This window comes from Spodoptera frugiperda, chromosome 9 (assembly GCF_023101765.2).
Source record: "Spodoptera frugiperda isolate SF20-4 chromosome 9, AGI-APGP_CSIRO_Sfru_2.0, whole genome shotgun sequence".
NCBI lineage: Eukaryota > Metazoa > Arthropoda > Insecta > Lepidoptera > Noctuidae > Spodoptera > Spodoptera frugiperda.
Window position 1 is genome coordinate 4909585 of NC_064220.1, and position 144179 is coordinate 5053763.

Sequence of the window (144179 nt, forward strand, 5' to 3'; positions counted from 1 at the left end):
CTATCCATATTATTATTTAATAGGTGGTGTTTAATATGAGTTGTTCGAGTTTAGCTTTGTAGGTGCCACACTCGGGCGAACCACAACGGTGGTCGTGAGGTTTTTTGAAACGTTTGCACGCCACGCATGTTGGAATAAAATTTTTATTATTTATATGAGGGCAGGCATGAGGCAGTCGTGTGATTCATGCGCCTCAGCACAATTACCGCAGGTGGGTGTTTTAACCGTACAATGTTTCCTAACGTGGCCGAACTGCTGACACAAGTGGCATTTAACTATTTCGACATCGTCTATGAATCGGCAAGTAGCCCAATCTATAAAAAGTTTGTCTTTTGTTGTAACAAGATGTTTACGTATATTAGCGTCTAGTTCAATGCCAACCCACTTACGACCGTTTTGCAAAGTACGCCGGCGGGTAATTTTACAAGATTTAATAAAATCTTGCTCCTTTACTTCGATTTCCCCACTAATATTTTGACGATACAGTGAGGTCAAAAACGCGGCGTCCTCCATAGAACCAGGGATGTCCTTGACAAGGATACGCGGCCTACGACCTTTTGGCTTTTCCAAACGCAAACCCGCGGTACGAATCGCTGCTACGGACTCAAGCTTCTTTATCTGCCGCTCGTTAGCAACACGCAATACGACACCCGACTTCGCGGTTTTTTTAACTCCTACAATTTGAAAACCGTCGTCGCAAGGTTTAATCGCCTTCATAAGCGCCTGTTTAGTCGCCGATGACGATGCAAAATCAGCTGAGCGCTCGGTTGTGGGGTAGGCGACAACACACGGAAGCGGCGCGCGGGATTCCATCGCGGGCGCGACTTTGGGTAACCGAAGCTTCAAAGATTCGGCATACGAAGGCTTATTTTGCACCGGCTTACTGTCCGCTATCACAGATGATGACGTCTTATATTTATCCAACTCGCGTTCCGTGTTCGACAGCTTCGTCTCGACGCAGGACGATTTCACCGCCAAAATCGCGACAATACCCGTGACTCGCTGGGTTAACTCAACGATCGTTGTTTTGCTGCCTGTGGCTAAACGCGAATCGAGCACGATTTCATTAATTTTCGACAATAGTTGGGTTGCCTCAGTCATAAGGTCTGTGTAGCCCTTATTACTCTCACTCATCGGGGATGACAAATTCGGCGAAACGCACGTTTGTACACGCTTGGACGACCTATCCTCGGGAGTCGCGTACGTTGGAGATTCGATCTCGCTGAATAACCGCTTTGAGCTACACGGCGGCGATCGCGGAGTTAATCGGCTTTTTCGAAAGCCGTCACGATCGGGCGGGTCATTATGCGACGACATCGTTTATTATTAAGTATATAATTCTCGGCAACAATTGGAAATAAAACTTCGTACGAATATAAAGAAATAAACTATAAAATTACACACAAGTTTATATCTTGCCACCCGCAATAAAAGAAATAAATGGACTTACCGAAAATGTGCTGCATAAAACGTAATTACGTGGATTAATTCGCCTAACTACTTACTTATACCACACTCAGACACAGGGCACACAACAAAAAAGCAATACAAACCGGAATAGGCCACGAAGATAGCAAAATAAAGAATAAATAATTAACAGCGATAAGAGCACTACTACACCTTGCGCGCGCGGAGGGAAGTGCTGAAAGCTGAAAGGTATTTTAAAACTGCACTTCTCAATATAGGATATGGACTGCTGTTCCAATAACTGTATATGTCAGCAATGCGTTGTAATTAATAATGGCTCCGACAGGTAAGACTGAATCTTTTCTTTCAGAAAGTGTTTTATGTCTTCTTCAGATTCTGTAGTCTCTGTATGACTAGACGTATTATCATCGTGCACATCCCAAAGACTTTCTTTTTTTTGCTGTATGTGGTGAGTCTGCGAGACGCATGTAGTTGAAGCCGAAGAATCATTGGCGTTATCAGTGCTGCGGGATGATTGCATGCTGTCTTCAGACTTAGTCAAGAAAGATATTAGCTCTGTAACAGCAATGTCCACTTCATTGGAATTGAGGTATTTAGACTTGAACCTTGGGTCCAGTATTGTAGTTACCATCAACGAAGGGAGTTTTTTCAATGAAGAAAATCTGATGTTCATGGACTCGTATAGTGAATTTTTCATGTTGGTCATCATTTCGTTGTCACTTTCACAGCGAACTTGCAATTTCCGGTTTAATAATGATATCAAAGGTATGACAATCGAAATGCAAGCATTATCAAATGATAACTCAAGGGTGGCTTCATAAAAAAATGTCAACATGGATGTGAGGTTCTTTACAATGACCCATTCATTAGATTGAAGAGAATCAACCCTACCATGTTCAACACAGTATAAGTTTACTGCATTTTTTTGTTCCAAAAGTCTTCCGACTTGCCAGATTGATTTGGTTTGACAGCTAGAAGACGTGGGCTCAACTGCTTCGAAATTGATGTGGTTTGTTGTCACTGCATCACGCGAATGTTGAGCTGCAACTAAGGAAACCATTCTACGTTTGGTTTCTTCTGCCACATGTGGATCGTCAAAGTAAAATTTGGATTTCGGGCAGAGAAACATACAGTTTCCAAATGTCTTACTATTATTTAAATTAGAAAACCTCCTTTTTATATCCTCAATAAGGTCCTGGCGTATCTTGTCAATATCTGGCATGAAAACATGTTGTTCCCCTAACTACTCCAATGCTTTTATAAGGCCTACCGTAATGGGTATTACTAGGCAGCCAGTAATATATTTTTGCCACTTAACTCGCTTGTGACTTCTTCACACGGATGGAGTAGCAAAATTTTTGACATAATTCCCACTCGTAACTAGTGACAGGGCTCATTCCAAGGTTTACCATGGCACTGTTGAGGGGTTCTCGGATTTCCACACATCTTTGCACTATATAGTAGGTGGAATTCCACCTCGTTGGAATCTCCTGTAGTGGTCGTTTGGCAGTGGTACCGGCTTGTTCCTGGTACCGTTTCATTTTTTCTCACGCTACATTGCTTTGTTTGAAGTGTCAGACCCCATGATTGTCGATTCCCTTGATTTTATTTAAAATCTCAGTAATTTCTTGGCTTTTTAAAATGTCACTATGTGGGAAATGAATGTCACAGGGGAAATGTTTCCACACCAGTTGCCTTTCAAAAGCGCTTTTAATATTGGTGCCATTGTCTGATACGGCCAGAAGAATTTTGTCACTAACATTCCACTCCAGGCAAATGGATTTTACTGTGTCAGCTAAATTTTTCGCCGTATGGGCATCTACAAGAGGAACACAATCTAATAAGAATGATTTGATGACAAACTCTTCTTCCTTAATATAATGGCCGGTCACGGCTAGCATCGAATTATTTGCGCGAGATGTCCAAATGTCGATTGTGATGCACAATGAATTCACTTGGCTGCGAACGGTGTCCTTTAATTCTGCCTTGACTTCTTCGAACGCTGCCCTGCTGGTTGAAAAATAAAAATTAATTGGGGGATAAAATCCTAAGGAACTACTGCTGCCGCTGTTTGTCGTAGAAGCTGGACTAGGAGGAGTAGGACAGTCAGGGTTGCCAACCGTAAATTTCTTTTCCTCGTGCGTTTGCAGGTAAAAACCTCGTATTCGAACCTCGTATGTCAATAAAAATCTTAAATGTGTTAAAACCAAAAATAAGGCATAAACTACTGAAATTAGAACATTTTACATAATGAAGTTATCTTTTGCAAGGTTGCTACTTGTCTACGACACATTCATTTATCGACTACAATTAATCTGTATACTTACTGCGGCATACATTCACGCGTTCATTCATTCATTCTATCTAGCCAACATAGCCTCACGCTGTACGTCCCAAAAATATTCTATTACATTTGTATAAAAACCAGAGTAAATGTGTTTTATGGAAAACTTCAAGCTTGTTTGATTCATCACCAACAAAAACTGGCGACCGTGACAGGACCTGCATCGAAGCGGAGCCAACAGCTACTCAGTTGTTCTGCATCGAGGACGCGTGGATGGCGTCGTCGTCGACAAAAGACGATCTAATCTAATTTACCAGCAACGGGCCGTGTTGAAAATCCAAGATCACCGCGCCTGAAGTCCTGCTACCTGGTCTTCCTAGTCTAATCTACTGCCTGGGTCGAAAAAACGCCGCCTTCGCCAAGCCATTCTTAGAACTGCTGGGACCGCGGAAGCCCGATCGAGCAAGGTCCACCATAGAACGAGTCCACTTAGCTACATACGTGCTGCTGCCTACCTGTGGATTGCAAAGGATCAGTTTGGCTGCCTATTTAAAGTGAGCTCGTTCCATATTACTAATACGCCCATTGTGTTGTCCCTTAATCAGTGCATTTAGCGGACTTAGTTTCTCAGGTCAGGTGAAATTCCTACGTTTCGATTTGTGTCTATTTGGCCCCACCTAATTAACCTCTAGAGGTCTAAATTTTCAGAGGATTCACACAAATTCGCCTAATTAATTTCACTTATTCAGATACTCGCCGCCATCTTAAAATTTTTCTTTTGTTTATTCAAACTAAGCAATTTTTATCAAATCATCCCACTATTATCGCTTCTTTCTCCCATTTATCACTCAATTAAATCTTTAAATCTCTTACATACTAAATACCTCCCGAGTTTTCAAAGTAATAAACTTATAAGCCGTCATCGCTTCGTCATACGAGTGATTAGTTGTTGTTTCCAGTGCACTAAGACACGCGGATTAACCTGTTTCAGAGATCGTGCGTTGTTATTTGTAACACGGCATCGCTTGAGCATCGCTGTTATCGGACTGCCGGCGCTCCCCTCCGACCCATCTTACCATTGCATTGCAAACGACGCGAGCCTTGAGCACCAGCTGATCAACAAAGCGAGGAGCGTATCGTATGCTATACCTATATCTATTTCTTTATCTATTAACATCTGTTTGTGTTAGCTCATTGCGAGTTTGTTACAATGTCTGAATCTTTAAAGTTAAAGGAATTGATAACCAAACGCGGTTCTATTAGAGGGCGCGTTACGAAATTTAAGTTAAGTCTAGACAGTTTAGCTTTGGTAGAATCCATTTCAAAACTAGAAGTAGACAAGCTCGCATTGAAGTTATCCAAAATTGAGACGTTATTCGTTGAATTTGACGAGGTGCAGAATCTTATAGAAATTAGTAACGAGGAAAACCAAAGTAGCGAGTTAGTTACTAGGGATTTAATAGAAGACGATTTCTACCATTGTATAGCGACGGCCCAAAGCTTAATTAAGAAACATTCTGAAGTTGAGGATAATGAAATTGATTCTCAAAGTAAACCGTCTGTGGCTACGTGTCATCATAACGATCACAGTTGTAATGCATTGGGTTTTAAGTTACCGGTTATTAAAATTCCAAACTTTGACGGTACGTATTTCAAATGGTTGGAATTTAAGGAAACATTTGTTTCGTTAGTTCACAATAATAATAAGATCGAAAGCATTCATAAATATCATTACTTACAATCTTATTTAGAGGGAGAAGCGGCTCGGGTGATTGCTAACTTGGAGGTTTCTCATAATAATTATTCCGAAGCATGGAAACTTTTATGCGAACGGTACGACAACAAGCGTTAGTTGATAAATAACCACCTTAAATCTTTGTTTGATTTTAATTCTATTCAAGAAAATGACAAGTCCTTAAGATATGTGATTGACCACGTCACTAAAAACCTTCGTGCACTTAATTCACTAGGGCTACCTACAGATAAATGGGATGTTTTAATTATATACTTTATCGCTGGTAAATTAAGTTCTAGTACATATTTTAAATGGGAAGAACATATAAATAGTTTGAGTGACATACCTTCGCTTAATGATTTCTTCAGTTTCCTTAAACGTCGCGCTGATGTATTGGAAACCGTTTATCGCCATAAACATGACCCTCAAGATAATAAACAAAAACAATTATCTAGTAATCAAAACAAACTTAATAGTTCCAAGTCTTTGGTAGCGGCTGTGCCAAACGGAAACAACACTTCTTTTTCTAAAACATCGGAATGTTTATTTTGTAAAAATAACCATCGCTTAATGAGTTGATCTTTCAAGTCTATGTCATTAGAGGAGAAGGTAGCCTTTGTTTCTTCTAACAAATTATGTGAGAACTGTTTAAGACCTGGGCATGTCGTTAAACGCTGTCGCCTCTCAGCTACATGTCGTCATTGTAAGCTACGGCATAATACTCTTCTTCATAAATCAGAAGAAAAAGAAATTTCTAATTCAGTTAATTCTGTTAGTATGTCCTCAACATGTTCTTCTGAAGTACTTTTGTGTACTGCTCGAGTAAAGGTTACCAACCCTGCCACAAACGAGACTATGATAGTGCGAGCTTTGCTCGACAGCGGGAGTCAGTTGACAATTATTACAGAGGCCGTGAAGCGTCATCTAAACCTGATTCCTCAGCCATCAGACACTACCATAGTAGGTATTGGTAACACTCAATTAAATATTAACACAGAACGCTGTATTCTACGCATTCACTCTGAGACAAATTCAGTTTAGTTTAGTTTTGCCGCAAATTACCGGCAACGTACCTAAATCAAAATTTGATTTAAAACAATTGAATATTCACGGTTTTCAGTTAGCAGACCCCACTTTAAATGAACCATCCCCAGTCAATATGTTGATCGGTGCTGACTTATTCTGGGATATTATTAGTGCCCAGCAGCATTCGTTAGGACATGGTTTCCCTAAGCTTCAGGCTTCAAAGTTTGGATGGCTCGTTACGGGTCCATTGCCTTGTTTTAATCAAAACAAAACTGAGTCATTCATGTGCAACTTTGTCTCAAAAGACACTTCTAGTAACATACACGATGACTTATCTAAGTTCTGGGAACTTGAGAATTTTCCTCAAAAAAGGCCCTCGAGTAGCGAAGAAAAATTGTGTGAGCAACATTATCTCGCCAACACTACTCGTACTAATATTGGTCAATTCTGTGTAGGGTTGCCACTTCGTGACAGCATAGATTGTTTAGGCAATTCCTATAACTTAGCCAAAAAGAGGTTTTTCAATTTAGAGGCTCGTTTTCGAAAGCAACCTGAATTAAAACGAAAATATTGTCAATTCATAGACGAATATGAAGCGAAAACCTCCGTCCCCCGAGGAACCTACGAAAAAAAAGTGGCTCATCATGATGGCGTGGACTTCTCTGCTACTGTATGGAAAGATAATAAAGTAGTAACGTTATTATCCACGTATGTTGGTGCAGAACCAGCAGGTAAAGTACAACGGTTCGACAAAAAACTGAAACAGAAAATTGACGTCCCATGCCCAAAAGTTGTGCAAGAATATTATATTCTTGCATTATATTATATCTTCTCATATTATATGCACATGGGAGGAGTTGACCTCATGGACAGTTATTTAGGACGGTATCGAATAAAGGTCAAAAGTAAAAAATGGTATATGAGACTATTTTACCATTTGCTAGACCTCGCCGTCATCAACTCGTGGGTTCTCTTCAAGAAAAACATGAGTGCAAAAGGTATCCCTAAAAAGCAACTGCTGAAATGAATTGGCAGATGCCCTGTGCAATGTGGGAACAAGCAACGGCAACAAAAGAGGTCGGCCAAGCAACAACTTCTTAGAAGAACTAGCTAAGAAACGAAGAGGACCGCTTCCTTGTAAGGACGTGCGTTCTGACGGTATTGCGCACTGGCCAATATTTTCAAAGGGTTTACGCTGTAAACTTCCGAAATGTAAAGGAACAACCCAATGGGCATGCTCTAAATGCAACATACCTCTTTGCTTGAACGGCACTAATAACTGCTTTACAGATTTTCATACTGCTCCTTAGTAAGATAATTTAAGACGATTTTGCATGATGATGTAATATTACATCAATAAATAAAACTATTTTTTTTACACAAAACTGTAGTTTGATTTTTTTCATTATTTTTGCCGTAATGTACACTTTATTTCGGACCCCTAGGATTTTTCAAGGCCCAAAATAAAAAATCATGCAGTTAAGGGTTAAGGAGTTTTTCAGGTGCAAGGGGAAGGAAAGTTGTAATTGGTTCCAGAGTATTATTTATTATGTATGTTGGTAATTTTTTTACCTCATAGCTCTTTTTTCATTTTTGGAAACAGGTAATTGACTCACAGTCGCGATGATCACCAAAAATGTGAGATATCTTTTTTTTTTAATTAATAAATTGCTCAGCATGGCTTAAATTTTGTGCCTTTCGAAAACGTACAGCATGCTTGATGGCCGTCCGAAGCTTTTTCTGTCGATCAGCAGTAAGAAAACGTCTTTCCTGTAAAGGTATTGACGTATCTTTGCCGAGGTTAATAATTTTGCCACTATAGTTTCGGAGCAGATGGTTGCTGCATTCGATTTTCTGGACAGTTTGGATATGATCTGCTTTCAAGAAATTTTTTATAGGGACTAGCGTCGCCGTCTGCTATTAATTTGCCATATATAACATTTTGCCTCGCCAATGATGATTTAAAGCCTTCTACAATCACACTCTGTTCCATACTGGTAGAAGAACCAGTGTGATTTTTTAAGCACTCGTGGTCTGCAGGTGGTACATTTTTTACTGCTGCTCGAGCACAGATAACACAGTACTTGTTTTTGACACCCATATACAGCACTTTACCCGTTCTATATCCAATAATAGCTGCGACCCCTGACGCAGCAGAATAGTTCGTCTTGTATGATCATTTGGACCAACAACAGTCTGCTACAACAGTTAAGACTGGAACACCATCTTTTACGTCACCACATGAAATAGCTTCTGAAGCTTCTTCGTGCGCAGCCGCTTGCATGCTGTCTTCGAAGAATGAAGTAGAAGGTTCTTCTACTATCGTCATATCATGTTCATGATCAGTCGTTGTCTCACTGTGAGCGTTTCGTGTGTCATTATCATTATTATATTTTAAACGTGCAAGTAATTTTACAATAATATTTAATATTTCATCAGATGTAGGTTTTGTGAAGGTATCATCATCGTCATCGTTACTGAAGAAAGTATCAGGATCGTGCGAATATTGTACTTAATACTCCAGATATTAAAATTCGCAAGATTATTACTAAATTCATTAGCCTGACCAACTAACTTTTTCAACATAAACTTTAGAGCAACATCAGCTTTCAGTAAGTTGGTATCGCGTTTACGAAGTTCCAGGTCTGTCGCTTTGACCACAGAAAGGCTGTTGTAAATATTGTTTAGAGTTTTCAAATCCAATTCGTTGAATGAGAAATCGGAGTCTAATTTTAGATCGATGAATACTTTTGATTCACAATCCTTTCGTTTCAAAAAGCGCCCAATCATGTCACACATACTGCTCTATCTTGTCTTACAATCTAGTATTAATGTGATTTCTTTTTTATACATTTCAACAACATATTTTTGTAACAAATCATTCTTAGTAGGAGACTTACGAAAAAGTTTGACTGTTTTTCTCACTTTATCTATGAGGTTTTTGTAAATAAACTTAGGTCTTTCTGTTTCGAGTGGTAGAATTTCAACAAAATTCCTTAATATGTATATATATTAAGGTAAGATTTTTTTTACTAAAAACACATATTAAAAGATAATTAAGAATTACAACATCAAAATAGTATTAAGAATTTTCATAGGCACGCATAATCGTGTTAACAGCAGTGTTATTTTTACTTTCAGCTTCTTCGTTGATCGTGGTACTGTAATTTAAACCTGAGGGTGTTATAATAACCTGCCTGGGGTTTACAAATGTGGGGTTTGTTGATCGTTCGGAAGGATGAAATCCTAAAGAGCTGTTGAATGTTGTTGGGTAAAATGTTATGGTTGTAAGCGATGGGGAAGCGGCCCGTCAATATGATATTTTAATTATATTACCTATTATAAGACAACATGTATGTATAACAAATGTAAAAGTTTTATTGTATTCTAAGTGATACCCATTGTATGGTTCTTAAGAGAAACTACTGGATTTGAGATTTATTTTTCTTTTTGTGTCCATGTGCTAACTTCTTATGATGTTTCCAAAAATCGTATTCAGGTGGTGCAATAGATGAGACATCATCTTCGTAATTCCGTATATAGGCCGGTCAAATTAGATAATCGGTGCTACATAATTTCGCAACAAGCTGAATTTCGGTACAATTGTTCAAAACACGATTATAAACAATAGCTGAAAGTTCCCCATCATTCCCGTGTGTGGAAAAAAAATGATTCTAAAAATATATCAATACTTTTTTTCTCACGAGACACCGTTTCGGAGATATCGCAGTGTAAAAAGTTGTAACAGTTGCAATTGTCATAAAATGCACACGTTTCCACGCCACCTATGAGGTTGTGTACTTAGCGCGTTTTTTAGGGTTCCGTAGCCAAATGGTAAAAAACGGAACCCTTATAGATTCATCATGTCTGTCCGTCCGTCCGTATGTCACAGCCATTTATTTCCGAAACTGTTGAGTCTACATAGTTGAAACTCTGTAGGTTGATGTATTTCGATAACCGCTATTCGAATTTTGAATAAAAATTCATAAATTTAAAAATAGGGTATTATCCTACTAGTCAAATTCAATACTTTTATCGAAATGTCAAAAACGTTACTTTTCTATGAATTTTGTATGACATTGCAAATTATGACGTCATAATTTTTTTGCGTCAAATAGCATACTTATTACGCAAAAAATAGCAAGAAAAATTAAATAAATAAGTATATCGTCAAATGAATGAATGAAAATACGATTATTTTGGGATATTTTATTATATTGAAATATCAAAATAATTTATTTTTGACCTAGGAAACTACCCAATTAAAGGGGGCACTCCATTCATGGAACTGATTCAAAAAAAATTTTTTTTCAGCTAACATATCCGTTATGGGTATCTATGGATAGGTGTTTAAAAAAGAGATTAAGGTTCCTAAAACCATTTTTCGTCGAAATCCACCGTTTGAAAGTTAGACGCTTCCAAAGTGGAATAATGAGTGTCGGGGGGACACTAATTTTTCCACTTTGGAACAATGAAGAAAAAAGTATTGATATATTTTTTATAGATAATTTAATGATCTACAATTTTAGTCTGAGGTATTTTTCTGATAAAACTTACCGTTTTGCTGAAAATCGCGAAAAACTAATTTTTTTGACATTTGACCTTGAATAATTTTTTTTCCACACACGGGAATGATGGGGAACTTTCAGCTATTGTTTATAATCGTGTTTTGAACAATTGTACCAAAATTCAGCTTGTTGCGAATTAATGTAATTTCACCCTAATTTTTTGGTCTAATTTGACCGGACTAATATTCGTACAGCGAAGAGTGCACATGAAGCGTGGAAAATACTGCAAAAAGCCTACGAGGGACGTGGCCTGAGCAGAGGGCTAGGTTTACTGCGTAGCCTCTTCAGTACTAAGCTGTCGGAGAATAGCTCAATGGAAGTCTACTTGAACAAAATAAAAGAAATTTCACATCAACTCAATGAGATTGAATCGCCACTGGACGACGAATTCGTTGCAGTTATCATGCTGAGTGGGCTCACAGATGACTACGACCCACTGATCATGGCGATTGAGCATTCAACTTCCAAACTGTCTACGGAAATCATCTCGCAAAAATGACTACAGGAAACCCAAAGACTGGAAGAAAAAACTGAAGAAACAGCTCTCATTACACAGAAGCAACCTAAGGTCCGTATTACAGAAGGCTACTCAAGTCCTGATCTCTGTTTAAAACTAGATTTGAGTTGAGATTTCATTTTAGAACGCTCCTCAAGCATAGATTCGGTGATCATAGTTCAGCCGAGTGTAGATCTTATTCTAGATCATTACTCAGCTGTAGATTACAACTTAAGTAGAGATTTGATCTGTGATCACGCAAGTGTGGTCGACACCGCGCTTGAGCAGAGATTTCCCTGTCAGTTTTGAGTTTAGCAAATAATTGTGTTGAGAATAGAAGTAAATAATGGATATTTTTGAAGAGATTGATTATTACGATAATTAGTTTAACGATGATTCGAACAGAAGGTTGAACTTTCGCGTTCCTCTCTGATATCTCAGAGATGTCCAAGACCAATACAATTGTAAGAACCGTAAGTGAAGGTTAGGAAAAAATGTATTAAAATATGTATAAACTTACTGACTCATTTATCATAGATGAGGCATTAAATTTCTCCGCAATATGCGCCTAAGCAGCCTTCTTCTTCGCTGCGCTTACGCTATCTGTTTTTTTATTTTCCACTATATCTTTGAACTCTTTGAGTATTTCTATTAATAAATTTCGTTCTAGCGTACTAAAATTTTTCTTCCTTCCCGACATTTTATGGAAGAAATATTAAAGAAAAGTACAATAACTAGTTTGATACACAAAAAATATCAATAAACATGCAATAAACTGTATTTAATAAATTATTCTGTCAAGTGTCAATCTCCACCACCACAGATTACATTGGGAAACATTCCATTCTACGAACACGTCAATTTGTCTTTGTATTTTTAGATATTACATCCGACTTCACATCCTTTAACATACGTTTACGCCATGTAAAATTAAGTTTTTAAAATAAAACCTACAGTTACAAAGCTTATATCGTTTTAAAATCACAATTTAATTAATAATTCGGTTTGAAACTAAATTATCCGGAGGATCCAGATATTATGTTTTGTTTGTGGATGATTACAGCAAGATGGCATTTGTGTATTTTATGAAAGAGAAATGTGAAGTTCTCAAATATTTTAAAGAGTTCCAGATTATGACAGAAAAACAGAAAGGCAAAAAGATCAAAATTATAAGGACAGATAACGGAGGCGAATTCTGTAGTCTAGAATTTGAGAAGTACTTGAAGGAGAAGGGAATTGTTCACCAGAAGACAAATCCGTACACGCCCGAACAGAATGGTGTCTGTGAAAGGTTAAACAGGTCAGTAGTAGAAAAGGCCAGGTGTTTGATCTTTGATGCCAATTTGGATAAAATGTTTTGGGCGGAAGCCGTCAATACTTCAGTATATTTAAGGAACCCATCTGTTGTCAAGGGACTGAATAACAACTCCATACCAAGTGTGGACAGGAGTGAAACCAAACCTTAGTCATTTGAGAATCTTTGGTAGTATTGTCATGAAACACATACCTAAGGAGAAAAGACATAAGTGGGACAAGAAGTCAGAACAATGTATACTGGTTGGTTATCCTGATGATATTAAGGGGTATAGATTATATAATCCTTCAACAAGGACTATTACAACTAGTCGAGATGTTTCATTATAAAAGAAAATTTATCTATTCAAGAAAGTATGATAGAAATAGAAGAGAAAGATGACAAACTAACACAGAACAGGGCACACCCGTCTTCAGTGGGAGAGCTCTCAGACCTCAGTAGACTCGACATCATGTGTCTCACAGTACGCGCTGTTCACATCGAGGTAGTTCCGACCCTCACAACCGATTCGATGATTATGGCTGGCCGCTCGTAGAGGTTGGCCACGCACGATGTTTTCCGATAATGGAACGAACTTACGGGGTGCTGATACGGAAATGAAAAGAGCTTATAAAGAATTACTTGACAACCGCCAACAGTTATTAACAGAGACGGTCAACAAAGGCGTAGAGTGGAAATTCATTCCCCCTGGCAGCCCCCACATGGGAGGTGCGTGGGAACGACTGATTAGGAGCGTGAAAACAGCGCTAAAAGTAGTTCTCAAAGAGCGCGCCCCTAGGGAAGAGACTCTTAACACCTTTTTATGTGAAGTAGAGAATATGATTAATAGACGTCCTTTAACCCATGTCTCAGTGGATCCCAGAGACCCCGAGGCTCTAACGCCAAATCATTTTTTCCTATTAGGATCGTCCTCCAACTTGCCTAATATAGGTATATCTAACGATCAAGACTTGCAATTAAGAAAGCAATGGCGAATTGCTCAACGCCTTGCAGATCTGTTTTGGTCTAGGTGGGTCAAAGCCTGCCTACTCTAGCACCTCGCAAGAAATGGAACCGTGAAGGAGCACAACTAAAGGTAGGTGACCTTATAGTCGTAGTAGATCCCAGTTCACCTCGGAATGTCTGGCCAAAAGGCATAGTGTAGAATGTTTATCCTGGAGCTGACGGACGGGTAAGAATCGTAAATGTAAAAACTAAATCCGGTATACTAAAACGTCCGGCATCGAGAATAGCTTTACTACTTGGTGATGAGTGTTGCCATGACAACACTAAGGGGCAGAATGTAAGCGATGGTGAAGCGGCCCGCCCGTCAATATAATATTTTAATTATGTTACCTATTATAAGACAACATGTATGTATAACGTGTGCCGTGCCAAGTATATCTACTGCAGAAACAAATGCATTAGATGTAGCGACTGCTTCTACCAGTACTGGAGCCGTCGTAAATCGAGATAACCAAAACTACCCATTAGAGCAGCGGCCATGCGCCTCCAAACGACAAAGGACAATACAAGTATATGCTACTAAAAAAATTACCCCTGATGAAAAGAAACGCATAGATCGAGATTTACTCGATTTATTTATTTGTGATTACCAACCATTTCGCATAGTTGATGACAAAGGATTTAAAAAATATTCAAAGAATATACCTGGATATACGCTGCCCAGCAGACAAACCATATCAACTACAATGATTCCAGCTTTATATACGGACACATTAAATAAAACAAAAGAAATTGTATCTCAAGACGCTTTGTCCGTTTCTTTGACCACCGATTGCTGGACATCATCGCAAACCGAAAGTTACATTGGTGTAACTGCTCATTATATTGACAGTAATTTTGAACCAAAACAAATCTTATTGGAATGCAAAAGTCTGAACGAAAGTCATACTAGTTTAAAAGAGTAACAGACGAATGGAATTTAACACAAAAAGTTAATTTTGCCATATCGGACAATGCTCGCAATATTGTGAAGGCGATAGAAACAGAATTAGAGTGGAAGTACTATGGCTGCTATGCACATATGTTAAATTTAATCGTCACAGCTGCTTTACGACCATTAGACGAATTAGTGGACAAAGTAAAAAACATCGTAGCGCATTTTAACCCTTAAATTGGCAGTGTATGTACTGGCATACATTAACTTTGTAAAAATATTTGACATAGTATAATAAAAATGTCTGTGTCACAAATCATTTTAATTCATTGCAATACTAATTATTTTTATAAGGAAAAATAAAACACGTCTCTGGCAACACTAATTTTGACATTCGGTCTCGAAAATGGCGGCCCGGCGTAGCTCATCTGTGTTGACTAAGGTATTTATATTATTTTAACTTGGTTTGACATGGTTTGTGGTGTTTTTATGAACTATATTTTATGCATAACAGTATAATCGAATGGATTTGATATGTTTTTGTGTATGGTGACTTTGTGTTTTGAGTTTATTTTGGTCGGTAAACTGATGTATGCTGTGGCATACATTGCCAAATTCGTAATGAAAGACCCTTCGTTTTATCTGTATGACACAGCATACATTGCCAAGTTTGTAATGAAATGCTTTATTTGTAATTTGCAAGATACCGCATGTATTTGTGATTTGGGATTGCTTTTTATTTTTGGTTGAAGCATGTTTTTTTGTTTCTTTGTTGCCAGCAAACGCTACTAACTCGAGGTGGTAGAATATTAGCTCTTGTGCCTGCTGAAAATGCACCCTCTGACGATAGCGAGCGCTCAGATGTCGAAGAGGAATTTCGTGTACGCACCCCGCTTTCTTCATTTTCTTCTCCAGCACCTTCTATTCATTCTTCCTTGGAAAGACTAAACATTGTAGATGATGACGAACATTACAACAGCGACAATGTTCCACTTACGCCTATTTTTCAAACAGTATATTCAAGTCCGTCTTTAGAACCAAATTGCAATAAAGTACCGGTGCTGAGTGATATTCCGTCACTCCCAACAACTCCTCTTACTCCAGTAAATCCACCAAATCCAAAAACCAGATCCCGACGTCGTCAGCCCACCGTTCCTGTCCTGAAAAGACCGAGACTAATGAAAAAATTTACTTTGAACTATCAGTGGAAAAAAGCCGTTTTTCGACACAGAGCTATTATAGAAGAAGACTCCAATTATACAGATGTTCCGGATATATCAGCGATGGATTATTTTTATAAATTTTTTTCGCCAGACATTCTAACAGATATCGTAGAGCAAACAAATTCTTACTCAATAGGAAACACTGGACGTTCACTTGGTTTGACGGAAGATGAGCTTCGCGATTTTCTAGCCATACATATTATAATGGGGGTCGTGAATATGCCAGCATATACGGACTTTTGGAGTTTACGATACAGGTATAACTTAGTAGCAGATTTGATGACACTAAAACGATATCAACAAATACGTCGCAATTTGCACTTCGTTGACAATAATATACAGGATTCCGACCGATATTACAAAGTGAGGCCATTTGTGCAGAAAGTAAGACAAAATTGTCTAGCACAGGAAAATGAACGGAAGTTTAGTATAGACGAGATGATGATTCCGTATAAACGAACCAAAGCTGGAAAACGCCGTCAATATATGAAGGACAAACCCAACAAGTGGGGTTTCAAAAATTATGTCCGCGCCGGAGTCTCAGGCATGGTATATGATTTTCTTCTTTATGGTGGCGAAGATACATTCAGATTTTACACGTTTTCAGATAAGGAAGCTTCTATAGGTTTCGGAGGACGAATTGTAATCGCTTTATGTCAAAGCATAAAATTCAAACCGGCTTTTGTTTTCTGTGACAATTTTTTTCCTGTCCTGAGCTGTTTTACATTCTACGCGAAGAATACGGTATATTTGGTTTGGGGACTATAAGAAACAATAGACTTAGAGGAGCAGAAAAAGTGTTGCCTTCAGAGAAAGAGATGAAAAAGAAGCCTAGAGGAAGTTATTCACAAGTAGTGTGCAACAAAAATAGATTATCGGTAGTGAGATGGAACGATAACAAACCTGTTACCCTAATTAGTTCATATGTAGGCGTAGAATCTGTCGAAAAAATGAAAAGATACTGTAAGGAGACAAAAAGCAAAATCGATGTCGACTGTCCCCAAATAGTCAAGGAGTATAATAAACATATGGGGGGAGTCGACTTAGCCGACATGCTTATATCTCTCTATAAAACACCATTTAAAAGTAGGCGTTGGTACATAGGTATTTTTGTTCAAATACTTGACATATGCATAAATAATGCCTGGCTTTTATATAGGCGGGATCAAGCTCAATCAAGCAAGCAATATATACCTCTAAAAGATTTTAGGTACGAAATATACGAAGGCCTGAAAAAATTTGGTCGTGCTGATAAAAATGACAAAGCCAGAAAAGGTGTGCCATCAGCTAACCCAGTGGAATCGTTACGATACGATGCCATTGGTCATTTTATGATAATGACCACTCAAGGCAGGTGCAAGCTATGTCAGAAGCTTACCACTGTATTGTGCATGAAATGCAAAGTGCGGCTATGTTTCGTAACAGGGAAGAATCCCAGAAACTGTCAATTAGATTACCATGTAAAGGCGTAAATTAGTCATTTCAGTTCAATAAACGTTTATACTATTATTATCTTTTGTATTTTTTTTTGCTATTCCTGCTCCTGGATAAACTCCCGTCGAAATTTCATAAGTTTTAGGACTCACTTCCGTCGGTATTTCATTAGTCACTGCACTTGGCAATGTATATCCCAGCATACACGACTTTGATCCCTTGGTTTTCTATTCACTTGGCAATATATGCTGTGTCATACATGAGTTTTCAGGAAAACTGAAACGTAAAGATATTTTTTCGTATTTTTTTGTAATGCCTTAAAACGTCTTAAACCCGATTTCAATAAAAAAATCAGTTTATGTAAAAAAAAAATCTGCCAAATTAAGGGTTAAAAGAAGCACGAGTGCTACAGATATGCTCCTCAGCTATCAATTAAAAAACCAAGATCCCAGGGCCCCCAGACGTTACTTATTTTTGAAGTAACGAATTTTACGGTATAGACACTCTTCCATGTGTTTAAGAGTGTGTGTGTAGTAACTAGTTTGACTAGGCGGCCCGTTCACAGGTAGCAGGTAGAAAAGGTAGACAAAAACTTAACTTACTTTTGTTGAATTCGAAGTGCTGATTTTTATATATGTCACAGAGAATATTATTAAAAATAAATATTTCATATTGACAGACCGTTTCTGTAGGCGGTAATTCCTCCCAGACGCTTCAAACCTCATAAAAAAATTACCGAACTTTTGTTATATTCGAAGTCTTCCAATTTATATATGATGTTTGGGGGACTATTTTAATACCTTTTGTCTACAGCCAGACCAATCCGAAGGGCCAAACATTCTCCCAGACACAATTCAAATTTTTATTAAGCTCCCCGAAACAATTAATTTTTAGGTAGATTTTTAGAAATCTAACTATTGCATTAGTCCTCATGGTGGAATTTTCACCTGATTTTGCTATCACAATTAGTTTAGAAATGGCGGCCATTTAAAATTTTCAAAATTTTAAAAATTGCAAGTTTTGTAACTTTAAAATAACTTATGATTGACAAAAAAAAGCTCATTTATGAAAACTTCATGTTGAAGCTGATTAAATTACCTTTAATTTGACCTCTAACACTGATACTTTATAATGATTTTTATTAGTTTTATAGTTCATCCAAAAATTTAAAAATAATGAAAACTTTTAAATTTTTTAAAGAGTTAAATAACAATTTATTATTTTTATATTTATACAAAAATATAGAAATGCAGTAGAAATATGATCTTCTTCCATTATTAGTTAATTAAGTCTTAATCTTCATAGTTAGCTTCATATGAGTTTCGACTTTCATCCTCGAACCAATTCTGGATTTCAATATTCAAGTCATCATCGTCATCATCTTTGTTTGAATCTTCTGAAAATACAAAAAACATTATTGAAGGTATGAATTGCTGTGCATATAAAAAATTAATTTGATGTGAACTTAACATACCTGATTCATTTTCGAGTAATTCACTGACAAAACTTGGTAACTGATCACCATCGAACCAGTAAAATTGATATTGGTTTTCATCCAATGTCCACCCATTATTCTCTGGACCAAAATCAGGTAAATTTTGTGCATGTGCATTATTCCATATACTTGCGATGTAGTTTGCTCGACAGAATTGTTGGAATAGTTCACTTTTACAGGGTGGTAAATTACATGAATCAAAGTTTCTCACGCTTTTCCTATTAAATTCTTCACTCACGTCAGATACTGTGTAAGTATTAATAAAAAGTTGAAGTCTGGCAGCATCCACATCGATTATCCCGGGAACATTGTAAACATCGCAAATAAATTTTTGTATTACATCGAATACTTTTTGTTTTGTGTCGTAATCCGTAAATAATTCTTCTTCACCGAATTGGAGAAACGCTTGTTGATATTCTACATTTTTTTCAATATATTGAAAGGTCTTTGTTTTCCTCTCTTGAAGAAAGCAGGATTATAGTCACATCCTGTGAAAGCATGAAATCCTGGCAAACTTCTACATAGAGTTGATCCTAAGTGCTCATAGATTTTTGTTATATCTACATATCTTTGCTTATTTCCAACACCAGTTAATATCCAAACGTGTGAATTATCATGTTTCATGTGATGCATATTTCCCAGCATTATTGCTGCAACGTCAGTATCAGAACATTTAACTACAATGTTTGCCTGGGTATTAATGTTGCACAGATGATAAATTATTTTCGTGTCAGCTTCTTCGTGCTGTGGACATGATAATTCTTCATTTATATTAACTTCTATCATATTATTATTGACAATAAAAGAATGGCATTGCCTGAAATTAACATTAATCTGCTTATTGCCAATAAATGGTATCATTTCATTACTTGCCCAGTGCAGAATAAAAAAGTCGACAAGTGCTTCTTTAAACCGTGAGTTTTTTAATTCTTTAGCAAAATCAGCAGGTCGAACTTGATCAGGTCCGGTTATGGTAAAATCAAGTTGTGTACATTCCTGTCGTAGTAATCTCTCATAATTTTTGATGGAGGGTGTAAAATACTGATCGAAAATTACTTCATATGTACTTGCATTTAATTGTGTTACCATTTGTAGCATTTTCTTGGAAATATTTCCAAAGGTTTTAGGCACACTTTTCATTGTATGAAGTAAAAAAACCGTCAATAATTAATACATCAATGGATACTGGTGGATGATGTTCAATATTTTTCTCTAATGATTTCATTAAAGCAGATTTTTGAGTTTTACAAATGCCACCATCAAAATGGCACATGGATAATGGCACAGGGGTTATGGGATAAGACAAAATTTTGGCCATATCGACTTTATAATCTATAGATATTCCAAGCATACGCCCAAATAAGTCTCTTTGAACACGCACTTCTTGAATTTTACCAGCAACTTTAGTTTTATGCTTCTTCAAATAATCTTGAGAAAAATTGAGTAACGGTGTTCTTTTAATGCTCTTTTCAAATCTATTTATATCTGCTTCACATTCTTCAATAAACAATTTGCGTTGGATTTCTCCATTTTTTTCAATATTGAGAAGAAATTGTTCAACAGGCTCTGATGCGGCTTTGCCCGATGAAATATTTATTAACAACTCCTTTGGTACTCCTACGTCAAATGGGTTAATAAAAACATCGAAAGTCTCGATAAATGATTGTAATTGATTGATACTATGTTTGATATTATGATTGTTCAGTTCAGCTGTAACATCTTGTTCTTTTAGTAAATCTAACTCTTTATAAACATGACTGATTATGGATGATCTTAAATCGTGACTCCGAGCCCACCGTTGTCGTGCAGAAATTGAATTTGTAAATTGTAATATCCCTGAAAAATCAAATATAAATATTACAATGGTGAAAATAACCTTGTAATTTAAATTTATAAATTACAAAAATCAACTCTGTGGCAGATTTATTCGTTTTATTAAAAAAAGTTTTAGACATAATTAAGTAGGTAATATATTATTAAATAAAATGAAAAATTTGCAATCAACAAAAAAATTTTTTTTTCGAAAATGAAATACCTGTAAGTCTTCTTGCGGCATCTGCATTGATGGTTTGCTCCAATACTAAGTCAATTGGCTGCTTTGAAAAGGGTTTATTAGTTCTTTGAATACCGAAAGAACCTTCTTGAAATTGCTCTAACAAATCAGGATGGGTTTCGTTGACGTTCAGCAAATTTGAGTAGTATTTAATTGACCAGCGAGCATAATTTTGTTGATTGCATATAAAAAATAAGTTTGTCATTTTTGGCAACACATACTTGAATAATTCAAAATCTCCCGAGCGGATACTTCTTGATAAAGTTAAATAATAATGTATCAGATTTATGTAAATCATATAAAACTGTGGTGTTTTTCCAAACTCGCCGTCGAGTGTCCGTTGCTTGTAAATATTATACTCATTCAGCAATCCTTCAAGCTCTTCATTCTCAATTTTAAATGATGATATTGGTGAAGTTTGCAGCCGAGTGATTTCTTCCAGCATTTGATCTGTGACCGTAGTGTTTTTAAATGCTAAGAATGACTTGAAATGTAAAACTTGCAATCCCAATCCCATCAACGGATGAAACCTTTTGCATCTATTGAAGTGTTTTCCTTCCATAAATCTATTAACTGACCCCGAAGCTAGCAGATTACTTTGCACCATGATATTTGATAAGCCGTTGTCCATTATAAATTTTCCTATAGCTTTAAAATAGGACATCATAATATGGAACGGCCCCAAATGTATAAATAAATTATTTATCAAATGCTGGTTTTTCGGTGGATTGAATTTGTAAAGCAACTTTTGCTATTGCAAGGTCGTAAGTCACTTGAATAGAAGTTTGCTGTACATCCTGACAAATTCTCTGACTTTGTCTCATAGTTTCTAAAACTACTGATCTATCGGTAGGTGATGCATTTATAGGAGTCAGGTAAGAAACTATTTGTTTTGAGCTATTATTGTCAGTCATTGAGCAGTTGAAACCAACCCACATTGGCACATTTGGTAACTGTAAAGCATGGCTCACCATCCAGATTGTATCGATTGCATCATATAATGGTAAATTCGCTGGGTTCAAATTTTCAGTTTCATGGACTGATAGTCGCAGATTATCCATCATACGTGGTTTTTTAGGGTATGGAACTTCATCTAAGGAAATAGCCTCAAATGTTCTCCGCCTTCTTTTTTCGAGTTCGAGGTAATGTCAATGGAAGACGATGGATCCATTGTTACTGAGTCATCTGTAGTACTAGAATCTAAATTTTGGTATATTATACCAACGGTATCGTGCAGCGTATCCTTTCCACTTTTTGTTTCTACGAACCGGTCAAAATTATCGTACGCAACACCAGTAGACAAATGTTGAGATTTTTTTATTGTTTCAGGACATAACGAAGATTTTTCGATGGATGTATAAGTTGCTTCTGTTTCTAATTCTTCGATTCCTTGATAACTGATGCAATGTCCATATCTGTGAATTATGTCGATAATTTTTCGACTACTGGTTAAGCTCTTTAATGACATTCCTAGCATAATGTGCTTTGATGTTTTGATTTTTCCATTGTGAATACTGTACACAACATCTTCACAAATAGAGTTTACTTGGCGAATGCATTTTCGATTTTGTTTTCGCTTTCGACTACCACCAGCAATTATAGTAAAAAAAAATCTAATAAATCTTGAGGCGCTGATGCTTCTCCTTTTTTAGATGTTCGACAGAAATATTTTGCGGCAGTTTATCAGTTTTTATATTCAAAACAGATTTTCTTAAAGCAAAGCAGCTGAGTTTAAAATATCTCCGTCTTTTAAATTTTGAAATGATTGGTCGTCGATTCTACTTATGTGCTTTGAAGCTAATATTTTTTTATTACCAATGGAAAAAAATTTAATATCTTTACTAAATACCTTCATTATTTTAACCTCTAAATTATGCGGTGTGAAATTTCCTGAAATTTCTTCACAATTTTCTGCTGCACTTTCCTCAAACAAATCCATGTAATATCTATGAAGATAAGTCAAAAAATAAATCTTTCCTTTTTCAATTATATTTTCTTTAATAAACGTACACATTTCATCAAATACGCCTTGATGATGCTCACGAAGATCATGCCAATGACTTTTTAATGTATTTTTATTTTGTTTAATTTTATAAGAAAAGTTTACTTGACAGATATGATGATAATAGATTTTCGGATGAGCATAATTTGTGATTTTATTAATCAGCTCGGTAGTATTTTCATCTTTAAGCTGAAATTTTGACAGAAATTTTTCTTTTTCGGATGAAAACAAAGGCAGTCTTTTGGATTTATGTTTTTTTGTTGTTTGGTCACAAAAAATACAACATGCATCTTTCGATTTAATAGATGCTTCATCTTCACCTGGAATATTACTTTCAGAAGTTGAATCAACATTTTCTAACTGTTCATTATTATCTTGGGAAGTACACGGAGCTGGTTCAGTTAAGTCGTATAAAACTGTTGACTGAGATACTGTAGAGGGGTCAGGTAAAAGAGCAGCTGCTGGACTTGAAGGCTGTGAAATCAATGGTTGGGGCTCTATACCTTGTGTAGAAAGAGATCTTGAAGAAGACGCTGAACTTAAATCTTCTGTAACATTGGACGATTTTTTTACATAATATTTTTTCATTAACCCAGTAAATGATTTATAACATTGTCTATGATAACCACTTTCATATAATTCCACTGGTAAAACAACGTCTTTAAATTTTAGGTTATGTTCTTTTCTAAGTTTTAAGATAGTTTGACACTTTTTTAATGTTTCTTCAGTGAACAATATCAATTTATCCCCAGAATTTTTACAAAAAACACAGTTCAATAATTCTGCCATTGTATTTATTAACGTCATACTGGCATCTGTCAGCCGCACCTTGTTACAGCGCATAAGGTATAGAGTAGTTTTGAAAACAATATATTGCTCTCGCTCACGCTTAAGCGCTTGCATAATGCCCCTACGAAAATTTTAAATGGCCGCCATTTCTAAACTAATTGTGATAGCAAAATCAGGTGAAAATTCCACCATGAGGACTAATGCAATAGTTAGATTTCTAAAAATCTACCTAAAAATTAATTGTTTCGGGGAGCTTAATAAAAATTTGAATTGTGTCTGGGAGAATGTTTGGCCCTTCGGATTGGTCTGGCTGTAGACAAAAGGTATTAAAATAGTCCCCCAAACATCATATAGAAATTGGAAGACTTCGAATATAACAAAAGTTCGGTAATTTTTTTTATGAGGTTTGAAGCGTCTGGGAGGAATTACCGCCCACAGAAACGGTCTGTCAATATGAAATATTTATTTTTAATAATATTCTCTGTGACATATATAAAAATCAGCACTTCGAATTCAACAAAAGTAAGTTAAGTTTTTGTCTACCTTTTCTACCTGCTACCTGTGAACGGGCCGCCTAGTCAAACTAGTTACTACACACACACTCTTAAACACATAGAAGAGTGTCTATACCGTAAAATTCGTTACTTCAAAAATAAGTAACGTCTGGGGGCCCCGGGATCTTACTCTATAAAAAATATGACAGACAGTGGTGAGCCTAAAAGGCTAGTGCAACAAGTGCCTACACGCTGGAATTCGACATATTATATGCTGCGCCGATTTATTTTACTAAAAGAAGCTGTAAAGCATTGTATGGCACTAATTGATAAAGATTGGCCTGAAATCAATGCATTAGATTGGGAAACAATGAGCGAGTTATGCACAGTTCTACAACCATTTGAAGAGATCACTTCTTCAATAAGTGGTGATCAATATTTATCAGGCAGTTTGGTCATAGTGGTCACAAACTGTTTGAAAGATGTTTGTGATGATTTTTTGAAATTAACCAATTTAAAATTGTATTAAATGAAGATGAAGGATTTAGGGCTAATATCTAGTCAGATAAAAACCTAAGAGACGTCTTAGGTATTAATGTGAAACAGAATGTAGAGTTTGGCATATATAAATGTACAGATGCTGGTTTTTGTGATGCAGATTGGGGCGGGGATTTAAAAGGAAGAAAGTCTACAACTGGTTACATGTTAAAATTTTCAAATTGTTTGATATCGTGGTGTTCAAAAAAACAGGCCTCAGTCAGTTAGCTTGGGGTCTGAGTATGTTGCTATGAGTATGGCTGCCAGTGAAGCGTGTTGGATAATTAATATCCTAGCGGACTTTGATTTTCAAAATATTTGCCTACCTAAATATCTTTTGTGACAATCAATCAGCTATATTAACTGCATCAACAGAGTCAATCAAACGCTTAAACCATGTAGACATTTTCGTTTCGTTTTCATATTGTTAATTGTTAAAGATCTTATAACAAATAATAAGATATGTGTAAGTTATATAAGTTTAAGTGAACAACCAGCAGATGTCTTTACTAAAACCTTAAGTAAAGATTTATTTATAAAATGTATTAAAAAGTGTAGCCTAGAATAAAAAGTTTATTTTTGTTAATAATTTAATGGGATTTTTTTTGTTTTGTTTCAAATGTAATTATATTGAGGGGAGAGGGGGGTGTTGTGATTATCAGTATAATTACATGGTTGGCACTACTGTGTCTATTGTGTAAAGGTTGTCACACACCTTAGTTGTTTGAAAAATATGACTACTACCTTTCGTTATTAGGTATGTAGAAGAATTGTAACCGTGCATTGTAATAAAGCTATTAAAGTACATTCATCGATAGAAGCATTTTATTTAAATTACAACACGGGTCTTATTAAAAGCAACAGACAAATGTCAAAATCTTTAGTCCAGGATTCGGTAGCTGAGGAAAAGAAAATTAAAGAAACGTAACGTTACTAACGAGCAACTGAAAGGCCCATAAATGCTATTAGATATGATGCCGTTGGTCGCTGGCCGGAACACACTGAGTATCAGAGGTGCAAATATTGTAAAAAGGGGTAAGCGAGTACTCGTTGTACCAAGTGCAATTATTGAATGCAATAAATTACGTGCGTTAATTGCCCTTCAAGAATTGTACGCAACTGTTTACACGTGGATACAAATTACAAGTAAATGAACGCAATTATTGAATGCAAGTCTTGACAAAAAATTGTTGCAAATGTCTTCTGTTTAGACCAATACAATAATGTTTAGGAGATTATTGCTTTAAAGTTTTGACTTGTCTGAATAGAGTTGTATGTGCGTGTACCATTCATTGGCAGGTTGCTTCAAGTATTGCACGTATTTGCGTTGTCAATTTTTTTATTTAAGTGTTGGAAGGTTTTGTAAAGAATCTGTTTATTAAAATATATGAGTCAAAAAGTGTTAAAATTTGGCTCTACTGACTTAATAAAGTTTATTGACATTTATCGCAGTCATGAGTGTTTGTGGGACACTGAAAATGTGAATTACAAGAACCGTGATGCACGTAGTGCTGCACTTGTAGCTAAGGAAATTACAAACAAGATAAAAAACTTAAGAACGCAGTATAATGCGGAAAGGAAAAAGATAAAACATTCAATGAGCACTGGCTCCGGTACTAGTTAGACGGCCACTCAGCACATTGCAATTCCCTTGAAATGTTAGAATATGCTAATGAAAATGACATTATTTTGATATCAATTCCGAGCCTTATTATCTCCAACCCTTAGATCGTTCGGTATTTAAGTAATTAAAAAACCACTTCTATGAACAGTGTAGACTTTGGCTAAATCAAAACCCAGGACGCCATATAACATGACTTTCTTTTGGAGCTTTGCTGAGTAAGGGCCGGCGCCCCTGCCGGCATGGCACGGTAGGGCATCCCGTGGCGTGCCGTGGGATCCCACGACGCGACGTGCCGTGGCATACTGCTGAAAGCCCAGCCACTCTGGCATCGATCAGATTTCCTTTCCGCGTAGGGTAAAACCAGGAGAGATGGACCAGCGGGTGAGATGGACCATCGTAACCTCTACCAAACTATAAAATTTATGACAGGCTCGCAGATTAATAATAAGCCGAGGAAAGTCGTTGCCGTGAAAGAATCAAAGAATGTTTGTACCATAACTGCTGGGGAAAAAGGTGAAACCATTTCTGTCATCGCTTGCTGCAGTGGAGAAGGTGTTTTTCTTCCACCCTATTGTATTTTCAGGGACAGAAATAAAAAAACCTGAATTTGAGGATGGCATGCCGGCTCTGTGGTAACAATGTCACAAAAATCAGCTTATGTGAATTCAGAAATATTTTTTGACTTTTTAAATCAATAAAACCTACGGCCGAAAATTAAACGAAACTACGGATTCGAGAACCGGAGTAGGCCCCCAGTTCTGATGAAGATAGTGAACAAGAGATTATAACTCTGCGTGATAGTCCTGAATTGACTGAGTGGGATGACAACGAATGTGCAGGCTGTGGTGAAAACTAAACTGAGTCAAGATGAATGGCTGCTGTGCACTATATGTGAACGCTGGTCCCATGAAGGCTGTACCAATTATCCCGATATGTGCGACCGATGCGGAAATACAATAACAAAAGTTGAATTTAAACTTAGCGGCTACAACTGGCTTTGTTGCTACAGACATCGGTCATGCTCAATTCGAAGAACTGTTTTCCGCTTTGAACGTACGAGTTTTCTCTAAACACACGTACACAAAATTACAAAATGAAGTTTACAAAAACTGGGAGCTGACAGCAGCAGACGCTATGCAAGCCGCAATTAATAAGGAAAAAGAATTGGCCATAATTGAGGACAGCATTCACAACGGGTTGTTATCGATGTGTATGCCGATAGAGCATGGAGTGCACGGTCTTACGGGACCAATTTTAAAGCCCTTTCTGGTGCTGCTGTCATTATTGGAAGAAGAACCGGTCATGTCTTATACATGGGGGTGAAATATAAATATTGTTTAGTAACTAAACAAACTTTGGTTTTTTTTTGTTTTGGCTTTCGCTGGCTGTTGACGAGAGCACTGACACTGTTGATACGGCTCAACTTGCTGTCTTTATACGAGATATCAATAGTAACTTTGAAATAACTGAAGAACTATTAAAGTGCGTTCCATTGACAGGTACTACGACAGCAAATGATATTTATTCTGCAATTGAGCATTTGATAGCAGAATATGAACTCGACTGGAATAAATTTAGCAGCGCAACTACGGATGGCGCACCCGCCATGGTTGGCAAACATTCGGGTGTTGTGACTAAATTGAAACAGAAAATATCAGGAAATTTTGTGGGAATTCACTGTATCATTCATCAGGAATCATTAGCATCCAAACATTTAAAAATAGACCTTGTCATGCAACCTGTAACTAAAATTGTAAATTTTATAAGGAGCAGAGGACTAAATCGCCGACAGTTAAGGCAGTTTTTACAAGAATTGGACGAAAAATATTCCGATGTGCCTTATTTCACCGAAGTTCGTTGGCTCAGTCGAGGGGCAGTTTTAGAAAGATTTTTTGCGTTACGTGACCCTATTCAAGCTTTCATGTTAGAAAAAGGCAAGCCAATTGATTATGACAATGACTGGTGTTTCAAAAATTTTGAAGGCTCTTCGTCATCCATGGAAGCTGAAATAATTGCGGAGAGCTTCAAGACCTCTATTGCAATGTATGGTATCATATATAAAAGGTTGATAGCAGACGGGGGTGCATCAACCTATGCAAAAATATTTAAAGCTAATCCCTACCAGAGTCAAAACCTAACAGTTGAAAAAATTGAATGTCGCAATCATATTTTACAAAATTTTTGCAAAAAGTTACGAAACCTTGCAAAAGATACAAAATTTTCGTTGGCTAATAGGAAGACTAACAAATCAAAAAATAATGATAATGAAAAAATTTATCATTCAATCATTGTTGCGATTAAATATCTCTAAAGTGATATAAATATTTCTATTTTTGACGGCGAAGAATACAGTAACTGGAAAATAAGGATGCTACGATTTCTCAAGTTTAAAAACTGTCAAGATGTGGTCATGAGGGCAAAAACTGCCAGTAATGACAAAACTGGGGATGAAAAAGACGTACACGCTATCAACTACATTTACAGCGCCATTTCCAACAATCACTTGGTGGAAATAATTCAGAAATTTGATCAATTAAAAAAATCGACAGCCCTACAAATTGTGTGCAGATATAACCTTGAAAATATAAAATTGAATAACTACTCTGATGTGAATGAATATTTTAATGACTTTGAAAAGGCAATAAACGAATTAAAACAAGCTGGCGCTAATGTCACGGAACAGGAAAAGTTAATTTATATGTATGTTGAAATCATTACCACAAAACTACAGTCATGTCGGTGATCTAATAGATGTCTTGCCTGATCAGGATCGAACAGTGGATTATTTAAAAAGTAAAATTAAATTGAAAAATACAGAAGAGAAGTCGAATGAAACGTCAAATCTTAGCTCATCTAGTGTATTTAAAGCTCAAACAAATTGTTTTAACTGTGGTAAACCTGGACATTTGAGGAAAGATTGTCGTGTTCAGAATAATCAGTCATACAGAGGTCGTGGTCGAGGCGGCTATTACCCTAGAGGTCGTTGCTCTTACAATTCAAGGAGTTTTAGTCAAGGAAGAGGTTATCATTATGAGCTACAAAGCCAACAAAGAAATTTTAATCGCGACCAACCTGGAAACAGTTTTCAAACTACTGTGGCTTATAATTTCATCGTCAAATAATACTGAAATGTCAAAGAAGGGAAAAATTTAATGGTTGCTCGATACACGTTCGTGAAGAGTTTGAAATTGACAAAAATAAAATTGTATCTATTACCACTGATGACGGCGCAAATATAGTGTTAGCGGTACGATTGTTTTTAGATGATAATCATCGGATGCCCTGTATGGCTCACGTCTTAAACCTTGTAGTTGATGGAGTACTGAAATAAATTTAAGAATTTACAGCACGACGATCACGTCAAAACCATTGTGACGTTCTTTAAGCAGTCAGTCAACGCTATGGATCAATTACGAGCCGAACAAGAATCATGTGTGAAAAAAGGTGAGGTGTTGACATTGATACAAGCTGTCAACACTATCTAGTGTTGCTTCTGGAATTCTTGCTTCGACATGCTAAAAAAATATAGAAAGATAGAAAACAAAAAAAAAACTTCATAACAAATATAAAATACTACAAAATAAATTGAGAAGACATTTTAATTATTGTTGCAATACTTAAAATGATATAATTGTTAGCAATACAATTTGCTTGTGAAAAGTTTCACCAATATGTCTACGATCATAAAGTAACAATACATACTGATCATAAACCATTAGTCTATTTATTTAAAAAACCACTTCATGATGTACCTGCAAGATTACAACGCATGATGTTGACCGCATGACCTTGCAAAATTATGATTTAGAAGTCATATATGTAAGGTCTATATATGTCTGGTAAGGAAATGTATATATCAGATATTTCGTCTAGAGCAGCTATTCAGGAAAATTATGTACCTGAAAATGAGTCTGAAATGTCATGTCATGTAAATTTAATGTATTCAAATCTTGCAATTAGTAAAGAATATAGCACAAAATTAAGTCAGGAAACTAAGAAAGATGAAAGTTTGCAATTGTTAAAGAAATATTATTATGAAGGATGGCCTAAAAATAAAAACAATGTAGTAAGTCCATTACTAAAACCATTTTGGAATATTCAAGCTGAAATTCATGTAATTAAAGATTTAATATTTAAAGGTTCAAAATTAATTGTTCCTAAGTGAATGTATAAAGAAATGTTAGATGAAATACATAAAGGTCACCAAAGTATAAATAAATGTTTGAAATTAGCTAGAGAATCTTTGAATTGGCCAAATATGTGAACAGATATAAAAAAACAAAATATGTGCTAAATTCAAACCATGTAACCAAAAGGAACCACTACAAAATTTTGAAATTAGTAAGTATCCATGACAACAAGTCGGTATAGATTTAATGTATTTTGATAATTTAACATATCTAATTGTCACAGATTACTACTCAAAATTCATAGAAATTACTTTGTTAAATAAAGACAGTCGTTCAAGTAATGTAATAACACATTTAAAGTCAAAACTTGAACAAAAGAGCAAGAAAAGTTATTAAAAAGAAGTCAAAGAAGACGCAACCTAAAAAAATACAAAGAAAAATATCACTCACTACTAGCGAATCTGACATTATGAGTACGCACTCCGATTCTGATTTAATGGATGCTTGTAGTGACAGTGATTCTGAGAATGCTCAAGACCAACTATTACGAAAAAAAATCGACACATGCGAGTATACTTACGGTACAAGCTGATATTAATTATGAACCAAAAACAAAAGCGCATGCGACCGTAAAAAAAACTGTTGATTGTAAAGATGTAAACAAAACACAAGTTTACAAAGAAAAACAGAAAAACTTGACCAAAGAAGAAATAATGAATGCTATTCAAACTGATACGGAAGAAAATACCAGTAATTTGATTTTGGAAGTAAGGACACTGTTCTAATTCGGTATTTCGAGAAAAAGAAATGGAAGTTCTATGTGGTAGTTCTAGTTACTTGACATACTTTTTTCCAAAGAATTTCTATGTCAGTTCTCGTGGTCAGAAGTTCTGGTAGAAACAGATAAAAATCATGAAGAATCCGAAAAAGTCATACCGACAGATCCGTAAGAGTATTTCTTTATACTATACATATATTTGCGGGATAACGCCCTTGTCATCTTGCCTGTAAATCAAGTGCCGCAGGCAGAGATTGCCATCATTCAAATTCATTTTTTCTGCGCCAGGTAAAAATGCTTGGCAGTGTCCTAACTGTCTTATGACATGATGCTCAAGCGGGACGGGAGCAAGAAGATATCATGACAGGATTATATTATTTTCTTCTTCGAAACCGAGATATAACAAACATACATATCTGGCTGGACAACTGCACCGCACTGAATAAAAATTGGTTACTATATTCGTTGCTAATGCACATGGTAAATGGTAGTGACATTAGTGCAGAATAAATTGTTTTGCATTATTTAGAGCCTGGCCATGCGTTTATGAGCGCCGACCAAGTGCATCGCCGAGTAGAACTCGCCATGAAAAAGAAAAGGAAACTCTACGACTTACCGATTTTGAAGAAGCAGTGGCATTAATAAATAATGGAAAAGTGAACGTGAAATCTTTGATCGCAGAAAACTTCCTAAATGTACCAAATTATGTATCAGATATAAGAATACAGAATTCTAATCCGAGAGCATATTTGAAAAACATGACACAGGTATGTTTTAGTCGGAATAATTATAATCTCATGTACAAAAATGATTTTGAAGACGAATACACAGTATTGAAATTCATGAATGACAAATGTATATATAAAAAATCCAAAAGTGTTCAAGTTAGAATTTCGCACTAATCCAAAAGGTATAGATATAGAGAGAAAAGCTGGCATTCTACAAAAATTTATCCAATATAATACCACCCACTCCACTCAATGTTGAGGCATGCACAAGTGGTGCTAGGAATAATAAAAATAATAGTATGCGAGCCGCCTCGAGAAGTAGAGGATTTGTCACCCCAGCAAACGAAATGCCGGAGCAGACCACCCAGCCAGCGCAAACGTGATTCAGCACGCCAAGACGCCTTTCACGAAAATCATCGCGTCAAGTCGAAGCAGGCATTGCAGGATATAGAAGATAAAATTAATAAAGCAATGTATTTTAGTTTTGGAGATGCCCTAACTGCAGAAAAGCAAGTTGATTTTTTGATACAAAAGACTGCAGCAGTTGTTCCAGTTACAACTAGGGCCGTGGGGTTTTATAGTGGTTTTTTAAGAAGGTCTACGAGCTATACGGCCGGCCTGACCGCATAGCAGGGCCTCAAGTCTGCTATTTTCAAAAATTGTGTCATTCCCACACGATCCCATTGTCATTTTACAATGGTCGATCATTGATCAGTCAATGGTCTCGTAATGGAATTGTAGCAGAATGACATTATCGTATTGCCATTATATAAAACCAGTGTGGTAGAAATTATTTTCGAAAAACTACCACTATATTTGAAAATTTATTCATGCTAGATTTTACATATATTTAATTTTACATGTTATTTTATTAGTGTTATAAGTAATCTGAAGTAGTAAAAAGTTCGTATATAGCAAAAAACATTAAATATAATTTTCTCTTTGTCAGCTTGGCTGACAAAGTCAAATGTGGCATTTCCCTATACTTATTCCCTATACTATTACTCGTTGATGTGACATTATCTACATTGTTAAATTTGTTAATAACAAAGAGTATAAACTGTGAATGAAAATGGTGCTGATTGAGCAAATTTCGGCCCTTATTGATTTCCTAGAAAACCACCAAGACCTGGCGCTTGGCCACTGCAGCCGCACCAATGAAGGGCGAAGTCTCATGAGACGGTACTGGATGGAGTGTGCCCAAATTTTAAATGCGGTGTCGGTGGACTGCCCTAATAAAACGCCGGCAGAGTGGCGCTCAGTGATTACCTAACGGTATAATTAGGGATGCATTATAAGATGATAATTGTACCATTATTATATTTTTTGTTTTTTTATTTTAAGTTCTACAACGAATATAAAAGCAAGTTATTAAAAAAAATTCAATCACAGAAAAGTGAAATGAGTCCTACAGGTAAGCTATTCTTTTTTTAAATTCATTATACCCCAAGCGGTTACCGGGGTTCGCTCTGCTATTGCAATATTCTAGTGTGAATGCATATAATAGTAATCATTTTATAACATTTATTTAAGGTGGTGGTTCTGCAAAAATATATATATATATATATTGACCCCACTCCAAGAGCGCTTATACAATATCCTAGGGCGAGATGTAGGAGAGCCACTTCAAGGTGTCCGACATAACCCACTCAGTGTAAGCATTAACATTCATCTTTTTTGCACATTTAGAAGTTATTCTAACTTGTGTAACTAATATGTGACAGTTGTATATTATGTTACAATGTGTTTTTTATTTGCATGCTTGTCTGTATTATTTTTTCACTATCACATATTGTTGACTCACTTGCATATTAACTGCGTGTTTTTTTTTTTTGTTAATTAGCCAATTATCACAATTCCTTTGGTAGAAACCATTTGAACAACTCCTGCTCGTAAGTTTTGCTAGCTTGGTACTCTGTACTTAATTTGCTTAGCTTTTATACTTGAATAAAATAACCTTGTTTCTTTTTTATTTATGAACATGAGCTTGTGGAAATTGTGCTACAACAAGAAATAAGGTATGCCTACTACAACTGTTTACAGATGTGTTGAAATAATTAGGATAATTTAAAAACTAGTGTGATAATACTATGTGTTATTTTATTTTAATACTAATAATGTGGAATTTATCCGCTTGATGCCAATCCATTATTAGAGAGGTTGCCTTCAACTGACAACAACTTCAACAAGACTGCTTTGCAAGACTCTTTTCTACAGAGTCTTGAAGCTAAGAGGTTAGAATGGACGACAAATGAAACTAAAACAGGACGTCGCCGGAAATTAAACATCACTCCTGGCAAACGTAACACTGAAGAATTAATAATAATAATAATAAGTCCGCAAGGCAGCTTGTGGCGAGCTGTTGGGCAGTGGCGACCCCACGGACCTGACTCCTGGGAGAGGCCCTACTTTTTAACTCCGGTTGGTACTCGTGACTATCCGGAGTGGCCTCTCCTACCTCACTCTTGCCTTAATCGGCTGGTTTGAGTGGAGATTCGCAAGAGTGGAGTTGCCTTCAGCTCCACTTGGGGGAAGGACGTATCCCAGTAAGATGCTGGTAGGGGTCTTGACCGTACTTCCGGGATTGCTCTGATAGCCGTGGGATGCCTCCCCTTCCTCAAGCAGCTCAACGGATGTTGCTCCCCTTGTCGCTACATGCTAGCGGCCGTTTCAGGGGGCCCACTATTGAGTTTGCGAGTCACCCCCTGCCTGTTTATCCGTATTTTTCAATATTGGTCAGGGGCAGGGGCCATAGTCCCCATAGTTAACCGGTTAACTATTCCACAGCCACCCACACCCATATCCCTATCATTTCCTTTTACCATATCTCACAATAGTCCTGCATCAACCGGGGATTGTCCTTTGGTGTACTTCCATAGTGCATACAGGGATAATCGCCGGCTGATGTCCCATTACATTTAGATTAAAATTGTTCAACGGGCCTCTGCGAGTTGGCTTCGGCCCCTCGTACGCCTTCCAAAGGTCCGGGACCCTGTGGTCCCGTGATTATGTAAGGAACAAACATAATAATAATAATAACACTTTTGGATGATAAAGAAAACGAAGAGTTGGCTCAGCCGTCAACTTCAAAGCAACCATGTCGCCGTAGAGCCAGTAGCGAAAACTCTTACGTAGAAAGTATCAACATGTCAGTTCATGATTCTTCTGATCTTAGTTCTCTTGGAGATTTAGAAAATCTTGTAGCTAACTCTGATACAGCAGCCGAAACTTACAATAAAACTTGTAATTTCAAACCGATTGTGAAGGCGGTTGGGCAATATGTAGTTTTCACATATGAGGGGGAAATGTTTCCTGGTAAAATTACAAAAATAACTAAAGAAGGGCCATATATCTCTTTAATGAAGAAGTCGCTAAAATCCTGGACGTGGCCTAAACCCGTCGACGAAATTCAATACGATTGGCAGGATGTATTGGGATGTATTGATGTCCCTAAAAAACTTAGCACCCGCCGTGAAATATATTCCGTTCCTGAACTGACCGCTTGGGATGTTTAGTTAAATATGTCAAAGGAGATTGTCCAAAGCTGGCTATTTTTGAACAGGCTGCTCAACAAAAATGAAATTTACCAATAATTTTATTTATATTTTAGTAAATGTCTGATCCTAATAACTTTGTATCAATTAGCAGTATAAAAAATCACATTTATTTTAGTATTTGTTATGATAACCAAGTCAGTAGGCTTTGAATTATTATGCAGAAATACTGCCAGCAGCCTACTGGAAGGTTTCCCGCTCCCTTCAGTCAACTGCAGTTTATTGCGTGGGAAAATACATAGTAGACACATTAGTAGAAAAACATATTTTGTATATATATTATATGAGAATAACACTGAAGGGAGGGCAGTTATAAAACAATATTGCTGCAACTGCATGGTGGGCCGTAGAACAGTAGGTTGCTGTGCACATATAACGACTATTATTTGGTTTTTGAGCTGGGCAAGGTACCAGGAAAATATTAATCCACCTGCCCAGTTGCTAGACCATATTTCAATTACATTTGAATCAGATTAATAAAGAATTTTAATAAAAAAAATGTTTTCATGCATAAACAATTTCAATAAAATGTAAAAAAAAAAACTAAATATAAATCTGGATACAAAACTAAGTTTGTATCTTCATTCTTACTGATATGAACTATTAAATCAAACATATATTATTAGCTGAACTGCTTGTTCAAAAATAGCCAAAGTCCCATACAAATTGGTCAATCTCCTTTAAGAATGTTACATTTTCATAAATATTTAGACGTAAGTTTTAATTTTTGAGAAGTTTATCTTATTATGTCTAGTTTATTTTCGACTGATTTTTGTCCAGTATTTGTAACCAAAGTTACTAGTTAAGATAACAGTGTCTATTATAATTTAAGGATATAAAAAACCAATGAAACAAAGTGATGTTGTAACTAAAGGACATGGCTAAACCAAAGTATGGTCGTCGTAACCCGTACAAATAAATATTGAATAAATATGGTACCTAGCAATAAATAAAGCCGCATAATTAAAGATTGATATTTTGTAGTTAAGAAGGTCCAGAAACTTGGCATATCTGCGCAATCCTGAAATTAAAGTAGCGCTCCTACGTCAAACAACGTTACAAAAACTTCAAAATATAACATTGCTCTGAACTTTTCCAAGGCGTTTTGAGGTACCTAAGCCGAAAGTTATTTATATATGAGGTAGATAGGTAAACAGTTCTGCTTATACTAGATAATGAACACAAAGTAACCAAGGACAGACACAAAATATATAGTAAGATTGTGCAATCTTATACAAAATATATATTTTGTGTCGATCAAAACATTTACAATTATTTGGTTTCAGAAAAAAGTCATTATATTACCGTTATTAAAAATTGATGTTCGTTTAATTATTTCGAATTGATTTTCGGGGAAACTAATGTCCTAATAATAGCTTGCAGTACTTACTTCCGTGTTGTCATGTCAAACCACAACAGAAAAAAATCAATTATGAAACTTATTTTTGTTAATTTTTGTTCACCAAGTTATAAGAATTAGTTAAACACAAAATAATTCATAAGTGAATATTTAAATGATACGGGTTAGCGTGAAATTCGTATTCTTGTTATTATGCCTGGGTCAGTCATTTAGCCATCTCCTTTAAGAATATAACATTATTTCTTTCAAAAACATGGTTTATTTTAATTTTTACCCATTTGTCGACCATTGATACTATAAAAAAAGGTAAAACGAAATATCACTGGAGCATAGTTTGAATAATGAAAGCATAACTTTGCTCATAAAGCTACTACAATGGAGATTGTTTGTGAAATATACATAGTTTTATATATATTATGAAATACTTCATTACGTTCATTTAACTTTATAAATATGTTAGTTAACATATTATTCTTTAAATTAATACATATCAGTATATTTCATAATTAATAGTGTAAACTATATTCATAATTTCCTTTTTTTGGAGCAAATATCGGAGCAAAGTAGGACCATTTTACAGTGAAATGTATAATTATACAGGTTCATTAATAAATAATTTGCAAAAGGTTTGTTTATTAAAAATAAATATGTAAGTAAAAATGGATTTTATTTCAGTGACTAAATAGTAATCAGAAACTAGTATTATGTTAAAATGTCGAATAAATTAAATAAATAGATGATACAAAAAAAATATAGGTTAAGAGAAATTATAATTTATTACAAAAGCCCTAGAAAATTTCTCTATTGACCTTATTTTCGTCCCGATTGACCCCAATTTCTGGGTGAATAGGGATAGGCTATATTTTAGCTTTTTTATGCATAAACTGAAATGCTAATTACATAATTTATATTAGATCACACAGATACCATCAATCGACTCAATTATTACGATCGCCTTACAGCGAATTTTCTTAAAAAACGCCTTAACTTTCTTTATGAAGTTCAGATTTGTCCCTTTTCACCCCAATTTACGGTACATGTAGGGACACGAAAAAAGTATCGATACTTTGTGGTATCGAGTATTTTACCTTTCGATACAGATACTTTTGTACTCGATACTTTTACTCAATGAGTACTTTTCAACAAGTATCGTATCGAATAAATATCAGAAATTACCCACTTAAAACTTGCGACTTTACGGTTACGGCCATGCATGTTTATGGCAACGCCATCTAGTCCAATCGTTCTGAAGACTGAACCTTCTTACCTAAAACATTAAAATTCGTTCCTTCCGTTTATAGTTCAGTTCCAATCCTAACCTTTCATTCATTTCCTACACTAATCAATCATTCACACGTTCACCGTTTTTATATTGTTTATCGTCGCTTTATTAGTATACACCTGGTGTTATTTGTTAATTCTTCGAGCTCGTTTCGCGATTTGTTTTTCTGCTGCATTAATGCTTGTCATCAATAATTATTGTGCTTGACTATTATTAAAGTGTATAATATAAAACAACATCGACATTTGAGTCATTAGAAGAATGCCGCCTACTAAGAGTGAACTTTGGCAGTATTTTATCAAGCTTAACAGCAACGAAGTGAAATGCAAGATTTGTTTCAAAACCATAAAAACGTCAGGGAATACGTCAAACATGAATAAACATCTTAAGAAACACTCTAATGCGTTGAGGTATATTTAAATATAATTTTCTGCTTTTTTTAATATACTTAACCTAAAATGATTCTTAAATTTTATTGTTATTTACTATATTCAAATAAAATAAAATTACCCTGTCTGTTTGTGACTTCGAAATAAGGGCCTAACTTGGGCTTATATTGTTGTTACCATATCTAAAAGATACATTTTTAACCATTTATTTATTTAACGTCCACGCGAACGAAGTGGCTAGAATTAGCTAGTAATAAATAAATTTGAAGTTGTATACTAAAATATATATATATATATATATATATATATATATATATATATATATATATATATATACCCGTTTTACATTGAAGAACTTTTTAGGAGCACGAAACTAATTCCGGTATTTTTTTTTAGTGGAAAAGGAGATGAAAAGATACAAACAACGATTAATAAAAAGCTAGACCCGCTGAATTCACCGCCACCGAGTCATGAACCACAACCATCGACAAGTACATCAAAAGCACCTGAATCGAATACATTTCTAGCTATTCCTTCATCATCTGATGTCAAGAAAATTCCAATCGATGTTATCGATGACAGTGAGCTTACAGAAACATATGCACCGCTTCCAAAAAAAAGACAACTTTCTATTGTACAAACAATAGAACGTAAATATTCTTATTCCAATGGAGGAAAGGATCATTTGAAGCTATGCAAATGCTTGCTTTATTTTATTTGCGTTGATAAAAGACCGTTTGACATTGTGAAAGGGCGTGGATTTAAAAAAATGATGCATCAAGCTTGCCCGTCGTTTAAAATTCCAAGCGTGGATACTCTTAAAGCCCAATTTGATGCTTTATACAGTACCATGCATTTGAAAATTGAAAACATATTTGACAATATTTCGCACTTGGCATTAACCTGTGATATTTGGAGTGAGATGATGACTGTTACCAGTTATTTAGGGGTTACTGCTCATTATTTACATGATGACAGACTTGTATCGCGTTGCATTGCTACTGTTGCACTGGATCAACGGCATACTGGTGAATACATAGCTGACAGATTAAAAGAAATTTGTGCAGGTATGCACATCAGCCTGGAAAAAATAACTGCTGTAGTTACGGACAACGGCTCAAACATGACAGCAGGCATAGCTAATTTTCTAGAAAAAATAAACACTTGCCTTGCTTTGCTCATACAATTAATCTTATCGCTGAATCTGCAATGTTAGTCAATGATTTCAGTTTATTAGTAAGCAAAGTACGAGACATCGTCAAATTTTTCAAGAGCAGTGTAATTCTCAGCGACTCTTTACGTCAAAAGCAAACTGGCTGTCAACCTCTCAAACTGATTTTAGATGTTAAAACTCGTTGGAATTCTGTCTATTATATGCTCCAGAGATACATAGAATTAGCGCCAATTGTTCATCAAATTTTAATGTTAAATACTAAAGCACCACCCACACCTTCAGCTGTAGAAATGCAGAATATAAAAACATTGATTTTAATATTGAAACCACTGGAATATGTAACGAAAGAGCTATCGGGTGAACAGTATGTGACCATAAGTAAAATAATACCGATGGTGAACTGCTTGAAGGCGCAGATTAATGATGTACATGTGGCTGAAGGTATAGGTGGTGATGATAATACCGATGATAAGGTAATAAATACAGTAAAAAACGAAATAATCAAACAGATAGAACGCAGATTCGGACATATTGAAGACAATCATTTGATTGCAATCTCATGTTTGTTGGATCCAAGATTCAAGAATATTCACTTTCAAGATGCTAGAGCTTGTGCAAAGGCTATTTCTTTACTAAGACGATTTATTACTACCACTCCCAGTTCCAGTATTATTAGCAGTGAACCTGACAGCGATTCTTCTGTTGAAACATCATATGACTTTTGGAGTCATCATAAGAAGTTAGCGCATACAAAAAAACAAAACAAAAATGATTGTTCTTCATCTTCATTCCAATCCAAAACAAAGGATGAAATAAGCTATTATTTGTCTGCGCAGGTTTCACCACTTTCCTTAGAACCTTTGAAGCAATGGGAAGATATGAAAGTTGTGTTTCCAAAATTATACAAGTTGGCACGAGAATATTTGTCAATTCCAGCGACGTCAGTGCCCTCAGAACGATTGTTTTCTAAAGCAGGAAGCACTATAACTAAAATCCGAAACCGCCTATCGCCAAAACGGCTCGATAAACTGTTATTTTTAAGTGATTGTACGGAGGAGGAATGGGAACTTTGATGTGTGCCTAAATTAACAGTTCTTTTTTCATACAGTTTAAAATGTATAAAGTTACAGTCGTCTTATTATTGTAATCTCTTTATTATTGTAATAAATTAGTGTGCCAAAACCTTTTATTTTTATTTACTGACTGATATTGATGTTCTGACGCGTTTCTGATCATTAGGCTCCAAGAAAAGTACTCGATACGTTGAAGTATCGATACTTTTGTTTCGATACATTTATGAGTACGATACTTTTCGTTCGATATTACTCATGAGTACAGTATCGATACTTTCTATTCGATACCGTGTCCCTAGTACATGGCAAACACCTAGGATTTTACGATATTTCGCAAAATGTTAAAAAAAATGATTATAGTGCAGAATATGTGGTGATATTAAGACGAAACTGCTCCTATAAGAAATAAGAGTAACAAGAAAATTATTGTCTTAGAAGATATAACTTTCAAAACTCAAAATGAATTGAACTTGCATTATATGAACCGACCTGGTACATCTAAATCATCTCAAAATGTCTATAAGTAAAAAAAAAACAAAAAATATTTAGGTACTTACTAATGTAAAAGGCTGATTATTTTGTAGTTGATTTACCTACTGATTTTTTTTATTAAAATCAACACAGATTGTATTATTAAACTTTAAAAAAGGAATACAGTTCTTAACATTACTATTAAGTATTATAGCACGCGATAGTAAGACTAACGAGTCCGCGCACACCCCATCCCTAACCCGACGCTCGGCACGAGTCCGCGCCCGCGCCGCCACCGCCCCTAACCGCCAGTGACGCGAGTACTGTACGATCGAGCGCACGTACGCTCCTGCCGCGCGCCGAGTAGGTTTTCTTATAAGTATATATTATTGTTCTTAATCTTAGTACAAGTTGTGTAACTATTTACCATAAATAATTAAACGGTCATTATAAATACATATTTATTGAGTCAATTCACTCCCTCGACCTATAACTGGCAGCCCAACGTGAAGCAGAACGTGTACGAACTTGTAAGAACTTGTAAGAAACCGTTTGACTCAAGAAAATTCGCGTGTGCCGTGTACTCGTGTGTTCTCAAGTAATAGTCAATCGCGCGTAGGTAGTGTTTACCTAGGTTTTGTCTCGGGTACGTAATACCTGAACCTAAGTACCTACGTTGTTTCGCGAGAGACTCGGCGAATTCTAGGTTTCGCATCGGGTGTGTAATACCTGAACCTAGGTTCGTTACAGACAGTCAGTGTATGGTGTAAACTGTGTACTATCTATCTACATTTCGTATCGGGTGCCTAAAACCTGAATGAAGATAGCGTGCGTTCGTTCCTACGTACCTACACCGGCGGACATTTTGTGTGTGTTTCGAAGTTCGAACTATAACCGTTAAAGATTTTGTGTCGGGTGTGTATTACCTGAATCTAGGTTATTCAGACATTAACTAGTAGTTAGTTAGACGTGATTAAGTGACTATTCGAACATCTGTCGTGTAAAAGTTGTAAGTGTTCAACCGGATTAGGTAAATAACGAACTGGCGGTTCGTATTCCAGAAACTTCTAGAACCGTGTTGTGTGAACATTTTCGAAGTACCCAAGTGTGTAAGAACAATATTAGGTTTGTTCAAGTGGGTAATATTCAAAACCTACAATAATTAGTGGACTTACGTATACATACCTACTAGGTTTCAAATTAGAAATTATTATTCTTGAACCTAGATTACCATGTGTGATCTGTGAACATTGTTAGTGACTATTTACAGACTTGTAAAGTGCCTATAGTGAGGTTTTGTCACAGGTAACTACTTCGTAATACCTGAACCTAGGCTAAGAAAATCATAGACATTGAGTGACTTTTACGAACTATATAGTGTTTTGCTAAGTAAATAGTTTTGGACAAGTAACTACTATTAAAAGAAATGTTTGAATCTGGTTCTTGAAATGTGGAATAAAAATAATTGGCAAACAAGTTACTAATCTCCTCACCAGAATGTGCTGTGATGTCGTTATATTGCATTACATTGGGGAACGTGCCAGATTTTCTCCTACTCTTAACATACGACCAGAAAGCTTTCGGATTTTTTATGATAGATGATTCAATTTTTTCTATGTAAATGTCAAAGCATTTTTTGTCCATGTCCTTTGCCCTAGTACGCAGTATAGAAAATGAGTGATAGTCAGATAGGTTACCGTATGTTTTATATTTTTGATGATATTTATATTTTTCTTTAAGAATTTTAATTAAGGCTGTGTTATACCAGGGAGGATAAGTGGAAAGCTTTGTCGATTTTAATGGTATGTGCTTGTCTCTTACTTCATATAATTTATTGTAGAAATTAGCTACGGCGTCCTCAATTGACATATAATCTTTATGCAACAATGAGGTCCAGTTTACATTGTCAAGTTCGGACGTTATGACTGAATAGTCACCGATCGAGTAATGATACCGATTAGTTATATTGTACTCCAACTTATGAATTTCTACGAACTCGGCAAGAATAAGTAACGGTTTGTGATGTGAATCAATGGGGATATCTAATGGGTCAGCATTTTCAGTGACACGCACTACATCATTAGAAAAAACTAGGTCTAAAAGTCTGTCATTAACGTTACGTTGACCGTTATACTGCGATAAACCATAAGTTTGAACAGTATCAAAGAATTTTATAATATGCTCACCTGAACTATTCAGTGGTACTAACTCCGCATTGTTAGTCGTACTATGACACCAATCTACATTTTTTCCAAAATTAAAATCACCCAAAATTACAAACTTATCCATTGGATGAGTTAGCATTAAATTATTGAGTTTATTTGTGTAATTAGATAACTGAATGCTATACGAATTACCTGTATTTTCACTGCAAAGGTACAGCCCGCACAAATGTAAACCATAGGTCACTTGAGGTCTAGATCGTTTTAGCCTAAGGGACACCCAGATATCTTCAGCAGTGCTACGCCAACATGTTTTTTCAATTGCCGCTATTTCACTTTTGACCGCAATCAATACGCCACCACCTCGTTTTTGCGCGGTACGGGAATAATCGCGATCACGTCGCCAAACAAGATAGCGATTGTCAAATAATTCACTACTATAAACACTATCATCTAACCATGTTTCGGTTAAAACTATAACATCATACGACTCAGAACAAACACTACGAAAGAAATCAACTGTCTTCGTACGCAGTCCACGCACATTTTGATAATAAATATTAAGTGGAGCCATTCCCGAGATGAACTATAGCAAAATGAATTACATATTGATAATGCACAACCGAAATTACGTAGTATTTTAAAAGGCACAACAAAATTACACCATTAAATTCATTAGCTATACTATAATAATTAAAAATGCAGGTAGAAACAAGTATCCCAATAGAAGAGATTAGTAGGCACAGCAATACACAGTGAACGACAAATGAGTAATTTGAATGTAGCTTATGAACACAAACAAAAGGCGATAACCGGTAGCAAGTCGACGGTGACCAGTAACATTTAGTAGTAAGTGTTAATGAGCGGTGTGGGAAAAAGGACCCTATTGGGAACGCATCTATGTTGATAATGTAATGGGCTAGATTAATATTAGAGAAATTATACTTTAGAATATTGCATTCATGCACTGTGACACTACACAGCGTCAATAGGAAAACACGATTAGCACTCCGCGGGAAGTGATTCTCAAACTGAAGATAATAAACAATTAATGAATACAAATTAGACGATAAAACTACGTGAATGTTATGTAAATATATAAAAATTACACTATTTTTGTTAGATCCTTTTCTGATTTGACCATGATCACTGGGGTGGTATCCGATTTTCTTACATGGATCTTTGCGTGTTTGACCCACACATACTGAAAATTCATTTCCGCCGCCGTCTTCTTTGCTTTTGACAAAAGATTTTTATTCTTTGGAGTAAGGTGGTCATTTATAAATATTTTATGGTTACCGGACAGCCCTAATTGACTGACCGTGAGTGGAGATGTCTTTAGTTCATATCGGGCTGCAGCTATGAAGTCTTCTTTTATATATCTATTACAGAAACCGACTATTATAGGTTTGATGTGTTCTTTTTGTTGAGATGGTAGTCTAGATATAAAATTAATTAGATTTTTTGATACCAGGTAATTAATTCTAGCTCCGATCTTGGTCACAATATCAATAAGGTTTTCATTGTTAGACTGTGGAACTCCCTTTAACTCGATATTATTCAAGCGAAGCCATTGTTCATTCCTATTCGAATCTTCCTCTAATTTATCCATTCGCACCTGGAGTTGTTCAACTTGACATTTGACTTTTTCCATAAGACCAATGCGCTGCTCCATGTCATTAATTTTTGATCTGAATTCATTGACGACGTCGGAGAATTGTGTATTCATAGAAGATTTAAAGTCTAGAAATTCTTTTTTCAGAGCTAAAACCTCCTCTTTTAGTCCTTCCAATGGTGCAAATTTTGCTGACAGGGCACGTATCTCAGCCAGGACAGCTTCGGTGCCCGTGGGGTCCGATTCGGATTCAGGTCTAGGAGAGTTTGGTGGATGTGCACTTCACGCAACGCCAATTGAGTTTTTTTGTCCTTGGAGAGCCTCTGATAGCCCGACTTGGTGACTCCTGCACATTGGTAATGCAACCATTGCTCGCATGTTGTGCAATGAGCACCTTCCGATAAATTTTCACTGCACACACCACACTTTTCCATTTTGTAATGTAATGGCTGACTGGTTTTATATTAGAAGCCGATAGTAGTTTAGGTTAAACACGACCGAATGCAGCGGGGCTTACGACCGAATGTGGACAATAACTTGTGTAAATTTTACAAGGAAAATACAGTGTGTGCCGTAGCGAGTCGTAACGGCGATATGTACTATATGAAAGTTCGTTACAAATATGAGATGACGAATACGACTGAAGTGAAATCTGGACTTAAAGAGTGGCACGAGAAACTTGCTCATCAAAACTTGTGAGGGAGGTACTTAAAAATAATAACATTGAAGTGAAAGACTTGGATTTTAAGTGTGAAAGTTGCTTGGAGGGCAAAATTCATCGATTGCCTTTCAGTGCAAGTGAAAATAAAACGAGTAAGCCGTGTGAGTTGAAACACGCGGATACGTGCGGACCCATGGAGGTGCCGTCCGTGGGAGGTTCAAGATACTTTGTTATACTGAAAGATGACTACTCAAACTACAGGTCAGTGTACTTTGTTAAAGGCAAAGATGAAATGTACTGAAAACTTTTTGTACAAGGTCGAAAATGTAACCAAAAACAAAGTACTGTGTTTTAGAAGTGATAACGGGTTAGAGTTTGTTGTTGTCCATATTGAATGAGAATACGAAGATTAGAAGAAAGAAAAAAGAAAGCGTCGAAGTCGAGTTCTGAAAATAAAGCCTTGAAAACGGATATCAGGAAAGCTGTGCATGATTTTTAATAGATGATGAATATACTAGATTAACTGCAGGTAAAAATGAAACAATAACTAGGAAATAAAGCAAACGGCAAATTCGTTTATTAAATGACACACTTTTAAACTTACACATAATATTTAAACGCAAAACTGGATTTAATATTTCTTATCAGACTTTTAGAAGATATCGACCTTTTTGGGTTCTGTTTCCAAAAGCAGTATCACGAAACACCTGTCTGTGTACGTTACACGAAAATAATGATCAAATAATTCGATCACTTCAAAAATCTAAAGTTGTTTCTTACGGATCTGCTTCCGATGCTATTAAGGTATTGTGTTGTAGTAATACAGTGACTCCTAAATGTTTAGAGAGAGAGTGTCAGAGCTGTCTTAATAAGAAACTGGTTTTTAACGAAAACGATTATATAACTTATGATAGATGAGTTACAAAAGATGTGGATGTAATTATCAAAGGTGCACAGAAAAAATGCAAGAAATGTTTAAAAGAAACTGTTAAAACTACGATAGGTGCTCTCGTAAAGTTACTTCATACAAATTTACCAATATTCATGCAACATGTAGCTAATATGATTCATCAAATAAGATCAATACAAACATTTAAACAACAATTAACGTCTTTTGCATATAGATTTTACTGAAAATTATACATGTAAATATAGCGCTGAGGTTCAGTCGGCTCACTTTGGTGGCTCTAAGCCTCAATTGTCTCTTCATACTTGCGTTTATTATAGCGTGGCTGAATTTCCGAATGATGGTTTTCAAACTACGTCCATGTGCTCTATTTCAAAAAATTTGCGCCATGATCCTGTTATGATCTGTGCCCACCTTAAACCGATCCTACAGCGAATTAAAGAAATTAATCCAAATTTAACAGAACTACATATTTTGAGTGACGGCCTAACAACCCAATACCGAAACAAAACTATGTTTTTTTTAATTGTTAAATTCATTAGTCGAGAATTAAATGATGTGACCGATATTGTTTGGCACTACAGTGAAAAAGGGCGTGGCAAAGGTGCTCCAGACGGAGTAGGTTGGCTGTGTCAAAAGGCTGTGTGATAGTTCAGTTGCAATGGAAAGAGATGTCTCTGACTATGACTCACTTCTGGCATGTTTAAAACAGAATTGTAAAGGTATAGAGATTTACGGTATAGGCGATCCAAATGTTCAAGACATTCAAGAAATGGTCGACAAGAATACGATGAAAGCTTATAAAGGGACATTTAAGATTCATTAACTTTCTTGGAATCGAAATGAACCAAATATTTTACATGTAAGAAGGCTTAGTTGTCTGTCTTGTGCAACAAATGCTGTATGTCCACATTATGAAATTGGCCAGATAAAGGTTCCGTCCGATATTGGACAATCACATAGTCCGTTGAGTATTGCTGACGCAATGGACGTATCTCCGAGAAGTGACGACACAGCCAATGCTTCTACAATAACTTTTAGGTCAAATCAGGTTCCACCTGAAGAAGGTACTTCTCATACTCACCCATTACGTGCAAAGAAAAGATTTTTCCTGTCAGACTCTGATGATTCCGATGTAAGTATTACTCTCCCATTACGTCTCAATAAAATACCTAGGTTTCGATCGAGCCCTGATGACTCTGATGTAATTTTTAGTCCACGCGATCGTCATCCATTATCCACAGACAACAGTGGTGAAGGCGACTTCATTGTACGACCTCATCAGTCTCAAAAACCTTTCGTCGATCCCTACTCTGATAGTGACAATAATGAATAAAAAAAAACATATTATTCTAGCGTGTTACAAATGACGCTTGTAACATCTTAGAATATAGATTAGTATTTTTTTACGATCCCAATATTTCCCAGTTATGTTTATTCCATTATTTTATGTTTAGTTTGGTTGATATATTATGTTTGATTTAAGTCAACCGAAAATAAAATCCCTTCTGTGGACATAAATTCATAATTTTTTAAAACGACAGGATTGTTTATTTTTATGACATTTTTGTTATTTATTGATATCGAAATAATCATATTTAACTCAAGTACATATACTAGCGCCTTCTGGTGGCAACACTAAATAACTAGCTTACTACTAAAATAACATTTGTCCAAGTCTATGATATTTTTTTTATTATCTGTGCCATCTCTGTATTCCGTTGTGAGAAAATATAAGCTGCGTGTTTAAAAGTACTCTTTTGTTTTAATTATAAATAATAGGTTATGGGCCCAGCTTGGCAATAATTTAGCTAGGGACAGAGCAGTGGTTGAGTGCTATTAGGGAAGAACTGGACTGTTTTAGTGAAAATGATGCGTGGGAGTTGGTAGATGCTCCTAGTGCGGGTACAGTAGTGAAGTGCAAGTGGGTTCTTAAAAAGAAATATTGTGACAAACAAGTGAGATATCGTGCACGGTTAGTCGCGAAGGGATTTACGCAAAGACCTGGTGTGGACTATGACGAGACATTCTCTCCTGTTATAAGACATTCAACTTTACGTTATTTATTTGCATTGAGTGTACAGCTTGATATGGACATTACTCATCTTGATGTAACTACTGCATTTCTTAATGGTCATTTAAAGGAAACTATATTTATGCAATTACCTGAATGTTTCCCAAATGTTGATTGTAACAAGGTTCTTAGATTAAAAAGAGCTATATATGGTCTAAAACAGGCTTCTCTAGCCTGGTATGATGAGTAAATGAAACTTTATGTAATTTAGGTTATGTGAAGAGTGAAGTTGAGCTTTGTGCATTTTTAAAAGATTGTCAAAATGGAAAAAAGGTGATAGTTGGTCTTTATGTTGACGATTTCCTTATTTTTTCAAATGTAAAGTCGGAAACTAATAAACTTATTGAAACCTTAAGTGCTAAATTTAAAATTAAAAATCTTGGTGATGTCAAACAGTATCTAGGAATGAGAGTTAATGTTGATAGAAAAAATTGTGTAGTAACCCTTGATCAGGAACATTATATTGAGCAGTTGATGCAAAAGTTTAACATGACAGATTGTCACACAGCAGAAACACCTATTGAATGTAAACTAAATGTTGAAAAATCTAGTGAGTGTAAAGATAATATTCCATATTAAAGGTTAATAGGATGTTTAATGTATTTTGCTGTGTTGACTAGGCCAGACATAGCATACTCTGTCAGTTACTTATCACAGTTTAACAATTCCTATTCAGATGTTTATTTTGGTATGTTAAAAGGGTTCTAAGGTACCTGTATAAGACTAAGGATTACTGTTTGAAATACTCCCAAAGAACAGCGGATTTGATTGGTTATGTAGACGCCGATTGGGCTAGTGACGCGTTAGATAGACGGTCATATACAGGTTTTTGTTTTCTAAAAAATGGGTCTGCTATTTCTTGGGAAAGCAGAAAGCAACGCACAGTGGCATTAAGTAGCTGTGAAGCAGAATATATGGCTTTATCGGAAGCGTATCGAGAGGCCATATATCTGCGTAGATTGGAAACTGAGATGGTAGGGTCTTATAATAAAATAATTTTGTGTAATGATAGCCCGAGTGCGTTAAAACTTGCTAATAGTCATCAGTCTCACAAGAGGTCCAAACATATAGATGTACGTTATAATTTTATAAAAGAAGTAATTGATAATGAGATTGTTGAAACTAAATATGTTAGGACTTGTCAGATGCCTGCTGATTTATTGACGAAAGGTTTGTCGAGGGCGAAACATTATAAATTTATGGAAACTTTGGGACTTGTAAAAATTTAATTTTGTTCTTTGTACACTTTTGAGTTGTAAGTTTTTATGTTATTTCTTTATCTTTTATTTCGATATAGTGGGGGTGTTATTTATTGATATCGAAATAATCATATTTAACTCAAGTACATATACTAGCGCCTTCTGGTGGCATCACTAAATAACTAGCTTCTATGATATTTTTTTTTTATTATCTGTGCCATCTCTGTATTCCGTAGTGAGAAAATATAAGCTGCGTGTTTAAAAGTACTCTTTTGTTTTAATTATAAATAATAATTTTTAATGTGAAGATGACTAACACAACCGAATTGTTGTAATTTTAAGGAAACAACTTTTGTGGACAGTTATAAATTAAAATATTGAATAATTTATTCAGATCAAAGTTTTGATCTTTGATAATATTTTTAGTATGATTATTTTATGTTTCTACAAAATAAATGCTGATTGGAACCAAACAAATATGACTTTGTTTTTTTTTTATTTTTGAAACCCAAGTTTGTTTATGACCCAGATGTAATGTTTACTCGGCGATTCCTTACAGGGTGTTCATGGGGCGGTGGCTCTAAAAACGCTACATCTAAAAAACATTGTTTTAAAGCTTACAGTCGAGTTATTACCTTGTTCTTTGAGGTTATTAAACACTCAGATAAATCGGTTACTTTATTAGAGTGTGAGACGTTTTTTAAAAATATTTTGAAGAATTCCGAAAGGAGAAATGCATCTGAAATGTTGTGAGCCTCAGCTACCAAAACCAGGGTAAAAGGGAAGGGAAAGGGCAAAAAAAGTAATCCGAGTATTGCTACCTCCCAACCTGTGTTGAGTTCGTCTGACCCATTCCCGGAAACGACAGGGTCAAAGTCCGAACCTGGTCAGCCTGGTGCGTTGTAGGTAACGGCAGCTCAGGGATATTTTCTTCGTGCATGCTGTCACAAGTCTGATTTTTTAATTAATTTTTAGTCATTTTATATTATAATTTAAAGTAATTTTGCGTAGAGGTACCCCACGAAATTTAAATTTTCTCGTGTTTTTTATAATTTTTTTATAACTATTAATTTATTTATAATTATGTAAATTCATACTTTTCATTGTCACGAGTTATATTTTGATTAAGTTTACCACATTGAACTAAAAAGTGGGGTACCTCTACGCAATTGTAGAGAGTATCGTATTTTTAAGATGTCATAATTTTGAATTTTCTAAGAGCTAAAAAATGTGAAAACAGCAAAGTAAGTATAATAACACTTCAATGGTAACTTAAATTATATCATAAGATAGTGAAATAATGATGAACTTCCACAGCAAGCAAGAACTTTTATAGGTTATAAATTATAGATGTTTGTTTTGGTGCAGTTTTGTGATCATAAAAGATAATAATTTGTTTACTTTTGCAGGTCTGCAAGGGAATCATATGGAGATGAAGCCATTGGATATGTGCAACTGCGTCGCGAGTTAGGTCTTTGCACAATGAAGTGTAAGATTTGTCCTGAACACAAGGTGAGGAGCAGCTCTTAAAACGTTACGATGGTGATAGACGAGAATAAGGGTGAAATTGTTAACTGTCAGTGCTTGGACTGTGCAACTTCTGCTGGTGGCTGTAAACACGCAGTGGCATTCCTCATGTGGACCCATCGTCGCACAGAGGCCCTTCTTGCACTGAGGTGGAATGTTACTGGAAGAAACCAAGGCTCTCCAGAGTAGGTACGACCTTGAAATATGTGACGGTGGAACAGTTGTGCAAGCAAGCTCCACAATGTGAAACCAATACTAGCGTCTTCACAGAGTTTATTCAAGAGGCAAAAAAAGGAAAATTACAAACTGTGAACTATTGAAATGTCAACCAGATTTTAAGCACAGTGATGTCAGACAGTTTTCTTTTCATAACTTTCTTATGCAAGCCAGTGATGAGCTAAATAATGATGTTGACCAAGTATTAGAGTCATTAACAGCGACTCTTAATGACAATGTTCTGGCTGAAATAGAAACTGCCACAAGAAAACAGTTAATAATCCTCTGTGGCATGAACTTCGTTATGCTCGTATCACAGCATCCAAAGTTTTTTATGTAAGTCGCTGCCGAACATCAGATGGATCTTTAGTAGCTGCGATCATGGGAGCAAAAACCCCAGACACGCATGCCATGAAAAGGGGCCGAAAACTAGAATCTTCAGTGATAAAAACTGTGCAAAATATTCTGAAAAAGAGAGTGAAGCCCTGCGGACTGTTTCTGTCACCTCAGTACCCCATGATTGCTGCATCTCCAGATGGAATCTGTAAAGATGCTGTAATTGAGGTCAAGTGTCCGACAAGTGAGAATACCGAAACTAATTACATTCGTAATGGCAACATTTCAGAAAAGTACCTAGCTCAAATTCAAGTGCAAATGTTTGTCACCAAAATGAGGAAAGGTTATTTTGTGTCGCTCACCCTGACTTTAAACATTAAAAAAAAGTGAATGTTACTGTGGTTGACTATGACAGTGTATATGTAAATAATTTTTATTAGTGCGAAATAGTTCCTCTCCTCCATCAGTTGTTTATAATTGTTTTATTCATTTTTTTACGATGAGTGATAAAGAAGATGATGACCGTTCACCTCGTTCGACCCCACCTAAAAAAATACCCAAAAAAGGCGGATGGACACGAAAAAAGGAAGGTAACACGTCATCACAGCATCGCTCACAGAATTTTAGACAACAGTGGTTAAAGGATCCAGCTTTTAAAGACTGGTTGTTACCAGACACCAATGATACAACAAAAGCTAAATGTGCGTTTTGCCCCGGAACATCAATGGTAGCTGAATTATCTAATTTAAATAAACCTGGATCTAGTGGGAAAACGCAATCGCAATCATTAACGTCGCTAGGATTCCAGAAAGGTATAACTCCACAAAATAAAGAAAAAGTCGTGCAGAAATTAAACTTGCTGCATTTTTTGCGGAACATAACATTGCGTTCTCAGTGGCTGATCATTTGACGGCTTTATTAAAAGAAGTTGTGACGGATTCTAATCAAGGAAATTGAACTTAAACGAACCAAAGTAACAGGTATAGTAAAGAACGTTCTAGGAGGAGGTCATAAAGCAGATTTAGCTAAAAAACTTCAGTCAAAATATTTTTCTGTGATGACGGACGAAACAACCGACGTTTCTACGATCAAAACTGCTTGCGTTGTGGTGCGCTACTTTGATCAAGAAGCTGAAAAGATATGTAGCGCATTTTGGGAGTTGTACAAAGTTTTTAAGGAAGGAGTTGATGCTGATGATATTCCCACAGCCAATGCTAAGAATTTATACAGAGCTCTTATCGACTCACTAACCAACCATGATGTTCCATTGACAAATGTGATAGGTTTTGGGTCGGATGGGTGTAACGTCATGATGGGTGATAACGTCTCTGTAAAAACAAGATTAATGCGTGATTTTCCAGGAATCGTAATAGCAAAGTGCGTTTGTCACTGGGCCCATTTGTGTGCCAGTAAAGTTTGTAAACAGTTGCCTGAAGGAGTAGAACAACTAGCTCGCGATATTTACATTTTTTTTAAACATAGTGACAAACGGCTTTTTGTTTTTCGTAACTTTCAGTCGTTTGCTACAGTTGAACCCCACAAAATTTTGAAACCGTCGCAGACAAGATGGCTTTCTTTATTATCAGTAGTTGAAAGGATATTAGAGCAATGGGAGGCCCTACGTCTCTTTTTTATCGATATTACGACAAATCCTGCACAAAGAGCAAAAGCCGATGTAAGAAACAGAGCTGTAGTTATTCTTGAAAAACTCAGCAATCCATTCTACAAGCTTTATTTCTGTTTCCTTGAATGGTCGCTTCCTTTATTTAATAAATTCAATCTGGAATTTCATCACAATCTACATGAGAAAATTCGTACACTCTACCAGGAAATCCTATTGCGTTATTTACAACGCGAATACGTCATGAGGACAAATCTAGGTGAAATAAACCCTGAAAGCCAGCGACATCAGCTCCATGACGCTGCATTGTATTTAGGCGTCAAAGTGTACGAGCTCTTGAAGCATCCAGATGTGGTCAGAAAGCCTGCCGATATTACTCAGTTCTTTTCATGCTGCAAACATTTCTACAAAGTTGCAGCCACCGAAATCAAAAAACGGTACAACATGGAGGATCCTATTTTGTCCAAGCTACAAGTTTCTGAACCTGCGTCAGCGCTCTCCCACAATTTCAGGAGATGTTTCCCTACACTTATGCCTCTTATTAAATTGGTCCCCCGTATAATCGCACCACCTGATAATGCAAAGAAACAAGTCATTGATGATCAATGGAGGAATTTGCCTAATGCAAAAGCTCGCCATCCTGAAGGGTTGAATGAACTAAGTGAGCCAGCAGGGGCGTAGCTACCGCCGTATCTGCCGTATCAATTATACGGGGCCCCCGGGCCACGGGGGCCCCAAAGTGTGTAAGGAAAAAGAAATAAAAACTTCCTAATTTATTTTATTTTACAAATGACAAAATTCTATAAAGCAATTACTTTTTATCCCGCCTTAAGCGTGCGTTCAAAAGTTGGCAACACTCTACAACGTTATGGCGGGCTGCGGGACTTCCCCGTTTTACTTACTTCATCTGCAACTCAGCGGGGAATCCCTCAATAATAAAGTCGATATCGCGATATACGTGTACGTACATACTCTACATTGGATGTTAAACCACGGAGTGCAGTGCAGTGTTTATTCACGCGTTTTATGTAATTGTGCATTACATTGTAATTCAGTACAAACAATATTGTTCTTCTGGTTTAACAATATTAGTAGCGATTTGTAAGAGAAATGAGTGAAAGGAAAAGAGATTATCCCAGCGGTGCTGAGAAAAGAAAAAGTAAACGGAAAAGGGAAGAGGTTATAAAAAAAGTGCCCAAAATTTCTTCATTTTTTCAGAGACAAGATACTGTGAGTGATTTAGATTGGAAAGGTAAGTACTACTCAACCCATTTATTCGGGGTCCGTAGTGATAAACAAGGAAATCTTTTAATTTCGGTCTGTCAATCTGTCCGTCACAAAAAGTGGTCTCCCCCCCTCGATTTTCACAACTACTGTTCCAAAAATCTAAAAAAGATATTGGAGACTCCTTACTAATTAAACTTTTACATGAAATTGGTTTGGCAAAAATCTTAAAACGGATGAGGTCTAAAAATAAATGTCTAATTGTAAAATTAGTTCTTCGAAAAACCGAAGTACTTACTAATTTACACAAGTACTATTTTACACGACGCTAATGTGGATCTGCGTGGTCAGATACGCGTGGTTGGTTTATTATTTACCTGTAGCGAAGGGTGAATTTTGTTTTTAGGGTTCCGTGCCACGAAACAAAAAAAAACCAAAACTCTAACTTATCTATAGGATCAATTTGTTTTGTTGTTTGTCTATCAGTCTGTATCGTATCGTAAATTGCGTGTTGAGAACTTCAGATGTGCAGACTCGCTTTCGGGTTGTTCTCGTTTCGTATGGCCACTACACTAGGCGCTGCGTTCAAATAGCACGCAGGTGTAATGTAACGCACGGACGGGCCGCAGGTGATTTTGTATCTACTAATACGAGCACAATCCGCGTACACTGATAAAAAAACTAACTTGACTCAAGAGCCAAAATCTTGAACCGAGAAACTCATTTGGAAGAAAATGAGTTTCTTGAATCAAGAGAATAAATTCTTGAGACAAGAAAAATTTACTTGAATCAAGAACAATTTCTTGACTCAAGAATTTATTCTCTTCATTCAAGAAACTCATTTTCTTCCAAATGAGTTTCTTGGTTCAAGATTTTGGCTCTTGAGTCAAGTTAGCTTTTTTATCAGTGTAGAGTCTGTATGCGTCTGAACTGAACACTCTCTAACTGTGACCCTCAGTAAAGTTATTTATTTATATATAACTCTTTTTAGTTTAGTATCAAAGCATTCGTATTTATTTTTTAACGAATACTCGTTTATTTTTAGATTCTTCTGAAGCACGTTCTTCGTCAAATATCCATTCGGAAATAGAAGAAAGCCAAGCACATACTTCATCGGATGTCCATCCAGAAATTGAAGAACACCAAGTCAACGATTCTGATATATTTGAAGATTGTAATATAATTTCATCAGATAGAGGAAATTTTGGTGACAATTTATCTGAATGCGAACGAAAAATAATTTTTAAATTGGGTCCATTTAAACCACAAGGACCATTTCCAAAAGATTCAGAAAGTAACCGACCTTTTTCGGCCTATTACTATTCATATTTCAATCAGGCAGGCATAAAACTTGTAAGACCATGGTTATGTTATTCTAACGTTTTAAACAAACCGTACTGTCACTTCTGTTGGTTATTAGCAGATCGTCAAAACAAATCATACTCCTCTGCTTGGGTTAACGGTGTTTCGGTTAGAAGCAATTTTACGCAAACTATACTTGACCATGAAAAGTCACAGCAGCATATGAATGCCTCACTCTCTTATAATAATTGGTTGCAAGGAAATACCATCGATACTCTATTGCAAAGTGAAATCAATAGTAAAATTACATTCTGGAGAGATGTACTGCATCGTATAATTAATGTTATAATTACTTTAGCATCTTGTAATCTATCTTTGAGAGGGCATGATTCTAATTCTAGAAATTTTATGGCAATTTTACGTTTGCTATCTAACTATGATGCAACTTTAAAAGAACTTCTTCTAAAACCGAAAGGCGAAATAAATTATTTAAGTCCTACGATTCAAAACGAAATTATTAGTTTGCTTGGTACCACCGTTAGGAACAATATTATCTCAGAAATTAAAAAAGCTCCATTTCTGACAATAATTCTGGATACAACACAAGACTTGTCAAAAATTGACCAACTTTCTGTAGTTTTTCGATATATCTCGGTTACAGAAAATGATGATAATGTGCCTAAAGAAATAAAAATCTGTGAGTCCTTTTTAGGATTTATAGCAGTAACCGATTGCAGTGCTGCAGGTCTGAAAACTGACATTTTAAATTTGACTAAAGAATATGGAATTGATTTGACTAAATGTAGAGGACAGGGTTACGATGGAGCAAATGTTATGTCGGGTGTTTATGGAGGATTACAAACCCTAATAAAAGAGCATGCTCCAAATGCCGATTATGTTCATTGTGCTGCGCACGCTTTAAACTTGGTTTTAAACGATGCTGCGAGACACGTTCGTGAAGTATCGACTTTTTTCGATAATTTAGAAAAAATATATACTTTTTTTGGCAATAGTATAAAACGCTGGGCTATGCTAAGTGACGATCCATCTGAAAAATATTTGATTACCCTCAAAAAGGTATGTCCAACCAGATGGTCTTCTAGGAACGACGCTTTATTAGCGGTAAAGAAAAATTTTTTACTAATCATGAAAACTTTGTACCAACTAAATTTAATTTCAAATAAAAAAGATGAACGTGAAGAATGTAAAAATATAATTAATATTTTGGAGAGTTATGATTTCTTAGTGCTCGTTACATTTTTTTCTTCACTATTTGAAATTATTAATCCTATTTCTAAAGCTCTACAGCATGAAAATAATGACTTACAGAAATCTAGTATTTTATTAAGTAATCTTTTAAATAGACTGTGCCAATTAAGAAATCAGATTTCATTTAATAGTTTGCTAAATGAGTCCAAAGATTTAGCAAAAGAGTGGGGGGTAACAACTGTTTTTAAAAACAGTAGGCGAAAGATAACGAAGCGTTTTTTTGATGAATTATCACAAGATGAGAGAATTTCCGACCCGGAATCCTATTTCAAAGTCAATGTATACTATTGTTGTTTAGATATATTAATTTCTCAAACTAAAGAAAGATTTCAGAGCCTTTGCGACCTGAGTAGTATGTTCGAAATATTACAACCGGAGAAACTCCTATCTTCTTCAAACGAAGAGATATTTATCGCTTCCGGAAAACTGTCGGTTAAATACAGTAAGGACATCTCAGTTAATCTTTGTGACCAATTAAAGGCTCTAAAAACATGCTTAAAATCTGAAATTCAAAAAATTTATTCCATCAAAGAACTCATTGAATTATTGCTAGTAAAATTCAATAGTCTTGCATCTAGTTTTCCCGAGGTAATCACAGCATGCTTTTTATTCTTGACTCTTCCAGTTACAACCGCAACTGCTGAAAGAAGTTTTTCAAAATTAAAACTGATAAAAAATTACTTAAGAACTTCGATGGGACAAGAACGGCTGTCAGACCTCTCACTATTGTCCATAGAGGTAGAAACTTTAGAAAAACTAAAATCATCATCAGCCATAAATGATTTAATAAATCAGTTTGCCGAAAAAAAGGCAAGGAGAATGAATATTTAAAATTTGATTTTTATTTGTAAAATGGTTAAATTATGTTATGATAAATAAATATTTCTTTTCACAATATTTTTTTCTTTTGTGAAAAATCTTTACCCCCAAACAATATAAGGGCCCCCAAACAATTTTTTATACGGGGTCCCGCCAACGCACGCTACGCCACTGTGAGCCAGATAAGTTTTGGGCCAAATTACTGAAAACAGAAGACTTTTCCGAGCTGGCTCATTTTGCCCTATCTACACTGTCTCTACCTCACGCGAATGCCGTTGCGAGAGGGTTTTTAGTAAAGTCAATTTAATAAAAACTGACATAAGAAATCGGTTAACTGTGGAAACTGTGAATGGCACACTTCTTGCTGCAGAGAGCGCAAAAGGTCCAACACGAGCTGGAAATTGCATTAATTTCGAGCCAACGAGAGAGATGTATAGCCGTATGACCAAAAAAAAAAATATACGGCACTAAGAAGAACGAAGATAGTGAGGATGTTCCTGACATCATATTTGAATTTGAAACATAGGCGTTAGGCAAACTGAAATGGGCCGATTTGTGATTAAATATTATTTTTAATACCTATAAATTATGTTTTATTTAGTAGATAACTTGAAACAGTATATTTCATAGTGTAAAATGTCTTTAATTCAAATTATTTCGGTTTTAAATTTTTTAAATTAAATGTACGAGGATTGGAAGGACAAAATACGAGATTTTAAGCAGCTCGTGTACGAGGGTAAAAGTTCTAAGGTTGGCAACCCTGGAGCAAAGACGGATTAATGCTGTTATACAAACAAGAATTGCACCACGTTAGGTATTTATGTTTCTATATTCTTTATTATCATATTTCTTCTGAAAATCAATAATTATTCCTGTTAGTGATTGACCTATGCTGTAATACTTTTCACCATAAAAAAATAATGTGGGTATATAATAATACTTTTAACATGATAGGTACTTAAGTATTATTGTTTTTTGTCCTTGAATGTAGTGACATGTCTTTTTATCTTTTAATAATATATACCAACAATACCTGATATTAATTCAATGTTTTCTTTTATAGATATCATCATCTGATAAAATATGCCATGCATGCTGGATGAGTTGCAAGCGTGCTGCCATACGTATTGATCATGCTGATGATGCCCGTGGAGTTTATACTACTGAAGAAGTTGTAGTTGAAACAGGTGACTCTGAGCCATTCACTGCTGAACCAGTTCATGAAAATCTAGAAGTGCCTTCTGAAGTTGCATCAAGTGAAATAATGATGGAAAATTATAGACGGGCAGCAAATACTGCTTCTCACTGCCTTTTCCCTCAATGTTCTAATATTAATCTGCACAATTTGTCAGATTCATTTAGAGCTACAATACTCAGTACATATAAATATTATATCCCTGTGCACAGCCGTGTTTGTTCAGAACATAGACTGAGTAACCAGTGGAGCGATCTCTTTGATTCGAGTAATAGCATTAGAACATTCACCTTAGAACAAGTGGAACATGTTTTTTCATTTGTCAATGCTTTCAAGCCTTACCTTAATTTCACAACTGTAGAAGGTATCCAAGAAATTGAAGATAACATATTTTTCTTTTGGACTGGAAGGTCTAAACAAGATTTTTTCACTCTTCCTAATGAAGTTCCTCGCATACAAGGAATGCACAAAGGCCTTTTGGGATTAGCTGCATTATTGATTAAAATGAGGACCGGTGAATCAGATGTTCGCTTGTCTACATTATTAGATGTACCGCGTAGTACATTAAAGAGGCTAATGAACAAAAGCAGGGAAATCCTGGTTCAAAATTTTGTACCTATGCACCTGGGTCTCTCTCACATATCGAGAGAAAGTCTAATGGATCAGAATCTGACAATACCAAATGGCATAATTATATAATGAAAACTTCACAAATGCTATTATTATTTGTGACGGTACATATATTTATATAAATAAAAGTTCCAATTATTCCTTCCAAAAGGATACATACTCATTACATAAGTATAAAAATCTATTAAAGCCATTTTTATTTGTGGCAAGTGATGGTTACATCCTCGATTGTTTCGGTCCATACAAGGCTACCACATCCGATGCCGACATAATGATTTCCCTCTTTGATTATGAAAACGCTCCTCTTAGATTATATTTTCAAGAAAATGATGTGTTCATATTGGATAGGGGATTCCGCGATTCCATAAGAATGCTGGAAGGTTGCAATTACCGGGCATATATGCCTGAATCTTTATTAGAAGACGAACACCAACTAACAACACAGCAGGCCAACCGGAGCCGCTGTGTAACGATATGTCGTTGGGTGGTTGAGGCAGTAAATGGACAATTTAAAAGGGACTTTAAGCTCCTGAGGCAAGACTATTTTAATAAATCAGTCCCTAACATGATGCAGAATTTCCAAATAGCGGCCAGTTTACTAAACAGATTTGGTGTTCGTTTTCAGGATAGAAATGATGCTAATGAAATAGTTACAATTATAAGAGAGAGAATTAATTTTGAAAATAATTTAGCCATATTAGTTGAACAACTAAACATGAATAGAAGGTCAACTGCTTTTCAGAGTATTACTGCTGACCGAGATAATTTATTTTTGTTTCCTAGATTAACTTATAGTGAATTAATATTATTTGGTCTAGGTACTTACCAAATTAGACAAGCAAGGTCATACTATGGAGAACATATAAGATTTCACGGATCATATCGAATAGAAGTATGTAGGGATACACAAGACTTTTCTCAATATAATCTTAGAGGGAGTGGTGATAAAACACTAATAAGAGGAAAAATCAAGTCCAGGCACATTTCAAGAAAACAATATTATGTTTATATTTTAGTAGAAAATAATGTGCCTGGCAGAAACGGGATAATTGAATATTGTTGCAATTGTTTGGTCGGTCGACGAACCATCGGATGTTGCGCTCACGTGATGACGGTAGTGTGGTACCTTGGATGGGCTAGGTACGAAAACAATATATCAGCTCCAGCAGAATTTCTGGATGACGTAGTTATAAGAGATTTGGATGAAAATGATGAATATCAATAAACTATTCCACTTTAACATAGTGTTTTATTTACTTTTCCCGTTTCATTCAACAGATGTGTAGGTTGGTACATAAGTGATCACTTTTGACAACAAGAATTGAGTTAGGCTTTTTAGAGGTACTTACTTACTTAGGTATAGAAAATATCTGCCTAGATAAGTTGTAGTTTTTATACTAAAAATAAATAAGGTTAGTAAGTAAGTACTTACTTATGGGAAGGTATCGGTATCGTTGTTGGTATAGCCAACAACGAAACCGATTGAAGGAAAAACCTGTCAAAGTTAATTTTTTTACAAAGTGTGGACAAAAAATACTGGAATTATTAATATTTTTGTTTAACTTTTGGTATTACAATTACAATAAATAATTTTCATATAATAGACGGTTTTATTTTATTTTTAAAAAACATCGATATTTTACACATATCGATGTTTTTGAATCGATTTTTATCGAGCATCGATACTTATGATTCGATGTTAACATCGATGTTTTCTTAATATCGATCATCCCTACCTTAGAACATGGGACGAAAAGAAAACGTTCGTGAGGACTGCTGCTATTCGTAGATTAATTAGACGTCGTCGCCGCAAAGATCAGCCTTCAGTGAAAATAGGAAGTGGCTATGATATTTTTTTGAACACTTGCGATGAAAAATGCGCTAAGGTTCGGGTATGTAGACTATTTTTTTTAAATACGCTGTCTTTAGGTGAAGACAGTTTTAAGCGCTGGACAAAAGAATGTGACACGGTTAATGAAGATCTTCGTTTTGATAATTCACCCACACCTGACATCGAGAATACACCGAGTGCACTGGTACCAAAGTATACAACGTCACACAAAAAGTAAAAATTTGGTTAGAATTGATTCCTAAAGTACCGTGTCATTATTGCTGAGCAAGTTCCAGCAAGCTGTATGTTGAGTCAACATTTAGATCTGAAAAACACATGCATGACGTTTTTGTGGAATGGTGTAGAGAACACAGTTACCAAGCAGCAAGCAGACCGACTTTCCTAAAAGTTCTGAAACAGGAGAATATAGCAATTCACCATCCACGCAAAGACCAGTGTGATACTTGTTGCAGTTTCAAAGCGGGTAAAATTTCACAAATCGAGTATGACGACCACATAATTAAAAAGAATGAAGCGCGCCAAGCTAAAAAACACGCCATAGAATCGGCGAACGAAAATGTGGTAGTAATCACAGTGGATGTGCAGAGTGTCCTACTTGCACCTAAGCTTTTGGCCAGCTCTTTATATTATAAACTTAAGTTACAATGCCATAACTTTACTGTCTATGACTGCAAGACGAAAAAGTTACTATTTACTTTTGGCATGAAGCTGATGGGGGCGTATCCGCAAATGAGTTTTCTTCTTGCTTAATCGATTATATAGCAAACCTAGCGCCAGAAACTGAACAAGTCACTGTAATTTCTGATGGATGTGGCCATCAAAATCGAAACCGAATTTTATCCAGTGCTTTAAGTGATTTCTCGCAAAGAATGAATCTTAGTGTTGAACAGTTGTACCTACTTGGAAAAAGGCCATACCATGATGGAAGTTTATAGTGTCCATTCAACAATTGAACAGTACATTAAACCCCCTATTTATGCACCGAGTGACTATGTAGTTCGAATGCAGCAAGCTCGACCAAGAAATCCTTACGACGTAAAATCAATCCACTACGACTTCTTTCTTAATTATGAAGAACTAGAATCCAACTTCAAGTCTATTAGATAGACCAGGTAAGAAAAAAGGTGATCCAGTTGTGGTCGATATACGAGGAATGAAATATTTGTCAGATGGGTCTGTTTAATATAAATTGCGACATCCCGACGAATGGACTATCTTACCACAACGAAGAGCTAGTCGTGGAACTTTACTACCAAAGCAACTGATTGCATCTGACTGTTTGACTGTCTGATGACAACTTAGTAAAAATTGTTCAAGAAACTAACTTGTATGCCATTAAGAAGCCTAATTCCACTTTTACAACCAATGTCACAGAGGTCCGAAATTATATTGGTATATTATATGTCTGTTATTAATCTCCGAAGCAAAAAGAGGGGTGTTATAAGTTTGACGTGTCTGTCTGTCTGTCTGTCTGTGGCATCGTAACTCCCGAACGGATGCAGTGATTTCAATTTAGTTTTTTTCGTATGAAAGGAGACTTATGTGCGAGTGTTCTTAGACATGTTTGATGAAAATCAGTTGAGCCGTTTTAAAGTTATGGGCGGTGAAAGTAAAGTAAGCGGGAGATTAACCGAAGGTCTGCAAATATACTGGGATGGGGTCTCAAATGAAACCGCACTGAAAAAAAAATTGAAGGATATCATTTTTCGTATTAACAAAAATAAACAATTAAATTACAAATTTTAAATAATAATTTTTTTTATAAAAAATTTAAAAAAAAAATAAAAATAAAATTAAATATTTTATAAAATACTAAAATATAAAACCTGCACCAATGAAATCTTTAGCCTACTTATAGAAACAAAAACTAATAATTAATAAGAAAAAAAAATCAAAGCGAACGAGCTTGACCTTGAATGTAATCTTTACCTGAACAAGAATTGAAATTATAGTAAACAGTACAATAATATGTAATATAATAAGCCTAACTTAACCTAACCTACCTATAAAAAGTATGAAATAAAAAATTAAACTAAAAATTTAAAAACCCCCGACACAAAAACTTAATTTCCCTTTAAAAAGTAAAAAATAATAAAAGAAACCTAATCTTAAAGTACCTAAGAATGTACTAATAATTCTAAAAAAAAAAAATACGTCGCGTGGGGGAATAATTTTATTCAATAAGTAAATAGTTAATCATCATTATGAAATTAATTACTTTACTTTTTGCAGATTTCCAAACAGTTGAACAAAATGAGCCAGAAGTTACATGTGAGCATAAAGTAGAAAAATCAGTTCAAGCATGTATAACGCAGAAATTCAGAAGTAAAGCTGTCCAGATCAATATCAAAACAAAAGACCAGGCATCATCACCCTTGAAGCCATCAATAATATCTAGTTCCACATCCCCGTTTAAAGCTGAGATCATCAAAAAAACATATCCTTCTGTCTCCAATCTAAGCAAAGTTACAAGAACTGTATTGAATAAAGAAGAGCACTCTGATAGTGATATATCTTTATATACACCATCTGTTGCCACCCACAGTTGTTCGTCATCAGTGCAATCATTACAAGTTCAATCATCTTCTGACTGTAGTGAATTAATTGCAGAAGACAGAAGACTAGAAGTTGATAAGACACTGTTGCACACAATTGGAAAAATTGAAAAGAAACCTCGAATATACATTGGTGTTCCGAGCAGTTGTTACTACTTAATTGACATACTAAAAGCTGAATTAAATATTCCTAAACATCATATATTGCTATGTTTAAATAAGATACGTTTGGATGTTAAATTTAATCAGCTCACAGATGATTATGGAATGACTCCAGCAGGTTTAAGCAAGATATTTTTAAAAAATATACCTCTGATAGCTAGCTTTATGCGTCCTTTTATTGTGGAGCTTTTTTTTTTTTTTCAGGGGGAAAATCATCCAATGACTTCTCTCGCCAGGGCAAAGCGAGAGGGAGTGTCAGACTCTTACTGACTAAAAACCACCCCGTTCCTTCTCCTGCTTGTCAAGCCGGAGCCCCGGTAAACCCGCTAGGTAGTCCGCAGCTCCGGATTAAGCATCAGCCCTATTGGGCCCCATCTGTGGTGGTCTGATGGCTCTTTGAGGCGCGCGCGGAACGCGACGCGCCGCACGCACGGGTCTGGTTCTGGTCGGGCGGCGAGCTACCCTTGCTCACCGTCCGCAGACCCGCACTTACGGTGGCCGGAGATCGTCTCGCGATCCCCGACGCCCGGAGTGTCTCTCGCGACGGCTGGGGCGTGAAGAGGTTCGTTCTCTCACGCGCCCCGCCTCCTCCTTAGCTAGCATGACTGCTTCGCAGAAGGAGGAGACGGCATCCCAGTCCCCCTCGCTCCGCACCATGGTCTGAACCAATGCCGGACGCGAGAGGTCGCCGTCGCCGACCACATCCCTGAGGACACGGCGGTGCTCAGCCCATGCAGGGCACACCGCCACCGTATGCTCCACCGTATCCTCCGGGCGGTCCGCACAGTGATGACACCCGGGCGTTTCCTCCCGCCCAATCAGAAACAGGAACCTACCGAAACTTCCATGTCCGGTAAGCACCTGCGTCAGGCGGTAGGTGAGGACGCCGTGGCGCCTCTCTAGCCACTCCTCAAAGAGGGGACTTACCGCTGCAATGACAGCGAGCCCAGCCCTCGGTTGCGACAGTCGTTGCTGCCATTCCACCATGAGATCACGCCGGAGCTCGTCCCGCCACGCACTAATCTGGCGCGGCAGCGGAGTTTCGCCCCGGCGACGCGCGTCGGCGTGCAAACTAAAGACGCGCGCAAGCACCTTTGCCTCCAGATCCCATGGTGGCAATCCGGCAAGGAGGTTCGCCGCTTCCCCGGAGATCGTACGATATCCACGGATTATTCGGATGGCCATGACCCTCTGGGACGTAAGTAGCGCCCGAGCTGGCCGCCGCATCAGACTCGGGGCCCATACAGGGGCGCCGTAGAGGGCCATGGACCGCACGATCCCCGCGTACAACCTCCGGCAGGAGGCATTTGGCCCCCGAGATTGGGCAGGAGCCGCTTAAGCGCAGCCCCCGTCCGTTCCAACTTAGGAGCCAAACGTCGGAAGTGCTCCACGAAGTTCCATCGACTGTCGAGGACGAGTCCTAGGTACTTCATCGTCGTCCCGACACCGATGGTAACCCCTCCTGCCGTTATTTGGGACCCACCCAGAGGTGGCGCGTTCCCGCGGCCATGAAAACACATGGCCTCGGACTTGTGGAGCGCCACCTCGAGTCCCAATTGCCGGATCCTTGCAACGACCGTCGCAACCGCTCTCGCCATAAAATTGGCCGCCGCCTGGTGCGACCTCCCGTGCGCTAGCACCAGCGTGTCGTCGGCGTAACAGACTACGCTGACGCCGTTCGGGAGGTCGGTGCGCAGCACCCAGTCGTAACCGATGTTCCACAGGAGCGGCCCCAAAAAAAGGACCTTACCTATGGCATTCAGGCACAAATATTATAATGTGAGTTGCATTATCGACTGCCTTGAAATTGAGATCCAAAAGCCATCTAAGGCAATAAACCAAGCTCTGACATGGTCTGAATATAAAAAAACAAATACCATAAAATATTTAATATCATGCACACCAAATGGATTGGTTAATTATATTTCTCCTGGATTTGGAGGCAGGACAACTGACACATGTGTAGTGGAATCATGTGACTTTGTGAAATCATTAAAAAGTGGTATGGTTGTTATGGCAGACAGGGGCTTTAAGCATGTAGAGCAGTATCTCAAAAAATCAAATATTACATTAGTAAGGCCTCCAAGCGTTGAAACAGGAGTGAAAATGAGCAAAAGTCAAGCAAAGCTAACCAAACAGATAGCCAGCTTGAGAATACATGTAGAAAGAGTTATTCGGCGCTTACGTGAATTTTATATGCTTAAACCACATGCATGTGTTAATTTAAAACATGTAAAAATACTCGATGACATAGTAATCATAGCCTGTGCTTTAATTAATTTGCAAGATTCTTTAGTAAAATAAAACAAAATTTCAAAATTATTTCTTTTTTATTCAAAACATATATTATGAACCTACATACACACACTTAGTCTAAGTCTACACTTTGATGAATAAAGTGTAAGATTTGTAGCGGCATAGCGTATAAGTACCTACTTAAGACGTGTCAAGTTGCAACGTAAACAAAGTTACAGTTTATATTTCGGATGTAATAAATTATAGTATTGTTTATTCATTTCATTGTTCATTATGTGAACACGCGCACTGTGTATCCGTCTTATTAAGGAACAATATACTTTCAGTCGTCATCGGTCTTTCATTTGGTCTACACCTCAGATCACACACTACCACCCTCTAAATTGGTGACCCCGACGTGATTATTTTTCTGTAGTTGTGATAGTGTAAACAGTGCACAAAATGGCTAAAAGTACAGTAGAGTCATCAGTGGATCTCGCAGCAATTACACTTACATCGAAGATCCCCGAATTTTGGGTCGACTCGCCCCGCGTTTGGTTTTACCGAATAGAGGCCATGCTGGCACCGCAAAAGTTATCGGACGACTCGCGTTTCGACATTGTCGTGTCGAAATTAACCAAGGAGGCCATCCAGCAAGTCACAGACCTTCTAATGGATCCACCCGAAGGTAAAAAGTTTCAATCGCTAAAGACACGACTTCTCTCTATTTACGAGGAATCTAAAAACAGACAACTACAAAAGTTGATAAGCGAGATGGACCTGGGAGACCAAAAACCTTCGCAACTTTTGCGTCGCATGCGAGAGTTGGCGAAAGAAAAGATTCCCGACGACACCTTAAGAATGCTGTGGCAAGGTCATCTACCTTCTCCGTTACGTGCAGTCTTAGCGGCCACGGAATTAAAAGATCTAGATAGCTTGGCCGTCCTTGCAGACAATGTATTTGAGACCACGCGCGCAACACACGTAAGCGAAGTGAGCCAACAGCAGCCAAGCACGTCCAAGGAAACAGACCTCATCATGGCTGAAATAGCCAAACTTACGATGAAGGTGGAGCAACTAGAAAGATCAAACGCAAGATCGAGACCGCAGCAACGGAATTGGAATCGTTCGAGATCAGCATCCAGAACCGGTAGCCGAGCACGATCTGCGTCACGAAAAACTCCTGAGAGCCCTGACTGGTTGTGTTTCTATCATTATCGGTTCAGAACAAAGGCAAAGAAATGCAATGAGCCTTGTTCCTGGAAATCGTCCCCGGAAAACTAGCTCAGGTACCAACTGCGGCGGAGGTTTGTACCATCATACCCAGTCACCGCCTCCGAGTCACGGATCGCAACAGTGGCTTATGTTTTTTAGTGGACACCGGTGCTGACATTTCAGTGCTACCTAGTAAGTTAGTGTTAAAAAACAATAAAAATAGTGAGTGTCAAGACTATTACCTATTTGCCGCCAACGGAACTAAAATAAAGACTTATGGTGTCAAAAGTTTAGTGTTAGATCTAGGTTTACGTCGCGCATTACGGTGGACATTTGTGATAGCCGACGTGAATGCGCCTATTTTAGGTGCCGATTTTTTTGCGAACTTTAAGCTTTTAGTGGATATAAGTGCGCGTAGATTAATTGACGAAGTCACAAACTTAAAAGTTTTAGCTTCCGTTGTAAGCAGTAATGAGTCGTCGATCAAAACCGTTGATATAAGTCACCCTTATTATGATCTGCTCGCTGAATTCCCTGATATAACTAAACCTGTTTCGTTTAAAGAGCCACCGAAACATTCTGTATTACATTACATCGAAACCAGCGGCCCGCCGGTATACGCACGATGCAGACCGCTGCCGCCTCATCGCTACGCTAAGGTAAGAGAAGAATTTAGGTTAATGCAGGAATTAGGAATTTGCAGACCGTCAAAAAGTGCATGGGCAAGTCCTTTACATATTGTTAGTAAGAAAAATGGTCAGTTACGTCCTTGTGGTGACTATAGAGCGCTTAACGCAATTACAAAGGCCGATCGCTATCCTATCCCGCGAATACATGATTTTACATACTCGCTAGCTAACGCAAAAATATTTTCACGTGTTGATATTTGTCGTGCATATCATTTTATTTCGGTTAATCCTGCCGATGTGGAAAAGACGGCAATTATCACACCTTTCGGCTTATTCGAGTTTCCCCGAATGACATTTGGACTTAAGAACGCAGCGCAAACCTTCCAGCGGTTTATGAACCACACAGTCCTATCTGGTTTAGATTACGTTTACTGCTACATCGATGACGTCGCAATATTTAGTAAAAATAAAATTGAACATGAACAGCATTTACGAGAAGTTTTTAGTCGTTTAAAAAAATTTGGCTTAACAATTAATCTCGAAAAATGTGAATTTGGTAAATCAAAAATCGAGTTTTTAGGTTACGAAGTTTCCACGGAAGGCATTCGACCTCTACAAGAGAAAATGGATGCCATAAATAATTTTCCTAAACCAGTAACTGTCGAACAGCTCAGACGATTTTTAGGAATGGTTAATTTCTATCGTTTACATTTACCTCACGCGGTAGAATATCAAAGTCATTTAAACCAATATCTAGTAAAATCAAAGAAGAAAGATAAAACAAAAATAGAATGGACCGAAAGTGCAAACGAGGCATTCTTACGGTGTAAAGCTGCGCTACAAAGCGCGGTGACGTTATCGTATCCACAACCTGATACTCCTTTGGCACTCATGACTGACGCGTCGAACACTTACGTAGGAGCCGTCCTTCAACAATTTATAAACAATAAATGGATACCTTTAGGCTATTTTTCAAAGAAGATGTCAACTCCGCAAACTAAATATAGTACTTTCGATAGAGAACTTTTAGCAATTTATTTAGCCATAAGATATTTTCAGAACATGGTAGAAGGACGACATTTGATTATTTATACGGACCATAAACCATTAACGTTTATGTTCAAAAAATCCAATTCTGATAATGAATTACCGCGTCGCATTAGACAAATTCTCTATATAAGCGAATTTTCTACCGACATAAGACATATAGATGGCGACAAAAACGTCGTAGCCGACACATTATCACGAGTTGAAACAATAACATGCGCTACAGTATTAGATTACGCCGCGATTGCCCAAGCTCAAGTAGACGATACGAACTTAAAGTTATTGCGTAATCAATGTAACGATAACAAACGTAATTTAATTTTCAAAGACATAGCGATACCGACAAGCCACCTTCCGGTAACGTGTGAAACGTCAACAAATAAGATTCGCCCGTATATACCGCTAAGCTTTAGGAAACAAGCGTTCGAATCAGTTCATAACTTAAGTCATCCAGGAATCCGTACTTCGCGAAAATTAGTCAAGGAAAGATTTTTCTGGGAAGGAATGAATAGTGACATAAACAAATGGACAAAAAGTTGCATTAAATGTCAGCGTGCAAAAGTATCCAGACATGTAAAAACTGAATTAGGACATTTTTCACTAGCAGAGCGATTTTCTCATATCCATGTCGATATAGTAGGCCCTTTACCTACCTCCATACAAGATTATAGATATTTAGTCACAATAATAGATCGCCAAACGGGTTGGCCCGAAGCTTATCCTATAAAGGATATCACAGCAGAGACTGTAGCCAAAGTAATATTCGAAGGATGGATTGCACGTTTTGGATGCCCTGTTAAGCTGACAAGCGACCAGGGTAGACAATTCGAAAGCAGTGTTTTTAAAGAACTTATGCGATATTTAGGCATCGATAAGAAAAGAACAACGCCTTACCATCCTCAGTCGAACGGGATGATCGAGCGTTGGCACCGTTCTTTAAAAGCAGCTCTAATGGCGAGGCTAAATTCAACGACTTGGGTAGACGAGCTACCAATAGTTTTGTTAGGTTTACGTGCCGCCAATCGCGATGATACAGGTGTTAGTGCTGCAGAGTTAACTTACGCAACACCTTTACGTTTACCTGGCGATTTCTATAACGATACAGACACTAAAATTTTAGATAATTGCCAATATGTACAGAAATTACAAAATATCATTAAAAACTTAAAACCGAAGCCGATGCGACATAAGGACGCCCGCACATTATTTGTATACCCGGATTTAGACAAGTGCACGCATGTGTTTGTACGATCTGACAGAGTAAGGAGACCTCTAGAACCTCCTTACGATGGTCCCTTTAGAGTGATAGGTAGAAAAGATAAGACTTATTTAATAGATTTCTCTGGCCGTACGGCATACATATCCATTGATCGACTCAAACCTGCTTACATGTGTAAAGAATCGACAAGTAACATAGTTAGTAATAAAAATAAGTTAGATAATAAGAATATAGATATAAGTACAGGTCCGGCAACAGCGATTAGCGATAATCGTTCCGCGCTCGCTAATGAATCTGCGCCTTTGCTTACAACGCGCAGCGGCCGAGTCAGTAAAAAACCTGTACGTTTTAATTTTTAAGTAAACATATTATAGTAATAAGTTAATGTTATTTGTATTTCCTGTCTAATTTAGAGTTAAGATTTATTAGTGATTTAAGTGTATTTGTATAAACCTATTAAATTTCGAACCATTGTTAATTGTTAAACTAGAGTGTACTTGATAATAAATATACTTATTGTTAGTTTGTTAGTTTTAGCTATAATATTGTTTTAAGTGATTGTTAAATCAATACCCCGCTTTGTTTTGTTAAAGTGTTTCTTTTAAAAAGGGGGGGAGTAGTGTAGCGGCATAGCGTATAAGTACCTACTTAAGACGTGTCAAGTTGCAACGTAAACAAAGTTACAGTTTATATTTCGGATGTAATAAATTATAGTATTGTTTATTCATTTCATTGTTCATTATGTGAACACGCGCACTGTGTATCCGTCTTATTAAGGAACAATATACTTTCAGTCGTCATCGGTCTTTCATTTGGTCTACACCTCAGATCACACACTACCACCCTCTAAAGATTATTTTATAAAATACTAGCGGACATACATACAAATACAAGAAATATATTGTCGGTGATACTCATAGACTCACTCATAAATTTGAATCTTTCTGTTCAGTCTAAATTTGAATCACTGTTAGTTACGCAGTTTATGAGTATCATCAACTATATATATCTATACTAATTTAAAATGTTACTTTTCTTTAAAATCCAAACATACTCACTCTACACTCTGATATTATAAAGGATATATATTAATTTTCCAAAAGTTTAATAACTTATTGATAAAATTCTCAACATATTGAGGATCAAATTCTATATTTATTATATCCACTTTTTTATTTTGACTAAAGTCTGGGTCAGCTATACAAAAGCAACAGTTTTTCTTTTGTGATAAATACATCTGAAGCTGCATTTGGGCATAATATTTTTCTGTAGCCAGTGCATTTTTTATATAATTTTTATATGTTATTTTACTAATAGGACACTTAATTTCAACTATCCCATCTTCGAAAATTCCGTCTGGTGAACCAGCAATCATTGGGTACTTAGAATTTAACAAGAGGCCACACTTACTAACTTTTTTTTTTATTTTGCTCTCAACTGTTTTTCTCACTTCATTTTCTAGAACACGGCCACGTTTCATGGCCGGAGTATCAGGAATTTTACCACCTAGTATGAGGGAAATGAGTGTGCCGTCACTTGTTTTGCATCGGCTTACTTCAAATGCTCTGGAAGCAGTTATTCGACCATATCTCAGTTCAAACCACAGAGCGCTTTTAGACTGTTCTCTTGTTTCCTCTTCCACTTTCTTGATTAAAGATGCTGTTATTTCAATTTTCTTCAAAAAATCTTCAACGCATCTTTCTTTAAACTTATAAGTAAGTTGATGCATTGAGATAGCCCATGTTTGACTTTCACTATAAGTAGGTTGGTATTTTAAAAGTTGACAGTGCTCAACTTTTCTCTTTCTTGCCTCTTCTAAAAAATTATTAAAAACAGATGGATTTGCTGGTAATATGGGATTTCCTTTGGACAATTCCTTCGCTGTCATATATTTAATTGTAGTACCAACTTGAGACAGTTTGGATTTCTTCCAATAGCACTCCACAGAAGTGCATGATGGTTCCTCACTTCGACGATGAACCCACATAAGGAACGCTATAGCGTGCTTACAGCCACCCTGTGATGCTACACAGTCTTGACACTGAACAGACAGGATAATGTCATCTTCTTCATCAACCACCAATGTACATCCATATAATTTGGCATAAACTTTATGTTCTGGACATATTTTGCACTTTACAGTACAAAATTTGTTTTCTCGCTTAAGCTGCACATAGCTTACGGCGTCATCTCCGTAAGAAGCTCGTGATGACCTGAAATAAAATTATTTCACATTAATTTATCACTTGTTTACACCTCGTAATTCTAACCTCAAAATTAACAAAAAATTGGTCTACAAAATAAATTCACATAATACAGGGTGACTTTGAATTCGACGTATTCCTCTCGGGAGGTGATAATACAACTAATTTCCTACAAAATTAGCCCTGAGGTCCTTGGGCGGAAAGTGGCTAGTTTCTGAGATATTCAACATTTTTGGTTTTGGTAAAAAAATCCCGAATTGATTACAAAAACATGAATAAATAAAAAAATACTGGTTGGATTTTAGTAGTTTTAGTTTTAATCAGTTGCCAATACATCAGTCATCATTTACAAATACTAATAATAGCAGAAATATCATTCGTTTTAAAATAGCAAGTAATTTCCTATCAAATTTTGTTTTGTGTCTCTAATTTGGTCGATAGAAAACTGGATTTATTTCAAAAAAAATATATGACACTAAGCGTACAAACTATTAGAAAAACTTCCTTGGTTTATTAGCTACCCAGAAACGTAAAATTATTTACAAAATTCTCAAAAATAAATGAATTAATTGATGATAAGTAGAGTGTAAAGAGAAAAGGGCAATTTCAAAAACGTCTTAATTTGCAAAATTTAGTTCAAAGTGACCTCCCCTATGACGAATACATGCCTGAAAACGCTTCCTTATCTCTATGACGGTCACTCTTGGACTGAATATGCGTCTTATTTCGTCATTGTCTTCAAATATGTTTCGGAGAAGAATTTCGATAAACGGCCAATTCCATCTGTATAAACAAGGGACTTCATGTAAAAATCAACCGGCCTTAGGTTCTGGTCATTGTGCATGCCATGTAATCATGTAGTGGGATCGCCCTGCCAATATAACACGTGGGAATCGAGACATCCTACCATTGCCGCACAGTAGTTCGATACTACGCTGGATGAACTATCACCATATCCATTATTAGCCCCAAAAAAGTCAACGAAATCTAAAAAAGCAAAACTAACAGGTCCACTGATACGGTTTTGATTCAAATGTTTGTATGGGTATCATTAATAATGACTTGATTGGGCTCTACTTTTTACCCAACAATTTAAAAGGTGAGAATTAAGATTAATTTTTAAGGAATGAGCTAGGATCATTATTTTAAATTTGAATTTAGAAACAAGATTATGAGTTTATCCGAATACGATGATTGTTTAGTGCACTATCGAACTACTGTGCGGCAGTGGTTGGATACATCGGTTCATCAGGCGTTGGATTGACAGGGCGGTCCCACTACATGACTACATGGCATGCACAATGACCAGAACCTAAGGCCGATTGATTTTTACATGAACTCCCTTGTTTATACAGACGGAATAGGCCGTGTATCGAAATTCGTCTCCAAAACATATTTGAAGATAATGACGAAATAAGACGCATATTCAGTCCAAGAGTGACCGTCATAGAGATAAGGAAGCATATTCGGGCATGTATTCGTCGTAGGGAAGGTTACTTTGAACAATATTGTGCAAATAAAGATGTTTTTGAAATTGCCCTTTTCTCTTTACACTCTACTTATCATCAATTAATTCATTTGTTTTTGAGAATTTTGTAAATAATTTTACCTTTCTGGGTAGCTAATAAACCAAGGAAGTTTTTCTAATAGTTTGTACGCTTAGTGTCATATATTTTTTTTGAAATAAATCCAGTTTTCTGTCGACCAAATTAGTGACACAAAACAAAATTTGATAAGAAATTACTTGCTATTTTAAAACGAATGATATTTCTGCCATTATTAGTATTTATAAATGATAACTGATGTATTGGCAACTGATTAAAACTAAAACTACTAAAATTCAACCAGTATTTTTTTATTTATTGATGTTTTTGTAATCAATTCGGGATTTTTTTACCAAAACCAAAAATGTTGAATATCTCAGAAACTAGCCACTTTCCGCCCAAGGACCTCAGGGCTAATTTTGTAGGAAATTAGTTGTATTATCACCTCCCGAGAGGAATACGTCGAATTCAAAGTCACCCTGTAGATATGTTAGTTTATACTGAAACTGTATATTGCTTTAATTTAAGCTTAAATATTTTTACACTTGGGTATACTCACATCGAAGTTTTGACATTGCGAAATTCCGATGAGCAAAAGTCATTGTTTGACGCGAAAAATCGGCCAAGCATAATTGCGTCGATTCTAGGCAAGTTATTACTGTCTGCTTTAACAAAACCTGGTTCCATGATAACTATCAACTTGAGAATAATGCTAAAAACGAATAAAATGTGAAGTAGTCAACGCGGTCTTTTCAATGAAAACGTCAACAACAACCATGCTTGCCACGGCGTGACGTAACATTTTCTGATTGGCGTTTACTGTCACGTGACTAAATGCCTATTTTTTTCGATTTTCTTTTCTAAAAATATTATCAATCTTTAATTATTTTTCTAAATAGTTCAATTTTTTTGTAGCTATATATCATAAACATTAATTGTAAACGCTAATCCATCCGATTTATTCATAGTGGATACTAGCCAATTGTATGGCCCTAAACCGTTTTGAAAAACTCAAAAGTCTTTTACACTTCAACAACAATGAGTCACTGCTTCCATCTAATCATCCTCGTCATGACAAATGACATAAAATAAGGCCAGTCATAGACTATTTAAATAATCGGTTTGAGCTTTTTCCTATGGAACAACGGTTGTCAATTGACCAACAAATGTGCGCGACAAAAATATCACACTATTTGAAACAATATCTTCCTAATAAGCCCCACAAGTGGGGTTTAAAGCTGTTTTTGCTATGCAAGCATTTCTGGGTATGCTCATAAATTTGAAGTCTATGTTGGAGAAAATAACATTCAAGAATCCAATGAACCAGACTTAGGCGTAACCGAAAATGTTGTGGTGAGACTTGCAAAGGTGGTACCCCGAAACATCAACCATATTATCTACTTTGATAATTATTATACATCTATTCCTTTCGCTTGTTATTTGCACAAACAAAAAATACTCTGCTTAGGTACTGTCCGAACCAACAGGCTGCCTAATAATAAGTTGCCAAATCTTAAATCTTTCATGAAGAAATCTGTACCAAGGGGATCTTTTGAAGAGCATATGACAACTTATGATGGCACTGATATTTCTGTAACTATGTAGAAATACAACAAAGTTGTAACATTGTTATCGACCTATGTGGGAGTTGAGCCAGTTCAAAAAATAAGTAGATTTGACAAATCTAAAAAGGAAAAAATTCAAATTGACTGTCCACAGATCGTGAAAGACTACAACTCCCACATGGGTGGCGTAGATCTCCTGGACAGTTATATAGGAAGATACTACATAAGCATAAAAAACAGAAAGTGGTATATGCGATTGTTCCATCATTTATTGGACCTAGCCATGATAAATTCTTGGTTAGTTTACAAGAAACTGATGTCACAAAAACCTGGATTTAGTGGGAAGCTGTGTAACTTGGGTACCTTTCGCCTAGAAGTAGCTGAAGCACTTTGCCTTTTGGGGAAAAAATCTGAAGTAAAAAGGGGTAGACCAAGTTCTGCTTTAGAACAGGAAATTCAGGCGAAAAGGAAGAAAAGTGTTTCCCAGGTTGCACCAGTAAAAGATGTTCGGCTTGATCAAGTGGCCCGCTGGCCAGTTTTTTGTGACAAAAGTAACAGGTGTAAAATGCCTAAGTGTACTGGTTTTACCCAAATCGTTTGTGATAAGTGTAATGTGTCACTTTGTTACAATAAAAGAAACAATTGTTTTAGAGAATATAACAATAATTAAATTATTAACAAAATCTGATTGTTCTTAATTCTGAGTAAAATCAAACCTTCTTGTGCTACACACACCTTCTTACATACATGTACTCTTTGCTTGGAATGCATAATGTAGGCTGCATCCTACAGAGACAAAATAAAGAATTTAATGAACTGAACTTACTCAAAATATTGTTTATTATTTTTCCAGTAATTCGTATATCCTAAGGCATCAAGTACATTTTTTTTTATTAAAATTTAAAAAATCATGCATTTAAGGGCTAAACTTAGTAGCCTAAAAGTCCATTGAAAAGACAGAAGATTTGCTGGACTTAATTAATTCTGTCAAGAAAATAGTGACATGGTTTAAACAGAGTGTCATGCAAGAGATGAGTTACGGAAAGAGTCAGATCTCAAACTTATTCACGCGATGGAACTCAACTTCATCATGCCATAAATACAATAATAAACTACCATGTCTGCGCTCCTATAATGTTAACTGCTAGAGAAATAATTGATTTAAATTATATTTGCGAAATTTTACGTCCAATAGAAGTGGCAACGCGTGAAATATATGGGGAAAAATACGTAACTAGCAGCAAGGTTATTCCACTCACTAGACTATTAAATACTAAGATTTCTACTCTAACACCTAAACAAAACATGGCAGAAAATCTGAAAATCAATATTCCAGCCGAAATAAATAAACGTTTACTGCCAACTGAGTATGTTAATACTCTAGCTGTGGCCACTTTGCTAGATCCGAGATTTAATCCTCCAATGTTTGCCTTCATCGATGAAGCTTCCTACTACCAGATGAAGAGAGAAGTTGCAGCAGATGAAGACAATGCAATATCGTCAGCAACAATTGCTGACTGGTATAATTATTGTCGACAAACAATTGTAGTCTAAGAATTGGAGCACTTGGAAGATGAAGGCAAAATTGGCGGCCCTGGCAAAGTAGTACAAATCGATGAATCAAAGTTTGGGAGGAGAAAATATAATCGGGGTCGCCATATTGAGGGTCACTGGGTTATAGGCATGCTGGAAGACGGAAGTGACGACTTAAGATTAATAAACCAAAATACGCATTTTAGTCAACAGCAGAATCTTTAGGTGCTAGATTTACCCGATGAAGAATGTACCGACGATGTGGAATTTGATTTTGTCGATGAAGTATGTGATGAACCACTAAACGACTTCAGACCAGAATTGGACGAAGATCCATTGTCTGTAGTCTCTATAGATTAATTAAGATTTTGTTTGAATGTACAAATTATAAACAAAACGCTGTGAATGCTGTGATTATCAATGCTGTGATTTTAAAATGATTATAAAAACTACTAAGTAGTTACTCTAAACGGTGATTTACAAATTACGTAAGGATTACCGAAACAAGTGTATTAAAAAAATGATATTTTTTTTATTATTTGTAGTTTTGATAACGTTTTTGTAATGTGATTTGACGTCGGAAACCAGAAAAACATTAAAAGAAATGATTCTATTTGTGCCTTTTATTCAATACCCACCGATCGTCAATTCATAGATTAATATTAATGGTTATTTCTTGTATTCGCTATCGTGCCCGGGAACATTGGGAATATTCCCGGTAAATTACCGGGAATATTGCCCAAAATTGCTGGGAATATTGGCAATTTTACCCAAAACAATATATCATTGTATATAATGTACACTGTGGTCTTTAAATGCTAATTTTAAGTATTAAACACCTCGGGGAATATTACCGGGAACGGCACATCTCTAAGTAGGATTAATGAACATTTGTATGAAAGCATTAATATAATTATATTATCTTCATGTCACGATGCAATGATACGGTTTTCTTACAATTTTTATTTTGTGCAACCAATACAGTGTTTTGAGTCGATAATTCTGTAATTATTACTTGTGGAAACTGTAAATAACAAACTAATATTGTTGTAGGTCGACAGATCTCATCACATTTGCCAAGGGTGCAGGGAATTAGTTGTGAATACCTTGGGCACAGCTGTTGAGCAACTTTCATCTCCAATGACTGGACATCGGCAAGTGTGTGTCAACTGTGGACGTTCAGTGTTGCGGGCAAGATCTCATTTATTGCACACTGACACCGAACGAGAAAGAAGAATTCATGCAGTCATTTCAGAATGGATATTGCCTCACACTGTAAGTTTTTATTTTTGATTTAGTAGGGTGCGTTGGGGTAACATCGGACGGATTTTCGAATAGTTGCGAGGATGTTGCAAAAACTTAATTTTCTCCATTTTGGTACACAGCACATTAATGAAAAATAGTGGAAACGAATCATTATTAAACATAGTGTAATTTTTAATTTCATTTATTTATAAATACTCAATACTTTTTGCTCTGCAAGCCTATAAAACCAGGACACATTTTTTTTTTATGTAATGACGATTTGGCCATCTTGGGGTAAGTTCGAACAACAATTTAAAATAACTTCTAGTGCTTGGAGCACAAGGTGTATGAAAGGAACGTATCCTATCTTTCCTGTACTTTAACATGACATCACAAAAATTTACCTAATACAACAAATATAGACGTTCCAGATGATTCTTTTTTTTTTCGTTAAATTTGTCCGATCTTACCCCGCATACCAAATTTCAAAGAAATTGTGTTTCTCAAAGTTTGGATTTATCCTCGAGCATGCTACCAAATATATCACGCGCCTGTTAAAGTATTAGTAATAATATTGAAATACTGTATAGTTGGTAGAGAAATGAATGGAATGAGGGAATCGGAAATCGAATATTAAAATAATAAAACGAATTTGTAGTAGTATAAAATTTTATATTGTAATAATGTACTTACTTAATAGAAATCAGTAACTTAAAATTAAAATATTTTCATGTGAAATACAATTCAAAATAACAATATTTTTTTTTATCAAAGAATTGGCAAGGATCTAGAAAATAATAAAAACATAATTATCCATAACAAAACAAACATATTTAGGAACATTTTACCCTCTTAAAATATAGAAAACACAAACAGAATGAATACTATAATAATAAAATTTTCATTTTACAATGTGAAAACAAATTGCTTATAAATGATATTTATTTTGCAAATAAGTTACAATGTAACTCTTTTACACGTCAATCTCTTAAATAACTAGATGAGACCGGTATTGCCAATCGGACTACTCTGAGAAGAAATGCCGAAACAAACTCAGAGTTTGTCTCTTTTAAAGTCAAGACAATATCAGACAAGATCAATTAAAGATCTCGGAGAACCGTGCAAGTTGGTTCTGTAGTGGTCTTTTGAGGAAAGAACCACAACAGTTTGAGCGGACCTGTGGACAATTGTGTCAGAATGGTCGATCATTGAGCAGTGCAAAAGGGACGGATCTATGTAGGTTGTATAGCTCCTTCCCTCTTGCACTGCTCAATGATCGACCATTCTGACACAATTGTAATTGCTGACTAAGGCTCCAGGTCCACTCAAACAACCGCCTTAGTCTGCTATTACAATTGTGTCAGAAAGGTCGATCATTGAGCAGTGCAAAAGGGACGGAGCTATGTAGGTTGTATACCTCCTTCCCTCTTGCACTGCTCAATGATCGACCATTCTGACACAATTGTAATTGCTGACTAAGGCTCCAGGTCCACTCAAACAACCGCTTAGTCTGCTATTACAATTGTGTCAGAAAGGTCGATCATTGAGCAGTGCAAAAGGGACGGAGCTATGTAGGTTGTATAACTCCTTCCCTCTTGCACTGCTCAATGTTCGACCATTCTGACACAATTGTAATAGCAGACTAAGGCCCCTGTTCAGATGGAAGCACGCATGTGTCTCAGTTTACAATTAGCTCAGCTGACGGCTGTTGCTGAATGATCCGACGAACAATACCAACCAAAAAACATTTGGGTAGGCCACATAAATGCTTATACTGTCAGAATATAATTAACTAAAAATAAAATGACTAGCCAATATATCAAATTATACTGCCAATATATCTAATTTTACCATAAACAATTATATCAAAGAATTGACCACTGTTATGGATATTTCAGTATTATTAAGACAACATTCCTAATTAAACTGAAATATCTATAACAATGGTATAGAAAAATAAAAATCAAAACCAAAAAATAAAAATCAAAACAAAATGTACCTTTCAGAAATATTTTGCCATCTTAAAGTATAAAAAAATCACAAACACGGAATAATAAAATTACCGTTAACATAATTATTCAATTTAAAAGAAATTTTCATCATCATCATTCATAAGGGTATACTCAACAGGATCTTCATTTATTTGTAGTAATTCTATCACCTTAACTATATTAGAATCAGGTACGTGGTCTTCATCTTTACGCTTAGGAATAACAAATTTTATGTTGTTTTTTTGCCAACATTTCTATAAAATTTTATTTTGTACATATTTGTATCAATATTTTCAATGATACCAACGTAATATGTCCAAGTTCGTTTGTAATATCGAACAAGAACTGTATCCCCAATACTATATTTCTTCGAATCATTATTTTTGGTCTCACCATCATCATCATCATCTTTATCAATGTTAATGTAATAGTTTCCACTTAAATCTTTTTGATCTTGTTTCGTTACTTTTGTCAGGGAATTAACTTTCTTTGTTTTTTTCTTTGGTGTGGTTGGACTATGTATTAGTTTTCGTTTTTGGTTTGTAAACAAATCTAAATCTTTATCAATTGGCTTTAGTTGTAAACTTCTGGGTGGAATTTTATAGAAAGCTTGGTTTTCTGGTGTAATTTTTACAGACGACAAGATAGTCACTTTATTTTTATCTTTTGCCTTAACGAATGTCGGTTCGGTATGAATTTCGGGAATTATTTCATATCTCTCTTCATAGGTATCATCCCTTTGGCTTGCTGTTTTCTCTTGATTATTATCCATTTCCTGTATTTCTTTAATTATTTGTTCAATTTGTTCTTCTCTAGATGCTAATTCTAAATCAGTCTTGTTTTCCTCATACATATTAAAGTCAGTCAATTTATCACAGTCAGAAAATATATCACTAAAATAATCTATTATGTCAGAATCACTATGTACGCTCATCTGAACACTTTCAATTGTCGTTACACTGCTATTAGATCTTTTACGCTTTTTCATTGCTCTCTTTGTAGTTGTCTTTTGGCCTGATTTATTTAATACATTTTTCTTCTTGTATTCATCAAACTTGTCCACATTTAAATGATTTTCTTTGTCAGCTCTAGTGCGTTTTCCTACTCCTTTGCCTTTTTTAGAAATACACAAGTCAGGCTTGTTCTTATTTGTCAAAATCGACACATTCGTTACAGTTGCTTCTGTTCTTAAGTTTTTATCTTGAATCCCAGATGGTCCTGGTATAGGATCAAATGCATCATTTTTAGATTTTTGTTCCCGTTTCGTTGCCTTCTGTATTTCTTTTTCCTTTGCGAATTCTATCTCTTTTTGTTTTTCTAAAAATGATTTTGTAATCACTTCTGCACCTTTCGCGATTCGTTTTAACTTAACAGCTTTATTGTTCTTAGAGTTTTGAGGGTTTTGTGAAACTTTTTCTAATAGCATTTGTTCGAAATTGGCGAGTGGTTGTTGCAGACTGTTTCTATGTTCTAAATTCAGTGAGTCCAACATGTTAGAGTTATCAATATTATTATTTGTAGAAATAGAGCCGTTATAAGACATGAATTTACTAATTTTATTCAGACATATCTGTGTTAGAGTTTTCGGTTGTTTTAAAGTCGTCAAAGCCATGTGTTTTTGCCATCGCGCATAAGCTGCTGGATCATATTTGTCCTTTGGTATAACCGCAGGATTAAAAGGGTAAATACCACCTTTTTTAAAGCCATTTTTTATTACATGTGGTTTGGTTTCCTGCCACGCATCCGCAAACATTTGAGCAAAACTTTCCTTTCTTAATTTTATTCCAACGTTTTGTCTCTGCTATTTTACGAGGTTTCTATCCCAAATTGTTTTAAAAGATTTAAACACAGCCAAGTCTAACGGTTGCAATAGATGTGAAGTGTGGGCAGGCAGGTTCAATATAGTGATGTTATTCTCTACTGCTAAAGCTACCACTTTATCATCGACATGACTGACATGTCCATCATACACCAATAATACGGGCCTGTCTTCACCCAAATTAGGTATAAATACTTTTAATATGTAATCATAAAAAATATCCGTTTCCATCCAGCCTCGTTTGCTGGCTGCATACGCAAGATTGAAATCGTATTTTTCAGGAGTCTGTAACATCCACTGTTCGTACATGTGTTTGCCCTTAAAAACGATCAGTGGGTCCAATTTCTGTCCAGCTGCATTAACAGTAGTTAAAACTGTGATATTTTCCTTAGCGCTTCCATATGTTGTTCGTGTACAAGCCTCCCCTCTGGCACCTACAACTTTCATTTTTGTAGGATCAAGACATACTGACGTTTCGTCTAGGTTCCAAATTTGTTTGGGATCTGTAATGTTTAATTCCTGGAGTGTATTTTTAAGAACATTAAAATATTCGTTGATAATAAATGGATCGGTCATTTTTTTCTAACGAATTCTACTGGTTGCGGTTTTTTTATAGATAAATTGTGGCGTTGCCGAAAAGAAATAAACCAGTCCGGTCCCGGTCTATCATCTTTGAAGGGGTATTAATTTTATTTTTTTTTATAAAATCTTGGGTAACATCAAGTATTTCTTGTCTTGATAACCCCCAACCCCACTTTTCCAGTATTCGTAGGCAGTTTGCCAGTTGAGCTTCTAATGGTGGTGGGATAGCTGTCGGCCTGCCGAGGGTAGTACTTAATGTTGCTGTTTTTTTTAAAATTCGGTCACTAAGTGTCGATGTAGGTATGCCGTACATTTTTGAAGCGGCTGCATATGTTAATTCTCTATTATTTATTCGCTGGATTGCTAACTCCAGCGCTTCTTTTGTGTAAGCAGTGGCCCGCGAAGAGGTTCGGGAGTATTTACGTGGCATCTGCGAATAAATTGTTGATCTAAGTATCTATCTAACCCGAGACACAAACCCTAACATCTCAAAAACAGCTACGTAAGTTAGTTTAATTTAAATGATATTTTCTACATAATAGGTTAAAATCCCATTGTTCGATTCTGTAGCTATCTGAGTTTTTGATGAAATTAATTTTAAATGGAAGTTAAAGAAAGAAGAAAAAGTAATCAGAGAATTAGCAATGGGCTGCCTATGAAAAAATATAATGTAATCTCAGTCAGCCGCAACGGTAGGTTGCCAGGTGTAAATAGGTATATTATTGTTAAGCGCAGCTCACTGATAGATGGCAACCATTTTTTTCTATTCTTTACATCATATTTTTATTTTAAATGACGTAAAATGGATTAAAACCCGGCCAGGTGCGAGTCGGACTCGCCCATGAAGGGTTCCGTAGCAGGCAAGTATATGACACAATATAAAATTGTAATGCCAAAAATAACTTAGTTTTCCATAGCGCTTGTATAAACGACAAAGTTATATTTGCGGTTTTTGAAAATGTTTTATTTCTTAAAAACGAGTATGGAGTTAAATTAAATTTTTCCCTTAAATTTATTATTTTTATTCAAAATTCGCATAACGGTTACCGAAATACATCAACCTACAAAGTTTCAACTATGTAGGCCCAACAGTTTCGGAAATAAATGGCTGTGACATACGTACAGACAGACATGACGAATCTATAAATGTTCCGTTTTTTGTCATTTGCCTACACCCTAAAAATCTAGCTGTAAATAGTATTACCAAAATAATTATAATATAAAAAAAATACAGGCAAGTTACTTATAGGTAACTTAATGCTAATCCTTTGAATACTTACTTACTCAAATTACATTAATTATTATGTTATCGGCTTACTCACGTAATGTTTTGACGAGGAACTCGACTAGTTTCAAGCCATGCAAGAGGCTCATATTCATGAGCAGCATTTCGCGACACACGACGCGGCGATTGTCACGCTGCTACTGACGACTCGAGTTTCGCGCCCATCGCGCCCTCTGCCTGGAATCGCGCCCTCTGCCTGGAATCGCGCGTACTATACGGCGCGTGCGACGTTGTTGGCTCGTTATACTCGTTCGGCGGCTGCATAGGTGTTGGCTTCGATTCTCGGGTCGACGCAAAGACGGTGCTGCATTCCGCGACGGCGAAGCCAAGTCTACAATCTGCGTCAGCCTACAATGTTGCGGGTCTGGAGTGTGACACAGTGAGCGCGGTATGCAGCACCGTCTTTGCGTCGACCCGAGAATCGAACCCAACACCTACGCAGCCGCCGGCGAACGAGTCTAACGAGCCAACAACGTCGCGCGCGCCGTATAGTACGCGCGATTCCAGGCATAGGGCGCGATGGGCGTGTGGCTCGAATCGCCAGTAGCAGTGCGACAATCGCCGCGTCGTGTGTCGCGTAATGCTGCTCATGAGTATGAGCCTCTAGCATGGCTTGAAACTAGTCGAGTTCCTCGTCAAAACATTACGTGAGTAATCCGATAACATAATAATTAATTTAGTATGTCTCACGAAAGTTACAATAAAATCATACTCAAATTTCATTTAAAATTAATGTCATCAAAAAACAGATAGCTGCAGAATCGAGCAGTGTGATCCTGGGTTATAAGCGCCGTATTGAAACGATTGCTAACACATTAAAGGGCCAATTATTGAATTATCAGTTAAATTTTGTCAAAGGAATAACTTTGAATATTTGACAATTCTTCCATACTAAAAACTGTCAAATGTCAATTTTAATCTACAGTTAAGAATTAACTAAAGATGAAAAATCAGCCCTAAGTAATTATTTAAAATTAAATTAAATCATGTGTAACAAAAGTTTGACAATCACTGCCCATTTTCGAATAGGGTTAAGACCGGATATTTTTGTGCGATCTTTACCCGACATGGGTAACACCGGATTTCTGCCTACAGAGGTAGTAGACAAATCTGGATTAGTTTTATCATGTTATCATTGCTCAAAACTTAGTATTTACGCAAAACCATGTCAAAATAATCTATACTTTTGCTAAAATATACAAATAAAAATCTAGGTGAAAGACCGGATAAACAAATATTTTACAAAACTTACCTTTTTTTTTTAAAACGGCGCGTGCACACGTCCTTGCTGCCGGAGCGAGTGGCGGTCACTGCGGGGCGGGGCGGAACGAAATGACGTGTCACGCAATGTAGCCAGCATTAAAAAATATTGCCAAATAAGGGAGATATTTGATTTGTACGTTCTTACCCCTCCGCCGATCTTACCCCAACGCACCTTAGTTTTTTTCTTATATTATTACCTAGGGTATCTAGAGACCGGAGCTGCGGACTACCTAGCGGGTTTACCGGGGCTCCGGCTCGACGGGGGAAGCTAGGGTAAGGTTTGGTGGGAATCGCTGTTAGTGAGATCAGCATTGCCTATAAAATGCCAAGATGCCTTCTGCTGTACTCGTGGCGGAGTACCGTAACAAGCAGAGCCCTAGCCAGTCCGCGTCATCCACGTCCTCGCCGTCCTCCCTGGGACCTGCTGCAACCGCGCCGCCGCGCGACCGCCACCTCGAGTTGCAGCTGAGCTAACGGATGCAGGGCGCAAGGCGAGTATTCTGCGCCTTAAAACAGAATCGACTCACTAGGGAGGAAACCCGACACAAAACTGAGCATATCCGCAGGCTCTGAAGCGGCAGCCCCGCTAGCGGATTAAGGCACAGTGGGCTAATCACCTGCTTGCCCGACAATCATCGATTATAGAAACTGACACAGAAATAAACCGGACCGATCACTTACCAACGACTTTTGGCATGAAAAAACGGACACGAATTGCTTTTTGGAATGTGCGAACGCTTGTCGATGACAGCAGACTAGCCCAGGCAGAAGCAGTGATGCTTAGATACAATCTGCAGATACTCGGACTGAGTGAAGTTAGAAGAAATGGTTTCGGGGACCTGAGAACATCCGGGGGTTTGACCTTGCTGTATTCAGGTAAAGAGAGTGAGGAAGAGGTGCGTGAACATGGAGTAGGGTTCCTACTTTCAAATGCAGCTAGGAAAAGCCTTTTGGATTGGAAACCGATCTCGGACCGGATCATATACGCTCGATTTAACTCAAACGTCCGCAAAATCTCAATTATCCAGTGCTATGCCCCAACTAATGCAGCAACAGAGGATACCAAAGATGACTTCTACAATGCTCTGAATGCTACCATCAAGAAAATAAAGAAGCAGGACATTGTCGTCGTCATGGGGGACCTAAACGCAAAGGTTGGCAGCGACAACACTAACCGCACGCGGCATATGGGTACACACGGACTTGGGGTGTGTAATGAGAATGGTGAGCGATTTGTCGAGTTTTGCCAGAACCATGATCTAACCATCGGAGGGACATTATTTATTCATGGCGACCACCACAAATACACGTGGAATTCACCCGATGGCACCACGAAGAACCAAATCGACCACCTAGCCATCAGCTCCAAATGGCGCTCCTCATTGCTAGATGTCCGCAACCGTAGGGGAGCCGATATTGACAGCGATCACCACCTGGTTGTTGCTGAAGTTCGGCTTAAGGTCGCGGTGGCCCGCGCGGCTGGAGGACCTGGCAGGGTTGGGAAGAGGTTTGAGGTGGGCAAATTAAACGATCCAGAAACGCGCAAATCATTTAAACTTCAATTGCGCAATCGTTTTGCCACACTCGACACGGCTACTAACTCATTGGACGAGGAGTGGAATCGGATCAAAGTGGCCTATACAGAGACCAGCTCCATCGTTTTAGGGCGTAAGAGCACTCACTCAAAGGAGGACTGGATGTCACAACGTACATGGGACCTGATAGAAGACAGACGGAGACTTCACCTGAGACGCCTCGAAGCCCATGATGACGCTGTTCGAGCCGAACTTAACGTGCAATACCGTCAAAAGCGCAAAGAAATCTATCGCAGTACCCGCAAGGATAGAAGGCAGTGGGCTGACGGTATTGCAGATCGTGCTCAACACGCTGCAAACACAGGCAACTTAAAGGAGCTATATAAAGCTACAAAATCCTTGGCGGGTGGCAGTAAGTCCAGGAGAAAAAAGCCGCTGAAAGCTAAAGATGGGCAACTCATTGTGACACCAGAGGGGCAGCTGGCACGCTGGCATCAACACTTTGTAGAGGTCTTCCGGTTACCTACGACATCAACACCTGGCGAACTTCAGTTTAATTCCCCACCACCACAGCTGCTCGATATTAATGTGGACCCACCTTCAGCCTTGGAAGTAGCTAATGCAATCCATTCTCTGAAGACAGGCAAAGCACCAGGACTCGACCTCATCACTGCGGAGATGCTACAAGCAGACTTACCTTCCGCTGTCGATGTTCTGACGCCTCTAATCGAGAAAATTTGGACTTCGGAGGAGCTACCGGATGACTGGAACAAAGGCCTTGTTATCACTGTACCTAAGAAAGGAGACCTTAGTATGTGTGACAACTGGAGAGGCATCACATTGCTCTCGATTCCTGCTAAGGTTTTCTGCAAGATCATCCTGGACAGACTGGCAAGGGCCGTGGACCCTCTCCTCCGCAGGGAACAGGCTGGTTTCCGATCGAGCCGCTCGTGTACGGACCAGATCAACACTCTTCGTATCATATTGGAACAGGCATCAGAATGGCAGAGAGAGATTTACCTCACATTTGTTGACTTCGAAAAAGCCTTTGATACGTTGAAGTGGCCAAGCATCTGGTCTCGTCTTCTAGAAATTGGAGTGCCACCGAAGATTGTCCGCCTGTTGGAAAGTATCTACAGAAAGTACTCCTGTAGAGTAACTCACAACGGTCTCATTTCGGAAGACATAGCGGTGCACGCAGGTGTCCGCCAAGGCTGCCTTCTGTCACCTCTGCTTTTTCTGGTCGTCCTGGACGGAATTATGCTTCGCATCACAGATAAACGGCGCCGCGGGATAGAATGGGGACTGTCCAACACATTAGAAGACCTGGACTATGCCGACGATCTTTGCCTGCTGAGTCACACCCATGCCGACATGCAAGCTAAGTTGGACGATTTGCGACAGGAGGCAGCAAAAACAGGGCTCAAAATTAATACCCGGAAGACCAAAGAAATAAGATCTGGCGTGAAGAATAATTCACCGTTGCTGATTGGCACAGAGGCAGTGGAGCGCGTCCACAAATTCACATACCTCGGGAGCGTCGTGTCGGAAACTGGAGGAAGTGAGGAGGACATCGCCTCACGGATCGCCAAAGCTCGAGCAACTTTCGCGCAGTTGAGACCGGTCTGGCAGTCCCGAAAACTGACCCGAAGGATCAAGTTTAAGATCTTCGGGTCCAACGTCAAATCGGTGCTGCTATACGGGTGCGAGACGTGGAAGGTAACGAAGGACATCTCCCGCCAAATCCAGGTCTTCGTTAACCGATGTTTGCGTCGCATTCTCGGTATTTACTGGCCCGAGACCATCTCCAACTTAGACCTGTTGGAGAAATGCCACGAAAGTCCTATCGATCGCCAAATAAAACGCCGCAAGTGGGGATGGATTGGCCATACTCTCCGAAGAGGCCCCGACCACATTCCTAAACAAGCATTAGAGTGGAATCCCCAGGGGAAAAGGAAGCGTGGCCGTCCTCGGCAAACCTGGCGACGTACTGTAGTGGCGGAAGCGGCGGGCATCGGCTTGACGTGGAGCGAGGTGAAGCGGGAAGCTCAAGACCGATCGAGATGGAGGACCTCTGTCGACGCCCTCTGCCCCATCTAGGGGTCATAGGACCTTAAGTCAAGTAAGTCAAGTCCGGCTCGACGGGCAGGAGTAGGAACGGGGTGGTTTTTAGTCAGTAAGAGTCTGACACTCCCTCTCGCCTCGCCCAAGGCGGGAGAAGTCATTGGATGATTTTCCACCCTCAAAAAAAAAAAAAAAAAAAAAAAAAGGGTATCTAGAGAATCATTTTTATATATTATTGTCACATTCATGAGGAAGATTATATGGTAACAAAAGAGATATGCGCTTGCAAAGGTACAGGCAAAAAAAGATAGTGTAATATAAGTAGACAACGTTAACCCTTTACCGCATACTGTATCAAATATGATACACTACAAGTTGATACAGATAAATAATTTTTAAGCCTACTGTACAACGTGTTGATGGCTGATGTCTGCACTATGACTGTATCCGAACAAAAAAAATATATATGCAGCTTTTTATCTTGTCTGTGGCTTATTATTTCTGTCACTGAATATTTCAAACCGGCATTTCTGACAGTAAGTGCGGTTTGCGGATTGAAAATTCAATTATTGCTGTTTTTCGCCTCTAGCTAAAATTTTTTTTGTGTGTGAACTTTGTATCTGAAATGATACTCCATGCAGTTACGTTCTTTAGGTTATTTCAAATATGATACTTCATGCATTTGAGTTTGTGCCCGTGCTCGGTCAGATATGAAACTACATGCATTAAGTACATCATACAGAGTAACTGAATGTTTTATAATTATTGACGGTATGAAAGTAGAAAAATTGGATGAGTTTGTATTTTCAATTTAATTACCACGCTATTGAATTAGGTTAAGTCCTGTAATAATAGTGATGTTTGTGTTACGTACTGTGTAGGTACATTCCATGCTTACTTACTTACCTATTAAAATAATATGTTTTTTAGTTGTTTATTTATTTGGTTGTTTTATTTATTTTCAGGCACTCGGCACACACGCGGGCGTGATATTCCTTTAGATAGTGATGATGAGGACCTGACCGATGATGAAGATTATAGATTACCGTCCAAAGGCGTAACCATCGAAGACACAGACTCGGAGACCGATTTATCTGATAAAAGTGAAGATGAAGAGATTCTCACTCAAGATGCATTGGAAACAATATATCTCGAAGAAGATTTTGAATATGAAAGCATGGGGAGTGCTGAAGCTATGACTGACATTCTAGAAGCGTCAACTTCAACGGGTATAATGGATGAAAACAGAAAAACACAGGGAAAGACAAAGAAAAAGGTAAAAAAAGATAAATTAACTTGGACTGACAACACAATTACTTATGACAGCGAGGATGTTGCATTTATGGGCTGTACTAATCTACCTGATAACATAATGAGCCTAGAGACACCGATATCTTTTTTTCAAATATCTGTTTCCAACCAGTGCTATTCATCTCATACATGAACAGAGTAATCTGTATGCAGAGCAGTTGCAACCGGAAAAAGCAAATTCTATAACGAGTGACGATGTATCCAAATTTATAGGAGTTATCATGTATATGTCGGTTGTACATTTGCCATCTACGCGACACTATTGGAGTGAAGGTACTTACATCGAAAAAGTAGCTTCTCTCCTTACTTGTAATAAGTTTGAAGAAATCAAACGGTTTTTGCATTTTTTTGACAAAACATAAGAACTTCCTAAAGCTGACCCAAATTGCGATCGACTGCAGAAATTAAGACCGCTTCTGGACATTCTAAGAGCACAATTATTAACAGTCCTTAAAGAAGAGTACCTAGCAATCGATGAGCAAATGATTCCCACAAAAGCCAAAACGTCTGGTTTTCGACAATACAATGCAAAGAAACCACACAAATGGGGATATATTAACTATGTTCTGAGTGGCACTTCGGGATTCAGTTACGACTTCGATATCTTCACAGGACAACACAAAACCGATGTACCACATAATTGTCCAAATTTTGGAGCCACTGGCAATGTGGTTACAAGATTACTAGCCACGGTGGAACAAAATTTGAACCACAAATTGTTTATTGATAATTTTTATACCAGCCTTCCGCTTATGGCACATCTGCATGGCATTGGAATTCTACCATTGGGTACAATTCAATTAAACAGAGCGAAAGACATTGATCTGCCAAGCAAAAAGGAATTGCTGAAATATGAAAGAGGTCACTGCATTGAAAAATCCACGGAAATAAATGGAGTTCAAATAAGCGTGACTACATGGGTTGACAATAAAGTCGTTAATTTATGTTCTTCATATGATGGAAAAGAACCCATGGCTCCTGTGAAACGATTTTCTAAAAAAGAAAAGCGAATAATTGAAGTTCCTCGGCCAAAATCTGTAGAAATATACAACAAATATATGGGCGGGGTTGATTTATTAGACGCAATGTTGGGATTCTACAGAATAAAAATTAAGAGCAAAAAATGGTATCATCGCATATTCTTCCACATGGTCGATATGACATGTGTGAATAGCTGGCTGCTGTGGCGTCGTCGAAATAAACAAAAATCGAACAATGAAGTGTATATGCCGTTATTAGATTTTAAACTCTATATAGCTGATGTTTTGATGCGGGAAACGGGAGGAGTTTTTACTCCAACTACCCGAGGCCGAGGGCGCCCTGCTTTAGAACATACCGACATAAGAAAAAGGAAACGACGTATTGAACTGCCTCCGCAAGAAGTAGTATACGACGCGATTGGACATTGGTCTAACTGGGGAGACAAACGGCAGAGATGCAAAAATTGTACACGCCTATCTTATATTTACTGTAGTAAATGTGATTGTTTTTTTTTTGTTTAAACAAAGAACGTAATTGTTTTAAAGATTTTCATACGGTTTTGCATTAAATAGTCAAATGAAACAAAGCTTTTTTTTTTAATAATCAACTATATCTTGTTATTATAAATATATATATATATATATATAATATACGAAAACACCTTAACTGCATGTTGTATCATATATGACGTCGTATATATCGGTACCCCGACTGCATGATGTATCAAATATGAGATTTTGAGTTTCGGGTCAATTATTTCGATTTCTAAAGATCAAAAAACAAAAATCTTTCTTTCTGGGCGTGCTATGGCACCGTAGAGTCATGTAAATTAATTTGAGCCAAATCTAAAAATCCATGCGGTAAAGGGTTAAAAAACACAATCACATTGCAGCCCTTATTTCAAGAAGGTGCAGACTAGAAGAGATATTCATTTTCACTTTTTTTTAGAAAAAGGCTCATGATAAAATTATTTTTCCAGATCTCAAGAGCTCGAGCTCTCGTATGTCATAGTTGCTGGGTGAGAGCTGATCGAAATGCCCAACATTTTCTGACTGGACCTTCTGGACCTTCAGCATCAGTAGATGTAATAAGTGAAAATGTTGAATCGACTTTGCCGTCTACTTCACAGTCTACTACCGATGTAGCTGTATCACAGGGTACTCCACAGTTTACCCCCAGGACAAGTACATCAATAATATTACCTGATTATTTAAGGGCAGCAGAAACTGAATCTCGCTGTTTTATTGAAGGTTGCCAAAGGCAAGAGAGGAATAGAGTTCCTGTCACAACCAGGAAAATGTTGTTAGATCTATATAAATTCTATATCCAAAAAACAATAGATAATGCAATCATCACATTAATATTCAGTCTTGGGATTTTCTCACCGGGGTTTTAGAAAACTATGTTAATGTGTTTACAGCATTGCACATTCAAGACATGCTAGAATTAAAGAGTCACTCAAATACTGGCCTTGATTTTATCAATATCCAAAATATGGAAGATCGTTTGGTACACCATTGGATAGGCTTTACCAAAGAACAATATCAAATGATTTTAAATGAAGTGCCACAATTGTTATTAAAATCATCAGGCCCCATTGGATTAACAGCATACTTGATGAAGTTGAGAACTGGTGATTCCAACGAAAGAATATCTGCGTTATTTAATATACCAAAAAGAACACTTGATGGTTATGTTTCTGAAGCTCGACACTTAATGTATGATTATTTTGTACCTAGGTACAAAATAATCATACATTAAGGTCATATTGTTAATGTAATGGGCCCCTATCCTGCTACCACGTCGGATGCAGAAATCTTCAATAATGAGTTTCGTGATCCTAATTCAATGTTACGATAGTATTTTCAAGCTGGTGATGCCTTTATTTTGGACAGAGGCTTTAGATATGCCTTGCCTTTATTAAATGAATGTGGTTACAGAACTTACGTACCATCAACATTGCCGGAGGGTGAATGGCAACATTCCACATTAGAAGCTAATAGATCAAGGGCAGTCACCATATGTAGATGTATGTTAACGGAAGGTTTAAAAGAGATTTTAAATTATTTTAACAAACGAAGAAATCAATTATGTTAAATATTCCATTGATAATTTGGTTGCGACTGAGGTGGATATTGACGGAGAAAAGTTTTTGGTGCATTTCCAATTTGTAATGACAATGGTAGATGGAAAGATTTGCAACGCAGCTACTGGAACAACATCCACAAGTCGTTGCTATATTTGTGGAAAAACTTCCAAAGAATTCAATAATTTAAAGGACAAAAGGAGAATTTCAGAGGATGCTACTGAATTCGGTCTTTCTATTTTACATGCGAGAATACGATTTTTTGAAAGCATTCTACACTTAGCGTATAAATTGCCTGTGAAAAAGTACCGGCAGAGAAAATCAGAAAAGGAAAAACAACTGGAAATGAACAAGAAAATCGAAATACAGACCAGGTTTCGCAATGAAACTGGCTTATTAGTTGACATGCCGAAAGCAAACTTTGGAAACACTAATGACGGGAATACTAGCAGGAGATTTTTTGAAGATCCGAAACTATCGTCAGATATAACATGATTAGATTACGAGTTGATATATAGATTGAAAGTAATTTTGGAAACGATTTCATGCGGATTCGAGATAAATTTAGAAAAATATGAAAAATATGCAGAAGAAACGGCTTGCTTATATGTGAAACTTTACCCGTGGCACCCAATGACACCCACACTGCACAAAGTAAACTACTCAAAACAAAATAGGGCCCACTTCGAATTAGTCACAATTTCGGTTAATATATAATTATTTAAGTAGTTTTTGACAAAGTTATGCATTTAACCGTCAAGCTGACATGTTTAGGAGTGCCTTATCAATGTTTATTCCGACAGCATTCATGTTGTTTCCTAGAGGGTGGCTAAAAACTAAAGTACTGGAAAAAACATCGATTGCACTAATTCTTAGTTACTTATGTTTTCAGTCTACACTAAACGCTGTTGTGGAACACTCACGTTTTTAACGATTTTGATTGATTTCTGTATTTATTGTGAACACTATACCTGGTTTTCGCCGACATATGGACATGGAAACCGCTGCAAGAGCGGTATCTTTGCTTCAGGAGGGACAGTCTCAGTGGTCTGTGGCTATGCAGCTCGGTGTATCACAACGAGGTATCCGAAACGTTTGGAAACGATATCAGGAGACGGGAAGTGTAGCCAGGAGGCCTGGGTCAGGATGAATTCGGGCTACAACTGCCCAGGAAGATCGATACCTAAGATTGACTGCGCGCTGGGAGCGTACTGTAACCGCTCGTACCTTACAAACTCGACTACGGCAATCTACAGGAACGAGAGTCAGCGATCAAATCATTTGGAATCGGCTTCATGAAGATGGACAATACTTCAGAGTACAAGCTATTCGACTGAAACTGACGAGGGCTCATCGTGCGGCACGTTTAAGGTACGCTCGCGAGCATTTGGAATGGACCACGGACAACTGGAAGAATGTGCTCTTTACCGACGAGTGTAAAGTGAAGTTTTACAGTGACGACAGACAGGTACCCGTGTGGAGAAGCCAAGGGAAACGTTTTTCTGAACCGTGCATTCATGGAACAGACCGTTTTGGGGGTCCCAGTGTTATGATATGGGGTGCAATTAGCTTATATGGCAAAACAGAGCTTGTAACTCTAAATGAAGGTACCGTAACCGCCTCCAGTTACATCGAGCAAGTAGTTCGGCCTCATGTCATCCCATTTTCACAAAGATTGGGCAATAACTTTGTCTTTATGCATGACAATGCTTGTGCACACACAGCTCGTCTTACACAAAGAGCACTCTCTGAAGCCAATATCACCATCTTACCATGGCCGGCCATGAGTCTCTAGTTAGCGAGGATCATCATTTTTCTTCATTTTTGACTAAAATGACACTAGATGGCAGGAGCTTCAGCTAGGTTTATGCTCAAAGCAAAGTTTTTCAAGTTTATTATGTATTTTTATGTTTATTACATATGTGTTACTTTTCCCAGTATGTTTTAAAAATATATAATCAATATTTTATGTTAATTCTTCAATCGTAATTTTCACTGCGGCAACATTAACACATCCCGAAAAATTTTGTTACCTGTCAGCCATATTTGAATTACTTGTTTTCCTTCGTTTTGTTCGTTTTGCGTTTATTCTGTTTTTGTGTTATATTTTTTATTACGACTTGGCTTGTTTACGGTTTCTGATTTTCCTGAGTGCTATGTATTACCTGGCTTGTTATTTGGACCCCGAACTGATAGCGTATATGATAACTTGGCTTCTTCACTTTGACTTCGATTTTAAAACTTTTACGATTTTGAATTTTGAAAATGCCGAAAGCATCTGCATTAAAATGTTATGCCGGCTGTACACACTCGCCGAGACACACCAAGACAGACCGAGAACGAGTATGTACACGGTGCATTCGTCTTGTCTCGCTCTCTCGTGTCTCGCCTCGGTTGGTCTCGGTCATTGTTCGGTTTTTTGCGCCCGAGTCAAAGGGTCTCGTTGAGTCTCGCGAGGAAAACGAGAGCGAGCATGTACACACTTGTTCAGTTAGTTTATCGCTGTGTTCGCGTAAAGACGGGCTTCGCCATGTGGTCTAATGAACGTGAATTACAATTTCTGGAGTACTATCAAATGGAACCAATATTATGGGATTCTAAACATGTAAAACATAAGGACAAGCAAGGTGTTCACGATGCTTGGATGCGAGTAAGCGAGCGAATGGAAATTTCTGTAGCAGAGTTAAAAAAGAAAAGAGATTCGCTAATGGCCACGTACAGGAGCCATAAAAGAAAGATTCTAGCATCTATGCAGTCTGGAGCTGCTGCTGAATCGGTTTATAAGCCGATATGGTTCGCGTTCGATTTCATGGATTCATTCTTAAATGATATTTTTCAATGTAGAAAGACTATGAACACGGATACTCAGGTAAGTAAACATTATCCGTCTTACCACAAAAACTTTTAAACGTCAGTTTATGCCTTGTCTAAAAAAATGACAAATTATGACGTTGACATATGGTTCATTTTGCAGCCGCATTTTTTTAGACAAGTGTAAAACTGGTGTTTAAGTTTTTGTAGTAAGGCCATTAGAATTTATTTAAACACAATATGTCTATTAAAATGTTTATAATCAGTTATTATTACATATAATTATTGACGAAATATGATGTAAATTCTTCCCTAATCTGATTTGCGTCTTGGGCTGGTCTTCTTGCTATTTGTCGCAAGGGTCTTATGGCACACATGTCTTCAATTTCATTCCTCCACAAACCTGGCACGACCAGCTGGTCATTTGTGTTGTAAACGTCTATTGTTCCTGGAGGTGTATATATTGCTGATGACGTACTACTCTTTCTTAAAAAATTGTGCAACAGCACACAGGTCATAGTAATTATAGTAGTTTTTTCAGGGTTCAGTAGTAGGTATAGGTTTTCTAAATATTCTGAATCTTGAGGCTAGTATCCCGAATGCATTTTCAACCACTACGCGTGAGGATGAAAGTTTCTTATTAAAAATACGTTTCGGTGTTCCTTCGTTATGGCTTCATCACATGAGTTGTCAATGCAAATGCTCCATCTCCCAAAAAACATACGGAACATCTGTTGTACCCCCTGGTAGTGGTCTTGGCATAGGAAAATTTAGATTATTTGAACAAATTCTTTGCCATAGTTGACTATTACGAAACACACCACCATCACTAATTCTTCCCTTTTTTAAGTGGCGAAAATCATTAAACGGCAATAGTCCGGCAAGGAGGTTAACCGCCCCTCCGGAGATCGTGCGTCGTGCGATATCCGTGAATCACCCGGATGGCCATAACCCTCTGAGACGTGAGCAGCGCCCGAGCTGGCCGCCGCATCAGGTTCGGCGCCCACACAGGGGCGCCGTAGAGGGCCATGGACCGCACGATCCCCGCGTACAACCTCCGGCAGGGGGTGTTTGGCCCCCGAGGTTGGGCAGGAGCCGCTTAAGTGCAGCCCCCGTCCGTTCCAACTTAGGAGCCAAACGTCGGAAGTGCGCATGCATGTTACCTACTATCGACTCAAAATAGCTAATAACTAACTTACTTAATGTACCTTACATTTTTACGTATCGGTTAAAATTATTTTATAGGTAAAAATACACCTACCTATTTAGCTCGCTTTATTAAGTTAAGTAATTAATTAGGTAGATGGTTAATCACAAAACGATGTGTCAATAGTAATTATCTTTTTTATAGTATTGGATCTCTAAATTAACAAAACTGAATTTCCCGAAAAATGTGTACCTATTTATTTTATTATTAACACTTTTTCATATACAAATAGTGAAAATAAATAAAATCAATAACAATATGTTGAATCACACTGCGTACACGCACCCAATTTATGTTTACACCCACAGATTTTACAATAAAACAAAAAAAGCATTTATTTTTCTAACTATACATTAATAGCAGGGTTATCATCCATTGCTAGGCTATTAATGGCTATTAATGGATTATAATCGATAATAACTCAAAGTAGCCGGCTATTTACCCAACACTACTCCCGGCTCAACCGACATCTACCTACCTACCTACCTACCTACCTGAATATAAAAATCTATAACTAAAATATTTTTTCATTTAATTTGCTTCTACCCACTGTAACCACTAACGTTACAGTGGCGTTTAAGTTTAATTTTCTTCTACCTACAAAACGCTAAGCGTTACACAATGTATTTTAATGATTTAGAAAAATGCTTTGTTGACGAATGTACCATCTACGTTCTTATTTAATAACGATAGCTCGAGAGGGAGAACTGCCCCGAACAATGAACGCGGTATTACAGGTTCTGAGAAATAAAGAGCTTGAAACAATTTACCCCAACATTGACATAGCCTTACGAATGTGCGTATCGACGGCAGTCAGTAATAGCAGTGGTGAGCGGAGTTTTTCATGCCTAAAGAGAGTGAAAAACTATCTTCGCTCAACCATGACAGATAAGAGATTAAATTCGTTAGCAATACTAAACATTGAATCTACCTTATTGATGTCTTTAAACTAAGACGATGTTATTGACAATTTCGCGAAACAAAAATGTAGACGTAGAAATTTTTAATTTTTAAACTTGTGTTTGTTATTTTTTTTACTACTTACGTATATTTTTTTAATAAATAACTCAAAACTTATTTTGTTTCATTTATTAATAATAATAAATTATTTAAGCTTTTACACAATCTATATCTACAAGCATTAGCGTAAGTACAAGGGTCCTGGTCTACTAAAGTCTAGGGTTTGATGATACAACGTCATCGTAATTGCAAAAACAACTAGTTAAAATTTTTAGTATTAGGATGGCCATTTATGGCTGGTACAGGGGCGCCGATAAAGTGATTGCCTAGAGCGCTCTGGACCTTTAATCCGCCACTGCGTGGATCTTCCGGAATCTGTAAAATAAATATTTATTGTTATTTTATGTTTATAATATATCGTTATTTTCAGAATCCACCTACGCCTGAGATTGCCAGTAATTATCTAGATGAAAATGATCATCAATCAGAACCTACGGCATTATCTCCATTGCCAACTGTACCGCGGCGCCGAAAGAATCCGGTGGAACTACAAGAAGCTGGCAAGACTATGAAGGAAGCCATAAGTTCACTGCATAAAGTTTTAAATAAACCACAAGTGGTAGAAGACGATTTCGATCGGTATGGCAAGATTCTTGCTAATAAGCTTCGTAAACTATCTGAACCAGAAAGCTTAAAAATCATGTATGAAATTGATGGATTATTTATTAAGCGTTTAAATACTACTCCCACATACTCTACACGGCCTTCACCGATTTACTCATCGTATTCAGAGCCAACACAACGACTTCAATTATCACATCCGAATACATCACCAATATATTACGTACGGCCTGAATCGTCATGTACCTCATACTCAGAACCGGACATATCAGCAACACGTTCTTCAGCCGTTTCCAATACAAATACCATACAAATTTTGTCTAATGAGATTGTGAGCCCACCAACAGATACAGATTACGACATTCTCGGTCAAGCATTTCATCAAGCATAGTTAATTAAATCCTAAAAACTAATTTTTCTTTTTTTCGTCGGTTGTTTTATTTTTGTTAAAAAGCTGCTGTAATAAATAAAGTTTATAAAGAGTAAGTGTTGTTATTATTCTGTATCCACACACTTACCCTAATTTGATCTTTCAATACTTGGTTTAGTGCAATGCATACTTCAGGCACAATTCTTGATATAATCGAACTCGAAACTTTGAACAGGAAATGTAGACTTTCAAAACTATCGCCTGTGGCTAAAAATCTCAAAGTAATTGCTAGGCGAATTTTGGCTGGGATTGCTTCCCTTTTAGGCGTATTCTTCTTAGTTATGAATGGAGCTATTTGTTGTAGTAAATATTCAAAGTCTATTATAGACATTCTTGTAAAGTTGTTAAATTGACCCGAGGGTTCCACCATCAGTTCCGCCAATTGATTTTCCATGGTGCTTCTGAAATATAAAGGTATATATATGATTAACTAATCATGCAGGTAAAAAAAAGTAAGATAAATTAAAAATCAACTATATTTTTATGTTTTAAGTATTTACCTGCTTCTATTGCGGTGCATAGTAACCATCCACCATCTTCTCCTTCGCCATGGCTTAAGAATTTTCTTTCTATGGTCAATGGATAAAAAATTATAATAGCTCACAGCACAAAGGCAAACAGCAGCTGCAATTTCCACGTCCATTGTCACAGAAATTTTCCGTACAAATGAAAACGCGAGTGTGTACACGTACGCTCTCGCCGAGACTATCATCGGCCGAGACTCTCGACGAGAGGCTCTCGACGAGTGTGTACAGCCGCCATTATTTTGGATGTGTTATCGATGGTAAGTTCTTATTTAGAACATTTCTATATCAAGTAATGATTCATTTCAACTTTGGATAAATTCTAATGTACAAATAAAACACCTACATTTTATTAAAATTTTATTTGTAGGACCGCTACACCGATTCCCCAAATGGGAATATCCTCACACTGAGAGGTTTAATCAGTGGGAGTCTGTACTCAGCATCGCAAACCAAGAGAGAGGAAATAATTACATATATAATTCTGTTCGCATATGCCACAGACACTTTGAGGATTATTATAAATCACCAAGTAAACTTTTGACCAGAAATGCAATACCTACATTGAATTTGGGTATGTATTTTTACTAATTCTGGTTTATATTTTTCTTTAGCTTGGTTACATAACAACTATGGTAAAATTATATACATGTAGAAAATTTGCATTTTTATATACTTATCTGTTAAGTACTAAAGAAGAATGCCCAAAAAAACCCAGAGTCAATTAAAATAATTAATACACAGCAAAGTAGCCTATAAGTAGGGGGTCACAATTATGAAATATGGTTTCGCATAAAACTGTAACCGAACATGCCCGCAGCATTATAAGTATAGCAAAGTGTATTGAATAACTGATGCTTCTGGTTAAGTTTCAGCTTCATTAGCCTTATAACAATAATGCCAGCGAATTACTATAGGTATATACTATGAGATCTTATTTATTTGAAATAGTTGATTTTACCTGGGCCTCAAGTCTGCTATTTTCAAAAATTGTGTCATTCCCACACGATCCCATTGTCATTTTGCTGAAAGTTCGTAATCTGTTAATTCACAATGGTCGATCATTGATCAGTCAATGGTCTCGTAATTGAATTGTAGCAGAATGACCTTGTCGTATTGCCATTATATAAAACCAGTGTGGTAGAAATTATTTTCGAAAATCTACCACTATATTTGAAAATTTATTCATGCCAGATTTTACATATATTTAATTTTACATGTTATTTATTAGTGTTATAAGTAATCTGAAGTAGTAAAAAGTTTGAATATACCAAAAAACATTAAATATACATGTACATAAAAAGACTCAGTATTATTTTCTCTTTGTCAGCTTGGCTGACAAAGTCAAATGTGACATTTCCCTATACCAGGGATGGCCAACCGGTCGATCGCGAGCATTAGTCCAGTCGATCGTGGCAAGGCAAAAAATATAAATAAATAGTCCATATTGCGCAACGTCATTATTAACTACTCAGCATCATCTTATTCTTATAGCATTTTTCAATCGCTGTTCCGTCACGGTATTTATTCTCTATTCTACGCAGTTAGTCTTTTGTTTTCGGCGCGCGATGTCTAATAAGCGGGAAGCGTGTGAGATGCGGGGGAGGGGCGTATGTCAATCCGTCCTGTGGTCACGTCTCATTCAGTCAGTTGACAGTTGACGACAGAGACGGTACTGGAATTACGACGTTTTGACGATTACCGATATAAATCACGATAAAACTCTGTATCACGCAAGCCTCATAGTTGTTTACGTACGTTATGGATAAGTGGTTAAAAAGAAACGCTGAAGGATCATCAAAAGAGGAAATAAATACTTCTGAAGGTTCATCAAAAAAAGTAAGTTATTATTTTTGATATTGTAACTACATTACTACCGCTCAATATTCGTACCTATACTACAAGAATCACGAAATTTACATTAAAAATCAGAAATTAAAAATAATAAAACCGAACGTAACCGAGCACTGAGTAATACCTACGCGTGCCGCGCTAATGTCATTGACTTCCGAAGCGCTTTACAAACTTTTCGCGCCCATATTACATCAAACTATGTGATTTTTTTATTAGCTTAATTTTTTGAAGTGTATTATAACAATTATTATTTTAAATACTCGGTGGATCATACGAATTATTCGCCTAGTTGCTAGGTTGTAGTAAATGCCATTTTTAGGAAATTAATTCTCATTAAATTGGATAATTTCTACTTTTGTTATTACACGAATTATGTTCCTGATATTTTTATTTTATTTTTTGCAGATTCTTGATAAATGTGCTCCAAAGAAATCAAAAACTTATCACTTTCACCCAGAATGGGAATTGGACTACTTCTTTACTATGGTGAAAGAAAACTGTTGCTGCTTAATATGCAATACATCCCTGGCAATACCCAAAAAAGGAAATTTAGAGCGACATTTTAATACAATGCATAGTAAATATCAGACTGACTTTCCACCTGACAGTGAAATAAGAAAGAGTAAATTGCAAGCATTGAAAACGCAATTTAAAGTTCAAGAAAACATGTTTTCTGGGCCTATTGAGCAAAGTAAAGCTGCAACTGAATCTTCTTTCCGAGTAAGCTACCTAATTGCACAGAAGTGCAAACCTTTTTCCGATGGGGAATACATCAAGGAAATCTTCGAAGAAGTGTCAGATTCGCTGTTCGTGAATTTCAAAAATAAAATAGAAACATTAAGTAAAAACTTAAACGAACAACTACAAAAAGATATCGTCCTCTGCGTTGCTTTTTCGCTTCAATTTGACGAGTCAACAGATATCACTGATACTGCACAATTACTTGTTTTTATTCGAATGGTTTTCAAAGATTTCTCGACCAAAGAAGAACTGTTAAGTATGATTTCATTAAAAGGAAAAACTCGTGGCATTGATATATTCACGGAATTCAAAGCATATATTTGCGAGATTAAGCTACCCTTGTATAAACTCGTATCAATGACAACTGATGGAGCTCCTGCAATGACAGGTATTCATAATGGTTTTATTAGTCTTTGTCACAAAGACGAAGATTTTCCAGACTTCATTAGCTACCACTGCATAATTCATCAACAAGTACTGGCTAGTAAGAGATTAAACACGAAACATGTGATGGATATTTCTTTCAAAATTGTAAATTCCATAAAGGGAAAAGCACTCCAAAGACGGCTCTTTAAACAGCAATTAGATGAGAATGAACCAGAATTGGTATTGCACACGGACGTAAGGTGGTTGAGTCGAAGCAAGTTTTTGCAAAGATTTCGAGATCTATTGGACGAAATAATAAAATTTCTTGAAGAAAGAGGTGATGATTATCAGCAATTGCGTGATTTAGACTGGCAATGTGATTTAGCTTTCTTGGCAGATTTTACCGGAAAACTGAGTACATTAAATCTGAATCTACAAGGCAAGAATAAAACAATAACAGAAATGATGAGTTCTATTGCAGCATTTCAAAGTCAATCAGCGTCTATGATAGTTGACATAGAGAAGAAAAAATTTGAACAATTTATAAACATCAAGGATCACATGGAAAAATATCCTACCTACAATTTCATTTCTGAGAAGTACACGACAGAAATTAGGACAGTGATAGCAGACTTTGAAATTCGCTTTAGTGATTTCAAAAAAATTGAGAAATTAGTTCAATTCATCAGTTTTCCGTTTAATGATTCCATTAATCATAGTGATATCTATGAATTGGCTTCAAAATTCGCAGATATATTTCAGATGGAGAACATGATGTTACAAAACGAAATTATTACTCTGCGCTGCGACATATTTCTTAAAGCAAGGTCATCCTCAGGTCAAGATTTCTGGGCATTGGTGTCCAATGAAAAATATCCAAATTTGAAGAAATGTGTTGAACAACTTCATTCATGTTTTGGTTCAACATATTTATGTGAGTCAGCATTTTCATACTTAAAGCAAACAAAAAATAAACACCGTTCTCGTTTAACAGACGCTCATACATTGGATTCTTTAAGGTTGGCAATTTCCAACTACAAACCTGATTATGCTAAACTAGTGGAAGATACTGCGACGCAATGCTCACACTAATATATAGACAAGACTTACTACAAAGGTTAAATTGATCAAACATCATCAAGACTTCCATTCCAAAGTAGGTATTAAGTAAATTTAAGGAAACAATCTCATAAATATGTGATACGAAAAGGAGAAGACTGATTAAGACTGTTCAATAATAAAAAAAATAATGTGACTATGCTGTTTCATTTAAGATTTCAAGAAGTATGTAAGTGGTAGATCGCACAGGGTTTTGTTAGTAAACAGTAGATCTTATGTCTAATCAAGTTGGCCACCCCTGCCCTATACCTACTTATTACTTACTCTTTGATGTGACATTATTTACATTGTTAAATTTGTTAATAACAAAGAAACAAACTGTGAATGAAAATGGTGCTGATTGAGCAAATTTCGGCCCTTATTGATTTCTTAGAAAACCACCAAGACCTGGCGCTTGGCCTCTGCAGCCGCACCAATGAAGGGCGAAGTCTCATGAGACGGTACTGGATGGAGTGTGCCCAAATTTTAAATGCGGTGTCGGTGGACTGCCCTAATAAAACGCCGGCAGAGTGGCGTTTAGTGAGTACCTAACGGTATAACCTTATTACATCTGAACTCCAGTGTGCGTACCATCTATATGCCGACGACCTACAGGTGTACTGTCGGGCTAAGCTCGGTGAATTGCCTGAGGCGATCGCGAGGGTGAACGCGGACCTGGCGGCTATACACAACTGGTCTACGAAATATGGAATAGCTGTAAACCCGAATAAATGTCAGGCAATCGTGGTGGGAGGCTCTCGTACCCTGAGCAGGGTTGACGTTGCAGCTATACCGCCGGTTCTGTTCAACGGTGCGATCATTCCGTTCAGCAGTGATGTGAAGAACCTTGGCTTGTACGTTGATAGCAACTTGACCTGGCGTGTTCACGTCACCAGTATATGCCAACGGGTTACTGGAACGCTGCGGTCTCTGTATCGCTTAAGGAACTTTCTTCCGTCCTCCGCCAAGATAATGCTTGTCCAGTCCTTGGTTTTCCCCATTTTTGATTATGCTGATGTGTGTTTTTACGACCTGAATGCAGACCTACTCAACAAACTTGACCGCCTTCTGAATAACTGCATTCGATTCATCTTCAATCTGCGTAAATACGACCATGTCTCTGCATTTCGATTGCAATTAAAGTGGTTGCCCATACGCCAGCGCAGGGAACAACGGGCGTTAACCACTTTATTCTCCCTTCTAAACTCCCCCAATTCTCCTACATATCTATCCTCTTATTTCCAGTATATAAGCGCAAACCACAGCAAGTATCTCCGCTCCACTAATAATCTTCTTCTACAATGTCCAACTCATCGTACTGACTTCCTTCACTCTTCTTTCTTCATACAATCAATTCTGCTGTGGAATGCGCTGCCTACGGATGTCAGGACGGCGACCAGTCGACTGTCCTTCAAATTTAAGGTTCGTGAGCACCTATGGAAGAGGCTGACTGACTCAACACATACATAGTTCATGTATGTATGTATGTATGTATGTATGTATGATGTATATATATGTAAGTATATATGTAAGTATATATTGTATTATTTATTGTATATATAATATGATAATTATCAATATAATTATAGTTTATTTATCTTAATAATTATTTAAAAATTTACTATTAATATTTTAATGTTGTTACACCTACTGTTGTCTCTCTGCATCACCCCAAGGTTGACTGGTAGAGAATGCCAAATTGGCATTAAGTCCACCTCTGTATGGAATGTACATAAAGTGTAAAAATAAAAAATAAAATAAATAAAAAATAATTAGTGATGCATTATAAGATGATAATTGTACCATTATTATAATTTTAGTTTTTTTTTTTGGTTCTACAACGAATATAAAAGTAAGCTATTAAAAAAAATTCAATCACAGAAAAGTGAAATGAGTGCTACAGGTAAGCTATTCTTTTTTTAAATTCATTATACCCCAAGCGGTTACCGGGGTTCGCTCTGCTATTGCAATATTCTAGTGTGAATGCATATAATAGTAATCATTTTATAAAATTTATTTAAGGTGGTGGTCCTGCAAAAAAATTATATTGACCCCGCTCCAAGAGCGCTTATACAGTATCTTAGTGCGAGATGTAAGAGAGCCACTTCAAGGTGTCCGAGATAACCAACTCAGTGTAAGCATTAACATTCATCTTTTTTGCACATTTGAAAGTTATTCTAACTTGTGTAACTAATATCATCCAATTATAGAATCACAAGAAATTTTAATCAAGATCCTCTCGAAAACTTTTTTAGCAGTATTAGAAGTAATGATGTCAGGAATGTAAATCCAAATTGCTATCAATTTATTAATGCTTATAAAACTTTGATTGTTAATAATTATAATTCACCACATTCTACAGGTGCCAATTGTGAAGAAGATTATAATTCAGCTATGCAATCATTATCTTGTTTAATGGGAAACAAACGTGATGATTCTAATACTATTGATTTTGCATGTAACATTGATTCCTTGCTTAATGTGGTGACGGAAATAAAAAAGAATGATTCTCTATTGCATGGTGAATCGAAAAAATATGTAACAGGGTATGTGATTAAGAAATCGATGGCAAAGGTTTTCAGAAATTGTACTAATTGTGTGAATAGTTTGTGTAGATCCAGTGTAGATTTGGATTCGTTTAATTATGAAATTGATTACACAAAAAGATCATTATTTCAGACTTGGTCGACGGAGCCCCGCGAAGCGGGCGTGTGTTCGTGTTGATAAGAAGCACTTACACTTGATTTTCCGACCGCAGAAGGTGATTATAAAGTGAGATTAGGTTACAAATATCTATTTTACTCAAAAACGGTGCGTTACCTTTTCAGGGGACACCCCCCCCCCCTCCCCCCTCTGCCTGCCAAACGATACTAAATTTTTCCCGCTGTATGTGTTAATTGCTATGTTATCTTGCAACCTGACATCCTGCAGTATGAATACCATGCTGCAGATCTGAGCCCAGAGCTAGCTTTGATAATTGAAGAATGGTGCGGGCGTGAGGTAAGTTATTTATTTCTTTAATCCATAGATGTAACTTTAATCTACTAGAAGTATTGTTTTATTCACAAACAAGGCTTTGAGTGCCTACACTGGTAACCATTGGCATTATGGTAAAGCTCTAACACACAATACTAAAAAACTCATGACTTGAAGGACTCAATCCTAAATAAAAAACTGTCTTGCTTGTTTACGGTCTCCCTTGCGGAATGACGTAAAATAAGTTTCTTCAGACATTATATTATTGTAGTGTTAAATAGTATTTTATCTATACATATAATAAAATCGTAGAAAAGTGCTGTCTGTACATTGAAAATAAAAATAAAAAAAATAGCAGGGGTTATTGTTATGTCGATGTCGAACCCAAAAATGTAATTAACTTTTTTTTTGTCTGTTTGTCTGTTTGTCTGTTCGTCTGTGCGCGCTAATCTCAGAAACGGCTGATCCGAGTTGGATGCGGTTTTCACGAATATATTGTGGGATGCTTAAATTTACATTTAGTGTTTGTTTCATGTCAATCGGTTCATAAATAAAAAAGTTATGTCAAATTAAAGAATCACGTCGAACATTCTATGCTTATACCATTAATCTCCGCAACTATTTGACGGATTTGGTTGAAATTTGGTACAGATATAGTTTAGAACCTTAGAAAGGACATAGATATATTTTTATTTCAAAAATCAAAAAATAAGAAATAAATTATTTATAAATAATTCTATGTCGATCGTTACACGACTTCGGTTCATGTTATTGTTTTAAATAAATAGTAAAAAGTAAAAAAAGTAAATAAATAGTAAAAAGGTATGAAAAAAATAATATCAATATAATAAAACATTTAGTACAAAGAAAATGCTCTAACGGAGTATAGATAATTCTATGTCGATCGTTACACGACTTCGGTTCATGTTATTGTTTTAATTCATCGAAAAAAAGTAAATAAATAGTAAAAAGGTATGAAAAAAATAATATCAATATAATTAAACTTTTAGTACAAAGAAAATGCCCGAACGGAGTATAAATAAATAATCCAAGTTGTCTTTATCCTCGATAGATAGCGTTGGGATCGAAATAGATCGCGCTATGGTTTCGTTACATTTGGTTGGGTATCGGCCGAGCGCTTCGGTACTATCGTAGAAAAAGTGTATTATCAGTCGTATGATTATTTGTCTGTAGTGGTCCTGCTGTTTCGTATATTCTAAATTGGTTTCGTTGTATTTGTCAATTAATAAGTTTATTTGTTGGGTTTTCCTGGTTTTTTGGTTAAACTATTTAACGTAGGTTTAGTTTGATATCGATTATTAGTAGTTACTGTAGTTAGTTTTTTTAATAAAATTGTAAGTCTAATTTTTTTTTTAATTAGATTAGATTTAAGTCGTTTCTTTTAAATTATTTAGTTTAAGCTTGGTTATTATAGCATAGAGGATAGGTTGTAATATAGTTTCTTTTTTAATTGTTATAAATTCGTAATTCGTAGCTTTCTTTAGTTTTAAGTTAGTTTAAGTCCGTTTTTAAACTATTTTTTCAATGCCCTAAGTGAGTATACATCTATTAAATTCAAACGCAGAGCTCATTATGTTGATTTTTGAAGAGTTCCCTGGAATATCTTCCACATCTCATTTTTGAAGAGATCCCGCGAGATCGGGAACTATGTGGTTAAAACCAAAAATTTGCCGGAAGTCACTATTCCACGCGAACGAAGTCGCGGGCAAAAGCTAGTACGACATATATGTATCAAGTTGTTGTGTACATATGTATTAAGTTGTTCTTCCATTAGTGTTTCACAAAATAGATTTTATACCATACAAGCCATCCACCCTCACTTCGCTGAGCGTTAAATGGGGAAACTATATTGTATTTATCAATCAATTACATAAGAATGTAAATCAAGTATATATATTAACCTTTGTTGAGAAATGCTCTACCTAATGGTGAAAGCCACATCAAGTTTCTTCAGACATTATATTATTGTAGTGTTAAATATCATTTTAGACATATATGTATCAAGTTGTTGTGTATGTATTAAGTTGTTCTTCCATTCATGTTTCACAAAATAGATTTTATACCATATTAGCGATCCACTCCCGCTTCGCTGAGTGTTAAATGGGGAAACTACATTTATCGTATTTATCAATCAATTACATAAGAATGCCCATAAACTATATATGTTTATTAACCTTTGTTGAGAAATACTCTACCTAATGGTGAAAACCGCATCAAAATCCGTTGTGTGGTTTAGAAGAAGACTTAGAAAGGCACAGACAGACTGACATGGAGGGCAACTTTGTTTTACACTATGTAGTGATTTTTTTTCAATCACTGAATTATTAAATCATTAGCATAATAATTATTATTTTGATTTACAGATTAGTGATAATGACCGGTTATGCCAAGCATGTGTTCACCTAGTTGCACAAGAAGCTAATAATCGTACTGAAAATCCCACCGTCAGACCGGTTTCACACATATTTGTATGCATATCTTGTGGCATTTCATTGGGTCAACGCACAGGCAGACGACGTCGCTCATTATTAGAGGGATCTGATTTGAGAACTTACATAGAAAATCAAATATTTCCCTGACAGGTAATAATATAATAATTGTTTATTACTTTACTTACACAATAATAGACTTTTGTAATATTTCAATTACTAACAGGTTCCAAATGAAGCTCGGGCATGTAATGCTTGCTGGATGAGAGCTTATCATAATACACCCCGGTTAGAAACGGAACCTCCTGTATCCCTGGAATTTGAAGCGCCAGTGGTCCCAGTTCCAGCTGTCATTCCAGAAGAACCAAATGTTGACTCAGTTCCTGCATCGAGTCGTGCCAAGCTCAGAAACAGAATCTTGGGCTGATCAGATACCTAATATTCGACCACCAATTGATACCATTAATTTAGTTTCATATGCTCGTACATCAGACACAACATCCCACTGTTTTGTACCAGACTGTGTGAACCCTGAACGTATTAGAGTTTCTCGCTATTTAAAAAGATCGATCTTGTGTCAATATAAAATATATATTTCTGAGAATGCTAGAGTATGTCATGAACATTCAATGTTATATAACTGGGATATTCTAAATGAATTTGATTTTATACCCAGTTTCAACAGAATGCAAATTGAAAATATGTTAGATTTGTTGTGTCATAGACCAGCTGGTTCTGTGCTTAATTTCGAAGACATTGAAAACTGCTCAGACCGACTGTCTCATTATTGGACTGGGCTCACAGTAGCTAACTTTTTATCATTATTTAACAGTGTTGGTCATATAGAAACAATCTGTAATAAAGCCAAAACTGCTCTTGGCATGTATCTAGTTAAATTAAGAACAGGTGAATCATTTGCACGTATAGCCAGTCTTTTGTTAACCTCTAAGGGTACAGTAGCAAATTATGTCAAAAAAGCAAGGTCTTGTCTAAGCACTTATTATGTGCTTTTGCATTTAGGGGTTGGTCATATGACTCGCGAGCAACACAGTGTCCATAATCTTTTGATACCACAGGGACTTTTCGGAACAGATGCTAATAACCCAATAGTAATCTGCGATGGCACATTACTATTGGGTTATTAGCATCTGTCATTTACATCTATTTCTCTGTCTGTTACATCTATTTGCTAGTTACTTCTAGTTTGCATAAGTATCGCAATTTAGTTAAACCTTTTCTGATGGTGACTTGTGATGGCGACATTATTGATGCCTTTGGACCTTACGCTGCAACACAGTCAGATGCTGACATTATGAAAGATCTCTTTCAAAATGAAAACTCTCCACTAAGGTCTTACTTGAGACAAAACGATGTTTTTATTTTAGATCGTGGCTTTACGGATGCTATTGGTTTATTAACTTCCTTGGGGTATTCAATTCAAAAACCTGAGGGTTTGGATGTTGGTGAACGACGAACAATTATCTACTTTAAAAGCAAATAAATCTCGAATGGTTACTTTGTGTAGGTGGGTGGTAGAAGTAGTAAATGGTCGGTTTAAACGGGATTTTACAATATTCAGGGCTGATTATTTTAATTGTGCTTCTAGAAACCTCATGACTGATTTTAAAGTTGCAGCAGCTATTCTTAATTGTTTCCATCCCCTTATTACTGACCATCCAGATGCAGAGGGAATTTTAACCAGAGCCCTAGAAAGATTCCCCAGCTAGCAAAAAATAATCTTACAAATATCCCAAGACCATATTTTTTTCAGTCTTATTACCTACTTATAGACATATTTAAGTGTAGATTTGGGCGCACTTTATAAGTATGTATATTCACCCTAACAATTGCCTTGTAATGGTCTCGCGAAGTGCATTTTCAATCTTACAAAACTCTTGCTGATACTTTTATAAAGACAAATAAATTTTTAAGTGACTTACAATGGCATTTTTTAAGATCAAATAACCTTATAGTTCACTTATTAATGCTGTTCTAAGTGTAATAAGGCTTATAGTTGTCTTTCTGATCTTCTAGTAAGAGTATCATCATAAAATGCCGTGAGGTCGCGAGTAATAAAACCTAATTTGAAAAATAATAAAAAGTCGCATCAAAAACGTAAGTTAAGCTAATATTCTATTTAACTTTCCTACGAAACGCTTAGTGCATATTTTCGAATTGCTTACTCATATATTTGTAGATTTTTAGGTTGCGAAGTAGTTTTTCTCGATTATTTTGAAATTTGAATAACATTTTTATGCCTCGACTGCCTCGTTGGTCGAGTGGTCGCAAGTGCGACTGCCGAACAAGGGGTCTCGGGTTCGATTCCCGGGTCGGGCAAAGTATTACTGGGCTTTTTTCGAATTTTCGAAAAATTTCTCGGTAGTAGCACGGAGTCTGGAATTGTGTCCAGGATATGGCAATAGGCTCACCCCCTATTACATGGGACTTATAATACAAATGGTGAAAAGTGGGTGTACATTGTTGGCGGCATTACGTGCCGTAATGTGCACCTCTGCCTACCCCTTCGGGGATAAAAGGCGTGACGTTATGTATGTATGTATGTATTTTTATAAATTTGATTATTTGTGAAATGTATAAAAATGGTAGCCATTATTACGACCATGACTTACAAGATTGCTTTATCAGAACAATATAAGTCCAGTACTCTTGTGTAAGGTTTATATCACACTCGTAGAGTCTAACTAAAAAGAAAACCCAATTAGGTACCTACATGCCTACTCGGCCATATTGTTCATAATTTTAGGGTTCCTTAATGTTAAGCAAGGTATAAATTAATCCACAACGTGAACTATATTCACGTGTTTGTACATGTTTTAGGACAAATATACATACAGCATGGTTACAATTATGGATGTCGACTGTTTTCTAAGTAAAAAAAAGATCCGAATGCTTGAGAATGAAAAATGGCCATGGAACATAACGCACTTTGTATTGTGTGAAAAATGTATCGCCTGTGGATATCCTGTTTCAAAGTTCCTGCCACAACATTTTACAATGGCCCAAAATGATATAATTACTTTATTGTATTTGAATTTCTTCTGGTGCCAACACTGCCATAAGTATGCAATTTACGACCATTATTCAAGTGATGAATGTGAAATATGTCACTAAATAACCGATAAACTTCTATTGATTATAAACTACTTACATAAATAAAATTGTAAATACAACAGTAGGCAAATACAGCACACCTTCAATCTACATATGTATTGTAAAAAAAATTGGTAGGTAGACTTTTTAATACTGCTAGTTTTCGCATTGTTTTTATTTTTTATTTATTTGAAGATCTAGTAATACAAAAAAAGTATTAAGTGTTTACTTATCTATGCTTAAATAAAACAAATATAGCATAAGTATAATTATTACAGTTAGAATACCCTGGCAACATTCGTGGGAATAATATTTTCTGGGTATTCCCCCTAAAAGACGCGCGCCACTGGCGTATATGTAGGTACAAATACTTAGTTTGTTTGCACACGCTCACGCTCAGTTACCGCTGTGTCGTGTTACGGTTGCGTCGTGTAGCGTTTCATAGCGAAAGGACCTTTAAATCGTTTAATTTAAGTAGGTATGAATAATTGAATAAGTTTTATATTATTTTGTACATTAACTATTTTTATTGTTTTGTTCATTCACTTAAAATCCTGCATAAACTTTCTTGGCTTAAGGTTTTGACACAGACTTTGATACTTATGCGATAATAGCTAATACCTATTTATTGTTGTTTTCAGATTAAATTAATTAAGTTAATTACTCAGCTATGCCTTTTAAGATAGTTCAGACCATAGAAAGAGGTCGATCTGTGTTGACTGCGGTACCTTATGAATGGGAAAGCAATGGAATTTTGTGTTGGCCAAAAAAATATGAAAAATTGCGGAGGATTGAAGATTCCAAACCAGAACCAAATTGGAAGAAAATAAACTGTATTGTCAAGAGGTCAAACTTGCATAGTTTCCGAGAGGCTGAACTAGAAATTGATGCTATGAGTAGCTACTCCGATACAGAAAATGACAATGAACACACTCAAATTCAACAACAAGTCAACATCGACCAAATAAATTTTAATGAAATAGCAGAAGAGGGTTTTGCGGTATGTACTTATTAGTTTTTTATTTATTTAATGAAATTATAATACAGAGGTGTAACTTACTTCTAAACTCGTCTAATTTTTACGTTTTACGTTTTAGTAGTAGATTCGGTTAAGAACGACCTTCATCCATCCGTTTAATAGAAAAATAGTTTTTTGTATATCTAATTTAGTACCTACTTATATTAAATAGTATAACGGGAATGAATTGGCTTAAAAATTCTGGCCAGACTACAGTTAATAAAAAAAAAATACCTTTTTATTGAACATTGCACTAATGAGTTTAACGAATAAGTTTAGGTCATATTAACCGAAAGAAAACCTAAATACACAAATGACTGAAAATAACTAGTATCAATATTACCTGCTAACCCAGTATTACGTAAGTATAAAAATAAACAACCCCGTTTGCATTTTCTATAGGCTCCATATTGTCGGCTGATATTAAACTTATTCGTTAAATTCATTGGTGCAATGTTGAATAAAAAAGTAATTTTTACTTTTTTTATTAATTATAGTCTGACCAGGAATTTTTAAGCCGATCCACTCCCGATATAGTTTTTAATAGTGCGAGGATGTACGTTAGTGTGTGTGATTAATACTGTCATTTTCTACGCGACTGCAGGAGAGCCCATAGGCATAGGATAATGTGTATACAGTGGTACGCCAGAATGTAGGTATACAGTGTGGCGCTGCAATAGCGACTTTAATTTCACAAATAGGTAGGGCTAGTGGCCAATTACAAATTTTAAATTCTTGTCAATGAAGAGTTCTTTATTTCCTTTCATGTCACGTTCTTTTTGTGTGTTCATTCTTTCATTTTATTTCATTGCCTTAATGAGTCCATTACAAAAAGGAAATGCTACTAGGATGAGATACCTTCGTAAAAATAATGTGAATTGAAAGAAATATAGTGCCCTTAGTTTACGAGAACTTAAGAATTTTAAATTACGATTTTTAATTAATTTAATTCTTTTTATTGTTACCGGGCACTACATACATATGGTTTAAAATAAAGTCGGCATGGTAGCGCGACGTTGTATATGTAGGTATGTCTGTTTCAATGTTCCCTAATGGCTAATTTAAATTAGGTCGTTTTAATCAATTACCGGCTACTGAGAAATTCCTAATGGAAAAACCCAATAACACTTTGCCCGTCTTTGGAATTGAACCCAGGACCTCATGCTCAGCAGTCGCGCTTGCGACTACTATACTCCATTTGAGTAGGCAGTTAACTAAAGGTAAACGTTGTGACGTTGAAACGTTGTGAGGTGGTAAATGGCAGATTTAAAAGGGGTTTTAAATTATTTAGGCAAAATTATTTTAACGTAGCGAGTAAAAGTTTTGTGAAAGATGTTGAAGTGGCTGCTGCTCTTTCAAACAGTTTTCACCCTCCTATTGTTGATCGTGAAGATACTGGGGAAATATTGGAACAAATAAATATTCATATGAATGAAGAAAATGAATTAGCAGAATTTATTGTAAGAAACAATTATAATAGGCGTATGGCTAATTTTCATACAATAACTGTACAAAACGATAACCTGAATGATTTTCCCCAGCTTAATGATAATGAGCTCGTATTAATATCACTAGGCACGTATCAAATAAAGCAGGCACGCTCCTATTTCGGTGAACATGTAAGGGGCAATGATGGCTATGTAATAGAAGTGTGCAGGGAAGTCAACAGCAGCCTACTTCGAGAGCTGTCGGCATCAAATTCCTCATGGCTACTAAGGGGCCGCATTCAATCAAGACATATAAGTCGCAGAACGTACTTTGTTTATATTTTAGTTGATAGCTCTCGCAGAGGTAGGGAAGCAATATTAAAATATTATTGTAACTGCATCGTAGGCAAACGGACTGTAGGCTGCTGCGCCCATGTTATGTCAATTATATGGTACCTTAGTTGGGCTAGGTACCAAAAAAATCTTGTACCACCTGCAGAATTCCTAGATGACGTTCTTGTTATAATTGAAGAAGAATAAAAAATATTAATAAAATACGTCTTTTATTTTTAAACATCATCTCCATCCTACTCTACAAAGTATGTTTGACATTTTAAACCTTGACTGCTAAGCGGCTATTGACGGCTAAGAGGCTATTATGTATAGATTGTTACATAACCTCACTTTTCTTAAATCTCTTATATCTCGGCTCTCAGATTGCCAAAATCTGGAAAATTTTCAGTGATTGTTTGCTATTATAGTAGCCTATCAATTGACACCAATTTCATCTTTTTACATCTAGGCCCAAAATTGTATGACAGCGTATCCGTCTCCTTTCCTTTTTTGTGTATAGGACGTACAATTGCCTCTTTTAATTTATTTGTTTGTTTTTGCCGCCTACGACAGGCCAGACTTCTTCTGATGACGATGTTCCTTTGAGTGATTTCTCTCGTAAAGAGAGATTAAGGGGCAAGCAGAAGAATAAGGAGAAGGCCAATGAGAACAGCAACCTCTGTTACATTTGTAAATGTGATTTCCAGTTCTACTATCATCCTGCTGACTGGATTTGTTGCATCACTTGCAAAAATTGGATTTGTAGCATGCGTAACAAAGGCTCAACCAATCCGTCCTATGAATGTATGGTGTGCGAGGACACAGATTAATAATTACTATTAGATACTCTATTGTTGTTAAAAAAAAATACGATTTTTGAAAGATGATTGTTATAATGTTTTGTGCTAATTCCAAAGATAATAATTACAAGACTGATTAAGTGCCTATACTTTTGTAACCTAAGTTATAATAAAAATTACTGATTGATCTCAATAACTAATTGTTTTTATTTTTATTTCCCCTAAAATGCATAAAATATTAATATTTTTTTATCAAAATGATGTCAAAGTAACCCTTACACTTTAGATCTTTGACGTTGATTGCATTTTAATGCCTTGTCACTTTGACGTTGATTTTTATTTTTCATGTGTCAAAGTAACCCCGAAGTGGGGTTTCTTTGACACATGAAAAATAACAATATATATAATTGTGGGGGGGGGGGCTGTAGGACTTGATATTGGTATGGGATTGATAGATAAAGGACACATTGTTTTGTTGGAACAAAAAAATAATTAATTTTGGTTGTTAAAAAAAAGTAATTCCCAAAAAACTATCGAAATATGTGCAAAGGAGCCCCGTTTTACCTCACAATTTCGTAGCATTGCCGCTGATCGCGATAATGTTCTATGCTTCCCAACCCTGGAATATAGAGATTTGATTCGCTTCGCCCTGGGGACGTACCATGTAAGACAAGCTCGCTCATATCGCTCGGTGGGTATAGAATCGAAGTGTCCAGTGAAAACATTGATTCCTTTGAATATAATTTAAGAAGCACTGGCGTGACAACCTTAATATGAGGAAAAATTAAGTCACGTCACGTAACCAGGAAGCAATATTATGTGTATATTATTATAGAAAATTATATACCTGGTAGGATAGAAGAATTTAGAAAAAAAAAATCAATTCACCTTTCTCTGGTCAAAATTACAAAAATAACTAAAGATATATGGGCCATATATGCTCTTATTGGTTGATCACAGCGAATATGTTCCTGAAAATGCTCGCATTTGTACAAACCATGTTGGCTTAAACGATTGGAGCTCTTTGTGTGATAATGGAGAGACAAATTTATACCAGATCAACTCAAAGACGTCTTCGACATGTTACGAGATGCGTATAAAAATAAAACTGTTATGGATTTTGATAATATAAACAACATCTCACCCGAGGATCTATATTACGTAACCGGCCTAACACACGTACAATTCGAGACCATTTTGATCGAAACACCTTCTCTTTCAGATCAGTGCAGAATGCCAAAAAATGCATTAGGAGATCCTATTTATGGAAACTCAGGTCTGGTGAACCCATTTCACGTATAGCCTCCCAAATAGGTGTGTCTCGGAAAACACTTGGGGTTTTACTTAACCGATTCATGGCCAATGACTCAACAGTTGAGTCATTAAAAATTCTTTAGGGAGGCCGATGACTCAACTGATGAGTCGAATCAAAATTCTAGAAAAACAGATATTCAAGAAAAATTATCACTTAAACTACCATTTTTCAGACCTCATTAAACATTGGCGTGAACAACAGACCTGGCCCTTCATTTTAGAGAATATTTTTAATAGTCAGGTCTCATAAACCTTTTGTAGAAGAAGTTAAATCTACTTCGATTTTTAAACATACTATTATTTTGATATAGGTAAAGAAAGAAAACATGTTTATTTGGCACATCAGCACACACAATCAAAGTATAAATAGGTAGGATGACAAACCTTAAATCTAAATAAGAAGCCAACCAACAAGATATATTACAAACAGCCTAACAAATGACGCAAAAATACATTTAACATGGCAACATTACGTTGCACCACTAGCGCCACATGCGTATGCGTTTTGCGGTAGCGTGTATGAACTATTCGACAAGCATGTGTCATTGTGACTGTCACGCGTTGTTTTGAGGCAGGATACGTACATCGTATTTTGTTTTGAAGATTTCCACACGTTTATCCAAAGTTCCTGATTTTTCTGACTAACCTGGCTGTGATTCTTGGATTTGTTATTGATTTCTTATATGTGACCTGGCTGCTGTACATGGACTCTGTTATTTATGTGACTTTGAACTGTAAGGTGTTGCATTACCTATTGTGATCTGGCTACAAGGATTCCAAATTTCTGTAAGTATACATGTACACATAATTATCATTTTCACTACATACATATTTACTACTCGCAGAAGTTAACTTGACTCACGGAAAGAATGTGGCCGCTCTCAATTTAATCATATAATTTCATTATTTTAACATTTAACTTTAGATTTTGCAATTAAACTCACAATTGAATTAAAAGTACATTGTGTTATTTTATAAACTTTTATTTTAGAATGCAACATTAAAGAGATTGACCATAATTGTTTATTAAATAGGACAAGTAAAGAAATAGTCCATATATTACCCGATTAACACATGAATAATTAAAATCAACTATAGTTTAAATGAAAATTCTTTTTCAGAAATATGGATCAACCATCCACGTCCAAACAAACAATTGAAGACATGTTGGGTGCAATGGCATCTCCAAGAGAATGCATAACAGTACCCGGTGAATTTTTTTTTTTTTTTATATTGAATGGGCCGACGTTTGGCCGCTATCTCGCCTGATGGTAAGTGATGATGCGGCCTACGGTGGAGCACGTCTGCCCATAAGCAACCTATTCACTCGGGCTTTGAAGACACCCAGGTTGTACCCATCAGGAAACACAGACTCCGGCAAGGAGTTCCACTCCCTAGCAGTTCGCACAAAGAAGCTTGAAGCGAAGCGTTTCGTGCGAGTGGGTGGGATATCCACCATGAAACGGTGACGCCTCGCCGATTGTCTTGTGGTTCGTTGATGGAAAGGACTAGGGGGAATCAAGTTGTGCAGTTCCCCTGCACACTCTCCGAAATGTATCCGGTAAAAAACGGAAAGGCTTGCGACCTTGCGCCTGTGTTCAAGGCTTTGAAGCCGGGCCTCCACAAGCGCATCATCATTGATGAGCTTCTTGGCACGCCTTTCAATGCGCTCGAGCGCATCCAACTGGTGTCTAGCCGAGCCGTCCCAAAGGTGAGAACAGTACTCCATACATGACCGAACCTGCGCCTGGTACAGGCTCAGTAGTTGTTTCGGTGTGAAGTACCGTCTCACCTTCGAGAGGTGTTTTCACTAACGGACCGAGACCTCTTTAATATTTTAGACGAAGGTACTTATCCAGAAGTGCATGATGAATGGATAGACATCATCGAAGAAGAAGTTGTCACAACAGAAGTTATAGACACTCAGCAAGCAGGTGTTGAAGCCTCTTCAATTTGGATACCAGGCAATCCAACAGAACTTAACACATTTTTATTTACTGGAAACCCTGGTATTAAACAAGCCATGTCAGGTAGACAGCCTATTGATTATTTTAATCTGGTATTTAATATGGATTTTTATACTCTTTTATTGACATGTACGAATAGAAATGGAGAAATTATTAAAAGAAATGCCAGCGGTCCTCATGCAAGATTTCGTAGATGGCAACCAGTGACAATAGAGGAGTTCAAAGTGTTTCTAGGTTTAATCATGCTTATGGGTGTCATTAAATTGAATAGATTGTCTGATTACTGGAAAAAACATTATCTTTTTGATTTAACCTTTACCAAGTACATGTCTAGAAATAGATTTTTTATGATTTTGAGAGCACTTAATGTACAAATGGAAGCAGGAAACCAAAGCCTAAATAAAGTGAAAGCCTTGATTGATTTATTTAATAAAACTATGGAAGACTTATATTACCCCGCTAGAGAGGTTACAATAGATGAGTCAATGATATTATGGACCGGTCGTTTACATTTCCGTCAGTACCTTAAAAATAAAGTCCATAAGTATGGTATAAAATTATATATGTTAGCAGAAAAGCATGGTATTTGCATGAAAATACATTTGTATGCTGGGTCTCAAGACCAAGTCGTGGGAGGAAAAGATCACGTAAAGAAAGTAATGCGTGTTTTAATGAGCAATTACGTTCATAAAGGCCACTCTTTATATGTGGATAATTATTATTCAAGTGTAGGCATGGCTGAAGAATTCTTAAATAAAAACACTTATATAACTGGTACATTACAATTTAATAGAAAAGGCAATCCTGTACAAGTAATAAATACCCGATTGCAGCCAAATGAAGCATGTATTATGCACAATAGTAATAACGTTACGGTCACAAAATGGAGAGACAAGAGAGAAATTAGTTTTGTAAGTACAGAGCATAATAGCGAATATATACAAACACAAAATAAATATGGAAACATTTCCTTTAAACCAAAAGTGCAAGTCAAATATAATAAATATATGAGAGCGGTTGATAAACATGATCAAATGTTGAGTTACTATTGTGCTGAACATAAAACATTAAGGTGGTATAAAAAAGTTATCATTCATGTAATTCAAATTAATATAATCAATGCCTTTTTAATGTTTAATTTAGACAGAGAAACAAAAATTAGTTTGTATGACTTCAGGCTTCAAATTATTGAGTTTCTCTTGCCTAAGAAACCAAGCGTAGAAAGACATTCTGTGCCAGGTAGGGTTCATGTTCCTGACCATTTGCCTAAAACAGGTGGAAAAAAAATTAGGAAAAGATGTAGGCAGTGTTATAATACAACAAAAAAAAGAGTGCAAGTTTATTTTGGTTGCCCAGATTGCCCAGACTTTCCTGGGTTATGTCTGGGGAATTGTTTTAGAGCATACCACAATTATTAAACTAATTAATTTTTTCTTTGTTGATTAGTCATCACCATAATATGACTGCCATAAGAATACGATTATAATATACCAATTATTGTAAAATATTTGTACCTGATTTTTATAAATATGATTCTTGTAATTATTATTATTAATAAATGTCTTGTTTATTATCTTTCTTTATTTTTTCCCTTCGTATTGTCTAACAGTATTAATTAGTTTTTCATAACACTCCAAACGTTTGTCGGCTGGTACATTTCTCAACCGAAAAGCAAGCATTATGCCTAAATCATGCTCAAACTGAGCATAAATTGGAGGCAACTCATCTTGTGTATTCAATTCTGCTGTAAAATCCTTAGAGAATAATGCATTAAAATATTTTTTTGCTGCACAGCAAACATGTTCTGATTTTTTTCTATAGAGACCTCATTATTCATTTTATTTTCATTCTTAAGATAACATTTTTTTTCCTTTCAATATGTTCGTCTTCATCAGAGTCCAGAATTTCTTCAATGCTAGTATCTGAACTGTTATTAGAAACTACATTGCAACTATTCCGAGATTCAGTGAATTGACGCTTCTTTGGTATACTTTTTTCCAAAATCGATTGACTAGAGTTTGGAAAACTTTGGTTTTCTTTCTCGTCATTTTGTTGATCATAGAAATCAGTAAACAATGCCTGGCTACATTCAGTAAAATCGTCGTTCTCCTGATTATCTACAAATAATATTACAACAATAAATAATGATTGAATACATATAGGTAAGGTTACTAAAATGTTTACTACCTCTGCAATATTTAATTAAAACGAACAAATACTACCTTGAAACGCCATATTCACTTTTAATATTCACTACTTCGAATAGGAGAACACAATAAAACCTTGCTGGTTGTCAGACTGGCTCGAATGACGGCGAAAAGCATTAAATCATTACAGGGGGCCAATGACTCAACAGTTGAGTCATCCTTCAGGGAGGCCGATGACTCAAATGGTGAGCCACCGACCAATGTATGGGGCCTGGCTGAAATGTTCACGAAAATGAAGGTGGCAATGAATCGGTTAAAACGGCTAGAAACTGCTTCACGCAAGATTTTGTTGTTCGCCATTTAGGTTTCGACCACATTAGCCGTGAAGAAATAATATCTCATAATCTTGCAGTACCATCATCCATTTACTCCAACCCAAATAACCCACAGGCTATAGTACTGTATGACGCAAAGTTTACGATCTGATTATTCTAGGTGGATTCTAGGTGGACATAAATATAAAAGTAAAATTTCTAAATAAATACATTTTGTCAGTTGTGTCTTAATCTTGAATAACAATAGCAACTGATAACACAAACCAATTAGTCCTGAGCACAGCGACCCTTTCGATAACAATAGGGAAAGTTACCCTTCCGATCGCAGGTAGTCGAGTGCACGCTCAGTGCGACCGGTAACGTCATCGTGTGTGCATGTTTTTGAGTGTTTTGTGTGTTATCGAACAATTTTTAGTGATGGAATCTGCAACCCAAGGTAATAATCTTTCTATTAAGATATATTTTAATCATATATAGTATTATTTAGATAATAATGTCAGGCTTTAAAAAAGTCTATTTTTAGTTACATAATTTTCCCGTATTCGAATTGTTCTTAAGCATAAAGTATGTTGCAATATGCAGCAAGATCAAGGTTATAATCTTAAAAGATTCCTTAATTATCCTAGTTTCATGGGTTAATCATTAAATTCTGCGTTTTTTTGCGCTAATACACTTTTTTAATATTTTTGTTATAGGTGCCCGCATCAAGCGAAAATCTTTATTTGAATTTTGGCGTTCAATACCCGCTAAGGGGCGTTTAACCCAAATGATTAACTTCGTGAAGACGACACTTGGTGAACCGATCCTTAGTCAAGAAGAAGAAAGGCTGTTGCGTGCTTTGATGAAAAATGAAAGTGAGAAAATTCGTGAAAAATGGGAGCGTAAACAAAGAAAGCTGGATTTGTTTTTACAATCTTATGAGGACTGGCTTAGTGAAGATTTGGTTTTAGATATGATCTCTGTGCCTTCACAATTAAGTTCCTTTCGTGGAAGACCGAAAAAAAGTTTTGAAAACAGTTCAAAAAAGACGAAAACGCGTAAAGTCCAACATTTGTTACATGAATATAGCAAAGAACAGTTGGCTTATGCTACACAATTGAGCGTTAGATCCAGTGGCAAACGTGACGCTGCTGATTTGATACAAGAAGTATCAATGGCTTCACCAAGACGTGCAACTACGTATAAGCAAGCTCGAAAACGTATTTATTCTAGAAGCGGAAGCAGTGTGTTTTCTGAGAAAAAACAACGAAGCATTCCACGAAGCACACCCAAAAGAAGCCCATAGAAACAAACCATACAGTAAACACAAGATATATAAAAACAATAATACCTCGTGGCGGTGCATTAAAAAAAGGTGTAGTGGCTTTCTCACATTAAATACCATGGAAGAAATTATTAAAATAAAGGAACATCAATGTGCCTCAAACGTTTCGGAGATTCAAATTAAGGAAGCGATGCATGAACTCAATCAGCAAGTAGTTTCTACCATGGAGCCCATTCCTACAATCTACAAGCAAAAACTTAATGAAACATTGGACCGAGGATTGAATTTAGTCAGCACTGATATGCCGCAATTTAAAAATGTCAAGTCCGGCCTCTACATTAGGAGAAACAAATCTCTCGGTGTGAATAGATTGTTTGCGAAGTCACTTATGGATGTACAAGTAAGTAACGTTAAAATATTATTTTGTGAAAGAAAGAAACTCATGGGTGTTTCAAAGAAAGTAATTTGTTTTTACTTTATTCAATAGGTATGCACACGTAAATATTTGTGACAATAAACAATAATTATTTATTTTAGTTATACTGCTGAAGAAGCGTTAGCTATGTTCATTTCAAAAACGGTTCACACGTATAAAAATTTACAACAGGAAGCTAAAGAGAGAGGATACCGGTTTTATCCCTGCTACGATTAATTTGCAAGAGTCAAAAAAGATTGCTGTCCTCCTGTGGAATTCATTTCTTTGAGTGATACATGGGCTGAGGTCCAGCTTCAAGCTCTTTTAGAACACACGTCTACAAGAATATGTAAAAATGTGCTCGGGGATGTATTGTTGAATTCGACAGAAGAATTAAATTAAACCTACTATGATATACAAGTGGGGATGTTACGGTTCTTCAGGACTTAGTTTGTATAAACAACGTTTTGAAAATGAAGAGAGCACGGATGAATATATGTTTATTATATCGTTGGTCCCCTTGAGACTTGTGCCAACGATAAAATCTTATGGGAAAATCCACGTCCATCTTCTCCAAGATTTTGTAAAATAATAAGGTTTATCTACCAGAAAGAAACGGACCAACTAATTAAAAAGGAATGTGAATACATTCAAAAACAGATTAAAGAATTAACACCAACTCATCTGAAAATAATTGAATCTAATATATTTGTTAGTCATCATATGATCCTCTCTATGTTAGATGGCAAAGTATGCAATGTCTTGACTGAAAATAAATCTGCCCAGAGATGCTACATTTGCAAAGCAACCTCAACCGTAAATGAATTCAAATAACAAGACAGCCTGATAAATACATGTATGAATTTGGAATATCACAAGTCTTCATGCGTATATTCGCACTATGGAGTGTCTTTTAAATATTTCTTATCGTATGGAATTTAAAGCATGGCAGGCAAGAGGACCGCAAATGCAGCAAATGAAAAAGAAACGAAAGGAAGGAAATTAGAAGAATTTCAAGGATGTTAGGTCTTATTATTGACAAAGTTAAACCCGGATTTGGTACTAGTAATGATGAAAATATTGCACGGGCATTCTTTTACAATAGTTGTGAAACAGCGCGTATAACAGGTCTAGATAAGAACCTCATCGAACGTTTCGGGACTATACTTGCAGTCATCGCTTTTGGTTACGAAATTGACTCGGACAAGTTCCAACAATATTGCACACAAACTCGGGACTTGTATTTAAAATTGTATCATTGGTATAATATGCCAGTGACTGTCCACAAGATTTTAGTGCATGGCGCAGACATTATAAGACATTTGATTATACCTCTAGGCCAAATGTCTGAGGAGGCTTCAGAAGCCAAGAATAAAGAAATTAGAAAAGTGTGATTGAGTCACACATTAAAAACTCCGCGTCATAGAACTAATTATAACTTAATCAAGAATATGTTGATATCATCTGACCCACATATAACCTTATTGAGGAAACTGCCACAAAAAAACAAATACAAAAAACAAAGATTTGTTGTTTTTACTAAAAAGTAAATAAATACAGTTATAAAAATCACAAATTGTTTTTAATTTTATTATTACACTCTCCATCTATAATTTACAGTCATTTATTATCATATACTTGCATTTCTGATTTTTGTCCACCTAGTTTTGTCAAATCGCAAACTGTGTGACGGTACGTATACAGGGTTATTGGAAACTCGACGTATTCCCGTCAAGACGTGATAGAATAGGTCAAATGCAACTAATTTGACCACCTATATGTATGGCGGAAAGTTAACGGTTAGCGAGATATTCTGAATTATGTGATTGTGTTAAAATATCCAATTTTTCTCAGTTACAACATAATTAAAAAAAAAATCGGCCATTGTGCGTCATTACTAGGGCCCGGATTAATATGTAAGTACATATTTTTAATTTACGCGATTTTCGGCCTAGAATGTGTTTTTTACGTCGATTCTCATATTTAGACTGTGAAAAACTAAGTTTTATTTTCCATATTTCAAAGTTAAGTCTATATTTTACAAGAAAATATCACAATCATCCATATATTTACAAAAATACATAAAATTTACGTTCCCGCTACTACGCGGCTCCCTATTTCGTTTCTCTCGCGTTTCATAGTCGCGTCGGTAGGTACTAGCCAGCCAGCGAGTAGCGACGCGCGCGGCGGCGGCGCCGCGCCACTGAGTTGCGCCCGGCGATGCGCAGGGGGTGCGTAGGCGGACTCTTCACTGACAGTAAGAGCTAGTTCAGACATGGCGGAATCCGTGCGGATGCAAATCGCGCGGTTAGACCGCGCGGATCTTATTTACATTAGCGCCTATAAATTCGTTCATACCTGTCCGCGCGGATTGACAAACCGCGCGGCTACCGCCACTCAACCGCTAGAAAATGAATTCGCGCGGTTGCCGCTCGGATCTATTTACTTGACGTACCTAGAGCGCGTTCAGTTGCTCTGCGGAAGCCGCGCGTATCGGACGGTGACAATGGATCGCTTCGACACCGAGCTATTCATCGATGAGGTGGAAAAGAGACCTGCTTTGTGGGACATCCAATGTGCAGAATATTCCAATAAAATTATTAGAAACGGAGCTTGGCAGGAGCTGGTGGAGATTTTTGGAGAAAATGAGGATTCTTTGGAAAAAAAGGTTCTTTTTGGTCAGTATGTATTTAATTTTACATTTATCAGGGTAGTTTACATATTTTGTAATTGACAGTCCACCCCAAATAACTAAACTATATAAAAATGTTGTTATTGTGATTGGAGGTAAGTATCGGGCGCGGGAAAAATATCACGTTAGCATAGTAACGGAGTAGCTAGTGACTATGTGCAACCGACGCGACGCCATCTTGAGTTTAGTTATTTGGCGCGAACTGTAACAAATTTTAATTTTGGAACGAAGTTCCTTATCGCGCGTTGTGAAAGGGGGCTAGACGGAAAAAAATCTCACGATTCTCACGCACGCAAACACCGCGCCTCGCTACTCGCCTCTAGTACTCGCCTCCAGTGAGGTCAACTTCGTTCTATCCGGGTGTCCCTTGACACCTCTCAAGTTTTTATATTTTTGTGTCTTGCCATTCTACACGACCCTCATTTACAAAGTAATTAGCATATTTGTCTCTAATATTTAATGATGACGGTGTACCCCTTCCTGCATGTAATGTATTAAGATTACTCATTGGCCCAGTATATAAAGTATCTTCAAACTGTATACCATCTCTAGTTCTAACAAAATTGTGTAGCACACAACAGGCCTTTATTATGTCTTCGGCAAAGTCTATATTAACGTTTATAGGCCTATGAAAAATGCGCCACTTGTTTGCCAGAATTCCAAAAGTGCATTCAATATAACGTCGAGCTCTTGATAACCTGTAATTAAATATATTTTTTTCGTATGATAGCCCTCTACCTGCATAGGGTCGCATTACAGTTTCGGATAAACCAAACGCTTCATCGCCAACTATGACGTATGGCAATGGCGTAGGATCTGTGTTAGATATTGGTTTAGGTTTTGGTATGTGTAATGACTTTTCTATTAATCTTTTATAAAATAACGAATTTTTAAAAATTGCAGAATCACTACTTTTTCCATATGATCCAATATCTATGAAAGAAAAACAATAGTTACTATCACAAAGTGCCAACAGCACTATGGAAAAAAAAGTTTTGTAATTATAATACAAAGATCCAGAATCATTGGGTTTTGTAATCCTTATATGCTTGCCATCTATGGCGCCAATGCAATTGGGGAAATTTGCATATTTTTCAAAATCTGTAGCTATTTTCTTCCATATATCTTCGCTGGGTTCAGGCATGACATTTTTTGCGACTTTTTCCCACAGAGCTTCACATACTTCACGGACAATTCCTGTAATTGTAGATTTGCCAAGACGAAAGTTGTAATGCAGTTCTCCAAAGGAACAACCAGTACCCAGATATCTGAAACAATATAATCTTGATCTGTATCGTTTTGTTAAAAAAGTTGCAAACTTTTCATTTATTAATTATAAGTCGCGGGCACCAGCTAGTTTAAAATAATGAGTGTCAATTATTTTATTTAAAATTTTTCAAATTTTTGAGTGTCTTCAATTATTTGACCGCTCCTGTATTTATAAGTCTACAATTTTGTTAAAAATACTGATTTCTGTTCCAGGTGTAACATTACAAAAAAAGTGGAAGAATATACGGGATGCTTATAATAAGGAATTCAAGAAAGGCAAATCAATTCCTTCTGGTTCTGGTGCATGTAAAGGTTCAAAATACATGTATTTTGACCGGCTTTCTTTTCTTCAGAAGACAGTAGAAAACAAAGAAACGACATCAAACATACATGAAGCCAAAAATGAAGGAATTCAAAACATTGACCAAAACCAAGATAATTTTGTTAATGCACGTGAAATACAACCAGTACCCAATAAAAGGAAGAAGACTAAAATTACTTCAGAAGAGCGATTGGCTGACATATTAGAAAATAGCATTGAATCAAGGGATAAAATACAGAGACAATTACAAGAAAGTATGTCAAAGCAAGATGATGATGATAAGCTTTTTTGTATGTCATTGTATAAAGAATTAAAAAAAGTTCCAGAAAATAAGCGTTTGGCTACTAAAATTGAATTACTCCAGGTAATACAGAAAGGGCAGAAATTACCAGCGCCTATTCATATCACGAGCCAGCAGAACACGCCTAATGAAGTATTTTAGCAAAACCAACAATATTCAAACCCACAAGGATATTTTACAGGATATTCTACAATCGTACCAGGAGAGTCTCCATCGCCTTTATCATGCAATAGCACTGACGACTCACAGTCTTCTATAGTACAAAACATATATTCTGATGTATAAAATAAATATCTTACCTTAATGTAATCACGAGTTTTTCTTCTGGGGCCACGCTTGACCTTATATGGGTATCATTAGATGCAATTTGTTCACTGATCATTTCTAATAATTCATCAAATGAATTTATCGACATTCTCAAATAATTAAAGAATTTTGGTTCAAAACTTCTTAATTTTGGATATAAAGTCTGAAACTGACCATGGGTGAGCCGATCACGTAATATTGGATGCACCCAATACTGCCGTTTCTTCTTTCTTTCTTTTTTACGGAGCAACAAGTACACACATATTGCTTCTTCGACTTCCATGATTGGACTAGAACGCTGTCACTCTATGCGGATTACGGCACTCCGCATTTACATCCGCGTCTGTCTGAACACTTGCGTTTAGAACCGCGCGATTTGCATCCGCACGGATTCCGCCATGTCTGAACTAGCTCTAAGGGCTAGTTTAGACATGCGGGAACAGCGCGGAAACCGCGCGGTAACGGTGCGGGAACAGCGCGGTTATGTCTGAACGATTACTTAATAACTCATACAAATAAGACCCGCGCGATTTTCATGCGATTCTGAAATCGCGCGGTTCCCGTCGTGTCTGAACTAGCTCTAAAGGCCTACGCAGACCGGGACGGAATGGCAAGGGATTTTAATTTTTACTAATGGACATTCAACCGTACTGTTACAGAAATACGACATAAATTGCTATGCTTTAAAATGATGCCGTGGCATTGAAAGGGATTTAATCGAAAAGACACGCCACAGGCTCCCGTGGCGGGATGCCGCGGCATACTGCGGTAGGCAACGGCATGACACGGACTCCGGCGCTCGTCACAGGCTCCCGTGGCGGGATGCCGCGGCATACTGCGGTAGGCAACGGCATGACACGGACTCCAGCGCTCGTAGTAATATACTGCGGGGTGCGGCGGTGGGGGTAGAGAAGCGGAATGCACACCATTGACCATCCATTTGCGCCCGCGTCTTTGACGACTGTGTACCTACGTGTTTTTTTCGGAGACCAGTTTTTTACGTTTTTTATTCCAACATGGAGGAAAAATTAATAACATTAGTTCAAGCCTATGATTATTTATATAATATGTCATCAAAACATTATATGAACACTCAAATGAAGAACAATGCGTGGAGAATAATTGGGACAGAAATGAATAAAACAGGTAAATATTTTTGCAATATAATTATATTTTAATACTTCACACGGTATTAATGTCTATTTACAATATCGTTTTGCCATGGAATCGAGCCCTCATCAGAGTTAAAGTAATCTTTAAACATCTCCCGTACTGTCGTACCATCTAATGCATTGTTCATATTATTATCGTTTTCTAAATTAATGCTTACACTTGCTATACTTTGACTTTCTGTGCTTGTACCACCTATGATGAAATTGTGTAAGCAAGTACATGCTAAAATGATATTATCAATATATTTTGGTTGAACCTGAATTCCTTTTTGACATAATTCGAAACGTTCTTGAAGTATACCAAATGCATTTTCGACGATACGCCTGGCTCTACTCAAACGATAATTGTATATTTTCATTGCTTCATCTGTCAATCGGTCGCTACTAAATGGTCTCATAATGTTTGTGGTTAACGGAAAAGCCTCGTCTGCTATAAAAACATAGGGCAACTCAAGATCTGTCCTCGGTAAACGTTTTTTTGGGGGAATATCGAGGGCATTAGAAGTCAATTTTTTTCCAAATATTGAGTTTTGCATTATACCTCCATCACTATTTCGTCCATATGATCCTACATCTGCAATCACAAATTTATAATTTGCATCCACAACCGCTAGTAGCACGATACTAAAAAACTTTTTATAGTTCATGTAGAGACTTCCACTATTGCGAGGTGCCCTTATCCTAAAATGTTTACCATCTATTGCACCGATGCAGTTCGGGAAATTCCATTTTTCATCAAATTCCATCGCGATTCGCGTCCATTTTTCCCTTGTTGGTTTTGGCATAACACTAGGCCTTAGGACATTCCAAATGACTTGGCAAGTTTCATGTACTATAGAGCGCACTGTACTAAACCCCATACGATAGCTGTAACCTAGAGACTTGAAGCTACTTCCCGTGATCAAAAATCTGAAAGATAATATAAAGAGGGGTAAGTGAGGCAGAGTGAAAGACAGGGTACAGTTAAACAAAGTCAATTAAATAATACGATATAATTATGAATTCCTCACGATATTTTCCTTCACCGTAAAGCCAGTGGTAATTTTTACTTAGAAAAAAAATTAGCTCAATATAATCCCATAAACATAGCTGGTGCTAACCTAGTCACCTAGTCACTATCTAAGGCCTTTTCCCATTACCTACTTATTCTGATTCTATACCATTTTACCTGCTTATGTTTTGTTTTAGGTGAAGAATGTCAGAAAATATGGAGTAATATACGTAATAATTTTAGGAAAGCTCTGAATAACAGAAAAACAAAGAGTGGTGACCCGTACACAAAGCGACGCCCTATCAAGTTTGAAAAAGAGCTGGAGTTTTTGAAAAAAATCATTCAGCACAGAAAACAAACCTCGAATTTGGACTCCTCTTCAGAGGATACGCAGACTTCTTTTGCAGAATCCGCTGTCGTTGATAGCGATGAACGTTCAGTTTCGCGAATGACCAATGATTCACACCATTCCTCAATAATACCAGAACCTACAACAACTGCTGAAATACTAAATAAATATATTGAATCGAAAAAGGAGGTGGACGCCATTGATTCGTTCTTTCAAACAATGGCTGCCACAGTAAAAAAGCTACCAAAAAGAGAGCAGGTCCGAATAAAGAGACAAATATTTAATATGGTAACTGACGCCGAATTAAACTACATAGAGGGAACTCCAGCTCCAACATCTGAAGATGTCTCTACCAATTTGCAACATCAACGACCATGCCGTACCGCTTTTACTTCAAGATCTGGCTGTGGAACCGCGGCAGGCTTGGGCTATGAAGCTGTATCAGGATCTGGCTATGAAACCACCTCAAGATCTGGCTATGAAACCACCTCAAGATCTGGCTATGAAGCAGCTTCGGGGTCTGACTTTGGAACCGCCTCAGGCTCCGGTTATGAAGCAGCTTCGGGGTCTGGCTTTGGAACTGCCTCAGGCTCTGGTTATGAAGCAGCTTCGGGGTCTGGCTTTGGAACCGCCTTAGGTTCTGGCTATGAACCTGCTTCACGGTCTGGTTATGAAACCGCCTCGGGCCCTGGCTATGAAGCTGCTTCAGGGTCTGGCTACAAAACTGCAGTTTCTGAATACGAAACTAATCTAAACTAGTAGGTACTCTAAATTAAGTAAAAAGAAATAAAGATCCAGGAATTATCAGTGAGAAGATTTATCAGTGCAAAAACATAAAAATCGTTATTATGTGTCTACAATTCATGATTGTATTTGGCAAAAAAAATTGTTTTTTTAATTAAATAAAAGAAGAAAATATTAAACTTATACAATCATTTAACTGCCCACCTCAAACACAAGGATAATCTTTGATCGGCTTCAATGGGGTTGCGAAAATTGATCCTCTGTTTTTCGATATATGGTCGACATATATTCAACAGTGCTTGAAATTTCTCATAATCCATTCTATGATAGTCATAAAATTTTTGCACGTCGTATTTTAAGTCATTAAATAAATTATTGAATTCACCCTTTGATTCCCTTTCTTTCCATAAATTATCAACCCAAAATCTTCTTCTATTCCTATTATTAGCCTGTGCACTTTCTTCTTCATCTGCAATAATCGATATCAACACTAAATCCCAATCTACCATTGTAAAACTGAGGCACACCAACACTCAATCAAACGCAACTGAAGACTGCAGGCAGCAGGAGTCGCTGAGGCGTGCTTTGTCATGCCGCGGCACCCCGGGGCATGCCGGGGCATGCCGTGGCAAAGTGCTGGAATGCCGCGGCACGCCGTGGCATGCCGTGGTAAAATGCTGGTATGCCGCGGTATCTAAGCAGCCGGTGTGCGCTGACTCACGGCAAAATCCCTTGCCATGACGTCCCGGTCTGCGTAGGCCCTAAGCCGGCGATCACCAACGACGTGCGACATACGTGCCGTGTTGCTTCGGCGTTATTATATTTTTACTCAGTCAGTTAGTGCAAATAGTCTACGTACCAATTTTATTTAAAAATGCCGAAGGATAAACATCCATTGCGGTTCAAATTGGAAAAATATATAGAAGATTTCCCAAACCAATCGCTGAGTACAGACGGAAAAGTACTATATTGTAATGCCTGTGGAAAATCTATTTCTTCTGAGCAGCGTTTTTTAATATCGCAACATGTATCTACTGCAAAACATACAGCAAATATTGCGTTGAAGAATAAATTCAAGCAACAATTTTTTTCTGATGCAACGGCAAGTAGTTCTCAAAATTGTACTTTTTCAAAGGAATTGTGTTATGCTATGATCTGTGCAGACATACCTTTATGGAAACTAAACAACCCAATTTTCAAAAAAAATCTAGACTACTACAAACTAAATCCACCACCTCTAAAACAACATATAACAAAAAATGTAATAATAAGAACATGTTTCAGGAACGCCATCGCCTGCTGCGCAATGCTCCAGCTCGTCGCAACAACAGCAATCATACAGCCAATAGATAACCACAATGGCATTTTGGTATTAACCGAAGCAAACGCCCAATACCTATCCCATTATGGAATGCGGGGCAACTCTCTGGACCTACTTATCTCTTACTTGAGTAATAGAATTCAGAGAGTTGAGATTAACGGGAAAATTTCTGCCGGGTCTGTTGTTAGGATGGGTGTTCCGCAGGGGTCAATTCTCGGTCCGTTTTTATTTCTTATTTATATTAATGACTTACCTTACCTTGTAAAGGATCACCATGGGATAGTACTGTTTGCTGATGATACCTCTTTATTATTTAAACTCAAACGTGGACAAGTAGTCAGTGATCATGTAAATAGTGCTCTCTCAAAAATAGTACGCTGGTTTAGTGCCAATAACTTGCTACTTAATGAATCAAAAACTAAATGCATTAAATTCACAACACCAAATGTTAGGCATGTCAAAACCAGCGTGCTAATCAAGGGCGGGGAGTTGGACCCTGTAGATTCAGCTATCTTTTTAGGTATAACCCTAGACGCTAAGCTACAGTGGGCCCCACATATAGATAAGTTGTCGAAAAGGCTCAGCTCAGCAGCATATGCCGTTAAAAAAATTAGAAATTTAACTGATGTAAATACAGCGCGTCTAGTATACTTTAGTTATTTCCATAGTATCATGTCATATGGTATTCTCCTGTGGGGGAATGCTGCTGACATTCAGTCTGTCTTTGTGCTGCAGAAGCGAGCCATTCGATCAATTTATAATCTTAGTCCGAGGCATTCTCTCAGGGAACTATTTAAAGAAATTAATATAATGACTGTTGCCTCTCAATATATCTATGAAAATATAGTGTATGCTCATAAAAACATAAAATTATTTAAAAAGTACAGTGATATACACAATATCAACACTAGAAATAAAAATAAATATGTTGTTCCTACTACTAGACTTAAGAAAATAAGCGGTTCGTTTAGATGTCAATGTATACGCTTTTACAATAAAGTTCCCAGCCATATTCAAAGTTTAAACCTAAGTAAATTTAAAAATGTTATTAAAGAAAAACTATGTAGTAAAGCTTTTTATAAAATAAAAGACTACTTGGAGGATAGTCAGGCTTGGGAATGAACTGCTATAATGTCCACACAGGTCTTGCTGACATGTTTGTAACATATAGTTACATTTTTTATACAATTTGACATTGTTTTTATATATATTTTTTTCCTTTTATATTTTTATATTTCCTTTTAAAATTGTTAGTTTGAGGACCGTGTGAGACTTTTGCTAGTCATTTTATTTTTAGTAAATTATATTCTGACAGTTTGAGCATTTGTGTGGCCTACCCAAATGTTCTTTTGGTTGGTGTTGTTCGTCGGATCATTCAGCAACAGCCGTCAGCTGAGCTGATTGTAAACTGACACATGCGTGCTGCCATCTGAACAGGTCCGCTCAAACTGCTGTGGTTCTTTCCTCAAAAGACCACTACAGAATCAACTTGCACGGTTCTCCGACATCTTTAATTGATTTTGTCTGGACTTTAAAAGAGACTATGACCTCTGAGTTTGTTTCGGCATTTCTTCTCAGAGTAGTCGGATAGGAAATGCCGGGCTCATCTAGTTATTTAAGAGATTGACGTGTAAAAGTGTTATTTTATAACCTATTTGCAAAATAAATATCATTTATCATTATCATTTACCAAATAAATACCTACCACCTGGCAGTTATCTATAACACAACAAAACTTAGAGATATATACGTAGATATATGTAGCAACTATTATACTTTAAAATTAAAACAGAATAGTTCATTAGATTTAACAACTACATTTATGCAAATAGATTATCTCATAGATAACATAGAAAGTAAGTTACTTTATTTAGGATTTGATATCTTAGGTTTTAAGACAAGCTATCGCCAAAAGCGCGGCCTAATAAACGGCTTAGGTTCAATAATAAAATCAATTACAGGTAACCTAGATCAAGAAGATGCAATGAAAATAGATAACGAAATAAAATCGTTAAAAGCATCATTAAACAATAATAAAATAAATCAGCATAAAAGCATTTCCATTATGCAAAATTTCATGAAAGATTATAAAAATAACTTAAATGTAATTAAAAACTATCAAATAAAAATTTACAGGGCAATAGACAGATATGCCACACGTAGGAATGAAGTCGAAACGAACTTCTTAACAGCAACTATTTTCAGTCAAATAGAAAATTCACTTCAGCAGCTTTATGATAGACTAGAAACCCTAGAAAATGCAATAACATTCTCTCATCTAGAAAAGATGCACCCTAGTATACTAGATGCGTCTCCTTATAGAAGAACTCAATCAAGTACAAAATGAAATCAATGGCAATCTAGCATTCGCCCCAAATATAAACAACATTCACTTATGGGAAAAGACTATCAAAGTAAAAGCCTATAGTACTAATGAAACATTGAACTTCATTCTAGACCTACCTATAGTTGCCAAACAACCCTATAACCTCCTACATCTACATTCCATCCCTAACAACAACGACACTATCCTTATATGTACCAAAAAATCCTTAACTTATCTTGGGAAATAACGAATTTGCATACCCCCGCGAGCCCTGTGACACCATAACAGACAATGAAGTAATTTGTAAACACCTTGAATGGAAATCTCCTACATTCCAACGATTGCATAGCCCAGTTAATTCAACACCAAGAACCACATAACTGCACTTATGCCAAAGCAAATTACGATAATAACATCATCCAACAAATCAAAGACAATAGTTGGATAGTAATCATGAAACAAGATGAAGTCATAAAAACAATCTGTAATCAGGATGTGCAATATCAACGCAGTAAAGGTGTTTTCCTAATAACGACAGACAGTAGTTGCAAAATACAAATACGAGATAGAACCCTATCTACCCATCAAAAATATATCAGTATTAGGAAAACCATACCACTACCCCGTGCATATCAAACACCAAATGTATGTATATATAAACCTGGACAACCTTCAGGATGCCCTACGCCGCGCGCCGCTCAGAAGACATCAGCGATTAGTGATGGTTAACTCGAGTACCTAACTCGAGTCAACTCGAGTTGGGCGTAACTCGATTCCACTCGAGTTGAATTCTCTCTGACTCGAGTTCGAAAACCGAATGGAACCGACATGGAGCGAAGTTTGCCGATAATTAATTTGAGTGAGACTATAGTAATTTCGTTCACTGATATTCATTCATTCATAACAATAACAAACAAACAAGTGTCATTACATTACATTTGAGGTTATCTTTGAAGTGCCGGTTATTATTTTAGCTTTTGCGTGTTATGTGGTTATGTTTTTGAAAAATGCCGGGTCCTAAAAGAAAATCTATAGTTTGGGATGTATTCGAATCGTCGTCAGTGAGTGAACGTGTTAGATGTAAACAGTGTTCAGATACATTCAAATATAGTGGAAATACGACCACATTATTAAATCACATTAAAAAGAAGCATCCTACCACTGTTGCCATCGAGGAATGTCAGAGTTCAACATTCACAAATGAAGGTAATACGAGTATTCCTGTCGATTCATCTTCATCGCAGTTACAGGTATCGACAAGCACATTGAATGTTGAGCCTGAGCCTCCTCAAAAAAGGTTAAGGCACATCCACCAAACCCGTCTTACTGTGCCAAAAAAAATTACGCAAGATTCTGGTGATAAGGCTTTAATCAATCTGATAGTTAAAGATTTGCAGCCTTTTCAGATTGTGGAAAATTCAGGATTCTGTGAATACTCGAAAGCATTAAATGCTGATTATCAACTACCGAATAGAAAAAAATTAGCTTTGATGGTAGATGAAAAATATAAATTGGTGTCCGAATCTTTAAAACATGAGTTACATGATATATCTTATTTAGCATTGACATCTGATATTTGGACATCTGACAGTAATAAAAGCCTTATAAGTCTGACTGCCCATTACATCTATACATATAATAAAATCGTAGAAAAGTGCTGTCTGTACATTGAAAATAAAAATAAAAAAAATAGCAGGGGTTATTGTTATGTCGATGTCGAACCCAAAAATGTAATTAACTTTTTTTTGTCTGTTTGTCTGTTTGTCTGTTTGTCTGTTCGTCTGTGCGCGCTAATCTCAGAAACGGCTGATCCGAGTTTGATGCGGTTTTCACGAATATATTGTGGGATGCTTAAATTTACATTTAGTGTTTGTTTCATGTCAATCGGTTCATAAATAAAAAAGTTATGTCAAATTAAAGAATCACGTCGAACATTCTATGCTTATACCATTAATCTCCGCAACTATTTGACGGATTTGGTTGAAATTTGGTACAGATATAGTTTAGAACCTTAGAAAGGACATAGATATATTTTTATTTCAAAAATCAAAAAATAAAAATAAGAAATAAATTATTTATAAATAATTCTATGTCGATCGTTACACGACTTCGGTTCATGTTATTGTTTTAATTTATCGAAAAAAAGTAAATAAATAGTAAAAAGGTATGAAAAAAATAATATCAATATAATAAAACATTTAGTACAAAGAAAATGCTCTAACGGAGTATAGATAATTCTATGTCGATCGTTACACGACTTCGGTTCATGTTATTGTTTTAATTCATCGAAAAAAAGTAAATAAATAGTAAAAAGGTATGAAAAAAATAATATCAATATAATTAAACTTTTAGTACAAAGAAAATGCCCGAACGGAGTATAAATAAATAATCCAAGTTGTCTTTATCCTCGATAGATGGCGTTGGGATCGAAATAGATCGCGCTATGGTTTCGTTACATTCATTTGGTTGGGTATCGGCCGAGCGCTTCGGTACTATCGTAGAAAAAGTGTATTATCAGTCGTATGATTATTTGTCTGTAGTGGTCCTGCTGTTTCGTATATTCTAAATTGGTTTCGTTGTATTTGTCAATTAATAAGTTTATTTGTTGGGTTTTCCTGGTTTTTTGGTTAAACTATTTAACGTAGGTTTAGTTTGATATCGATTATTAGTAGTAGTTACTGTAGTTAGTTTTTTTAATAAAATTGTAAGTCTAATTTTTTTTTAATTAGATTAGATTTAAGTCGTTTCTTTTAAATTATTTAGTTTAAGCTTGGTTATTATAGCATAGAGGATAGGTTGTAATATAGTTTCTTTTTTAATTGTTATAAATTCGTAATTCGTAGCTTTCTTTAGTTTTCAGTTAGTTAAAGTCCGTTTTTAACTAATTTTTTCAATGCCCTAAGTGAGTATACATCTATTAAATTCAAACGCAGAGCTCATTATGTTGATTTTTGAAGAGTTCCCTGGAATATCTTCTACATCTCATTTTTGAAGAGATCCCGCGAGATCGGGAACTATGTGGTTAAAACCAAAAATTTGCCGGAAGTCACTATTCCACGCGAACGAAGTCGCGGGCAAAAGCTAGTATATCAATATAAATTGAAATCTGTAGTTATTTCGACTTCAGATAGGGATATTCACTTAACATCGATATATCGAATTTATTCGATGTTTTCTTTACGATATATCGTATTGATTCGATGTTTTGTCAAATATTTATTGTATTCGATATATCGATATATTTATAGAAACATCGAATATTTGTTTTTTTTATTTTCTTTTTGTATAATCTACTAAAAAACTAAATAATTTTAACACATCTGTGATGGACCAGCTTAATTACCTAATCCATTCCATCCTGCTGACAGATCGATTGATTATTCACTCTAAATTTATATAATCTGTGGATTCTATAGGTTCATTCTATTTATTTTCACTCTCATTCACTCATTGGACTCATTCTTTGTTTTTACGTCGACTTTTGCTGTTTGGCGGTCGGTAACGCATTAAATCATTGTTTTGATTTTATATCTAAGACAAGTTTATGTAAGACTTTTACTTGCTACTATAATTAATTACTCTAAAATAATTGAGTTGATGCATCATCTGATTGCTAGTTCGAAGTTGAAAAGGTATGTAATGTTATATTCCTATTATGTTTATAAACCTAACCTAACCTCTACTTGTTTGTGACAGTGTTTTATATTTAAGATATATTATAACATAATGATATTTTATATTATAATACATTTCATAATAACAATAAATATCGCATCGAATCATTTCTTAAGTGTATTTTTCATTTCAATTTTTAAGCTTATAAACAAATTAACTCAAATACTGGTATGATACTACCTACGACACAAAATAAAATTGTAGAAAAAAATAAACATTAATTGATTTATTCTTTTATTTTAGTTAATAACAAGATGGCGCCTCCAAAGAAAAGTCATGTATGGAAGTTTTTTACGAAAATTGAGGGAAATGAGAATCTTGTAAAGTGCAAAATTTGTCAAAAACAAATTAAATCTTGTGGCAATACATCAAACCTGTTTAGCCACGTAAAAAATATCCATAAGGCTGCGTTTTTAGATATGAATAAAGAAAATTCGCAAGTGTTGAACAATGTCAACTTACTAAATATCCACAATGAAACAGTTACAAAAACAAATGAAGCAGATTCTGAACCTGTTTTTCCCAGCCCTGAACCACTGCCATCAACAAGTACAGCTGCGTCAAAAGGTATCCATGTCGATAATCCTGTACCTCCGCCATTAAAACGGCAAAAGTCGATTCATGAAAGCTTCGAAAATATATCTGCTTATTCGGAAAGTGGCAATAAAACTTTGAAAGTCAACAATGCCCTCATCTACATGATTTGCAAAGATAATCAACCTTTCACGATTGTAGAAAATGACGGTTTTCGTAATCTTATGAAAGTAACTGCACCACATTACAAGCTTCCAAGTAAGACAACGTTGACTCGCTGGGTTGATGACAAATATGATGCATTATCAGCTGTGTTTAAAAATAAACTAAAAAGTGTAGAAAATATAACACTTACAACCGATATGTGGACAGAAACAATGAGTATGAGAAGCTTTCTTGGAATTACCGGTCACTTTGGTATATGTACCGAATTTTTTTCTATTACTCTTGGAGTATATCAGTCATTTGACCGTAACACTTCGGATCATATTGCTGAGATGCTTCTGAACTCTTGTTCTGAATGGAACATTGACGTTAACCCTTTTTAAGGCAGAGGCGATATATTTACCACCAACAAAAACTTTGTTTATCTTTTTATGTTAGTTATCAAAGGAGTCCTAATTTGTTGCACTGGCAACTAAGGAGGTCTGGTTTAATATTATAAAAAAAGAAAAAACGTTTGTGTGACATTTTTTGTTTTTGGCGCCACTAGCTGTCAAAAATTGCGGTAATTTGGAAAGAAAATTTGTTACTCCGTGAATCTTTATATTTTTTATTTGAAAAGAGGTAAGAAACTGTTTTTTTATTATGTATTTATGTTTATTCTACAAGTTGTTTTCTATATCTTACAAGTTACTATCGTATTTAGATGTGAGAAGACTTTTTACTGGGTGGGAAAAATATTCCCGCTGCCCGCGGAGTGTTATGTACAGTTGTTGAACTAGTTCCTTCTTTTCTCAGATTTTTATGAAAGATGCCGCGCTATTTGAATGAAAATGATATTGAGCAGATGCTGGACATACCCGATGATGGCTCAGAAGACGGATTTGAGTCTGATGAGGCAGAAGAGTTCAATGTGAATACAATACAACGGTTACTTGAAGCACCTGATGATTCAAGTGACCTTTTACAAAATTCTCCCACTCATTTGAATACTACCCCTAACAGTTGTTCCGAGTCAGGTACATCTACAATAGCACTATGTTCACAATTAGATAACTCGCAGCCAGTAAAGCCTTTGATAGTACAGTCATCATCACCCTTAGAACAAGAATTGACTGATGAATCTGAATGTGAAGATGAGTCATGGGGGAAGGTTTTTTGGACATCCAGGCCAGATCCCGATGAATTTGATAAGGTGACAATAAAACCTCGGTATTTATTGAATAGGAGAGCACGTCCAGTAGCGCATTTCAAAAAGTTTTTTAGTGATGAAGCCTTCGATTTGATTGTTACTCAGACAAACTTGTATGCGGAGCAGCAAAATATAAAAAATTGGCAGCCTGTTGACACACAGGAAATTAGTGCTTTTTTAGGCATTCTCATTATAATGGGTTATCATATTCTTCCACATATCGATTTATATTGGTCATCGGATCCCGGATTTCGTGTGAATGAAATAGCTGAAGTTATGCCAGTAAAACGCTTCAAGAAAATTTTAGAGGCTTTGCATTTGAACGATAATAATCAACAACCAAGTAGAGAAGATGTAAATTTTGATAAATTGTATAAAATTCGTCCTCTTATATCTTTACTAAGTCAATCATTTGAAAACAATGCCTTCAATTCCTCTTCCCAAAGTATAGATGAGAGCATGATACTATTCAAAGGAAGGTCCAGTTTGAAGCAGTACATGCCGCTAAAGCCCATAAAAAGGGGCTATAAAGTGTGGTGCTGTTGTGATAGTAGCACAGGGTACTTGTATAACTATGAAATTTATACCGGTAAAACAGGACAAGGAACAGAAGAGGGTCTAGGGGCTAATGTCGTAAAGAAATTGTCAAGTAAATTAGCACAAGAAAATTTCAAGTCTCATGTTACATTCGATAACTTTTTTTGCGATTTTTCTCTCATGCAGTACTTGTATGAAAAAAATATTTATGCCACTGGAACAGTAAGAAGGAATAGAGCAATTTTACCTAACATAATAAAAAATAACACAAAAAGAAACGGCAGAAACAAAAGCCTAAAGTTGAAAAAAGGTGAATTCAAGTGGAGAACTAAACAAGATGTAGCATTTATTGTGTGGCAAGATACTAAAGAGGTTTTATTGTTGACAACTGCATTTCATCCTAAAGTGGAAGTAACAACTGTACAAAGAACGCAAAAAAATGGCACCAGGGAAGCTGTAAGTTGTCCTATGGTTGTGAAAGAATACACCAAAAGAATGGGCGGTGTCGACCGTTTTGACCAAGTGAAGGGGACGTATGCTGTCGGAAGGAGAAGTAAACGCTGGTGGTTGCGGATATTCTACTTCTTGGTGGACGCAAGTTTGACAAACTCTTTCATTTTATATTCCCTAACGTCGAGAGTAGAAAAGCTTACCAACTTAGAATTTCGGGTGGCTGTTGCCAGAGGGTTGATTGGTGGCTATAGCAGCAGAAAAAGAAGATCAAGCTTGCCTACATATATCTGCAAGAAATCACGCATAGCATGCCCAGAGGTATATCAAAAAACTATAAATGCTGTACCTGAAGAACTGCGGTTTGTAAACGTAGGTGACCATATGCCAGCAGAGTTGGAGACTTACCGACGCTGTAAATTGTGTAGCACAAAGGTCAAAGATAAGCGTAGCAAAATAAAATGTAGCAAGTGTAATGTCCCTCTTTGCATTACGCCTTGTTTTGCACAATTTCATAGAAAATAATGTCTCAAATTGCGCTTGCATGTGGCTCTGTTGACGGGCAGTGGGAATATTTTTACCACCTATTTTTCCAAAACTTCCGAAATAATTAGTGTTTTTCTTTTAAGTTTATTTTTGTTATACAAATAAAAACATGCCAAAAATATAAGCGCAGGTTATTTTATTACTCTGAATCCTTCTGCCTTATAAAGGGTTAATAAAGTTTCGGCTGTAGTAACGGATAACGCAGCATCTATGATTAAGGCGGTCGACCTGGCTTTTGGTAAAAAACACATACCGTGTTTTGCGCACACTCTAAATTTAGTTGCGCAAAATGCGATTCAACACTGTCCAGAATTGCAAAATCTAATAACCCTTAAACTGGCAAACACTTTTATTTCTTAAATTTGTCATTTTTATGTTATTTTTGTATTTATTATGATCCCAGAGGAGTGAAAAAAATTATGGAAAAAATCTGTATATTACAGTTTTCGCGAAAACCTGTGTACTTCAGAGAGTACATTGCCAATTATAGTGTAAACTGCGTTTGTACTACGTGTAGCACACTGCCAATATATCACTAATACTAATTTTGTTAATTTATTACTTTATTTATAAAAAAATCATCACAAACAAAAATTATTAGGTATGAAATTGACGTCATCAGTCACGTTCATACTCTGCAAGATTATTTCGGAGAGTGCGAGGTGGAATTGCACAACTTGATTCCCCCTAGTCCTTTAAATCATCGAATCACAAGACAATCGGCGAAGCGCCACCGCTTCATGGTAGATATCCCACCCACTCGCACCAAGCGCTTTGTTTCAAGCTTCCTTATGCGAACTGCTAGAGAGTGAAATTCTTTGCCGGAATCTGTGTTTCCTGATGGGTATAACCTGGGTGTCTTCAAAGTCCGAGTGAATAGGTTGCTTATGGGCAGACGTGCTCCATCGTTGGCCGCATCATCACTTACGAACAGGCGAGATAGCAGCCAAACGTCAACCCATCAAACGTAAAAAAAAACTCAACTTTTGTTATTATAATATATAAAATATAGAAATAAAATACATATTGATTAACACTATGCATTTGGCAATGTACTTCGTGTATACCAAAGTCTATTTCGTACTGATCTGGCAACGGTATTCACGGAGTACATACTTTGA

At 36.5% G+C, this 144179-nt stretch overlaps 13 protein-coding genes and 2 pseudogenes across 13 annotated transcripts; 8 read left to right on the top strand and 7 right to left on the bottom strand.

Moving 5' to 3' along the window:
* Positions 1-1657: 1657 nt before the first annotated feature.
* LOC118263160 (zinc finger BED domain-containing protein 4-like) lies at positions 1658-6314 on the bottom strand. Its single transcript, XM_035574971.2, has one exon. It carries the CDS (start codon positions 2648-2650, stop codon positions 1718-1720), a length of 933 nt encoding a protein of 310 aa, XP_035430864.2. The 5' UTR covers positions 2651-6314; the 3' UTR covers positions 1658-1717.
* Positions 6315-18571: 12257 nt separating this feature from the next.
* Positions 18572-21509, bottom strand: LOC126911037 (uncharacterized; annotated as a pseudogene).
* A 24047-nt stretch (positions 21510-45556) lies between these two features.
* On the top strand, positions 45557-56052 carry LOC118277602 (uncharacterized). The gene is made up of 2 exons (XM_035596479.2): positions 45557-54891; positions 55909-56052. The coding sequence occupies exon 1, from the start codon at positions 53076-53078 to the stop codon at positions 54318-54320; it is 1245 nt and encodes a 414-aa protein (XP_035452372.2). The 5' UTR covers positions 45557-53075; the 3' UTR covers positions 54321-54891; positions 55909-56052.
* Positions 56053-56109: 57 nt separating this feature from the next.
* On the top strand, positions 56110-58329 carry LOC126910626 (zinc finger MYM-type protein 1-like). Its single transcript, XM_050695913.1, has 2 exons — positions 56110-57876; positions 58060-58329. The coding sequence occupies exons 1-2, from the start codon at positions 56388-56390 to the stop codon at positions 58263-58265; spliced, it is 1695 nt and encodes a 564-aa protein (XP_050551870.1). The 5' UTR covers positions 56110-56387; the 3' UTR covers positions 58266-58329.
* A 512-nt stretch (positions 58330-58841) lies between these two features.
* Positions 58842-60147, top strand: LOC126910994 (uncharacterized; annotated as a pseudogene).
* A 2533-nt stretch (positions 60148-62680) lies between these two features.
* LOC126911055 (uncharacterized) lies at positions 62681-64917 on the top strand. Its single transcript, XM_050695915.1, has one exon. The coding sequence runs from the start codon at positions 64135-64137 to the stop codon at positions 64915-64917; it is 783 nt and encodes a 260-aa protein (XP_050551872.1). The 5' UTR covers positions 62681-64134.
* A 1108-nt stretch (positions 64918-66025) lies between these two features.
* Positions 66026-71978, top strand: LOC118271069 (uncharacterized). Its single transcript, XM_050695918.1, has 2 exons — positions 66026-67056; positions 71845-71978. The coding sequence occupies exon 1, from the start codon at positions 66361-66363 to the stop codon at positions 66949-66951; it is 591 nt and encodes a 196-aa protein (XP_050551875.1). The 5' UTR covers positions 66026-66360; the 3' UTR covers positions 66952-67056; positions 71845-71978.
* A 1-nt stretch (position 71979) lies between these two features.
* Positions 71980-77016, bottom strand: LOC118271057 (uncharacterized). Its single transcript, XM_035586933.2, has 2 exons — positions 75300-77016; positions 71980-73205 (listed from the first exon to the last, which is right to left on the bottom strand). The coding sequence occupies exons 1-2, from the start codon at positions 75425-75427 to the stop codon at positions 72065-72067; spliced, it is 1269 nt and encodes a 422-aa protein (XP_035442826.2). The 5' UTR covers positions 75428-77016; the 3' UTR covers positions 71980-72064.
* Positions 77017-82875: 5859 nt separating this feature from the next.
* On the bottom strand, positions 82876-83340 carry LOC126910995 (uncharacterized). The gene has a single exon (XM_050695702.1). The coding sequence runs from the start codon at positions 83338-83340 to the stop codon at positions 82876-82878; it is 465 nt and encodes a 154-aa protein (XP_050551659.1).
* A 13714-nt stretch (positions 83341-97054) lies between these two features.
* Positions 97055-100967, bottom strand: LOC126911057 (uncharacterized). Its single transcript, XM_050695917.1, has 3 exons — positions 100530-100967; positions 100118-100430; positions 97055-99353 (listed from the first exon to the last, which is right to left on the bottom strand). Exons 1-3 carry the CDS (start codon positions 100739-100741, stop codon positions 99237-99239), a joined length of 642 nt encoding a protein of 213 aa, XP_050551874.1. The 5' UTR covers positions 100742-100967; the 3' UTR covers positions 97055-99236.
* Positions 100968-123150: 22183 nt separating this feature from the next.
* LOC118271056 (uncharacterized) lies at positions 123151-129062 on the top strand. Its single transcript, XM_035586932.2, has 2 exons — positions 123151-126847; positions 128344-129062. Exons 1-2 carry the CDS (start codon positions 126445-126447, stop codon positions 128892-128894), a joined length of 954 nt encoding a protein of 317 aa, XP_035442825.2. The 5' UTR covers positions 123151-126444; the 3' UTR covers positions 128895-129062.
* On the bottom strand, positions 126843-130058 carry LOC118271051 (uncharacterized). Its single transcript, XM_035586925.2, has 2 exons — positions 129053-130058; positions 126843-128129 (listed from the first exon to the last, which is right to left on the bottom strand). The coding sequence occupies exons 1-2, from the start codon at positions 129340-129342 to the stop codon at positions 127247-127249; spliced, it is 1173 nt and encodes a 390-aa protein (XP_035442818.1). The 5' UTR covers positions 129343-130058; the 3' UTR covers positions 126843-127246.
* A 152-nt stretch (positions 130059-130210) lies between these two features.
* On the bottom strand, positions 130211-131349 carry LOC126911056 (uncharacterized). Its single transcript, XM_050695916.1, has 2 exons — positions 130926-131349; positions 130211-130805 (listed from the first exon to the last, which is right to left on the bottom strand). The coding sequence occupies exons 1-2, from the start codon at positions 131089-131091 to the stop codon at positions 130252-130254; spliced, it is 720 nt and encodes a 239-aa protein (XP_050551873.1). The 5' UTR covers positions 131092-131349; the 3' UTR covers positions 130211-130251.
* LOC126910996 (uncharacterized) lies at positions 131347-132491 on the top strand (the record flags this gene model as incomplete). Its single annotated transcript, XM_050695703.1, has 1 exon — positions 131347-132491. A coding segment is annotated over one exon (984 nt), but the record flags the coding sequence as incomplete, so codon positions are not given.
* A 6372-nt stretch (positions 132492-138863) lies between these two features.
* LOC118271102 (piggyBac transposable element-derived protein 4-like) lies at positions 138864-143231 on the top strand. Its single transcript, XM_035586999.2, has 2 exons — positions 138864-139594; positions 139881-143231. The coding sequence occupies exon 2, from the start codon at positions 141145-141147 to the stop codon at positions 143035-143037; it is 1893 nt and encodes a 630-aa protein (XP_035442892.2). The 5' UTR covers positions 138864-139594; positions 139881-141144; the 3' UTR covers positions 143038-143231.
* Positions 143232-144179: the final 948 nt, after the last annotated feature.

What these genes read in the sequence shown, in the direction of transcription:
- LOC118263160 (XM_035574971.2), bottom strand. Translation starts at nt 2,650, where the DNA reads ATGCCAGATATTGACAAGATACGCCAGGACCTTATTGAGGATATAAAA.
- LOC118277602 (XM_035596479.2), top strand. Translation starts at nt 53,076, where the DNA reads ATGACGGACGAAACAACCGACGTTTCTACGATCAAAACTGCTTGCGTT.
- LOC126910626 (XM_050695913.1), top strand. Translation starts at nt 56,388, where the DNA reads ATGAATGCCTCACTCTCTTATAATAATTGGTTGCAAGGAAATACCATC. An exon ending in AAAACTGTCGGTTAAATACA is followed by an intron (nt 57,877 to 58,059) that starts GTAAGGACATCT and finishes TGACTCTTCCAG; the next exon opens with TTACAACCGCAACTGCTGAA.
- LOC126911055 (XM_050695915.1), top strand. Translation starts at nt 64,135, where the DNA reads ATGAAATTAATTACTTTACTTTTTGCAGATTTCCAAACAGTTGAACAA.
- LOC118271069 (XM_050695918.1), top strand. Translation starts at nt 66,361, where the DNA reads ATGTTCCACAGGAGCGGCCCCAAAAAAAGGACCTTACCTATGGCATTC.
- LOC118271057 (XM_035586933.2), bottom strand. Translation starts at nt 75,427, where the DNA reads ATGGAACCAGGTTTTGTTAAAGCAGACAGTAATAACTTGCCTAGAATC. An exon ending in CGCAATGTCAAAACTTCGAT is followed by an intron (nt 73,206 to 75,299) that starts GTGAGTATACCC and finishes ATTTTATTTCAG; the next exon opens with GTCATCACGAGCTTCTTACG.
- LOC126910995 (XM_050695702.1), bottom strand. Translation starts at nt 83,340, where the DNA reads ATGAAAGTTGTAGGTGCCAGAGGGGAGGCTTGTACACGAACAACATAT.
- LOC126911057 (XM_050695917.1), bottom strand. Translation starts at nt 100,741, where the DNA reads ATGATAGTCTCGGCGAGAGCGTACGTGTACACACTCGCGTTTTCATTT. An exon ending in ATGCACCGCAATAGAAGCAG is followed by an intron (nt 100,431 to 100,529) that starts GTAAATACTTAA and finishes TTTATATTTCAG; the next exon opens with AAGCACCATGGAAAATCAAT. An exon ending in TATTGAAAGATCAAATTAGG is followed by an intron (nt 99,354 to 100,117) that starts GTAAGTGTGTGG and finishes TTTATTTTACAG; the next exon opens with ATTCCGGAAGATCCACGCAG.
- LOC118271056 (XM_035586932.2), top strand. Translation starts at nt 126,445, where the DNA reads ATGGCGGAATCCGTGCGGATGCAAATCGCGCGGTTAGACCGCGCGGAT. An exon ending in GGAAAAAAAGGTTCTTTTTG is followed by an intron (nt 126,848 to 128,343) that starts GTCAGTATGTAT and finishes TTTCTGTTCCAG; the next exon opens with GTGTAACATTACAAAAAAAG.
- LOC118271051 (XM_035586925.2), bottom strand. Translation starts at nt 129,342, where the DNA reads ATGGAAGTCGAAGAAGCAATATGTGTGTACTTGTTGCTCCGTAAAAAA. An exon ending in AAACTCGTGATTACATTAAG is followed by an intron (nt 128,130 to 129,052) that starts GTAAGATATTTA and finishes ATATTGTTTCAG; the next exon opens with ATATCTGGGTACTGGTTGTT.
- LOC126911056 (XM_050695916.1), bottom strand. Translation starts at nt 131,091, where the DNA reads ATGGGGTTTAGTACAGTGCGCTCTATAGTACATGAAACTTGCCAAGTC. An exon ending in CTGCATCGGTGCAATAGATG is followed by an intron (nt 130,806 to 130,925) that starts GTAAACATTTTA and finishes TTGTGATTGCAG; the next exon opens with ATGTAGGATCATATGGACGA.
- LOC118271102 (XM_035586999.2), top strand. Translation starts at nt 141,145, where the DNA reads ATGCCGCGCTATTTGAATGAAAATGATATTGAGCAGATGCTGGACATA.